The 144179-nt window shown below is 43.1% G+C and overlaps 2 protein-coding genes across 2 annotated transcripts; one reads left to right on the top strand and one right to left on the bottom strand.

Moving 5' to 3' along the window:
* The first annotated feature begins 44349 nt into the window (after positions 1–44349).
* On the top strand, positions 44350–45874 carry LOC120878489 (peptidyl-prolyl cis-trans isomerase FKBP1A-like). The gene has a single exon (XM_040261071.1). The coding sequence runs from the start codon at positions 44412–44414 to the stop codon at positions 44706–44708; it is 297 nt and encodes a 98-aa protein (XP_040117005.1). The 5' UTR covers positions 44350–44411; the 3' UTR covers positions 44709–45874.
* A 9172-nt stretch (positions 45875–55046) lies between these two features.
* Positions 55047–123760, bottom strand: CDH17 (cadherin 17). Its single transcript, XM_040261070.1, has 17 exons — positions 123692–123760; positions 118285–118383; positions 105144–105278; positions 104111–104249; positions 100912–101070; positions 100605–100804; positions 94989–95120; positions 94516–94666; positions 90463–90678; positions 86266–86342; positions 83727–83918; positions 68951–69195; positions 65390–65520; positions 62749–62988; positions 58324–58440; positions 58073–58186; positions 55047–55879 (listed from the first exon to the last, which is right to left on the bottom strand). Exons 1-17 carry the CDS (start codon positions 123740–123742, stop codon positions 55779–55781), a joined length of 2499 nt encoding a protein of 832 aa, XP_040117004.1. The 5' UTR covers positions 123743–123760; the 3' UTR covers positions 55047–55778.
* Positions 123761–144179: the final 20419 nt, after the last annotated feature.

Here is a 144179-nt window from a genome sequence, read left to right as displayed (position 1 = left end):
CAGATATTGAAGCAACTTGGAAAGATTACGCATTTCCACTCTTTTCCCAAAGGGAAAAACACTTTACTTGGGGCATGCATTTGAGAACTGGAGCCTACTTTGTGGTAAAAATTTCCACTTCTTAACCCATCAATTGTGAACAGTCCAATTAGCAATTAAAGTATTTGAATTTCTAAAGGTAATTAATCAAGTCGACATCTTCCACTGAAAAGGAAATAGAGAAGTTAAAGTACAGAAGAAATAGCTGGCTATAATATACTCTCTTATGTGAGGTAGTATTTGTGAGAGTGTGAATGTTTTAGGATGTTTCGAAGTAAAGCCCTATGTTGGTCTGGAACTCAGAGGCCCAGTGAATTCTCTGAAATTATCTGTAAAATTCTCTTTGACATCTGTATGTACATTTTTCTTAGGAGAAACACTGTCTTACGTAGGTATGTACTCTTGAGGCAGAGCCTAAAACAGGAATTTGGGTGCATGAGGGAATTATCTCAAGGTGAAAAGACTAAGGGAAACAGGACAAGGCAGAGAATAAAACCAAGAGAGAAGGCAGCTTCACCCGAGTCCAGCTTCAACGTGATCCCGCGGGGCGCCCTGGAGCATGAGATGCACGGAGAATCGGCAGTAGTTTCCTCTGTCTGGGTGAGTCATGGCTGCTGGGGCATGCTACAGCGTAATCTGAGTAGGGTGGCACCCTGGAGAAAGAGCTAGCGTCGAGCCATTGGCAGCCCACCCCCACCGCAGCCGGGGGCTTGGTGCCCTGGCCTGGTGTTGGAGGGCATCACTTACACAAGTTTCTCAGAGTGTCTGGGCATCCTGACCCCAAAGGATTAAGAAACACTTTTTTTAAAACGTTCTGTCTCTACAGGTGAGAAATGTCATAAGTTGGAAGTTATTTATCACAGCACTTTTTGTAATAGCAAAAGACTGAGAACAACCCGAATGTCCATTAGGAGGGGATTCCCTCAATAAATGATGGTATTTGCGTAAGATCAAATACTCTGCAGCCTTGAAAAGAATGGGGAAGTTCTCAATGTTGACTTTACAATGATTATCAAGATACATCGTTGACTAGAATAATAAAATATGAAGCAAAGCATTTGGTTTGTTGCCATCTGTATAAAAAGGTTTTTTTGCTTCATTCTGTACAGAATATCTCCAAAAGATGCATAAGAAATTGGTAACTCTGGTTGCTTCTTGGGAGAGGAGCCGAGTGCCTAGGGGGCAAGGTCCAAGGGAAGATGATGGCCCTCTCTTGTTTGCTGTCCTTTAGGTTAGTGTTTCATTTTTTTAATGCCTCACTCTAAGATTCTAGAACAATACTTTATTGCTTCAGACTTAGTAATGATAGATGTTTTGAGGAGCGTAATGAAAACAAGTGTTTTGCTTACCTGGGAATTTGAGCTACTTCTCTCCTTGCCTGTTTGGCCACCAAGATCACTAAAAAGCAACCCATCAATAAGAAACAATTCTACCAGTTTTTGCAACATCCTTTGTTTTTCTTTTAAGAACTCCTTATCTAATCTCTTATCAGCCTATTTCAGTTGATTAATTCATTCCCTAAACCCATGTGAAGTATTTGGGGTTTAATTATGACTTCATGTCTATTTTTCTTGTTTCTCATGGGTAGTGATTAGGGGAGGAAGTTCTAAGAACTTGTCAAGGATAGTCATGATGTGTTTAGTGTACTGAGAGCAAGGACATGTCCGTTAACAGAGAAGGATTTCGTATAGTCAAGTGCTATCTAAAGAAAATGTAATATAGTCAATATAATAGCTCACATCTCTGGAGAACTTGCTGCCACACAATGTGCCAAGCATTTCTCATATTTATTTTATATAATTCTTTTAATAATTTTAAGGGGAAAGGAAGAAGCTATTATTATACCCATTTTGAACTAAAGAAATGGAAAGCAAAAATGGTTAATACACTTAGCGTTACATAAATACTAAGTAGAGGAGCTGAAATGCGTACCTGGCCTGCCTGACCCCAGATCCAAGTCCTTACCACTCCACCCTCACTGGTCACCTGGTCAGCTAATGAGAAGAAGCCATTTTCCTGTTCCCTTTTTGGAGCTGGCTTCAGAGCCTTGCTCTAGACTCACCTGATAGGTGATCAGAGGCCCAGAAACCACTCAAGAGCTTGGTCCCAATAACTGCATCTATCAGCTGCTTTCCTTCTCCAGCTGTCAGAAGACACCCAAGCGGTAACTTTCCTGCCTGTGGATCCTGAGAACATGGTGGCATCTATGTACGGATCCTGCCTGCAAAGACCAGCTGCTGAGAGGCCATGGAGCCAGTGACGATGCCAAGTAACAGCCATAATAATAGTGAAACAACCTAATGCCCGAGGAAGAGCCATTCAGCTCAGTCACTCAGCTGTGTCCAGCTCTTTGCAACCCCATGGACTGCGGCATGCCAGGCCTCCCTGTCCATCACCAACTCCCAGATTTCACTCAAACTTATGTCCGTCAAGTCGGTGATGCCATCCAGCCATCTCATCCTCTGTCATCCCCTTCTCCTCCCGCCTTCAATCCTTCCCAGCATCAGGGCCTTTTCCAGTGAGTCAGCTCTTGGCATCAGGTGGCCAAAGGATTGGAGTTTCAGCTTCAGCATCAGTCCTTCCAATGAATATTCAGCACTGATTTCATTTAGAATGGACTGCTTGGATCTCTTTGCAGTCCAAGGGACTCTCAAGAGTCTTCTCCAACACCACAGTTCAAAAGCATCAATTCTTCAGCACTCACCTTTCTTTATAGTCCAACTCTCACATCCATACATGACCACTGAAAAAACCATAGCCTTGACAAGACGGACTTTTGTTAGCAAAGTAATGTCTCTGCTTTTAGGAAGGGCAAAAACCAGAGATTCTCTTTACTCAAAGCAGCCACAGTCATGGCAGTCTGGTTTAAGCTACCTCTGAGCACCATTGCCTCTATGGTAATAAGAAAAATTTCCCAATAAGTGATATTTCCCAGCACCTGTTTTCTGTGTGGCTCTGACCTGCTGGTAGATGCCCTGCCTCTTCATGATAAGTGGAATGGAATCTCCTAAGAATCATATCTCTTGGGCAAATAAGATATCATTTTCATCAGCAAAAATTAGATTATCCTCATTTAACTAGCACCCCACCACCACCACCCCCTATCAGCTGTATGGTAGAAAGACAGCCAGGACACACCAGGTAAAAAGAGTCATGTGCTTATATAGGCCCAAACCTGGCTCCTTTATTAGAGAAAACAGAGCAAAGTAAATGAGTGCCTGGAAGAATCTGAGCAGCAGAGAGCAAGGAGACTGGAGGTGTTAATCAGGAAGTAAGATGGCACAGGGGCTAGTGTCTGTCAATTCCTTCCTTGTGCCAAGCCCTCTATGTACCTCAAATGTCTAAACAGACAGCAAACATGAAAAGAACGATGAGTCTCCACTTTTGAAAGACTGAAGATCAAAAAAAGAGGTTTTGAACAATGTAAGGATATATTCTTTTAGAAATATAAATGAAACAGACAAATGTCTACCTGTTACATTATGAATTTATCAAGACATTACAAATGTTATAGTAATTTAGAAATACTGCTAACTTAGAAATATTTCTTTTAAATATTCCCATCTCACATTCATGAAACCATCCTACATTACTTCTTCATATCTCCTTTACTATCACCGTCCTTGTCACATTTTGAGGCATCTAACAGTTTTCCAAAACACATCACCTTTACTTCCCACTAAGTTGTTCTGAGATAACATTGCTTTTTGAATCCATATAATAATACGCTGTTAATGAAAATGTGCCTGAGGCCTCAGATATCCATTTCTGTAAGGCTTAGTACAGATGTGTCTCTTCATTCATTCTCTAAATGTGTATTTATGGTATTTATAAAATTATTATTGCTTTTAAAAGTGATCCTTAAAGGCCTGTTTTCAATGATATCTAGTATTTGCTCTTGTGAAGTCATATCCCTAGATTTATGACTAAATCCATATTATCCTGAGATAATACAGATTTATGAGTATATCTGTATTAAATCTGCCTCCTTTGAAAAAATCCATTGTGTAAGGCAACCCTTATAACCACTCCAAACTGCAGCTGACAGCAGAACATTGTCTCAGAACAATTTGTCCGTCTCAAACAGTACTTTGTCAAAATAAAGGAAAAGAATCTTCAAGTGTCTTGGCCCGGGTTCCACAGAAGGCAAAGCCTTCCAGCTGCCAGTCTATCAAGGAACCACAGGCAGGAGCGGGGTACTGGGCAGCAGCAGATATGGGGTGTATTCCTGAGCTGTACCCCTGCTGGTATCAAGGGAACCAAGGGCACCATCTCTCAAGACATCCTTCAAAAGGCCTTATAACTGCTTCTTGGGACAGGTAAGGGGAGGGGGATGCAATCATCCCCCCTAGTCTCCCTGGGGTCAATATTGGCCTGTGGGAAGCTGGAGCTCCCTCTGCCCCATGGACGCTCAGTGTGGGCACTGAGCGGGCCTCACAGCAAGATGGCAGCGTCTGCAGGGAGCCCCCACAGGGGCGGGAAGAAGGTGCAGCAGGAAGTGGGAGACTGTCGTTACCCCTGTGTGAGGCACACCACCAGTGGCCGCTGGGAGTTACCTTGAAACCAAGTGAGTCTGAGAGGCTATCACAGGGCCTCCAACACACCCCGTTCAGTTCAGTTCAGTCGCTCAGTCGTGTCCAGCTTTTTACTACCCCATGAACTGCAGAACGCCAGGCCTCCCTGTCCATCACCAACTCCCAGAGTCCACCCAAACCCATGTCCACTGAGTCAGTGATGCCATCCAACCATCTCATCCTCTGTCATCCCCTTCTCCTCCCACCTTCAATCTTTCCCAGCATCAGGGTCTTTTCAAATGAGTCAACTCTTCACATCAGGTGGCCAAAGGATTGGAGTTTCAGCTTCAGCATCAGTCCTTCCAATGAATATTCAGCGCTGATTTCATTTAGGATGGACTGCTTGGATCTCCTTGCAGTCCAAGGGACTTTCAAGAGTCTTCTCCAACACCACAGTTCAAAAGCATCAATTCTTCAGTGCTCAGCTTTCTTCACAGTCCAACTCTCACATCCATACATGACCACTGGAAAAACCATAGCCTTGAATAGATGGTCCTTTGTTGGCAAAGTAATATCTCTGCTTTTTAATATGCTATCTAGGTTGGTCATAACTTTCCTTCCAAGGAGTAAGCGTCTTTTAATTTCATGGCTGCAATCACCATCTGCAGTGATTTTGGAGCCCCTCAAAATAAAGTCAGCCACTGTTTCCAGTGGAAACAGTAGAAACACACCCCTTTATAGGGACACAAATATAAGGTAGTTCCTTTTTAGTTCTGAGGGGTAAGTTTTCAGAGAGAGAAAAAGCTCCCCTTATGGGAAGATATATATGGTACATTGTCTATTTATCCCTCAGAACAATCCTGCCAGGTGGATAATAGTATTTCCACTGTACATATGAGGAAACCAAAGCTCAGGGAGGTGAAGTAACTCGCCTGGGGGGTGCAGCCGGCCCTCCATGGGCAGGGTGTCGAGGGAACATATACCCCGCCCTCACTGCACCCGGTTTTCAGGGTACTCGGCACTTGTTTTAATACAGTCCCTCAAGACACACAGACATGAAATGACTCATGAAGGAAGACATGTTTATACTCACGCTTCCTCAGCAATAGGAGGCGTGGCACTCCACTGTGTAAGGCGTCCCCAGGAGGCGCTATGATTAGTCAGGGGCAGAAGAAGCAGGAGAAAATATGACCAGGAAGAGCCTTCCCTGTGGTTCCCACTGGAAGGAAAAAGAGGCAGGATAAGGAAGCTTAGGATTGGCTAGGCTAAACAATTGGGAGTAGGGGCTGCCTCTAGTCATCTTGTACCTGGTCCAGGGTGGGGAGGGCAGGGGACCAGGCCCAGAGTGTGAGAGCTGATGAAGATGGCAGCTGGTAGCAGGAACACTGGATTGGTTTATCTGCCTGTGAAAGGCACACTCCAGGGTCTGATGGAGTCAAAGATGTCAAAGCTTCAGTGTACAGAGAATAAAAGACAGGCTCAACAGAAGGCCCTCTCCCTGATCTCCCACCAGTGCTGTCATTGGCTGGGCCCTCCAAGAAGCTAGAGCATAAGGGAGCCCCTACGGTGGTGAGGCAGCCCCTCCAAGCCCACCTCCCAGGATGCCGAGAGGGTGGAGAAGGCACGGAGTGGACCTAGGGGAACATAGAACAGCTCAGTGTTTGACTTTCCTCCTGCAAGATGAGGACTGGGGCGTGGGGTGCACAGCAGGACGGCAATCATCAGTCTTCACCCGTCCATTCAATGCTGAGAGCCCAAGCATACCCCCCCCCGCTGCTCTAGGCAAGCAGACGGTGGGGCCCACAGGACGCACGTGGTCCTAGTTCTCCAGAGCTTATATATCTGTTGAGGGACACAGAGTAAACAAGTGAGCTACAAAGAGGATTTTATAGACAGCGCGTGCCCCGTCACTCAGCCATGCCCGACTCTTTGCAGCCCCGTGGACTGTAAGCCTGCCAGGGTCCTCTGTCCATGAGATTCTCCAGGCAAGAATATCGGAGGGGGTGGCCATGTCCTCCTCCAGGGGATCTTCCTGACCCAGAGATCGAACCCACGTCTCCTGCATCTCCTACAACACAGGTGGATTTTTTTATCACTGAGCCACCCAGTCCCATCACTTCATGGGAAATAGATGGAGAAACAGTGTCAGACTTGATTTTTGGGGGCTCCAAAATCACTGCAGATGGTGATTGCAGCCATGAAATTAAAAGACCCTTACTCCTTGGAAGAAAAGTTATGACCAACCTAGATAGCATATTCAAAAGCAGAGACATTACTTTGCCAACAAAGGTCTGTCTAGTCAAGGCTATGGTTTTTCCTGTGGTCATGTATGGATGTGAGAGTTGGACTGTGAAGAAGGCTGAGCACCGAAGAATTGATGCTTTTGAACTGTGGTGTTGGAGAAGACTCTTGAGAGTCTCTTGGACTGCAAGGAGATCCAACCAGTCCATTCTAAAGGACATTGGTCCTGTGATTTCTTTGGAGGGAATGATGCTAAAGCTGAAACTCCAGTACTTTGGCCACCTCATGCGAAGAGCTGACTCATTGGAAAAGACTCTGATGCTGGGAAGGATTGGGGGCAGGAGGAGAAGGGGACGACAGAGGATGAGATGGCTGGATGGCATCACTGACTTGATGGATGTGAGTCTGAGTGAACTCTGGGAGTTGGTGATGGACAGGGAGGCCTGGCGTGCTGCGATTCATGGGGTCGCAAAGAGTCGGACACGACTGAGCGACTGAACTGAACTGAACTGAAGCAACAGACATTTAAGTTGTGTAGAGCTTGTTGTTTAGTAGCACACAAGCTTGTGCATGTCACGCCCTGCCTGGTGGTGGCAGCATGGGGCAGAGAGGGTCTTGATCTCTGAAGGGCCTGGCACAGGCCTGACTGGGAGGGTGACTGCTGGGTGACAAATGAATGAGTGACATCTGACCTTTGTCCCCTTCAAGGGGGTATCACCCTCTCGTCTGAGTTCTTCTTCATCCAAGGAAAGACTGCCAGGCCATTCAGTGTCTGGTCCTTGGGTTTGCAAATACCAGGAAACAAATAATATGACCTTTCTTCTCTGACTCCAGATATGTTGGGACACAGACTCAGATCTTTTGCCAGATTTGAAATACCTTTTCATGCTATGCATTGAAAATTACCAAGGGCCAAAAGCTGATCGCCTCTGTTGTCCTCAGACTTGAAGCTAAACTACCTCCGACATTTTTTTTCTTTGTGGTGGCTGGATGGAGCCTTGCTTTGCTTCCCTTTCATTGCCATTGTGAAGGGACTTTATAAAAGGCCCTGACGTGTCTATAAGGTGCTGAGCCAGGACTCAAGGTAGAAGATCTGAAATAACGTGAGAAGCTCAGAGACCTGAGTATTCTCTAAGGGGGTTGTTCCCTGGCCCAGTTGTTCCTCCCATGTGGCCTGCGGGAGAGGGGACGGCTCTGCTCTAGCCAGGCACAAGCTCCACCTCCAGGCCCAGACCCAGGCGGTGAATTCCCTGCCAGGGGACAGAACTCTTAGCCATTGGCTTGTGACATGCATGATACAGAAGTGTTGAGTACAACTTGATTCTTGGCATTTTAAGTGGACCCAACATAAACTTACTAAGAGATTTGTCAGACATTGTGTTTTGTTCTGGGGTTAGGGACAAAATCAGCATAGTGTTCAGCCTCAAGAAGATAAGAGGAACTTCTCGGCTGTCCAGTGGTAAAGACTCCTCGCTTTCACTGCAGGGGGCACAGGTTTGATCCCTGGTCAGGGAACTAAGATCCCACATGTCTTGAAGCTGGGCATGGCCAAGTAAATAAATAAGAAGATAAGGAAAATGAGGAGTGCTATAACAGGAGAGCAGCCTGGAGGTTTAGAATGAAATTATAGGATCCAGATAATTTTCTGGAGAGAATGACATCTGGCCAAGTCCTGAAGAATATGTAATGTTTGTGGAATGGGTTTGGGTCAGGTGGTCACGAGCATCCTTGTTGCTGTTGTTCAGCCACTCAGTCATTTCTAACTCTGTGACTCCATGGACAGCAGCACACCAGGCTCCCCTGTCTTTCACTGTCTTCAGGATTAGGCTCAGATTCACATCTACTGGGGCTTCCCTTGTAGCTCAGCTGGTAAAGAATCTGCCTGCAATGCTGGAGACCTGGGTTCAATCCCTGGGTCGGGAAGATCCACGACTGAGTGCCTTTCACTTCACTTCACATCTGTTGAGTCATTGATGCTGTCTAAATATCTCATCCTCTGCTGTCCTCTTCTCCTTTTGCCTTTAATCCCAGCATCAGGGTCTTTTCCAAGGAGTCGACTCTTCACATCAGGTGGCTAAAGTATTGGAGCTTCAGCTTCAACATCAGTCCTTCAAGGGAATATTCAGGATTGATTTCCTTTAGGATTGACTAGTTTGATCTCTTTGCAGTCCAAGGGACTGCTAAGAGTCTTCTCTAGCACCACAACTCAAAATGAAAGCATCAATTCTTCAGTGCTCAGCCTTCTTTATGATCCAACTCTCATATCATACATGACTACCAGAAAAACCATAGCTTTGACTATATGAACCTTTGTTGACAAAGTGATGTCTTTAATTTTTAATATGCTGTCTAGGTTTGCCATAGCTTTCCTTCCAAGGAGCAAACATCTTTTAACTTCATGGCTGCAGTCACTGTCCACAGTGATTTTGGAGCCCAAGAAAATAAAATCTGCCTTTGCTTCCACTTTCCCCCTCCTATTTGCCATGAAGTGATGAGACCAGATGCCATAATCCTAGTTTCTTGAATGCTGAGTTTTAAGCCAGCTCTTTCACTTTCCTCTTTCACCTTCATCGAGAAGCTCTTTAGTTCCTCTTCACTTTCTGCCATTAGAGTGGTATCATCTGCATATCTAAGGTTGTTGATATTTCTCCCACAACCTTGATTCCAGCTTGTATTTCATCCAGCCAGGCAAGTAGCATGATGTACTCTGCATATAAATTAAATAAGCACAGTGACAATACACAGCCTTGACGTACTCCTTTCCCAATTTGAACCAGTCCATTGCTCCATGTCTGGTTCTAACTGTTGCATCTTGACTGGCATACGGGTTTCTCAGGAGACAGGTAAGGTGGTCTGGTATTCCCATCTCTTTAAGAATTTTCCACAGTTTGTTGTGATCCACACACAACATCTACTTCTGTGAAGCAGAAGTAGATGTTTTTCTGGAATTCCCTTGTTTTCTCTATGATCCAAGGAATGTTGGCAATTTGATCTCTGGTTCCTCTGCCCTTACTAAACCCAGTTTTTACATCTGGAAGTTCTCAGTTCACATACTGCTGAAGCCTAGCTTGAAAGATTTGGAGCATAACCTTGCTAGCATATGAAATGAGCACAATTGTAGGGTAGTCTGAACATTCTTTGGCATTGCCCTTCTTTGGAATTGGAATGAAAACTGACTTTTTCCAGTCCTGTGGCCACTGCTGAGTTTTCCAAATTTGCTGACATGTTGAGTGCAGCACTTTCACAGCATCATCTATAGGATTTGAAATAGCTCAGCTGGAATTCCATCACCTCCATTAGCTTTATTCATAGTAATGCTTCCTAAGGCCCATTTGACTTCATACTCCAGGATGTCCGACTCTAGGTAAATGACCATACCATCGTGGTTAACTGGGTCATTAAGACCTTTTTCATATAGTTCTATGTATTCTTGCCACAACTTCTGGGGCCCCTGACATTGTCACAAAGGAAACTTGCTCTACCAGCTTGGACTTTCACATCAGAGAGAAACAACCTTCCATCCCGAGTAAGTCCATACTGAGTCTGGGTTACTGTGATACTGCCTATACTCAGCAGATCTGACCCAAGCAAAATTATGAAAGCTACAAGCTGTGAGCTGACTTTCCTTTCTCTCCACGCTCTTCAGTGTGATCTGCTCCATGGGTTCCAGGCTCTTCATATTGTCCCCCCACCCCCACCCCAGCTCCTCACTGGTTGGCCAGGGCCTGTGTGCTTCCAACATCCTCTACCCCAACTCCCTAATCCTCAAGCCTTCAAGACTTACCAATCATGTGTCTTTCATTCAGTTACAGGGAACTTTCTTCTTCCCAACTTCTTGGGACAGGAACGACTCTTTAATCTGAAGATACAAACCACCAATAGCTAGTTACAGCTTCATGTATGACCAGAAATTGGGACAGGGAATCACACAGACATGGATCTGAACCTGAGTTCTGCTACTTTCCAGGTGTAGTGAGCATGAGACTTTTGTGGTCTCTACCTCCTTATTTGTTCAGTTCAGTTCAGTCACTCAGTCGTGTCCGACTCTTTGCGACCCCATGAATCGCAGCACGCCAGGCCTCCCTGTCCATCACCATCTCCCAGAGTTCACTCAGACTCATGTCCATCGAGTCCGTGATGCCATCCAGCTATCTCATCCTCTGTCATACTCTTCTCCTCCTGCCCCCAATCCTTCCCAGCATCACAGTCTTTTCCAATGAGTCAGCTCTTCGCATGAGGTGGCCAAAGTACTGGAGTTTCAGCTTTAGCATCATTCCTTCCAAAGAAATCCCAGGGCTGATCTCCTTCAGAATGGACTGGTTGGATCTCCTTGCAGTCCAAGGGACTCTCAAGAGTCTTCTCCAACACCACAGTTCAAAAGCATCAATTCTTCGGCACTCAGCCTTCTTCACAGTCCAACTCTCACATCCATACATGACCACAGGAAAAACCATAGCCTTGACTAGATGGACCTTAGTCGGCAAAGTAATGTCTCTGATTTTGAATATGCTATCTAGGTTGGTCATAACTTTTCTTCCAAGGAGTAAGCATCTTTTAATTTCATGGCTGCAATCACCATCTGCAGTGATTTTGGAGCCCTCAAAAATAAAGGCTGACACTGTTTCCACTGTTTCCCCATCTATTGCCCATGAAGTGATGGGACCGAATGTCATGATCTTCGTTTTCTCAATGTTGAGCTTTAAGCCAACTTTTTTGCTTTCCTCTTTCACTTTCATCAAGAGGCTTTTTAGTTCCTCTTCACTTTCTGCCATAACGGTGGTGTCATCTGCATATCTGAGGTGATTGATATTTCTCCTGGCAATCTTGATTCCAGCTTGTGTTTCTTCCAGTCCAGCGTTCCTCATGATGTACTCTGCATATAAGTTAAATAAGCAGGGTGACAATATACAGCCTTGACGTACTCCTTTTCCTATTTGGAACCAGCCTGTTGTTCCATGTCCAGTTCTAACTGTTGCTTCCTGGCCTGCATATAGATTTCTCAAGAGGCAGGTTAGGTGGTCTGGTATTCCCATCTTTTTCAGAATTTTCCACAGTTTATTGTGATCCACACAGTCAAAGGCTTTGGCATAGTCAATAAAGCAGAAGTAGATGTTTTTCTGGAACTCTCTTGCTTTTTCCATGATCCAGAGGATGTTGGCAATTTGCTCTCTGGTTCCTCTGCCTTTTTTACAGAATTATTAAGAGAATAAAATAAAGCATTTAGCATAGTTCCTGGAAGAGGATGAGAGTCAAGCTAATCACAACTCTTCTAGAAATGCATGTTTTCATTCGGGTTCAAGCAGTCCAAGTGATGGTCATTGATCCTGCTTTTGGAGACCCCTGAGGATAAGATTTCTCCAGGCCCCTTCAGCGAGCCTACTTAATCATCCTTGGAAATCTGTCCACATGTCCACCAGGCCCTCTCTCATAGCTGCTGCTGCTGCTAAGTCACGTCAGTCGTGTCCGACTCTGTGCAACCCCATAGACGGCAGCCCACCAGGCTCCCCCGTCCCTGGGATTCTCCAGGCAAGAACACTGGAGTGGGTCTCTCATAGCTGCTCAGGCCTTTTTAACTGTCTGTGCAGGAAACGTGGACAGCTTTCTCCTTGAGATTCTTTGCCTCTTCCTCTTTAGGTTAAAAACCTCTGAGTCTTTTATCATTACATCATAAAATCCATTATCTATTACTGGGATAATTTAATCATTTTGTTACTCATTTCAGGGGTCAGAGAGAGGTTTTGATGGTATTCAGCAAGGGACCAGGAACACCTAATTTGTAAAAGAAAGCAAAATGTTACGTTATCATAATTCTCACAGCGTGGTCCTGGACCAACAGCTTCAGCATCACCTGGGCACTCATTAGAAATGCACTTCCTAAGGTCTCACTTCAGACGTCCTGAGTCAGACCCTGGCTGGAGGCCAGCAGTCTGGGTTTTAACAAGGTCTTCCAGTGATTACGATGCTTGTGGAGGTTGGAGAACCACTGCTCTGTGCAAAATGGCAAAGAGATGAATTGGAGACAGTGGCCAAGAGGCCTGCGGCCTGAAGGGCAGCCCTCAGTTTCCTCCTGTGTCCATATCCTCATTCTCCAGTTGGCAGCAAAGGAGAGACGCTCCCTACAGGGAAGGGAGAGTGCTTTCCCGGCTCCCTCCCACTGAGAAGAGAAAGGAAGATGGGCTGGTCTGTCTGTCCTGACTCGGTACTTCAACCACACACGGAGGATGAGAGAGCCACTCACTCCTAGCACCCTTGTCTGCTTGAACATGACCCCGTCAGTGTCCGAGAATCTCAACAAGCAGATTAGCAGCTCTGGAAGCAAAGAAGGGCAAATCAACCCTGCATATTCATTGGAAGGACTGATGCTGAAGCTGGAGCTCCAGTACTTGGCCACCTGATTCTAAGAACTGACTCTTTGGAAAAGACCCTGATGGCTGGGAACGAGTGAGGGCAAGAGGAAAAGGGGGCGACAGTGGATGAGATGATTGGACGGCATCACTGACTCAATGGACATCAGTTTGAGCAAACTCCAGCAGACAGTAAAGGACAGGGAAGCCTGGTGTGCTGCAGTTCATGGGGTCAAAAAGAGTCGGACACAACTTAGTGACTGAACAGCAAGGGGAAAGAAGAGTAAAAACTTCTCTTCTGCCCCAGGGACCGACAGCCCTGCTGGTTTCTCCCTCTCTCAACTTACTGTGGGAAATAATTCCCTTTGTTGTTTTTAATAAATTGATTTATTTTTGGTAGGGTGAACTGAAGTACCCTAAATTGTGAGGGTTTTACGATGTGTGTTGGGAATTATTAAGCAATTGATGCAAAAATTTTCCCATATCAAAAGCTTGGGCACAGTTCCAAGAGGAAAACTTTCCATAGCAAAACATCATCTGCTTTCGAATTACTCTAGAGGTTAAATGAAATCAGTACAGAAGACAGTGGAAGCACCGCCAAAGGGCCTAAATCTACGCCCCACGCCAGGCTGGCTGCTCACCCAGGCTTGCATCGGGTGGTGTGGGCTAGCCTGTCTGGGAGCAGCCAGGCCAGCAGGCTTTAATAAAGGCACCGGGAGGCACCCTTTATTATGGCTTCTGTGTTTTTATGACAGTATGAAGCTACAAGTTCCATGCCTGCTCCCGCTCTGTTTTGTCACAAGGCAGTCATACTCAAAGTTGGAGATACTTAACTCTGAATAGCCAGGATGTAAAGTCTCTGTGCCCTGGATTTCATCAAAGAAAAATATCTCAAGCACATAAGGAGAAAAGTCATAAATGTCATACTCAAATGTTTATGAGTTTCATTATTGTCCCACTTTTCTTTTTTTGGCAAAATCGCGCCTTTTAAAATTCAGTTCCCGTTAGTCAGAGGCCCTTTGCCGCTGGTCGCTGGTCTCCATAGCGCTGGGGAGCCGGGGGTAATTACTTTGTCCCAGGAAGAGCTCGTTCCAGCACAACACCCTCTCAAGCCCCGCGGCAGTCTCCACGTTTCAAAAGATAAATTGTGAGGACCTTTGCGGAAATGTGCCCTCTTCTAACCTGTGCCCTAACTTCCTTCCTGATCTTCCATCTGCCCGTTTGTGACGCTTCTCTGAAGGCTGCTGTGACACACGACGTGTGGGCGTCTGAACCCGAAGTCCATTTGCTGTTTCTGAAAATGATTCAGATGTACCAACCCCAAAGCAACCTGCCACCAGAGCGAAGCAGTCCTTTCACTGGTGACCGAGCAGCCTGGCCAGGTAAGCAGGCCCTGGGCACGGGCCAGCTAGCAGGAGGTGGTGCTAACAGAGTCCCTGACCCTTGTTCATCAGCAGCCGTGTATGCAGAACTCTGTTTCCAGCTCAGCCGAGCCATCCCCATAACCTCGAATTAGCCCTCAAGTCTGCAAATCATATATTAGAAGCATCTTCCTCACTGCAAGGCCTCCCCTGGTGGCTCAGTGGTAAAGAATCTTCCTGCAGAGCAGGAGATGTGAGTTCGAACCCTGGGTAGGAAAGGTCCCCTGGAGAAGGAAATGACAATCCACTCCAGTATTCTTGCCTGGGAAATCCCATGGACAGAGGAGCCTGGTGGCCTACAGTCCATGGGGTCACAAAAGAGTCAGACATGACTGAGTGACTTAACAGCAACAAACAGCTGCAAGTCAAAGTGAGCTTGTGCCCCCGAGGCCCCTAGCCAGGGACGCTCTGCAAAAACATAGGCTGGGGTAGGGGCATACATTTGAGGTCCCCCCAAAGTGGAGGGGACACCTGCCCAGGGTGGAGACCTGCTCTGAATTTCCTTGCTCTTGACTTTTTCTGGCATTTTCTAAGGATTTGGGTTGATGGTATCCCCTCCACCCCTAGCTAGGACTCTGGCAAGGGCCCTGCTCTAACTCACGTTGACCAAGAGGCCTGAGACGCCTTCAAGTCCAGACTTAACCATTTCACAAACGTGGAAACGAGCTTGCTGCTGCTGCTGCTGCTAAGTCGCTTCAGTCGTGTCCAACTCTGTGCGACCCCATAGACGGCAGCCCACCAGGCTCCCCCGTCCCCAGGATTCTCCAGGCAAAAACACAGGAGTGGGTTGCCATTTCCTTCTCCAAAGCATGAAAGTGAAAAGTGAAAGTGAAGTCACTCAGTCATGTCCAACCCTCAGCGACCCTATGGACTGCAGCCTTCCAGGCTCCTCCATCCATGGGATTTTCCAGGCAAGAGTACTGCAGTGGGGTGCCATTGCCTTCTCCGGGAAACAAGCTTAGAGAGGAGGTAAATCTCCTCAGAGGGTGGATTCCGCTCAGGTAACTCAAAAAGAGCTTTTATTTTGGATTCCTCCCTGGCCAGCCTTCCTCTCACAGCAGACTTTTGGAAGGTGATCCATGTTGTCCCCAAATTGCCCTCTGGAAGAGAAAAAGTTGCCCTAACTGAGGCTTGCGATCAGTGGCAGGACAAAATTTCTGAGCCCCTGCTTGGTAGTGAGATGGGAAACCACATTATCTTTAGGCATTTCTCTCAGTAAAGTTAAGAAAGCCCCCAAAACAAGTCATTTTGAATAGTTTCTGGAGCAAAGGAACGATCTTCTAAGCAATAGAGTAGGGGGCTGGGCCCCCCTGTCTTCTCGGTCCTGTGACACTGGGATTAGGCTGACCCTGTCCTCAAGAGCCAAGAGCCAGGTGTAGGGAGCAGGTAAGGAGATCAAGGGGCAATCTCGTGCTGCAAGAGACCCCAGCACTACAGGGGCATAGAAGGTGGGAGGAGCACCTTTCTCATTCTCCTGGGGTATCAGATACTAGGGGTTCAGGCTAGGCCTTCCAGAATGGGTATGTGAGAGCCAGACAGGCAAGCGTGGAGCAGAGTGGTTCAGACCAGTTAAGACAGGCAACCAGCTGGAATTCAGGGCAATTTCCAGGGTCATCAGAAATTGAAGAAATAGTAATAAACACAGTTTCAGATTGACCCAGAGGGAAACTCACTCCTAGTTTCAGATAAATAATGTGCAACCTACAAACTTCTCTCAAAGCAAACTGTTAACAAAAACCTGGAGAAGCTCATCACTGACTTTACTAAAGCTTCTAAAAGTAGGCATTTTGAACTCAGAAATGGTATTAGTAGTGGGAGGGCAATATGGCATGACACATAGGAAACGACTCACCATGTAATATTTGTTGAATAAACAAATCACTTATCAAGAATTTTTTTTTCACTGAAATATTAATTGGGAATTGTTGATGTGTTTATTTATTTATTTTTAATAGAAGGATTATTGCTTTACAGCACTGCATTGATTTCTACCACACATCAACATGAATCAGCCATAGGTTTACCCATGTTCCCTTCCATTTAAATATCCTTTCCACCTCCCTTCCCATCCCACCCCTCTAGGTTGCTATCAAGCCCTTGTTTGAGTTTCCTGAGTCATACAGCAAATTCCCATGGGCTGTCTGTCTTATACATGGTAATGTATGTTTTCATGTTGCTCTCTCCGTACCTCCCACCCTCTCCTCCACCCCCACCCCAGCTGTGTCCTAAGTCTGTTCTCAATGCCTGTGTCTCCACTGCTGCTCTGCAAATAAGTTCATCAGTACCACCTTTATAGATTCCATATATATGCATTAGTATACAATACTCATTTTTCTCTTTCTGACTTACTTCACTCTATAATAGACTCTAGGTTCATCCACCTCATTAGGACTGACTCAAATGCATTCCTTTTTATGGCTGAGTAATAGTCCATTATATATATGTACCACAGCTTCTTTATCCATTCATTTGCTGATGGACATTTAGGGTGCTTCCATGTCTTAGCTATTGTAAATAAAGCTGAAATGAACATTGGGTTACATGTGTCTTTTTCAATTTTGGGTTTCCTTGGGGTATAGGAAGTAGGACTTTGAGAGATACCTGGAGTAACAGGCAAGTTTGGCCTTGGAGTGCAGAAGCAGGGCAAAGGCTAACAGAGTTTTGCCAGAGAGTGCACTGGTCATTGCAAACACCCTCTTCCAACAACACAAGAGACCACTCTACACATGGACATCACCAGATGGTCAACACCGAAATCAGATTGATTATATTCTTTGCAGCCAAAGATGGAGAAGCTCTACACAGTCAGCAAAAAACAAGACTGTGGCTCAGATCATGCACTCCTTATTGCAAAATTCAGACTTAAATTGAAGAAAGTAGGAAAAACCATTAGGCAATTCAGGTATGACCTAAATCAAATGCCTTAAAATTATACAGTGGGAGAGACAAATAGAAAGGGATTAGATCTGATAGACAGAGTGCCTGAAGAACTATGGATGGAGGTTTGTAACACTGTACAGGAGGCAGTGATCAAAAACATCCTCAAGAAAAACAAATGGAAAAAGGCAAAACAGTTGTCTGAGGAGGCCTTACAAATAGCTGAGAGAAGAAGAGAAGCAAAAGGCAAAGGAGAAAAAAAAAAAGATATATCCATCTGAGTGCAGAGTTCCAAAGAATAGCAAGGAGAGATAAGAAAGCCTTCCTCAGGTATAAATGCAAAGAAATAGAGGAAAACAATAGAATGGGAAAGACTAGAGGTCTCTTCAAGAAAATTAGAGATACCAAGGGAACATTTTATGCAAAGATGCGCTCAATAAAGGACAGAAACGGTATGAACCTAACAGAAGCAGAAGATATTAAGAAGAAGTGCAAGAATACACAGAAGAACTATAAGAGTCTTGGAAAAGTCTCTTGAGAGTCCCATGACAACAAGATCAAACCAGTCAATCCTAAAGGAAATCAACCCTGAATATTCATTGGAAAGATCATCAGAAGGATTGATGCTGAAGCTGAAGCTCCAATACTTTGGCCACCTAATGTGAAGAGCTGACTCATTTGAAAAGACCCTGATGCTGGGAAAGATTGAAGCCAGGAAGAAAAGGGGATGATAGAAGATGAGATGGCTGGATGGCTTCACCAGAGTGATAGATATGAGTTCGAGCGAGCTCTGGGAGCTGGTGATGGACAGGGAAGTCTGGCGTGCTGCGGTCTGTGGAGTCACAAAGAGTCGGACATGGCTGAGCAACTGAACAACAATATGCCTAGTAGTGGGACTGCTGAGTCATACAGTGTTGATGTTTGTTTTTACTGAAAGCCAAAAAATATGATATAAAAAGTAAAAATTACCTGTAATCCCAATGGCCAGACATGACCACTGTTAACTGCTGAGGGCACCCAATTTGACTTGTGACAAACTGTCAACAATAGAACCTAGGTGAGCAGTATACGGGAGTTCACTGTACTTTCAACTTTTCTGTGTTTGAAATTTTTTATAATAAAACATTGCAAATAATGGTGCAATGATGAATTCTTTTGTATATATTTTTTTGTCCATGTCTCTGATTTAATCCTTAATTTTCTGTATGATTAATTCCAAAACTAGAGCCATTGCGTCAAAAAGTATGGCCCAAAGGACCTTAATACACATTCCCAAAGTGCCCTTTTGGAAGGTTGCTCCACGACATGTGAAAACCTTCATCTCATTCTCTCTATGCCTTCATTGAATGACATGATTTTTTTGTTATTTTAATAGGAAAAATAGTATGTCATTGGATTTCTTTGGCTATTAATAACTTTGAATTTTTTTTCTTAGTTTCATTAGCTCTTGGTATTTCTTGAATTGTAGTCTTGACCTATTCTTCTGTTGAAAACTTAATGTTTACTCATGCCCTTGAATGGATTTTTAAAGTTTATTGTTTATTTTTTCCTGAGCAATGTATGAACAAAATATATCATTTAACATTTAACTGTAGGATGAACTAGGAGTCCCTGCTCTACTTCCCCCATCCTCAGGGATGACCTCTTTAAAGAGATTTTTTAAAAGAGCTATTTCTTCTAGTGTTTTCTCTACGTAACATGCTGCTTCTTTTTTGCTGATTTCAAATTAATTAAGGCATAGCTTGTGTACAATAAAATGCACAGATTCTAACTGCACAGTTGGTGAGGGTTTTTGTTGTCCAGTTGCTAAGTTGTGTCCGACTCTTTGTCACCCCATAAACTGCAGCACACCAGGCTTCCCTGTCCTGCCCTATCTCCAGCAGTTTTTTCAGATTCATGTCCATTGAGTTGGTGATGCCATCCAACCATCTTATCCTCTATCGCCCCCTCCTTTTCCTGCCCTCAGTCCTTCCCAGAATCAGGTCTTTTCCAACAAGTTGGCTCTTCACATCCCGAGGCCAGAGTATTGGAGCTTCAGCTTCAGCATCTTCCAATGAATATTCAAGGTTGATTTCCTTTAGGATTGACTGGTTTGATCTCCTTGTTGTCAAGGGACTCTCAAGAATCTTCTCCAACACCACAATTCAAAAGCATCAATTCTTTGGCTCTCAGCCTTTTTTATGGTCCAACTCTCACATCCATAAATGACTACTGGAAAAATCGTAGCTTTGATTATACAGACTTTTTTGCCAGCAAAGTGATGTCTCTGCTTTTTAATACTCTGTCTAGGTTGGTCATAGCTTTTCTTCCAAGGAGCAAGTGTCTTTTAATTACAAATCTTTTTAAATTGGGTTAAAAAACTTAACACAAAATGTACCTTAACCATTTTTAAGTGTGCAGTTCAGTGGTGTGAACTATGTTTACCGTGTTGTGCGACAGATCTCTAGAACTTTTTCATCTTGCAAAACTGCAACTCTATACATATTGAATAACACTCTCCATACCCTCCTCCCCATCAGCCCCTGACAGGACCATTTTACTTTCTGTTTCTATGAATTTGACTAGTTATCTCATATAAGTGGACTCATGCAGTATTTGTCTCTTCATTTATTTCACTTAGTATAATATCCTCCAGAACCACCCATGTGAACATAAATGGCAGAACTGCCTTCTTTTTAAAGGCTACATAATATTCCACTGTGTTTGTACACCACATTTTATTTCTCCATATATTCACCTATGGATATTCACTTTTGGCTATTGTGAATAAGGCTGCAATGAACATTAGCATACAAATACCTCTTCAAGACCCTGCTTTCACTTCTTTGGGATATATATTTGTGCTGTGTGCTAAGTCATTTCAGTCATGTCCAACTTGGTGCAACCCGATGGATTATAGCCTGCTGGGTTCCTCTGTCCATAGGATTCTCCAGGCAAGAATACTGGAGTGGGTTGCCATTTCCTTCTCCAGGGGATCTTCCCAACCCAGGGCTCAAACCTGTGTCTCTTATGTCTCATGCATTAGCAGGTGGGTTCTTTATTACTAGCACCACATGGGAAGCTGGATATATATTTAGACAAGGAATTACTGAATTATGTGGGGATTTTTTTAAATTTTCTAAGGAATCGCCATAGTGTCTAAGTAATATGCTTTAACAGAAATTTTTTGCTATTTTTTCTGATTTTATAGACATTATTGATTGACTTTGTACCCTGAAAGATAAGATATATTATACTTCAACCTCCATGGGCTTCCCTGATAGCTCAGTTGCTAAAAAACTCACCTGTAATTCAGGAGACCCTGATTCAATTCCTGGGTGGGGAAGATCCCCTGGAGAAGGGAAAGGCTATCCACTCCAGTATTCTAGCTGGGGAATTCCATGGGCTGTATAGTCTATGGGATCTCAAAGAGTCAGACTCAACTGAGCGACTTTCATTTTCACTTCACTTCCATCTCCATATATTTTCCAATTATATTTATATCTGAAGTATATTTATATCCCAAATTTTGATTAAATTACTATTTTGTGTTTATATTTTTAGCCAAGCATTGTTTATTTTGCTTTCCTGTAGAAGGGCTTGTTTTTCTTGGAGTTAAGGGTTGTGTTATTATTCTTTTTTATTCCTTTACTTTATGTTGTGTATTTATCACCAATTACAGCCAGACTCACTTACAAAGCTGTGAAGTTTTGCTCAACATGATCAAACACATCAGGCACCTATTTTTTTTTATAGTTTTCTTTATCTATTTACTTTTGGCTGTGCCGGGTCTTCGTTGCTGTGCGGGCTTTCCTCCAGTGGCGGTGGGTGGCGGCTCTCTCCAGGTGCGGTGTGCAGGCTTCGCCCTGAGATGGCTTCTCTGGCTGCAGAGCGTGGGCTCAAGGGTGTATGGGCTTCAGTAGTTGGGGCACACTTAGCTGCTTAGCTGGTGTGGGGCATGTGGGATCCTCCCAGACCAGGGGTCAAATCCATGTCTCCTGCATTTGCAGGCAGATTCTTTACCCTTGAGCCACTAGGGATCACACTTTTTCCTTGGAGACATCCTCTGTTCCTTTGCTCCTTTACCTCTGGTCTCTTCGCAGGCCTGCAGCAGAGCTGTGGTCCTGGGACTGACTTCTGCCATCATCCTGGTTATTCTCTCCATCTCCTTCTCGTGTTAGGTCCCCTATTTCCTGGATCTTATGACATAGCTTTCCTCAAGGCTGCTCATCCTTGGTTGCTTGTTTATATTTAAGAGTTGAAGCTATGCCTTTACATAGAGACTGACAGGGCAAAGACTGATTGCATATTATGTCCCAGACACTATTGAGTCCATGCGGCTTGAAAGATAAATAAGACTCAAGAGGAAAGAAATACAAACACACAATTATAAATATGGAATACAGATGTGATTATAGTATTCAAGGGATAACAGGGCACAAGGGAAGGAATAACCAGCTCCTCTTAGGCAGCCTTCTCTTTTAGAATATTCTAATAATGTTATCAGTTGTGGTATCACTATTGGTTATAAATGCCTACTCTGTACAAGTACCATTATCCATTTAAGACCAAAGTTTTTCTTTGGTTTTGATATGATGACCGTTCTGAATTTTGTGAACAGAATGCTGTCGCCTTGAGAAGAATGAGTCATATATCCATAATATTTGAAGAATCAGCATAGGTTGACAAGTGGTATTTTGAATCTTTGTTTCTCTTTCAGTCTCTATCTTTTAAAATGGAACAAAGGCACAGCTTTATTAAAAGAAGTGCCCTTGTGCAGGGCAATATGTACAATATATCATTTGCACAGATATTTTTGCATAAATCCATATCTGGCAAACATTTTTCTAGAAGGACAGGGCTTCCTTGGTGGCTCAGACAGCAAAGAAACTAACCGCCTGTAATGCTGGAGATCTGGGCTCAGTCCCTGGGCTGGGAAGATCCTCTGAAGAAGGGAATGGCAACTCACTCCAGTATTCTTGCCTGGAGAATTCCATCGACAGGCGTCCTGGTGGGCTACAGTCCATGGACTTGCAAAGAGTTGGACACAGCTGAGTGACTTCTTTTTTTTTTTCTAGAAGACTGTGGACACCCCTAGAAAGACTTTAAGTATAGGTAAGTTGGGAGAGAGCTTTCCCATAACTTTTCTATGCTTCTGATCAGTTTTAAATCACGTAAATTGGCTTGCGTGCTCAGTCCCTCAGTCTTGTCTGACTCTGCAATACGATGGACTGTAGCCACCAGGCTCCTCTGTCCATGGGATCCTCCAGGCAAGAAAACTGGAGCGGGCTGCCGTTTCCTCCTCCAGGGGATCTTCTCGACCCAGGAGCTGAACCCAGGTCTCCTGCATCTCTTGCCCTGGCAGGTGGATTCTTTACCACTGAGCCCCTGGGAAGCCCTCGCGTAAATTTATTTTGAGGGATTTCCCTGATGGTCCAGTGGTTAAGAATCTGCCTGGCAATGCAGAGGACATGGGTTCAATCCCTGGTCGGGCACCTAAAATCCCACATGCCACGAAGCAACGAAGCCTGTGAGCCACAACTACCGAACCCGTGTGCCACAGCTGGAGAGTCCACGTGTTGCCCCAAAAGATCCCATGTGACACGTGAAGATCCGGTGTGCAGCAACTGAGACCTGACACGACCAAATAAATAAATACTTTTAAAAAACTAATTTGAGATAAAATAAAAACTAAACATGTAAAATGTCATCACAACATAGTAGATGAGTGATTATAGTGGAAAACATCACCGACATAATTCTCAGTGCTGTTTCAGGTCACAAGGGAGGGGAGTGTGACAGCCTGCTGCCCAGGTCAGGGAGGGGAGTAGGGGAAAATGTGATGAAAGGCAGGTTTTCAGGTTTTAGGAGTCTCACCACTGCTCTGCGTGTCATCTCTGCCCCTCAGGGACTCCCAGCCTGGTGGTGGTGGTGGCTCAGGCCAGAGTTTGGTCCATCCAGTTCCTCCCTGCTGTCACCTCTGTGCCCCTTCCTCCAGAGAAGGGATCACAGCCTGGACGAGAGCCAGGGCTGGTGATTGTCTGTGTTCACTTCGGGGCTGGAAACAGGGTCAGGACTGAAGCGAAAAATCGTGGACTGAGCAGGCAGAAATGAGCCAATCTGACAGCAAAACCATTTGGTGGAAACAAGAAGTCAGGAGTGGTTAAGGCTTAGGTTCAGATGAGACCTGTGAATGCACACAGCTGCAAAGAGTTGGACACAACTGAGCGACTGACTGATCCCTGTGAATGCAGAAGTCCAAACAGGTATGAACAACAAGGAGAGGAGGCAGAGCTAGCCCCTCAGGGGTTCACTTGATTGATCATCCCAACGACTCTATGATGTCAGTTCAGTTCAGTTGCTCAATTATGTCTGACTTGTTGCGACGCCATGGACTGCAGCACGCCAGGCTTCACTGTCCATCACCCAGAGCTTACCCAAACTCATGCCCATCGAGTCGGTGATGCCATCCAACCATCTCATCCTCTGTCATCCCCTTTTCCTCCTGCTTTCAATCTTTCCCAGCATCAGGGTCTTTTCCAATGAGTCAGTTCTTCTCATCAAGTGGCCAAAGTATTGGAGTTTCAGCATCAGTCCTTCCAATGAATATTCAGGACTGATTTCCTTTAGGATGGACTGGTTGGATCTCCTTGCAGTCCAAAGGACTCTCAAGAGTCTTCTCCAACACCACAGTTCAAAAGTATCAGTTCTATTCCAATGCCCATTACATAGATGCATAAACTGAGGCATAGGCAGATGTGGTGATTTGCCCTTGTTATATAGCTGGTAGGTGTTGGAGATAAGATTTATGTCCCAAGAGGTCAGCTCTAGAGCCAGGAACTGTGTTAACAATGGGGATAAAACACTCACTGCATTAACTACTGACTTATTGCTAATAAATGTGATTACAAGCTGAGGTAAGAGGTTTGAAGAGAGATAGAGACCTACACTGCAGGGTTAGGTGAAGCTGGATAAAGGAAAACTTGAACTGAGATCTAAACACTAAGTTACTAAGATAAAAGGCTGTGAAGAGATATCCCACGCCCAAGGTAAGAGAAACCCAAGTAAGATGGTGGGTGCTGCAAGAGGGCATCAGAGGGCAGACACACCGAAACCATACTCACAGAAAACTAGTCAATCTAATCACACTAGGACCACAGCCTTGTCTAACTCAATGAAACCAAGCCATGCCTGCGGGGCAACCCAAGAAGGGCGGGTCATGGTGGAGAAATCTGACAGAACTGTGGTCCACTGGAGAAGGGAATGGCAAGCCACTTCAGTATTCTTGCCTTGAGAACCCCATGAACAGTATGAAAAGGCAAAATGATAGGATACCAAAAGAGGAACTCCCCAGGTCATTAGGTGCCCAATATGCTACTGGAGATCAGTGGAGAAATAACTCCAGAAAGAATGAAGGGATGGAGCCAAAGCAAAAACAATACCCAGTTGTGGATGTGACTGGTGATAGAAGCAAGATCTGATGCTGTAAAGAGCAATATTGCATAGGAACCTAGAATGTCAGGTCCATGAATCAAGGCAAATTGGAAGTGATTAAACAAGAGATGGCAAGGGTGAACGTCAACATTCTAGGAATCAGCAAACTAAAATGGACTGGAATGGGTGAATTTAACTCAGATGACCATTATATCTACTACTGTGGGCAGGAATCCCTCAGAAGAAATGGAGTAGCCATCATGGTCAACAACAGAGTCCAAAATGCAGTACTTGGATGCAATCTCAAAAACGACAGAATGATCTCTGTTCGTCTCCAAGGCAAACCATTCAATATCACAGTTATCCAAGTCTATGCCCCAACCAGTAACAGTGAAGAAGCTGAAGTTGAACGGTTTTATGAAAACCTACAAGACCTTTTAGAACTAACACCCAAAAAAGATGTCCTTTTCATTATAGGGGACTGGAATTCAAAAGTAGGAAGTCAAGAAACACCTGGAGTAACAGGCAAATTTGGCCTTGGAATGCAGAATGAAGCAGGGCAAAGACTAATAGAGTTTTGCCAAGAAAATGCACTGGTCATAGCAAACACCCTCTTCCAACAACACAAGAGAAGACTCTACACATAGACATCACCCGATGGTCAACACCGAAATCAGATTGATTCTATTGTTTGCAGCTAAAGATGGAGAAGCTCTATACAGTCAACAAAAACAAGACCAGGAGCTGACTGTGGCTCAGATCATGAACTCCTCATTACCAAATTCAGACTCAAGTTGAAGAAAATAAGGAAAACCGCTAAACTCTTCAGGTATGATCTAAATCAAATCCCTTACAATTATACAGTGGAAGTGAGAAATAGATTTAAGGGTCTAGATCTGATAGATAGAATGCCTGATGAACTATGGAATGAGGTTCATGACATTGTACAGGAGACGAGGATCAAGACCATCTCCATGGAAAAGAAATGCTCCCCTTACAAATAGCTGTGAAAAGAAGAGAGGCGAAAAGCAAAGGAGAAAAGGAAAGATATAAGCATCTGAATGCAGAGTTCCAAAGAATAGCAAGAAGAGATAAGAAAGCCTTCTTCAGCAATCAATGCAAAGAAATAGAGGAAAAGAACAGAATGGGAAAGACCAACGATCTCTTCAAGAAAATTAGAGATACCAAGGGAACATTTCATGCAAAGATGGGCTCGATAAAGGATAGAAATGGTCTGGACCTAACAGAAGCAGAAGATATTAAGAAGAGGTGGCAAGAATACATGGAAGAACTGTACAAAAAAGATCTTCACGACCCAGATAATCATGATGATGGGATCACTACTCTAGAGCCAGACATCCTGGAATGTGAAGTCAAGTGGGCCTTAGAAAGCATCACTACGAACAAAGCTAGTGGAGGTGATGGAATTCCAGTTGAGCTGTTTCAAATCCTGAAAGATGATGCTGTGAAAGTGCTGCACTCAATATGTCAGCAAATTTGGAAACCTCGGCAGTGGCCACAGGACTGGAAAAGGTCAGTTTTCATTCCAATCCCAAAGAAAGGCAATGCCAAAGAATGCTCAAACTACCGCACAGTTGCACTCATCTCACATGCTAGTAAAGTAATGCTCAAAATTCTCCAAGCCAGGCTTCAGCAATACGTGAACCATGAACTCCCTGATGTTCAAGCTGGCTTTAGAAAAGGCAGAGGAACCAGAGATCAAATTGCCAACATCTGCTGGATCATGGAAAAAGCAAGAGAGTTCCAGAAAAACATCTATTTCTGCTTTATTGACTATGCCAAAGCCTTTGACTGTGTGGATCACAATAAACTGGAAAATTCTGAAAGAGATGGGAATACCAGACCACCTAACCTGCCTCTTGAGAAATCTGTATGCAGGTCAGGAAGCCACAGTTAGAACAGACTGGTTCCAAATAGGAAAAGGAGTCTGTCAAGGCTGTATATTGTCACCGTGCTTATTTAACTTATATGCAGAGTACATCATGAAGAAACGCTGGACTGGAAGAAACACAAGCTGGAATCAAGATTGCCGGGAGAAATATCAATAACCTCAGATATGCAGATGACACCGCCCTTATGGCAGAAAGTGAAGAGGAGCTAAAAAACCTCTTGATGAAAGTGAAAGTGAAGAGTGAAAAAGTTGGCTTAAAGCTCAACATTCAGAAAACGAAGATCATGGTATCTGGTCCCATCACTTCATGGGCAATAGATGGGGAAACAGTGGAAACAGTGTCAGACTTTATTTGGGGGGGCTCCAAAATCACTGTGGATGGTGATTGCAGCCATGAAATTAAAAGACACTTACTCCTTGGAAGAAAAGTTATGACCAACCTAGATAGCATATTCAAAAGCAGAGACATTACTTTGCCGACTAAGGTCCATCTAGTCAAGGCTATGGTTTTCCCTGTGGTCATGTATGGATGCGAGAGTTGGACTGTGAAGAAGGCTGAGTGCCGAAGAATTGATGCTTTTGAACTGTGGTGTTGGAGAAGACGCTTGAGAGTCCCTTGGACTGCAAGGAGATCCAACCAGTCCATTCTGAAGGAGATTGGCCCTGGGATTTCTTTGGAGGGAATGATGCTGAAGCTGAAATTCCAGTACTTTGGCCACCTCATGTAAAGAGTTGACTCATTGGAAAAGACTGTGATGCTGGGAGGGATTGGGGGCAGGAGGAGAAGGGGACGACAGAGGATGAGATGGCTGGATGGCATCACGGACTCGATGGATGTGAGTCTGATTGAACTCCGGGAGTTGGTGATGGACAGGGAGGCCTGGCATGCTGCGATTCATGGTGTCGCAAAGAGTCGGACATGACTGAGCGACTGAACTGAACTGAACTGAAGATAAAAGGCTGGAGGAAGCGGAGTCAGGAGGAGAAGAGAGCTCCGGAGAGATGGCGTAGCACTTGGAAAGGCTCTGAGGTGAAAGAGAGAGGCTGAGTTTGAGAAAAACAGGTCCAGCAAGTGCTGACTGGTCTCAGGGAGAATGTGAAGCAGTGACAACCTCTTGGAGCCTTGTGGAGGTTAAGACTGGATAGCAGCCTTCATACCTGGGATCCAGGGTAAAGAAGGGCTCTGGTGTGAAGCTCTCAGAGCTTCTGTGGGCATTTCCTGTGAGCGTGTGTGTCAGCCGCTGGTGCTAAGCTTGCCCAGACACTGATACACATTGGCTTGTTCTTCTATGAGGCCTCCATTTTTCGCTTCTGCTATATTCCTGACTCCATGGCTCAGACCGTGAGTAGCAATGCCCAGTTTGTGCAAAGACCTGGGATATGGTTAGGCCGGTTCCAAATCTTTGCAAAGAAGTCCCTTTCCTCCTGCCGCCTCCCCTGCTGAGAATGACTCAGCACAGTGGAGAGGCAGACAGCAGAAGAGCCTTCGGCCAAAGCCACTAGCAGGTTGTGTTGCAGAGCTAGTTGGCTCTCCCTATCTTGGGCTTTCAAAGCAACCCAAATAAAGAGCTAGGTGCCAGGTTCATTGATCTGCGTCTGTTAGAACTGAGGCAGATGTCAGCTGTGTCCCCATTTGGGGCCCCCTTCCAGGCTGTGCCAGAAAGGCGCTGGAGGATGCCTACCAGGGGTGTGATGGAAAGCTGGGTGTCTGGCTTCCTCTCACTTTGTTTATCTGGGTCTCTGTCTAGTGGCAAGATGACCATCCACTGCAGAACCGCCATGCTAGGATTGTTCTGCTTTGGCACTCTCTTTTGTTTTTCATTCCTATGAGTAAAAGATTATTCATTGAATAATCAGGGTCAATTGGTTATTCAAGAACATTCTGTAAGTGTTACAGGATCTGTCCTTGACTTTTAGAAATAAAGAAAACAGACTTTCAGAGACTGGGTAAGATCCAGCTTAGAAACTGCCGTGAAAGGGGGGAGGATGTTAGCAGCATGAGGGGAAGGTCCTTCCAAAACCCCCTCAAAACAGGACTGGCTTTGGAGAGCTCAGAGCTGTTATAGCAGAGCTGTTTCTTCACTCATACAGAATCCTAAACACTGAAAAGTATACAAAAACAGTACTCAGTAACCACCTAACACTGAGCCCAGCCCTGTTCGAGGTCCTGGAATCCCAGAAGGAGAGGCTCGCGGTGGAGTGAGGACAGGTGTTAATTCTTGTTTTCCTCAGAGGAACCATCAATGACCCTAACAGAAGTTCACACAAGATGTAATGAGAGCAGAGCAAAGCCAGGCATATGTGTTGGGGGAAGAGACCCTCAGAAAAAGCCTCAGCAACCTCTGATCCTCACACCCTTCTTCACAAGGGCCTTGTGTAAGCCTTTCATTTCTAAGGGAATTCCTTTACAACACTTTATGGTTTACGATCCCCTTTCTCTACTTCTATCCTTGTGATGCCCTCACCAGAGAGAGGCTTCTGATTGAGCTCTTGGCTTAGTGAGAATAATTAACATTTATTGAGTTCTTACCAGGAGCCAGCCATTGCCCTATGTAAGCCATAGCTCATTCAATTTTAGAACATTTATGTGAATCACCTTTTATCCCCATTCCCGCTTACAGATAAGAAATCTAAGACTAGAGGGATTAAGTGAGTTGACCAAGGTCCCACAGTTGGAGGCAGTGGGTTGTAATATGGGTAGTCTCACGGCAGAGACCTCACTCTAAACCAAGTGTCAGCAAATTATGGCTGGTGGGGCAAATCTGGCCCACTGCTTGTTTTTATAAATAAAGTTTTATTGGAACATAGCCATTTCCATTTGTTTACGATTGTCTGTGGCTGTTCTTGTGCTGCAGAGGCAGAATTGAGCAGTTGTTACAGAGATGTTCTGGCTTATAGGGCCTAAAATATTTACTATATCACTCTTTTTGGAAAAAGTTTGCTGACCCCTGCTCTCCATCAGCCTCCCTTCAAATTAAACCAAAATCTCGCAGAGGGCAGAGACTGTCTCATTCATTCTGGCTGTCCCCTCAGCCTCCAACCTGGGAGATTCCATTATTGATGGTTGCATTTCAATGGACCTTACACATTGCTCAATTAAATGGACTTAATCTGTATTTAAGCAATCCTAAGCCTCCTTCTAAAACAGTAGACATTCAGGCAAAAATCATATTTGCTGCAATCTTCATTAGGTGAGACAAACCTCAGAGGTCAAGACTGGTGCTCTAATAGGACAGCAAGGACAATCCTAAATTAAAGTGTATGCTACATCTGTAGCAACCTCTTTCTAAAATGAGTTATTCTGTGAGTGGCTTGCAATAAACTGCATGGAAGGAATAAAAAATATATATATTTTTCAGCACTTTGGAAACTGGAAAGTATACATAAGCAAAACCTCAAGGAGACAAGAATAAATAAAGCCTACACTAAGTCCCTGGTGCTTTGCAGGCAGCCCAGGAAGAAAGCAGAAGCAAAGGACAAGGTGCAAAGTGGGCATCCGTTTGCAGCAGTGGGGAGGGAAGGCGGACCTGGAAAGGGTTGCACATTCTGTTGAGCGCCTTTGAACCAAGGGAGACCACACCCCCAACCCCACTCAGTCTTTATCATGTTACATGTGTGCATGCTAACTAGCTTCAGTCATGTCCAATTCTTTGTGAGCTTATGGATGCTTGCTAGGCTCTGTCTGTCCATGGGATTCTCCAGGCGAGAATACTAGAGTGGGTTGCCACGCCCTTCTCCAGGGGATCTTCCTGACCCAGGGATCAAATCTGTGTCTCTTAAGTCTCCTGCTTTGGCAGGCAGGTTCTTTACCACTAGCATTTATCATGGTATTTGCCCAGTTTGGGCAACTACCCAGTCAAGGACTGCAGCGGTGTGGGAGGAACATTGGGCTGGTATGGAAGATCTGGGGTCAAGTCCCAGCTGCTGCATGCCCTGGTGACTTCCTGGCCATGTCACCTCGCCCAGAATCTGATTCTGAGTAAGTCAATGAATGGGTGTCTAACCCAATGAGATGAACACAAGTGCTGGAGACAGATAGTTCTGTATTTAAATCTCAGCTCTGCCTTTACTCTTTTAAAAATTTATTTTATTGAAGTGTAGTTGACTTACAATGTTATATTGATTTCTGCCTTTACTCTTTTTTCCTTTACTTTTAGTATCTTGCCCAAGACAGTTATGACATCTTATTTATCTTTGCACTCCCAACTCCTAGGAAATAATTGGTGCTGAACATTGAATGAATGAATGTCTCTTTTTAACTTATATTTGTATAGTTGGTATATTGGTATAGCACTGTTTATTTACAATGTTGTGTTAGTTACAGGTATACAACAAAGTGAGCCAGTTATACATGCTTTTTTAGATTCTTTTCCCATACAAGCCACTACTGAGTACTGAATAGAGTTCCCTGTGCTATACAGTAGGACCTTACTAGCTATCTCTTTTATATGTTGTTGTCTGTATATGTCAATCCCAATCTCCCAATTTATCCCTCCCCCAGCTCTTTGCCCCTCTGGTAACCATAAGTTTATTTTCTCTGTGACTCTATTTTTATGTTGTAAATAAGTCCACTTGTATATTTTTTTGATTCTATGTATAAGTGATATCATATGCTATTTGCTTTTCTCTGACTTACTTTACTCAGTATGACAATCTCTAGGTCCGTCTATGTTCCTGCAAATGGCCTTATTTCATTCTTTTTTTATGGATGGTTGATATTCCATTGTATATCTGTATCACATCTTTTAAAAAAATATCCACTGGCTATCTGTTTTACACATGGTAATATACATGTTTCCATGCTTTTCTCTCAATTCGCCCCACCCTCTCCTTCCCCCACTGTGTCCACAAGTCTGCTCTCTATGCCCACCTCTTCAATGATGCCCTGCAAATAGGTTCATCAGCACCATCTTTCTAGATTCCATATATATGCATTAATATATAATATTTGTTTTTCTCCTTCTGATCAAATTCACTAATAGGCTAAATTCACTAATTCAATAATAGGCTCTAGGTTGGTCCACCTCATTAGGACTGATTGAAACGGGTTTTTTTATGGCTGAGTAATATTCCATTGTATACAGGTACCGCAATTTCTGTATCTATTTACCTGTCAGTGGACATCTAGGCTGCTGCCATGTCCTGGCTATTGTAAACAGTGCTTCAGTGAACACCAGGGAACATGCATCTCTTTTAATTATGGTTTCCTCAGGGTGCATGCCCAGTAACAGGATTGTTGGGTCATATGATAGTTTTATTCCTAGTTTTAAGGAATCACCATACTGACTATATCAATTTACATTCCCACCAACAGTGCAAAGGATTCCCTTTTCTCCACAGCCTCTCCAGCATTTACTGTTTGTAGATTGCTTTGATAGTGACCATTCTGACTGGTGTGAAGTGCCACTTCATTGTAGTTTTTATTTTCTTTTCTCTAACAATTAGTGATGTTGAGCATCTTTTTTGTGTACTTTTTGGCTATTTGTATGTGTTCTTTGGAGAAATATTTATTTAGCCTCAGGGGAGACCTCTGAAAAAGGAAAGAATCATCTCTCTGAGAATATCACAAATCACAAGACAGTCCACAAAGTTCTCATTTCTAACAAATGTCAGAACAGAAAGTTGTGTTGGAGAGTTGTAAAAAAGAAAGAAAAAAAAACCCTTAAAAGTATTTCCATGAAGTTCATTAAAGAATAAATCTTTTTGATTGCAGGAAAAATCTTGGAGAAAATAGGAGCTCAGTGAATAGTTTTAAACAGAATTGGATAAATACAAGTAAAGATGCATAAAATTCAGCTTGGCTAAAGATGAAATCAAAAGTGGATTAGAATTAAGTGTATCTCAGGGAATGGAAAAAATGTTCTAAGAGTTCATATTAATAGAATGGGTTTATCTGAGGAGCAGATAGATAGCCAATGACTCTTTTATTATGAAATAGAAAAACAGAAGGATTAGGTGACTCTAGATTATTTTAGAAAGGAGTGGGACTGTGTCTGTTACAGGTTTATCCCTTTATATTCTCTTATAACTCCCCTGCCATTGTGAGAACTCAGCATTTGTTTCTCTCCTAAGCTTGACTTTAGTTCACCATTGACAATGTCTCTGTGACTGGTTTGTGCTGGCTGCTTCTCCATAAAGACTCCCTAGAAAACAATTAGAACTGCCTTACCCAGTATGTTCCTTTCCTACAAAATGGGATTTCAGTAAAAATGTTCAGTATTTTTATTTATGTTACATTTCCTACTCATAACTTGCAATAGACTTCTATACTTGTTTCTAAGGTGACATCATGGGCAAAACATGACCTAGAAATAACAACTAGTATTTATAGTGGCACATATGTACCATATGCCAGGCAGGGCTTTACATGCATACTTTAGTGCATTCAATCCTGATGAGTGAGTGAGTGAAGTTGTTCAGTCGTGTCTGACTCTTTGCAACCCCATGGACTGTACCCTACCAAGCTCCTCTGTCCATGGGATTTTCCAGGCAATAGTACTGGAGTGGATTGCCATTTCCTTCTCCAGGGGATCTTTCTGATCCAGGGATCGAACCCAGGTCTCCCGCATTGTAGACAGACGCTTTACCATCTGAGCCACCAGGGAAGCCCTCTATCTAACCTCTGTCTCTTACTAGCTATGTGACCCCAGGAAGGTTCTTACCCTTTCTTCAGCTTTTTTCAACTTAAAATCCAATAATGATAATAGAGTCCACACCATGGAGTTGTGAAGGTTGCAGGAGTTTAACATACTTAATGTGCTTACAATAGTGTTCTGTATGAAGTAAATCTCAATAAAATTATTATTAAAGTTGCTAACTGTTGTTTTGTTGCTAAGTAGTGTCTGACTCTTTTGCAACCCCATGGACAGTAGTCAGCCAGGCTCTGTCTATGGGATTTCCCAGGCAAGAATAATGGAGCAGGTTGTCATTTCCTTCTCTGGGGTATTTTCCAGACATAGGGATTGAACCTGTGCCCCGTGTATTGTCAGGCAGATTCTTTACCACTGAGCCACCAGGAAAGCCCATTATTATTATGGAGGAGCTAGTATCATCCTTATTTTACATATGACAAAACTGAGACACCACTTGTTTTTTTCCCCCAGTGTCAACACAGCCAGGTGTAAGTGGTGGAGTTGGATGGTAGCAGAGCCCTTTTTCATATAAGAAACCAGTTAGTGCATGCTCCATTGTGTTAGACTCTTTGCAACCCTGTGGAGACTGCAGCCTACCACGCTCCTCTGTCCATGGGATTCTCCAGGCAAGACTACTGGAGTGGGTTGCCATTTCCTACTCCAGGGGATCTTCCAGACCCAGGGATTGAACCCATGTCTCTTGTGTCGGCAGGTGGATTCTTTACCACTGTGCCACATGGGAAGCCAAAAAGCAACTAGACTAGTGAGCAAATAAAGCTCCATGCTTTATGTATAAGAAAGAAAGGTAAGGCACCGTGGTTGTGTGGATTCCAATCTCATTGCCCTTCCTTGTCACCTGGAAGTGGCCCATGACATTCTTGCTCCATTTGCTTACATGCCCAGGTAGTTTGCATGGATTTTCTTGGGCACTAGCAGCCTTTTGAAATTCTGTGAGCTCTACTTTCCTCCAAGTGGATAGAGCACAAGCCATTTATGGGGAAAAGAATCTTCTCTGAAACTTGACCACAAATATCTGCTAAATAGGGAGTTATTCTGGGGGGAACCTTGGTGGTTTTTCATGTAAAAAGAAACATGGGTCATGGGATTTGCAGTAAACTGTGGAAAATTCTGAAAGAGATGGGAATACCAGACCACCTGACCTGCCTCTTGAGAATATAACTAGGTATGCAGAGAGAAAGCCTGGTCTCAATAAGAGTCAGGGCTGTTGACACTGCACAATTTTGTATTATCCATTGATCTCTATGTACAACCAAAAAGTATAAAAAGCTTTTTGAACAATAAAGGATGTACAAGTTTCTCAGACCAGCTTCTCGAACTGGTTTCTTGGAAATCTGGCTCCCCCCGTGTCTAATCTCTCTCTTTCTCCCTCTCCCTCCCTGTCCTTTTGAGGCTGAATTCCATCTGAGGCGAGGAGGCTAACCACGTCTACTGACTTGCCCTGGCTTTTAAGATCCACGAGAGAGGGAGTCCAAGGCGGGGCACCCTCCACTATTCAAATGGGTGCCGGAGGCCTAACGTAGATGGTGCAAATCTCTTGTCCTGAGGTTTTATTAGCTTTCCCCATAAACCAAGTTATTCAGCATCTTTTCTCCACTAAATTTCCCACTACACTATTCTTTCCTAATCTCTCTTTATATTCCTAATTAAAAAGTCCTTTTCCGGACTCCAACTCCGTCCCCGCTTCCAATTCCCTGGATCCACCAGGGCTGGACCCCGGCAAGGAAGCAACAGTTAGAACTGGACATGGAACAACAGACTGGTTCCAAATAGGAAAAGGAGTACGTCAAGGCTGTATATTGTCACCCTGTTTATTTAACTTCTATGCAGAGTACATCATGAGAAACGCTGGGTCTGAAGAAGCACAAGCTGGAATCAAAATTGCCAGGAAAAATATCAATAACCACAGATATGCAGATGACACCACCCTTATGGCAGAAAGTGAAGAGGAACTAAAAAGCCTCTTGATGAAAGTGAAAGAGGAGAGTGAAAAAGTTGGCTTAAAGCTCAACATTCAGAAAACGAAGATCATGGCATCTGGTCCCGTCACTTCATGGGAAATAGATGGGGAAACAGTAGAAACAGTGTCAGACTTTACTTTTTGGGCTCCAAGATCACTGCGGATGGTGATTGAAGCCATGAAATTAAAAGACACTTACTCCTTGGAAGAAAAGTTATGACCAACCTAGCTAGCATATTGAAAAGCAGACATTACTCTGCCAACAAAGGCTAGTCAAGGCTACGGTTTTTCCTGTGGTCACGTATGGATGTGTGAGTTGGACTGTGAAGAAAGCTGAGCACTGAAGAATTGATGCCTTTGAACTGTGGTGTTGGAGAAGACTCTTGAGAGTCCCTTGGATTGCAAGGAGAACCAACCAGTCCATTCTGAAGGAGATCAACCCTGGGATTTCTTTGGAAGGAATGATGCTAAAGCTGAAACTCCAGTACTTTGGGCACCTCATGCGAAGAGTTGACTCATTGGAAAAGACTCTGATGCTGGGAGGGATTGGGGGCAGGAGGAGAAGGGGACGACAGAAGATGAGATGGCTGGATGGCATCACTGACTCGATGGACATGAGTCTGAGTGAACTCTGGGAGTTGGTGATGGACAGGGAGGCCTGGCATGCTGTGGTTCATGGGTCGCAAAGAGTCGGACACGACTGAGCGACTACACTGACTGATAGAGGCAAAGGTTCCTTCATATGAAATATTGTCACGGGCTTCTGTTGGGGAAACACTGAATGCACGATCCTCTTAGGAGCTGACGCCTTCTTAGCATCAGTTCAGTTCAGTTCAGTAGCTCAGTCGTGTCCGACTCTTTGCGACCCCATGAATTGCAGCATGCCAGGCCTCCCTGTTCATCACCATCTCCCAGAGTTCACTCAGACTCATGTCCATCGAGTCCGTGATGCCATCCAGCCATCTCATCTTCTGTCGTCCCCTTCTCCTCCTGCCCCCAATCCCTCCCAGCATCAGAGTCTTTTCCAATGAGTCAACTTTTCTCATGAGGTGGCCAAAGTACTGGAGTTTCAGCTTCAGCATCATTCCTTCCAAAGAAATCCCAGGGCTGATTTCCTTCAGAATGGACTGGTTGGATCTCCTTGCAGTCCAAGGGACTCTCAAGAGTCTTCTCCAACACTACAGTTCAAAAGCATCAATTCTTCGGCACTCAGCCTTCTTCACAGTCCAACTCTCACATCCATACATGACCACAGGAAAAACCATAGCCTTAACTAGATAGACCTTTGTGGGCAAAGTAATGTCTCTGCTTTTGAATATGCTGTCTAGGTTGGTCATAACTTTTCTTCCAAGGAGTAAGCATCTTTTAATTTCATGGCTGCAGTCACCATCTGCAGTGATTTTGGAGCCCCCAAAAATAAAGTCTGACACTGTTTCCACTGTTTCCCCATCTATTTCCCATGAAGTGATGGGACCGGATGCCATGATCTTCGTTTTCTGAATGTTGAGCTTTAAGCCAACTTTTTTACTCTCCACTTTCACTTTCATCAAGAGGCTTTTTAGCTCCTCTTCACTTTCTGCCATAAGGGCGGTGTCATCTCCATATGTACCACTAAAAAAACCTCAAGGCTCTTCATCTTCATGCTAAAAGTGATGTTTAATGAAGTTTCATTATGCCACATGGAGAATCTCAGTCTTGATATAGCCATTCTGATGTGTAGAAACTTCCTGTACTGGCATAGTGTCTTTCCAGTGGCCAAAAGGGATTCCAAAGCCTCTTGTTTATTTCTTCTCTCAGCACTGTGTTTACTACATAGCTATTATTGTTGCTGTTAATCTGCTGGTGTCAAAACTCAGGCTCACTGATGCTAAGGAATGGTTCTAAGATTTTACAGCCAATCAAGGGAAGCGTTGAATGACAGCTCCCTTTTTGTCTTCGTTGTTTCCTTGGTTATCAGTTCAGTTCAGTTTAGTCGCTCAGTCGTGTCCGACTCTTTGCGACCCCATGAATTGCAGCACGCCAGGCCTCCCTGTCTATCAACAACTCCCAGAGTTCACTCAGACTCACGTCCATCGAGTCAGTGATGCCATCCAGCCATCTCATCCTCTGTCGTCCCCTTCTTCTCCTGCCCCCAATCCCTCCCAGCATCAGAGTCTTTTCCAATGAGTCAACTCCTCACATGAGGTGGCCAAAGTACTGGAGTTTCAGCTTTAGCATCATTCCTTCCAAAGAAATTCCAGGGCCGACCTCCTTCAAAATGGACTGGTTGGATCTCCTTGCAGTCCAAGGGACTCTCAAGACTCTTCTCCAACACCACAGTTCAAGGTATCAATTCCTCGGCACTCAGCCTTCTTCACAGTCCAACTCTCACATCCATACATGACCACAGGAAAAACCATAGCCTTGACTAGACAGACCTTTGTTGGCAAAGTAATGTCTATGCTTTTCAATATGCTATCTAGGTTAGTCATAACTTTTCTTCCAAGGAGTAAGCATCTTTTAATTTCATGGCTGCAGTCACCATCTGCAGTGATATTACTGCCTGGAAAATCCCATGGACAGAAGAACCTGGTAAGCTACAGTCTAATTGCAAAAAGTAGGATACAACTTAGTGACTTAAACAACAAAAACAAACAATCCTGCTAAAATCTTCTATCATTTTGGTCCACTGATATATTTAGATAAAATTTGATCAAAACCAATGATTTTCAATAATATTCAGCAAATCAGTGCTAGGTTGACTCCATAAGAATCAGATATTCATTCCTGAGTCAGTTTTGATAATTTGAGTCTTTCAGGAATTTGTCATTTTGTCTAACTTTTTAATTTGTTGGTATACAGTTGTCCATAACTGCATTTTAATGTCTGTAAGATCTGTAGTGATATTCCTCCTTTTATTTCTGGTATTGATAATGTGTGTCTTCTCTCTGTGTCTCTGGGTGTGTGTCTCTCTCTCTTTTTGAACAGTCTAGCTAAATGTTCATCAGTTTCAATGATCTTTTCAAAGAATCAGCTTTTACATGAACTGATTTTAGCTACTTTTTTTCCCCCATTTTTAAATTTATTGTTTTTGGCTTTTTATTATTTCTTTTTTCTGTTTATGTTAGGTTTAACTTACTCTTCTTCATCTTGTTTTTTAAGGTGAGATTTTAGATCATTAATTTTGACCATCTTTTCTAATATAACTGTGTGTGTGTGTGTGTGTTTGTGTGTGTGTACTCTGCTGTGTCCAACTCTTTGCGACCCCTTAGATGGACTGTAGCCCTCCAGGCTCCTCTGCCTATGGGATTTTCCAGGCAAGAATACTGGAGTGGGTTGCCATTTCCTTCTCCAGAGGGTCTTGCTGACCCATTGATCAAACTCATGTCTGTCACATCTTCTGCATTACAGGCAGATTCTTTACTGCTGAGCCACCAGGGAAGCTAGGGTAGTCTAGAGTATTATTCACTCCAAAATAATAGAGTCCTATTACTATGATGTGATTCTTCTGGGCCCTCTAGTGAACGTTGTAGATGATGTAAAGGATTCATCAGACTGAATAACCAGATTTCAAATTTTTCCCTCCTTGTGTGAGCTTTGGGAATTATTCAGTTTATAACTCTGGTCATTCTGTACCCAGGCTTGTGGAATTTCACACTTTATATAGCGTAGTACTCAGCAAAGATGCAAAGGAATTCCTACACAAGTGAGTTTTTTTCTGTGTTACTCCCTCCTTTCTGGAACTCGGTCCCACAAGTTCAGCCACCTCAGTCTCCCCCAAACTTTGTCTCTATCTCTTCAACTCAGCAAGTCTCTGGATTCCCTCCTGCCATATCACTGATCCATAAATTGCCTGTGGGCAGAAGGTTGGGGGATTCACAGGATTCACAGGGCTCATCTCTTTTCCTTCTCTCAAGAATCAATGTGCTGCCTGTTGTCCAATATATGAAAACGACTGTTTCATCTATTTTACCCTATTTTCTAGTTGCTTATGGTCTGAAATTAAATCCAAAACTCATTACTCTTCACAGAAAGAGTGAAATTTTTCTCCTTAATCTTCATAGGAAGGTGCAATCTTTCTAGATGGTTCTTGATATGCATCCATGTTTGAGAATTCCTAATATTAACAACTTTACATAATTCTTTTTTTTTTTTTGGCCACATCACATGGCATGTGAGCCTGTAGGATCTTGGCTCCCCAACCAGGGAACAAAACCATGTTGTCCACAGTGGAAGCATGGAGTCTTAACCACTGGACCACCAGGGACATCTTAATAATTCTCATCTATATTTTATCAGCTTATGATATTATCAATGGAATTGCCTTCCCAGATTCAACTTAAACATATGCATTTCTGATAACAATACATAGGATTATATTATCTTGTATTCTTAACCACTATATTAATGAGTGGCTTACACTAATATTATATATTATATTCAGTTCAGTTCAGTTCAGTCGCTAAGTTGTGTCTGACTCTTTGCGACCCCATGAATCGCAACACACCAGGCCTCCCTGTCCATCACCAACTCCCAGAGTTCACTCAAACTCATGTCCATCGAGTCCATGATGCCATCCAGCCATCTCATCCTCTGTCGTCCCCTTCTCCTCCTGCCCCCAATGCTCCCCAGCATCAGGGTCTTTCCCAATGAGTCAACTCTTCACATCAGGTGGCCAAAGTATTGGAGTTTCAGCTTCAGCATTAGTCCTTCCAATGAATATTCAGGGTTGATTTCCTTTAGAATGGACTGGTTGGATCTCCTCGCAGTCCAAGGGACTCTCAAGAGTCTTCTCCAGCACCACAGTTCAAAAGCATCAATTCTTCAGTGCTCAGCTTTCTTCACAGTCCAACTCTCACATCCATATGTGACCACTGGAAAAACCATAGCCTTGACTAGATGGACCTTTGTTGGCAAAGTAATCTCTCTGCTTTTTAATATGCTATCTAGGTTGGTCATGACTTTTCTTCCAAGGAGTAAGTGTCTTTTAATTTCATGGCTGCAATCACCATCTGCAGTGATTTTGGAGCCCCCCAAAATAAAGTCTGACACTGTTTCCATTTTTTCCCCATCTATTTCCCATGAAGTGATGGGACCAGATACCATGATCTTCGTTTTCTGAATGTTGAGCTTTAAGCCAACTTTTTCACTCTCCTCTTTCATTTTCATCATGAGGCTTTTTAGTTCATCTTCACTTTCTGCCATAAGGGTGGTGTCATCTGTATATCTGAGGTGATTGATATTTCTCCTGGCAATCTTGATTCCAGCTTGTGCTTCTTCCAGCCCAGCATTTCTCATGATGTACTCTGCATATAAGTTAAATAAGCAGGGTGACAATATACAGCCTTGACGTACTCCTTTTCCTATTTATTATAGAGTATTAATATAGCGTATAGTATTACATACTACCTCCAGTACTCTTGCCTGGAAAATCCCATGGACGGAGGAGCCTGGTAGGCTGCAGTCCATGGGGTCGCTGAGAGTTGGACACGACTGAGCGACTTCACTTTCACTTTTCACTTTCATGCATTGGAGAAGGAAATGGCAACCCACTCCAGTGTTCTTGCCTGGAGAATCCCAGGGATGGGGGAGCCTGGTGGGCTGCCATCTGTGGGGGTGCACAGAGTTGGACAAGACTGAAGCGACTTAGCAGCAGCAGCATTACATACTACATTATAGAGTATATTATCTTGTATTCATAACCATTACATTATAGTGCATTCCAGAGAGCATTTCATGTAACTGATATCTATCTACATTTAAATCTGGAAAACACTTACATAAGTTATATTAGCGGATATTACACATTTTGAGTAAGGTCACATAAGCAAAGAGATATTAGCAAAAATAATATACCTCCAAGTACTTGACAATTTGAAATGGCCATATTGATAACCAGATTATTTGAATATCCCTCCAAAATTGTGCCACTAAAATTTTACATTTTAAATATCATTCTGCAGTACTCTGAAATTGTCATCCTTACCCAACCCCTAAGTTTCATCTCATCATCAACTACTACCTGGAAATTAAGATCAGAGTGATCCAGGGTGAGGGAGGGTCAGGATAGAAAGATCCACTAATTTACTGGGCATATCACTTGGAAATTTTTGAAAATAAACAGCATTTTTCATTTTCATGGGAATACTGGGATCAAAACAGTTACACCAAAACACTTCCTAAATCAAAATAACCACATCCAAATGGCTGTGTTAGGCAGCCCTGTTAAACTGTTTTCCTTCCTGTTATCTTTTTTCAAAAGAGAAAGTGACTTAAAAACAAATCCCATTTAAAAAGATCACAGTTTCTTAAATATTTTGTTTTGGCTCTTAGTCATCTATTTTTGTCTATCTAGCCAAAACAGATTGGAATTTTCTAAACAGACCTTGAAATGATAAGTGAAACCATGAATTAGGAGACTAAAGAGTAAACTGAATGTGAGAGGACATCTATCTTCTTTGCTCAGTCATTGAGGAAGGATATCTTCCACCTTTATCCTTAAGCCCACAGGGCCATCACTCTTTGCTGTTATGGCTACAATGTGATTTTCAGTAATATTAATAGCACAGTCGTACTTCTTGAGATAAATGAAAGCAATCCATGTCTATTAATACATATTCCTAACACAGTAAATGACTGCAGAAATGTGCTTGGATGCCCATGGCTGCTGGCAGGACTCGGGTTCACCCTGGCTATCGCCCAGAAACAGGAGGGTTTTTGTCACGTGACTGTCTTCTTAGGACAGCTCCAGGGTGGCAGCTGGCTTCCCCAAAGCAAGCAAATCAGAGAGTGAGAATGAGAGGGCAGCCCAAGAGAGAAACCACAGTCTTTCTCTTACCTAATATCAGAAGTGACACCCATCACTTCTTCCAGATTCTATTCACTAGTATTGTGTAACTAAATCCCACCCACACTCTTGGTAAGGAGATGATACAAGGGAATGCACAGGGAGTTGGAGGCAACGTCTACTTAATTGATCTTGCGTGCAAATTGCAACTATCATCTTCCAGATCACCAGGTTGTTATTAAATTTGCTTGACACTGATCAGTCCAAGGCCCCTTACTACAGTTGAGCTTGTCAACCACTTACTCCTTTTTATGACTTTCTTCTCTGATTTTTTTCAGCACTTTAGTCTGCAAGTTTTTGTCTTATTTTTTGGCCTCTATTTTTATTCTTTCATAGGGCTACTTACTCTGCCAAGAGTTTTCACCTTATTCTCACCACAGATATTATTTATCTGTGTGTTTGTGTATCACTGAAATGAACATTACTGAAATCTACTATGTATTAAATGTCCTGACATCAACCACTCTAATTGGCAGAATCATTTAAAAATTAAACTCCTTTGAGTCAGTGGTCCAAGCTTATTATTTTCACATATTCAGCTCTGTGGGCAGACATACTGGAGATGTCTTTGTATTAAATCTGAAATCACCTGCATAAGCAGGTGGGATTAAGAACAGACCACTCTGCTTTACTGCTTTCCATTTTACTTTTGGAACATATGATGTAGTTTAAAAGCTTGGGTTTGTTCTGCATTTGCTCATCTGAAAGTGATTTCAGTTGAGTAATTTAATGACTGGAACATTTCATAGCTTTTTCCAGGGCACCAAAACTTTTAATGTGGTTTATGAATTTCTGCATCACTCTCTAGCTGACTGTTCTCAGCTGCTGGGGAGTCCACCAAGTCTCTCTGTAATTCCACAGTTCTGACCTCAGTAGAGATTTTCATACTTTTTATTTCCTTAAAATATTTGCCAACTGATCTTAGGCTCTGATCGTGGTGAAATATCAGAGATAGGAACAGTCCAAGGTGGGCAAAGATGACTGTAAACATTTACTTAATAACCTTTTGGTGGAAGAGTCCTTGAACCTGCAATCAGGGAACATCCAAAATTCCTTCTGAAGACTTGACATGAGTGGAGTGAAACAACTGACAGAAAGGAAACTGCATGAACAAAGGTGTAGGGTGGTCATCACTGCTTCTGCCTGCTTCTTAGGAATAATAAAAAAAAAAGAGTAATAGTCCTTTGTGGATTAAGTGTGGATTAATAATGCATGAATCTAAAGAAAATAATCCTTAGTGTCCTAATTCAGGGGGCAAATGTCATGTCAATCATTGGGCTGACTCTTTGGATAAGGTTCTCATTGACAGAATAGTTTTCATGATGCACTCTTGCTGAGTGTTCACTCATCCTCAACAAATGCTTTCCTCCTTATTTTTCTTTCCTTTCCCTTACTCTGAGCATCTTTCCATGCTTCCTTTATATTTTAAACATGATTTTATAAAGAAACTATGAGCATTACTAATGCTCAGCTGTATTAAAAAGCTGGGCATATGTCAAGAAGAAAACTATTTGGGGCACAGTTCCAGAAAACACATGCCCAAATGACTTCATACCTAGCTCCATTGCATGGTATTGTCCTTGGCAGAAATGTGGCAATTAAATCCCTACAAATTCGGAAATAGCTGGATTCTTGGGTTGAGGTTTGTGGCAAAGAGTTTTGCTTAGAGTTTTAAATTGTTATTTCACTATAGCAGAAAGTTATTTTTAACTTTCATTTCATTTTTCTGTATTCTTGCTCAATAATGTCTAATCGTGGGTAAGGTGAGGCTTCCCAAATTAAGTCACAGACCAGTTAAAGCTAAAATAAGATTTCTGGGTGCGCAGCCGTAGCGCGTGGAGAAGGCAATGGCACCCCACTCCGGTCCTCTTGCCTGGAAACTCCCATGGGCGGAGGAGCCTGATAGGCTGCAGTCCATGGGATCGCTAAGAGTCCGACAGGACTGAGCGACTTCCCTTTCACTTTTCACTTTCATGCACTGGAGATGGAAATGGCAGCCCACTCCAGTGTTCTTGCCTGGAGAATCCCGAGGACAGGGGAGCCTGGTGGGCTGCCGTCTATGGGGTCACACAGAGTCGGACACGACTGAAGCGACTTAGCAGCAGCAGCAGCCGTAGCGCAGAGGGTCGAGGCAGAGCCGTGAGACCCGGTCTCGGTCCACGCTGCCCATCGCGCAGCCCGTCGGCCAACCCAGTGTCCACCACTACCGCAGCCATGGGAGTGCAGGTGGAGGCCACCACTCCCGGAGACGGGCGCACCTTCCCGAAGCGTGGCCAGACCTGCGTGGTGCACTACACGGGGATGCTTGAAGATGGAAAGAAATTCGATTCCTCCCGGGAAAGAAACAAACCCTTCACGTTTGTGCGGGGCAAGCAGGAGGTGATCCGAGGCTGGGAAGAAGGGGTTGCCCAGATAAGCATGGGTCAGAGAGCCAAGCTGACTATCTCCCTAGACTATGCCTATGGTGCCACTGGGCACCCAGGCATCATCCCACCAAATGCCACTCTCTGACATGGAACTTCTAAAACTGGAATGACAGGAGTGGCCTCCTCCCTGAGCTCCCCACTCTTGGATGTGCCACAGAAGGATCTGGCGCCTCCAGACGCACACAGCGAGTCTGTATGGAGCTCTTCTTGACGTTCCACTACACTCTTTGTATAAACATCTTCCCAGACTGAATGTGTTCTATCACCAGCTTTGCTCTTCCCCTTTCTCCTGGTATGTGTGTTGACCTGAACTATATGCCATAAACCTCAAATTACTCAGTTTGTTTTTGTTTTGGGGTGAAGACTGAGTTTCAGTCCTTTGGATCTAGGTTTCCAATTAAGTATTAGTCAAGTATTAACAGCACAAGTAATGGGTTAACTTTAGACTAGGAATTGGTGTTGGGAAGAGTGCAAGAATCTTTATTTTTTTCGATAAAAGTTTTATCTATTATATATATATATTAAATGTTCTTGCTGCTGCGCTGCAAGCCATTGCAGACTCGAGGCGCTTTTGAGGGCCGAATTATTCTCCAAGTTGAGAGACGTCCTCGGGTTGAATTGAAAGCCTTACCCAAAACTGCAGTGGGAAGGGGGAGAGCCTTTGCCTCCACTGCTCCACCCTCACCCTCCTTGTAGACCCTCTGCCTTTTGAAAGCAGATCGTTTTCACTGAGATGTTGGACATTGCAGATGTCTGTTCCCCAGGCCAGCAGGGACCTCGGAAACCTTCATGGCCTGGCCTTTCTTTTTTTTTTTTCCATCCTGTGGTTTTTCTAATGGATATCCAGGATTTTTGTAAATGCATAGCTATCCAAGCTCTACTTCCTAAATTTTAAGAACTTTAATTGAAAGTTAAATTGAAGGTGCTGCTTATAGACGCTTAACACCCATGAAAGCCCAGCCATCATGACAAATCCTTGGGTGTTGTCTTAAGAAAATGATGCTGGTCATCACGGCTTCAGCATCTCCTGTTTTTTGATGCTCAGCTCCCCCTGCTGATCTCAGTTTCCTGGCTTCTCCTTGCCCCCTCTCACCCCTTTGCTGTCCTGTATAGTGATTTTGTGAGAGAAACTGCTGCCTACTCCCTCAGCCTACCCCCATCCCCTGCACTACACATGAGTTTCAAGTTTTATTATTGCAATAAAAGTGCTTTATAGTGGCTTTTCTCAAAAACAAAATAAATAAAATAAAATGAGATTTCTGCCCTTTAATAGTCTTTGACAAGGAGGACACAGATTTTGCTTTATACAGTTAACAGGCAAACAACCTTGGGCACAGGTGAATTGAGGCAACGTTACTAAAAAAGAGAACTGAACTTCTGGAAGGTCTTAGAATACTGCAGTTTAATTCAACACTTACCAAGAAACTGTTTTATTAAAGATTCTTTGCTGGCAGCAGAGTTACAATGATAATAAGACCTGTCTTCTGCCCTAAAGCTGCGCCGAGTGTGTGCTGGAGAGGGGTGGGGTGACGGGAAGTGAACACATGAATAAATAATTAAAGTAAGACTTGATGCTCTAGAGACCACCTTCTAGACATGTAAGATAAGGCAGAACATGTGTAAAATGGTAACAAGTCTTAACCTTCAACATGTACAGTGTGGAAATTCATGAAATTCAAAGTTGTGTAAGTACAACTCTTAAGCAAGTGAATCAAATAATGTGCTCTATTAGACCTCAGTGGTGGGGTGGGGAAGAATAGCTGACTGAAGACACTATAGCTGATGAATTACATCTCTGCATCTACATTCCTTGAAGGGATTCTAAAATATGACCATTTGAGGTCCTCTCTGCATTGTGTGTTAGTCACTCAGTCGTGTCCGACTCTTGCGATTCCATGGATTGCAGCCCACCAGGTTCCTCTGTCCATGAAATTTCCCAGGCAAGAATACTGGAGTGGGTAGCCATTTCCTTCTCCAGGGGATATTCTCCACCCAGGGATTGAACCCAGGTCTCCTGCCTTGCAGGCTGATTCTTCACGCTCTGAGCCATGGACTTTGGGGATCACTTTTCATGAGGTGAGGCAGCATCCATGCTGGTTTTCCCCCAAACATCCTCATTCCTGGGCTGAGAAGCCATAGGTGAGTTCAATCTCAGTGTTGTGTTTGGTCCTCCAAGGGAGTCCACCAGAGCACTCTGGGGAAAGAAGCCTGGACAGCTGGCCGCCGTGGCCTTTGCTCGTGTTCCGGTAAGTAGGAGGAGAGCTCATGAGGTAAGTAAAGCTAGACAGATTGCAGGTATTGAAACTGAAAGTGCTTCAAACCTGTAGGGAAGATAAAACTATTCTTGTGTTCTCCCACAGACTGGATTTTCTCTCCTAGCTGGTTCTTCTCCAGGGCTATCCCTAAGTCTTTGGATTCTGCCCACCCTGTTCAATGCTTGTATCTCCTTGACATTTTCTGCCCCATAAATCTCTCCATTTATTGAAAGTTCAGCAGCTAACTCTTTGCTGCCATTGATGTACATCTTGGCTCCATAATTAGATTCTAAGTTAAGCTATTCACTTATTCGAATACAGAGCCTCTCCTACATGCCAGCACCATGCTCAGTGATGGGACACAACAGCGAACAAGGTTTCTGCCCCTAAAGAAGCAAACTAATAAAGGACATAATATACACTATGAAAGTGCTAGGAAGAAAATTAACAGGTGGATAATAACAGGCAGGACAGCTTGGAGGAGACCCACTTTACACTGAGACCTAAAGCAAGAGAAAAGGGCGGACACAGAAAAGGGGGTTAGAGGTAGGAGAATCTTTGAGGCAGAGGCACATGTAAAGAAACAGAAGGGGAAGGAATTTGCCCCCTCAAGGAAGTGCTAGATGGTCAGTGTGACTAATGCATGGTGAGTAAGAGGGAGGAGGCAGGAGATGAGGTCAGAGTGGGTAGGGGTTGGATAAGAGAGGCTAAGAATCGGACACGACTGAGTGACTTCACTTTCACTTTTCACTTTCATGCATTGGAGAAGGAAATGGCAACCCACTCCAGTGTTCTTGCCTGGAGAATCCCAGGGACGGGGGAGCCTGGTGGGCTGCCGTCTATGGGGTCGCACAGAGTCAGACACGACTGAAGCGACTTAGCAGCAGCAGCAGCAAAGGAATTCAACGTTATATTTCATTCGTGCAACATTTGACACTCAGTCCACAACTTCATTCAAAAGTCCTCTGGATGCTCAGCACAGATCTTTGCCTGAGATGAGCTTTCAGCAAAGACTTGCTCATTGAAATGACTGAGTGGGCCCAATCTTGCACCAACACTTTCAGAACCTCCTGCCCACCACTCATCCTCTGCCCAACTTCAGAGTCAGGTCTTTGGTCTGTCAAGGGTCTCTCTTCAGCCCTTGGGTTGGACAATGCTTAGCCCTCACACGTGCTTTTCCCAGGAAATGGAGAGCTCAGTGGATGAGAGTGATCTTGATGAGCAGGTCTCATCACCAATTCTCTCTTTTTTTTTTCCATTTTATTGAGAGAGATAGCAACGGACAAATAACACAGCAAGAGACTTAAAAGTGTACAATGTGATGAGCTGATATACGTACATGTTGTGAAAGAATTCCTCCCATTGAACTAATTAAATCAACACAGCCATCACCTCACACATTTACCTTTTGTGTGTGAGACAGAACACTGAAATTCTACTCTCTTAGCAAATTTCAGTTGTACAGTACATTGTTATAAGACTAACCTGCTTCCTAGAGGTGGCTCTGCAGTGTAGTTAATATCTGAGAGTTGGGAGCTGGGCTGCCAGAGACCCTTAAACTGGTACATTACCTATTAGTTGTGCTGTACTTCACCTCCTCAGCCTCGGGATTCTTCCTCGTAAGGGTGCTTTCTCAAAGGGTTTCTGTGAAGATTAAATGGGATTATGCATGGAAAGCCCTAAACACAGTGCCTGACACGTGGTGAAGACTGAACAATTAGCTATTGTTAGCTACTGCTAATTAATATTAGCATTCGTATTAGCAATCATGGCCCTTAAAGTACCCCAGATTTCCCAGTTCTATCCTTCCCTTCTCTATTTGGAGAAACCCTAAGGCAGAGCTGGGTGCCACTTCTGCGATGGGTTCCCAGACCCTCAGATAGAAGTGAATGTCGCCTATTTCTGCCACCGAAGCAGTCTGTGTGCACTCCACCTTAGTCTGACTTGAAGCTCAGCTCATTGCACGACGATCATTGAAGTTGTCTCCCTTGTGCAACTGTGCCTTAGAACAGAGACGTGCCTCTTTGTAACAATGATCAATTCAAGATTCGCTTTCTTTTTCACATTTTAATCTCTCTGCAGTTGAGGATGCCTCTTACTAATAATGGCATGGCAACGTTGATTGCAGAGCTCTTTTCTTTCTTCTCTGGTGGCTCAAATGGTAAAGCATCTGCCTGCAATTCAGGAGACCCGGGTTCGATCCCTGGGTTGGGAAGAGCCCCTGGAGAAGGAAATGGCTACCCACTCAAGTATTCTTGCCTGGAAAATCCCATGGACAGAGGACCCTGGTAGGTTACAGTCCATGGGGTCTCAAAGAGTCGGCCACGACTGAGCAACTTCATTTTCTTCCTTTCTTTCTTAGTGTCACTTGAAATAACAATGCATCTCACAAGAGCTGGTTCCTTAGATTAGATGAAATATGGTAGTTTGGGGCATGGACTTCAGAGTTAAGACTTCTGGGGTTGTTTGCCTGGTATGCAACCGTGAGCAAGTTACATACTTCACCTTTCTCTATTGCAGTTTCTGATCTGTACAATAGACATGATAATTGTATCTCCCTCATACTGTTGTTGTAAGGACTCAATGACAATATTTTGTAATGCATTTAGAATAGTACGGGGCACATGATTAATGCTGTAAAATTACTAGCTAATGTGATTTGTGTTCCTGGTGACTAGCTCAATATCAGGCCATGATATGGTTGTAGCTTTTTTAGTCTCCAAGTCGTGCCCGACTCTTTGTGACCCCATGGACTGTAGCCCCCAGGCTCCTCCCTCCACGGGATTTTCCAGGCAAGAATACTGGAGTGGATTTCATTCCATTTCATTGCTCCAGGGGATCTTTCTGACTCAGAGATTGAACCTGAGTCTCCTACATGGGCAGGAGGATTCTTTACCGTTAGTCATGGTGGAGGCTCAACAAATATCTGACCTACAGATAAGCAAAAGGACAAAACAGCAACCTAACTATGACGGCCATGGGATGGGGCGGGGCGGGGCGGGGGTGGGGGGCGGAGTAGGCTCAGATGTTCCCTCAAGAGGCCCCTCACCGCAGGAGCTGGAGGATCGCCACCTCCACATTCAGGATCACATCCCCAGTCAGCAGCCTGGCGGAACAGGGGTTCTGAGATCGGAGGCTTCTGCCCAACGTGGGCTTCTCCAACAGTCTTTGCTTCGAGCTCGGCACGGGTTTGGCCCCGGGCTCTCAGAGCTGCACGGCGGGCCTGAGGCTCCTCCTAAAGGTCCTCCCGCCCTCCTTGGCTCCTTCAACACCCAGCACCCTTCCCTCACGGCCCGGGCTCCCCTTACCCTCCTTTCTTCCATCTCTCACAGGCCTTGCCTCTCATAGAACTTCCCCTTGCCTGTTTCTTTCTCGGCCTCCACTTCCTGAAAGCCCTTTCTGGAGAACACACGGGCTCTTCCAAGGAAGGATCACTGACACTGAGCTGGGAGGACGTGGAGCAACCGGGGAAGAACTCACACCCCGAGGAAGCCTAACCCCAGGACCAACTTCCGGCTCAGCCGGAACCGGGACGCCAGGCAGTGATCCAGCGCCAAGCCGCGCGGCCTGCTTACTCCAGCGTAGGCTTCTCCTTCAGAGGCCCTAGGAAGGCACCCAGAGATCCCCCAACAGAGGTCCACACTCGGCAGGGAGCCCCCCACTCGGCAGGGAGCCCCCCACTCGGCAGGGAGCCTCCTGGGGCCTCTCCCCTCCTGCCTCTCAGGGGACCTTTCCCTGGTTCTCTGTGTCTGCCGCCAACCAAGGCCGCAGCAGACCCCCGGCAATTTCTCCTCTGGGATCTTCTCTTGGTCAAGAGCCAGAAAGTCTCACTTTAACTTCGGTTACTAAAAATACGTTCTGTTTCCTCCCAGTCCTGTGCTTAATTCAAGTAACTAAAATGCTGCGAGCACACGGGTGCTATTTTTATTCCCACCTCCCTGGTGCCTGCCCTCCTCCCCTTCCAGTGTAGCTTTCTAACTCCGGGACTTACCCCTCAACCCAGCTGTTGCAATGGAAAGAATGAAAACTCTTTCTCCCCATCAGAGGAGCCCTTGTTTCCATAGCTGGGCTTCACCCCTCTTCCTGTCCCACTGCGCGCTCCCAGGATGAGGATCATGTGTAAAAAGATGGGGGAGGAGGTGGACTTTGATTTCTCTCCCAAAACACCAAGAGCAGTTGGAGACAAATAACTTGTGGAGGCCCCAAGTGTGACTTGTGCCCTAGCCGTGGACATTATTACCCCTGGGTTCCAGGACAGTCCCTTCCCCTTTAGACCGTGTCAGGATGCCACCCTCCTTGTCCGAAGGGCTCAGATGGCTGACACATGACTAACAGGTAGCATACAGTCCTTTTGACATGTCGAACGGGGCCTGTACCATGCTCGAGGTACAAGTTGAAAACCAATAAAATGGGAAGTAATTGTGTTATGAAAAATATTCTTTGTCTTTAACACTGTCAAGAAGTAGTAGTATTAGTCATTCAGTCATGTCTGACTCTTTGCAATCCCGTGGACTGTAGCCCGCCAAGCTCCTCTGTCCATGGTATTCTCCAGGCAAGAATACTGGAGTGGACTGCCATTTCCTTCTCCAGGGGATCTTCCTGACTCAGGGATCAAACCCAGTCTTCTGCATTGCAGGCAGATTCTTTACCATGTTAGCTACAGGGAAGACTGTCAGGAATGTCCCTTTAAATAACCAGGTCTCCAAGCACAAGAAGATCACTTTACAGAAATGTGTGTTTTCGGAGTAATTTTTGCTCTAGTCTACAAAAGTTCTGCTCTTCCACAGGTGAAAGCCGTGTCTTTCTTCTCAGCTTCATGGTTGGAGTTCACAGGCTCCAATGCGCTGGCAGGGCGACCTGAGTCTGTACCCACCAGGCCTCTCTCAGCGGAAGGATCTTTGAGCGCCTTCCCTGAGCTCTAGGTCATGATCCCTGTGTCCACATGGGAAAAAATGGGAGCAGGCTCTGGTCAAAGGTGCCAGAAAGTTGAGAGGCTTGGGAATCTGATGTTCTGAAGAAAGATGCTAATTCAGACCCCACAGAGGATCATATTCTACACCAGCCTGGTGCTAACCCCTCTCAGGATTGTCTGGAATAAGGGATCTCAGCCGTGGTTTCACATTAGACTCACGCAGGGATTTTTTTTTTTTTCTTCAGAATATTAAAGTTAAAACACCCTGCCCAGAGTTGCTGACTCATCTGGGGATGGGGCTCTGGAGTGAGTGTTTTTGAAAAACTCCCCCAGTTGATTCTAACATGTGCCCACTGAGCACCCCTGTGGTAGAGAGCTGGCCATCCAACAGCTGCCCACAGTCTCGGGATTCAGCCAGGATACAGGCTTCGGTGAGAAGAAATTTAGGAGCAATGAGAGTGTCTGTGTTTGGAGAACCCACGTGCATTGTGTATGCATTGTATGGATATCTTCATAGATGTGTAAAACATATATCTAAGTGTAGAAGGACATTTGCAGCAAAATCAAAAGTAGCATTAGCTTTGAGACAGTCTCCTCATAAGATAACTCCTAGGTTTGAATGCGATTTTTTCTCTCTTACTATTTTAAAACCCGTTTTAAAATACTAATATGATGAACAAATCGTGTATGATACCTGATTCATGGAGAAAGAAAGTTAGAACAGTTGTTTCCAGGAACTAGGGGTAGGAAGGGATGAGGAGTTCACTTTTAATTGTTTCATTCAGAAACTCTACACATTCATGAAAAAGTTCTAGAGATGGATGGCGGTGATGGTTGTCCAATAATGTGAATGTACTTAATGTGCCACTGAACTGTACTTTTTAAAATAGTTTAAATGAATTTTTAAAATAAAATTTTAAGACATTGTTTCTTTTCATATAACTCTTAAGTCTCCAAGTTCAACAAGTTCTCATGATGCATATAGCATTATACAGAACCTTGGAAACAAATTCTCTCCTTCTTGCCCTGGATACTTCAGAGGTAACCTCAGATTCCTGCCTGTGAGTATCTAGACCATGGACCCCCACCCTGAGATCTCTCCTCTTCATTTACTGCTGTCCAGAAACCCCCAAGACTTTCCTTACAGCTTCTCCCAGGAGTACCTCCCACCCCCACCCCCACCCCCCATCCTGAGACCCTCTCACTCTCACAGCTACTTCTCAATCATCTAGAAATTCCTGCGGGCTTTGTCACTCACAGGCCTCATTCACCACTGCTTTCAGCTCTGAGGATGTTGGAACGGCACAATAGAGCATGGTGAAGTGGGAGTTTACGGTATCATTGAGGATACCGTAACTAAACATAGAATGGGTTCATTTCGATTTTGTCTAACGGTTGCCTCTTAAATGACAATGGCATAAATGGCCTAAATGAATCAGCTGTTTCATGTATTCATCCTTTAAAAACTTATGGAGGAGCCACTATGAGCCAAGACTTGTCAGAGAGACACTGAAAGGATTCAGAGAAACCCCAGACTAACTGGGGAGGTCAAACATGCTCCAGCTGTGGAACAGAAGGTCGACACGTAAGGTACAAACATCCACTCTTCTAGTTGCCAGGGCAGAACTCCACTGAGCTTTAAGTAAGAAAGGAACATACCGCCTCACAGGATAAGAAAGTCCAGAGCAAGGTTGCCCTCAGACAGAGCTGGAGCAGGCACTCAGCATTTTCAAAGTCTCCTCTGAACTCTCTGTGGTCCTTGCTCTGAGACAGGCTTACTTCTTATGGTGACTAGAATGCTCTAAGCTTATTTTCTCCTAGTTTAGCAAATTGTACTTAAAGAGAGCTGTTTTCTGAGAGTTTCGACAAAATTCTAGAAATGAGTCTAGGGACATGGGGAAAAACAGGAAGTTGACTCTGAACTGTACAGAAGGGGTGTGGAAAAGCTGGGGAACGGGGAGGGGAAGATGTCTTCTGGTGGAAATGGAACCACTCTCACCAGCAGAGGGAACAGATCTCGGCTTTTTCCTCACCACGGTGTAGAGGTTTAGATGAGATGGTGGCCGGGTCCCTGTAGTTTCCTCAGAGAAGGCTTCCCAAAGGGACCAGTATTTAAATTGGTCTTGAAGACTCTAAGAATGGGTAGGATCTGGTCATGAAAGGAGTAGAAGGTTTAGACAGAGGGCCCACCAAGGGAAAGAAGCATGAGTACTAATCAGTGGTTTCAGAAGAGAAAAAGCAGTGATTTTAGATTTGAGATGGTTATGTGTGATCAGTCTACTATTAGGTGATACAAGTTGGTCCAGAGAGGACAACCCTGAACTGAGGCAGGAGGGGTTCCTGAGCCCCCTGAGCAGACCTGCCACGGAACTGCCTGTCTTTCAGGAATGATAAAGTGATCTGCCATTCTGCAGTCCATGAGGTCGCAAAGAGCCAGACACAACTGAGCGACTGAACAACAACAGGGATGCAATTTTAAGTGACCTAAATCACAATCACCCTTGGTCAAAAACACACAAGAAAATTTCCTATAGACGTTGCTAAGGAAGTTAGACCATTCTTTAGGCTGGGGTAAAATTTGTGCAGTAGATTTGCTTCTGGCACTCCTAGATTTTTGTTTTCTTTTGTTTGGTCTTTCAGCATTTGGTGAGACAAGAGAGAACCTCACCCATCATAAGACTTCCAATGAGTCTTGTGTGGGGAAAAAAAAAAAACAGATGAGAAAGCTCAGTATTATGTGGGGCCCAGGATAACATTATGCAAGAAAATAATACTGAGGTCTTAGAAACAGAGTTTCCATAATTTCTTTTGTCTTACTTTTTTGCTTTAAAAAAATATAATAAAAGCCCACAAAGAGGGTTATTTATGAAAAACAGAACTCCATGGCCTGCTTTAGCCATCAGTGTAGGAGCGCCTTTTCAGATACAAGTTGTTTTCCCCAAAATTCTTGAAAATTCTGAGAGGTTGTGTAATGTTGAATGCTTTCAAGACTCAAATTGGGAGCCAGACAACAGCTCCAGGTCCTAGAAGTGCTTCCAAATCTAAGATTTTCTTATTTAAAAATTTAAAATTCCTCATGTATCTGCCTTGAACATCCCAATCCATGATCATAAGCACAGTGAATTTTTATTTCATTGCGGACCCCTCTTTATGGGTTAATTCTACATGAGAGGTAATTTTGATTAACAGTAGGTAACACTGCTATCTAGTCCTTCCCTCAAGAAATGCAAAGAACCAGGAAGCAGAACCAAAGAAATCCAAGAAACAAAACCACAGCCAATGTTTATTCTTGCTTGTTGTCGCTACATCTTTCATGCTTCCTTATTTCCCTTCACCATTAAATATATAATAACCAAGACTTTATTAGTATACATGTAAAGGAAGCGTGCACAGCACACGAGCATGGTAGGTGGGGAGTAAACATGGTGAGTGGTCGGTGTTTGCAACCAGGGTCTGTGAAGCAGGCCTCTTCAAATGATCGAGAGTTTCTGTTCAAACTGAGGGACAGGTCTGCCTTTTTATTTTTTTTCCTGAGACTCTGCTTTGTTCTTTTCTCCAACAAATGTTTTAAAATTAGTGAAATACCAAAGGAGATAAGGTGGAAGGAGACACGGGATGGAATTAGAAAAAAGCATAAATGGAATCCAGAAAGCTCTGTGATGGGTGACTGATAAAATCTCTTGAGGAAGCAAAAATAAACAGAGTATTTCATCAGCCCCTCATTCCCTAAGAGGGAAAAACACACATTTTTGTGTTTGGAGAAATAGCTACGACCTTTGCAGAATAGAAAAGTGTCATGAGAAATTGGAAAATATCTCTAATGTCGATAGCACATGAATATCTAAAGGTAATAAAATATTAAAAGACAAGAGAGTTTATCTGTAAAACTTCCAGTGCACATGTTGGATGAAAAGGAAAAATATGGGACTAAATGGTTATGTTACTGAAATAGCACTTGGTACATAAACTCAAACATTCTTTTTCACATTCAGTTTCTCAGAGGCTTGACTTCAGATGCCTGAGCACTTTCAGCATTATGTTGGCCTTTATCCCTCTTCATCCGGAAAAACACCACTGCTAAAATTATGCCTAAAAGAGAAAAATCAGAGTCAAATAGATGAAATCTTACAATGTATTGTCACATTCATTTATAAAGTAGCACTCTGGTAGGAAAAAATGACTCATATAATTTCATTTTGTGAGTGGGTCAACAAAGCTTTGTTGCCATGGTGATTAAGGGCTTCTAGGCATGGGTTTTCTTGGATAACTACGCTTATCACTTTTCTTGCTGTCAGTGTGTAACAAGTCCCAAGTTATATCTAAGCTGATGGCTAGCCCCAGGCCTCTGTCAAGGGATATAGGACTTTATGCCTGCACTACCCTGAAGTCTAAGTGTATGAGTATCTGACAGAGTTCCTGAACTCTGGACACAGTCAATAGATGTTGATTCCAGTCCTCCTTCTCCTTCCCTGGAGGAAATAATCCAATGAGAACAACCAGAGGGCTTTTCTTGGATTCGTCCATCTACCTAAAGCCTACTTTCACCAAGTATCACATTTTCTTTGGCACCTTCCTCGTGGCTCCAGCTTGAGTAGACTACCTAACCTCTCTGCTTTCCCTCATCTCTGACCTCCTGCAAAATTACATTGTGCGTTTTAGCACTAAATGTATACTACAAACCAGAGACCTATATGGAAAAGGAAATTGTTTTTAGGAAATTAACCTGGCATTAGGGTCACAGGAGGAATAACGGCAGAAAAGACTGGATGCTCAGAGGCCCATTAAGAATCTTGCAATAATCCCAATCCTCCTATTTTGAAAAAAATGTAAGGATATGAAGTTACAAGATCCTATTACTTCTATCTGTAGATCACCAATCACATCCAATCTTTAACTTGTGGTAAAATTTTGAGAATAAATGGTCATGCTAGAAAACCATGGCATGTAAGCCCAAAAATCCTTTCAAGATGAGAAGACAAATAGAATAAGAAAAGGCATAGAGGTAGGGGGGAGTTTGATAAGTGAGTAAACCTCAAAAGCCAGCTCAATTAGCATAAAAGGTTTGCACCAAATTGTTGTCAGAGAGAAATGATGGTCACCATGCACATATTAGGGACTTCAGACAGTGAAGAATCTGCCTAAATGCAGGAAACCCAGGTTCGATCCTTTGGTCGGGAAGGTCCTCTGGAGAAGGGAATGGCAACCCACTCCAGTATTCTTGCCTGGAGAAGCTCATGAACAGAGGAGCCTGGCGGGCTATGGTCCGTGGGGTCGCAAAGGGTCGGACACAACTGAGCGACTCCGTTACTGCTACTATGCACATATTAGGATGGGTCATGGTCATGTCACAAAGGCCTTTCTGTGTCATAATAATGAGGAATACAAACAGAAGGGCATAAAGAAATGAGATCCCTTTTAGAGCTACGAGTCAGAATCCAGGGTGGTAGACCGGATGATGGCAGAAAAGAAAAGATGCCAAGAGAACAATGAAAAAGACTTCGAATAACCCCAGCTCTTCCTTTAAAAGAGAAAGGATATGAAGCTGTGTCAACTCCTTCGCTCAGGTGCATGTGAGCTGATGAATATCTACTTCTCATACATAATTTGTGGTGAGAACACCTGTTGAAAGAGCGTAAAGACTACAGTAGACACTGAGCTGTTTACAAAAAGGAAGACAGGGAACTCTGCTGTCTAGGGGCCAAGGCAGAGTGAGGCCTGCGACGCAGTGAAATTACTCTGTTAATAATCAAGGTCCACAGTCACAAAAACATAGAAGGGGGAGTTCCGCAACATGTCAGGTCCTTCAGATATGCCCGCATCTCCACTGGAAGGCTAGCTTCTACCTATTCCAACAATGGCGGACTAGGCCCTAAGCTCTGTGAGTGAAAGAGCCGTTTCTGTCCGTCACCGGGCCTCCCACCAGGCACAGTGCCTGACACATAGCTGAGGCACAGCTACTGCCTGTCTTTCCCCTTCATCGTGAAAGCTTGGTGACTCAGCGCAAAATACAGTAATTTATTCTTTAAAGCCGCCTATGTGGTTTTAAACTAACTGGCTTAAACTTGCTGGTTTTAAACTAACCAGCAAGGCAGTGATGGATGGAGGGCAGTACCAAAGCAGTAACTCCCAATCAGGTGTACTGGTGATCTGTATTCTTGGTTATTGCCCAGGTTGCCATCTGAGCAGCCCCAGCTCAGCCTATGAAGTCAGACCCTCATATGAGCTCATGTTTCTGAGACAGAAACATGACAGAAATCCTTGAATCTGAGCAATTATACTCACCGATGACCAAAAGGGTGGCAAGGAGTATACCAATTGCCATGGCCACTGGGGGTATCCCAGGCATGTGAGCTGCTGGCTGGAAACACCTATTTTCCACACACTTGCAGAAAGTAACTGAGAAACAGAATAATATTTGGTAGATAAATTTTCAAGCAAACAATTGAAGAATCTGGTATTAAAGATAAGAATTCTCACAAATTACCATATTGAGAGACAACATTATCCCAAGTTGCCTGCAGCAAAATATCTACCTGGTAAAGAGACAATCCCTTCCAACGGTGGCCGGCCACCATCACTGATGCGGATTGGGATGTTGTAAACTTTCTCCTCAAAGCCTGTGTGCTTGGTGGAGAGGCGGGCATGAGTTCCTGTCAGAATAGGGAAAAAAACATGACTGACATGGAAACACAACTGTGGGCCCCTGGATGAGCAGGAATAAAGCTCATCTCTGCCCCATACATGAATGGTTAGATGAAAGTATGAGTTAAACTACCCCAAGTATCACCACTCCACAGGTGCCCTCCATAATGTTAAAAAGGGTGCTGAAGCAGCCATCAAATTCTCAATTCCTGACTTCGCTGTAGAAATGAACACCAAATGCAGTAGGCTGTCATTACTCCTGGTAGTTATGTTCCATAAAGTGGTCACAAACACTGAATTAGAAAGCATATTCGAAGAAGTAATTGCTAACATTTTTCCAAATTTGATGAAAACTCTATAAATCCTCAGATCCAAGAAGATCAGCAAAGGCGCATAATACTCAATTTACTGAAAACTAGTGAAAAAGAAAATCTTAAAGGTATCCAGAGAAAAAAGGATATTATACTCAAAAGAACAAAGAAGAACCAATACAATCCAGAACATGGTGAAGAAAAGACTGTAAAGTCCTGAAAGAAAAACTGAGTAAGTTTAAAAGTACCCCAGTCACGTGTTCTCAGGTCACCATGGAATTAAATTAGAAATCAGTAACCAGGAAGATGTGGGCAATCCCCACATATATGAGAACCAAATACTCTACTTCTAAATAACCCAAGTGTCATAGGAGAAATCTAAAGGGAAGTTAGATAGTGTTTTGAACTGAATGAAAATGAAAACACATCAAAGTTTATGGAATACAGCTAATAAGACACTGAGATAAATTTATAACACCAAATGCCTACATTAACAAAGAAACAAATTCTCAGTTGCTTCAGCTTCCATCTTAATAAAAACAGTACCAAAAAGCAAGTTAAAAACAACATAAGAAGACTAATAATAAAGGAAATGTAAGAAGGAAATAATAAAGATGTTGAAATCAGGTAGTGTAAATGTCCTCGCTTTGTTCTTTTCCAAGTTTATTTTGCATTTCATAATAATAATAATAAGAAGAAGAAGAAGAATAAAGGAAATATAAGAAGGAAATAATAAAGATTAGAGCAATGAAATATAAAACAAAAAAATAAGGCAAAATCAGTGAAACCAAAAGCTCATTCATTGTAATTAATAACCTCTAGCCAGACTGATCAGGACCAAAAAAGAGGCAAAAATTTCCAGTATTAGAATGAAGTGATATCACTACATACTCTGTAATTATTGAAAGTAATAAAATATTATGAACAACTTCATGCCAATAAATTAGACAAATCTATTGAAATAGAGAAATCATTTGAAAGATACAAACTAGCAAGCTCAACCAAAAATAAATCTATAACTTGAGTAGTCCCTTATCTATTAAAGAAATCAAATTTGTAGTTAAGACTTCCTAAAAGAAACTTTGAGTCAGAAGGCTTCACTGGTGAATTCTTTCAAACTTGAAGGAAAAAATAAAAAGCAATTTTATACAAATTCTTCCAGATAATTGAAGAGGTAGAACACTTTCTAAATCATTCTATGAAGCCAGCACTACTCTGATACCAAAATCAGACACAGGCACTAGAAGGGAAAAATATAGGCCAATATCCCTATGACTATAAATAGAAATATTCTTAAAATTTTAGCAAATTGAATCCAATCACTTATAAAAATGCTAATATTTCACCATCAAGTAGGCCTTATCTCAGGAAAAGACTGAATTAAGATATAAAAGTTGACGGAAGTATTTCACTAACTAACGGACAAAACAACAAAAACGTAAATTAACCAACAATGATCTAAATAGTTGCAGAAAAAACACCTGAAGTTTTTAGCATCATACTTCATTACAAAACAAAACAACCTCTCAGCAAGTTAGGAATAAAAGATAAAGTCCTCACTCTGATAAAGGACATCTACAAAAACTTATAGCTAACTTTATACCTAACAGTAAGAGACTCTGAATGCCTTCTCCCTGAGATCAGAAGCCAAACTGTTTCTTCTCTCACTACCTTCACTGAACATTGTCCTGGCGATTTTAACCAGTAAGAAAGCAAGCTAAACATATAAAAAGCCATCCAGATTGGAAAGGAAATAAAGCTATTATGATTCACAGACAATATGTAGAAAAACTATGAAAATGTAAGGAAAAAAGGGAGAGAGAACTTACAAGTGAGGTCAGCAATGTTATACACCAGAAGATCAGTATAAGAAAATCATCTATTATATTTCTATATCCTGGAATTAAAATTTTTAAGTATTCATAACAGCATAAAAATATGAAGTGCTCATGGGAAATTCTGTAAAACTATACTTAAAAAATTAAAACACATTGCTCAGAGAAATTAGAAAGACCTAAATAAGTGGAGACATAATCATATTCATGGATTGGGAAATTCAGTTTTGTTAAGATTTAAATTCTTCCCCAAATTCAGGCACTGATTCATACTATCTCAATTACAACCAGCATAGGTTTAGGGGGTAGAAACAGACAAGCTTAATTCGAAAATTTATATAGAAATGCAAAATAAACTTGAAAAAGAACAAAGCGAGGACATTTACACTACCTGATTGCAAGTCTTATTATTGAGCTGAAATTATCAAAACATTATGGTGTTGCTATAAAGATAGACAAAGAGCTCAATGAAACAGAAAAGAGAGAGTCCAGAAACAGATCCATGTATATCTGGTCACTTGATTTTTGACAAAGCTGCCAAGACAATTCAATGTGAAAAGGATATTTTCAATAAACAGTGTTTAAATAATTAGCCATATTAAAAAAAAATGAACCTTGACATTTACCATACCTACAAGAAAGATTAACCTGACATGGATCATAGAGCTAACTGTAAAAGCTAAAACCATAGCTTTCTTTTCCTCTGGAAGAAAAAAAAACTTAGAAAACTTTAGTGACCTTGGCAAAAATTTCTTAAAGAATATGCAAAACAGTCACAAATTATAAGGGAAAAATCTCAATAAATTAGATTTCATCAGAACTTAATTTGCTCTTCAAAAGGTACTATTACAAAATAAAAATATAACAGTGCCTTGGAAAAAAATATTTGTAAACATATCTGACAAAAACCACAATAGAAGTCAAACCTTTGCTAAATTTTTTAAGCAAGCACAATATTTGACCAGACACTACACTAATGAGGATATATGGATTGCAAATAAGCTTATGAAAAGCTGGTCAACACCATCAATCATTAGGGCCATGTAAATTAAAACCATAATGAAATACTACACTCCCACTACAATGGCTAAAATTAAAAAGACTGAGCATAACAAGCATTGGGAAGAATATTAAGCAACTAGAATTCTCATTCACTGGTGGAAATGTAACATGTTACAGACTATTTGGGAAGCACTTTTATATCCTCTTAAAATTTGACCATATAGCTACCATATGACCACTTCCAGGTATTTAACCAAGAAAAACGGAAGCACAGGCTCCTACAAAGTACTTTTTCACAAATGTTCATAGCAGCTTTATTTGAAATGGCAAAAACTGGAAGCAATTTAAGTAATAATAAGTCAATGAATAATAAATCATGATATACAATGGAATACTCCTCTGCAATACAAATGAGTGCTGTGTTGATATATGCAATAACACAGTGAAATTTCCAAATAAGTATACTAAGTGAAATTAACCAAACAAAAAAAAATTACATGCTGTTATTTTGGTCACATAAAACTCTTGAAAATGCAAACAATCTACAGTGACAGGAAGCAGATTGGGGTTGATGGACAGGAAAGCCTGGCCTGCTGCAGTCCATGGGGTCGCAGAGTTGGACACGACTGAGCAACTGAACTGACTGAGGGATGAACAGTGTGGGGTGGAAAACAGGGATTGCAACAGAGCATGAACAAACCTGGTGGAGCTGGTGGAGTCGTCTTACCTGGTTGTGCTGATGGCTTCAGTGGCACATACATATATCAACTTTTATAAAACTGTATGTTTTAAATATATGCTGTTAATTGTATGTCAATTATATTTCAATAAAGCTGTTTTTAAAAGATCATGATGAAGTCTGTTTCTCAGCTGCCACTGGTTGCTTTGCAAGGCTGCTCTGATTGCAAAACAATTCACGTACACCAACTACTGTCCAACTGTTCGCGTACACCAAAGGGGACACTGAGTGTTAACAATCTGTCTTTTCCCAACCTTGGGGGCTTTCAACCCTCTGGAGAGCTTGCCTTTGCAAGTTTCCACAGCATGAACTTCCTTTCTGGAGCGTGAAAGAAAGCTCTGTGTTGAGTGCTGCACACACACCAAGGCAAATTAAAAACTCTTTTCATCGCCCATCAGTGTTTTTCTCAATGTTCTTTTGACAACTCACCATTGATTTTGGAAACTTCCCAGTCTTTTTGTAAGCTTTCGCTGCCAAGGGAAAACGTAAAGTGTCGACCCCGAAATGTCAGTTCATCATCATCGGTGGCCTCAAAAATGAGACTTCCGGGTGCTTTGGGGGGATAGCAAAAGAACAAGCCTGTGTACTCCTTGACCAGCCGTGGGGCGTTGTCATTCACATCCGTAAGGGTCAGGTGGAATTGCGCCGTGGAGCTCAAGTAGGATCCACCTAAGGAATTGAATCATTGAAACACGGTGTCTGCTCTCATTCTCCTCTCAGTCAGAAAGGATATTTCCTTTCCTTAAAAAAAAAATTTACAATTCAGACCTAGTTTCATTTTCTGCTTTAAAAGTCTTGATAATAAAAATAACTAAGAATTATGAATCTGCCTGCCCGTGTAGGAGACGCAGGAGATACAAGTTCGATCCCTGGGTCAGGAAGATCCCCTGAAGGAGGAAATCGCAACCCACTCCAGTATTATTGCCTGGAAAATTCCATGGACAGAAGAGCCTAGCAGGCTACAGTCCATGGAGTTGCAAAGAGTCAGACAACAACTGAGCACACACGCACACACCCAAGAATTATGTGCTAATGTTTTATACATGTTAGTTCAAAACAATTCTGCATACATTTATTGATGAGAAGACTGGAGCTCAGAGAAGTTGTGTGACTTGCCCAAGGTCACACAGCAGTGGAGAGTCTTCCAGGAGATCTGACTCTAAAGCCCACAACTTCAATTGGTCCTCATCACTGACTTAGGCGTGGTTGTTAAGTTTTCTAAGCCTCAGGACTTCCCTATGGACCAGTGGTTGAGACTTTGCCTTCCAATCCAGAGGGTGAGGATTTGATTCCTGCTCGGGGAAGTTAAGAACCCACCGGCTGCAAGGCAACTAAACCTGCTCCACAACTACCGAGCTGAGCCTGCACACCACAGCTAGAGAGAAGCCCAAGTGCCGCAACTAAGACCCGATGCAGCCAAAAATGAATGAATAAATATTTTTAAAAAATTTTCTAAGCCTCATTTCTTCAGCTGTAAAATGTGACTATATGAGGATCCAACATATAGTATTCTTAGAAAATTGTACAGAGCTGTACAAATGTTATTTGCTGGGGTACCATGGTAAAAATTTTGACCTTGCTGCCTGAACAATTAGTAACTATGTGATCATTGGCGAGTTATTTATTAGTATCTTGGTTTCTTCATACATCAAATATAATCAATAATAATCCCTCCCCATAGTGTTGCGTGAGGAGACGGTCAGTACAGTAGTAACACTGACGGTTCTCATTCTCCCTGATGTTCCTGCAATTTCTGACTCCAACCTGCTTCAATTCCTGTAAATTCGATTTGCCTGCTTTTCTCGCCAGCTGTCTGCTTAACCAAAGGAGGGAAAGCTACCGGGTTCTTCAAGTCATTTCATCGACACGGATCAGTCCAGGGCCAACAACTGCACAGCGGGCAGGGTTTTGAACCCTGTTTTTGATTCCTGACACTTCTAAACTGTGAGAGGCTTTAGGACAGGTCTAAAGTGAATGTCCCCCAGTACATTTTAGCAGAAGGCAGAGCACAGATTTCACCAGAAACTTCCTGCTGATTAAATCAGGAGCTTTTTAAATCAAGAGTTAAATGTGTAGAGTGTGATAGTGGTATGTGTTAGAAGCACAGTAACTAGAAGCAAGAGAGAGAGCCCACATCCACCTCGCGAGGTCCGTGCGCTCACCCACAACCATTTCAAATTCAGCACACACATCTGCAGGTCTAGCTTCCTTGATTTAACATGACCACAGTACTTTGCTGTTCTTCAGCTTTTCACAGACAGGGACCATTTTAATGATTCCCACCTACTGGAATTTTTCCCATTCCCCCACTCCCAAACCTGGGCTTTACATTTTGAAAGTTTCTTTCTTTGCTCTAAATCTGTGTTTATTTAGTCATACTTTGTTCAGTTCTCATTTTGGTGGTGGTGGGGGGGTAAGTCAGACAGGTATATTACTATATATTATATAATTCTGGGGCTTCCCTCATAGCTCCGTTGGTGAAGAGTCTGCCTGCAATGTAGGAGACCCGGGTTCGATTCCTGGGTCGGGAAGATACCCTGGAGAAGCAATGGCAACCCACTCCAGTATTCTTGCCTGGACAATCCCATGGACAGAGGAGCCTGGCGGGCTACAATCCATGGGGTCACAAGAGTCAGACACGACTTAGCAACTAAATCACCACCACCATATAATTCTATATTACTACATGGCGGTTTGATCCTGCTCCCTGGAGAAACCCACAGCCACTTTGGAGGAAGGCAGGGTAGTTCAGTGGGGGCACAGGAACCTTCCTAGGAGCCGTGGTCCCTGCAGGACCCCACAGAGGGAGCAGCGGCCCTGAAGCCGTGCCAGCCTCCAGGGGCAGCCCAGCTGGAAAGAGCCCGCGGCAGGCACGAGGGTTCTCACCCGGAACACAGCCAGGGCAGGGTGAGCCCTTCCCCCCGTGTTTGTCCTCTTCTTGTTTCTCTACGGTCAGATATTCTGACCATTCGACCCAGTGGAGTATCCACTCACCTCACCTTTCCTCCCACTTCTGTTGACTTAGCCCCTGATCACTTGTGTTACCTTTTCCGTATTTGTGTTGGCTCACCTGCTTCCGTTGCCACCACTTGTACCCGATACAGACTTTCAGCTTCCCTGTCCAGCTGCGCCACACTGAAGATCTCACCAGTGGCGGGGTCAATTCTTAGCCAGCCTCTCTTGTCACCTCTCAGGGAATAACTTCAGTAAGAGAAAAGAGCAAAAGAAAGCCCACGTTACCCTGCATGAAAACGTGGAGATAGTTTATGCACCTCTGTGCTGTTATATCAGCACTGCCCCTTGCAGACTATTGATAACATATATAAAGAAGCATAATCTAATGTTACTAATGCTCTGTTTGCCTACCATCTGCCTTCAAAAGAAGGATTTGTTCATCCCTACAAAGTGGTTTTTGTACTTGCTTTAATTTAAAAAAAAAAAAACGTAGAGTCACAACCTCTAGTGAAAAAAAAGTTAAACATCTATTTAAAATAAAACAACCTGAAATTGTCTATTAAATCCACTCCCTCTAAGAAAACATGAACACTCATTGGTGGATACATGTGAATAGGTGAATACTCAGAGGCACGGTGAACTCTTCATTCAACAGACATCTGCTGAGAGATAGCAAACATCAGGCTGTGGACCAAGAGAGAAAATTACCAAAGGGGGTTGTTAGGCCAGTGGAGGAGACAGAGACAGATAATTCTAGTGTGACAACTGTCAGGGTCCATGTGGAATTCCAGATAAGGTAATGGGAACCAGAGAAGACTTTCTAAAAGAGTGTGCTGTGGGGTGTTTACTCGCTCAGTCATGTCTGACTCTTTGTGACTGCACGGACTGCAACCCACCAGGCTGCTTATAAGTTAAATAAGCAGGGTGACAATATGCAGCCTTGACATATTCCTTTTCCTATTTGGAACCAGTCTGTTGTTCCATGTCCAGTTCTAACTGTTGCTTCCTGACCTGCATACAGGTTTCTCAAGAGGTAGGTCAGGTGGTCTGGTATTCCTATCTCTTTCAGAATTTTCCAGTTTATTGTGATCCACACAGTCAAAGGCTTTGGCATAGTCAATAAAGCAGAAATCGATGTTTTTCTGAAACATCTGAAAGAGTAGACGTTAACTAAAGCGAGAAAAACAAGGATGATTTAAGCAGAAGGAATTGCAGGAACTAAGGCAGAGAGGCCAAGGGATAGCTTAGGGTGTGGGGGCATCAGACATTCCAGGAGTGAAGAGATAAAAATAGGACACAGTGGACAGCAAAGGGTGAAGCTCAAGGGATGGAAGGAGCTGGGTCGTGGGAAGCGATGGGCAGGCAGGGAATGGTGACCTAGTCATGTTTGTGTTTTCAGTGGAACTCATTGGTAGGTGCATGAAAGGTGAATTTGAGCGAGAAAAGTCTAGAAACAAAGGAAAACAGATGGCTACAGCCTTTTGGGAACAAAGCGCCATAGCCATAAGGATGTCTGTATCTTTAAATTAAAAAAAAAAAAAACCCACCTCTGGAAATTTTCTCCAAATAAAAAACAATTTAATAGAAGTCTTAAAAATGAATTATACACATACATTCAAAACTTTTCTATAACTTAAAAAATACTGGACACAATCTATATGTCTGGGAGTAGGAGAATGATTAAAAAGTAATAATGTTGCTGGTTCAAACTAATTTTTTCCCAGTGTTAGGATATTCTATATGCCAAGCACTGTGTTAGGCTCTGTGTATGGGCAATGAATTAAAAATTGCCTGTGTTTGGTTGGATGGCATCACTGACTCGATGAGCATGAGTTTGAGCAAGCTCCCGGAGTTGGTGATGGACAGGGAAGCCTGGCATGCTGCAGTCCACGGGGTCACAAAGGGTCAGACACGACAGAGGAACTGAACTGAACTGATGTGGTCGGGATTTCTGAGTGAGATGGAAACCCTCTGGAGGATTTTCAGAGGAGTTACGTGATTTTACTTTTTTAAAGACCCACTCTCGTTGCAGTGAATGGATGGGTGAAGAGTTGATAATGTGGCCTGGTTCACTGAGGAAGTGATGAGAAATTCTGGATATATTTCAATGAAAGAATCACTAATATTTACTGATAGATTGGATTAGGATCCATTGGGTGCTAATGAATTCCAAGTTTGTGGATCTAAAAGAAAGAGAATTAAATCGCTCAGCCTTCAGCAGCAGCTTTGGCGTTATCCTTTCTTAATTGACTTACTCCTTGCATCCTAACTATTGATTACTCTTCATTCATGAAGTACTCTTTTCATTTGTTTCTTCCAGGACATTATCCTTTTACTCATCTTCCTGATTTTAACTTAATAGTACATACATCATATCTTTCCCTCAGATGAAAGAATGAACATCTGAGGAATGTTCTTAAATGACTTTGTTTTCTCCACTCATAAACTCAATTTTGTATTCACTTGCCTTTGACTTATGACTTTCTCATGGCATTCTCATGAAGGAGATGGAAGCATTTGTTAAAGAGTAAACTGTTGTAAAATTAGGAACATTTTGTGCCCCATCACGCTTAGTGACTCTGACGTACGGAGTAGTATCTACACTAACCATCCAGTACAACACACCTCTTCTTTCCTTTCTCTTATTTGTCTTTGTGACAGTTGATAAGTGCTTGCAGTGTAAAATAGTAGGTGGGAACTTTATTCTGACAATCAGAAAAACGTCTTGAAACTGATTCCAAGTGCCAAAAGGATCACTCAGTGGGAGGCAAGACTTCCCTCAAATATTTAGAGACACTTAAGGAATTGTCATTCATAACATTCATAATCACTTGCATAGATTTTAAGCCATGCTAAAATATTTGTCATGCCATGGGCAGCAGGACTGACGTTATACAATAGAAACAAAAGATCCATGTTCAAGTCCTGTCCTTAGGCTTATTAATGAGATGATCTTAAGACGGTTATAGATATTGATACAGACATGGATGTATACATATACATCTGTTATCTTGGAAATTTTGATATTGTTGTACATATTTAAGGAAAATCTGTGTGGGTTCTATCACCCTGAAAAAAAAATGAGAACTACTAAAATGGAAATACTTACACACCTTGTCTAACCATCTTAGCCCACGTATTCACCTTTCCAGGGCTGAGCTCCGGAATGAATCTTGTTGCCCTGGACCTGCTCTGAAGAGCTCCTCATGGAGAAGGTTCCCTTCACCCTCTCAGGTGGTTGAGTTCACCCCGTCAGGTTTCTGCTTTATTTTGCTGTCTAGAACGCCCGTCTGCCTCAGGAGCTGGAGCTTGTCTCCAGACCCTGGCCCTGTGACTGGTCCAGACACAGGGCCTGCCTCTGGGCAGCCAGGTCTCCAGCCCCACCTCCTGGACTTCCTAGCTGAGACCTGCAGTAGGCAGGCTGGGCTGGAATCTGACCTGCTTCCCACTCCCGAGTCAGGATGCTCCCCGATGCCCACCAGGTGACTGGAGCCTGCCGAAACCAGGGCAGATTCACCAAGCACACTAGGACACAGCTTCAGATCCCTGGCTGCTCCTTTAGGGGAGAGCCCTCGAGTCAGGCCAGCTTCTCTGCCCACCTGCCCCCCAGCCCTTCCTCCTCCAAAGGCCATGACTACAGCACCCAGCCAAGCTTCCCAGAACGGCTCCTCTCTACCTGACGTCCAGACCTTCCGGATCCTTGGCAGTCATGTTGCCCACTTTTGTGCCTTTAGCCACAGCCTCACTGACTTTTGCTTCAAATACTTGTTGGAAAAATTGCGGGGCCTCATTCACGTCTGTCACCGTCAGTCTGAAGGTAGCAGAAGAGCTCGCATTATACTGTACACCAGGCACCAGAGGCTCAGGATTTTCTGCTTGGACTACAATATTATGAATGGCTACTGTTTCAAAATCAAGAGGCTGTACAGGGGAAAAAAGAAGGAAAATCAATTGGGGGATAATTAACTCCCTTAAAATCCGCCCCTCCCCAAGGCGCCCTAAAAAATGCTCTGACAGAGCATCAGTTCTTAATCTAGTGTCAGCAAAAACTTCCTTCTCTGGATAGTAGAGCAATGGAGAAGCTTTTGCTACAGGACTTACCAGGAGTTTGAATGTGCTAATATGTGTTCTGACTCTCCTAGAAGAGGGAATCAATACGGCACTCTTCCAATTTATTTAATCGTAGGATAATTCATTCATTCATCAGAAACTTACTGATTCTCTCAAGACAGTTCTCAGAAGTCACTGGGAAATGCTTATACAGAGATTTCCACAAGGTGTGGGGCTTCCCTGGTGGCTCAGTGGTAAAAGAATTCCACCTGCCAATGCGGGAGATGCAAGTTCAATCCCTGGGTCCAGGGGATCCCCTAGAGAAGGAAATGGGAACCCACTCCAGTATTCTTGCCTGGAGAATCCCGTGGATAGAGGAGGCTGAAGCAGCTACAGTCCATGGGCTTGCAGAGCTGGACACAACAGCAGCTAAACAGCAACCACATTGTATGGAGAATGATTTCCCAGAAACCTCAGGATTCGAATTTCAAAATAAAAGAACTTAAACTCTTGGCGGGTGGGAGAGGTTAGCATAAACTAGAGCATACCTGCTCATTTTACATCTAAAAACTGTCTCAGAAACTATAAGTACCTACCCCTCAAAATGGCCAAAACCTTACTGAAGACAACCTAGAATTTTGTGCATGAGAACTTGGCATGGTTAACATCAAACTGGGGCCCCAAACATGGCTGAACAGAAAGAAATGGAGGTTGAACTCCGTACCCTGCTAAGGTTCCTAGCAAACTGCTGTCAGTCTTAAGGGGAATTACAATGGCCATTAAGAGGAACGTTCCAATTAGACAAGAGCATTTAAGAAGTGCACTTAAAAGCAAGGAACACCTATTTTAACCGGCATGCAGAAGCCTCCAAAAGACTTCAAAATTCCAAAATAGTTTCATTGAAAATTTCATTGCAAAAGGCTGATAAAAATTTAGAGATATAAAAGGTATCCAAAAAAGACTACAGGACTGATGTAATTCCTACTGCTCCCCTCCACAGAAGTTCATTGAACCTCTAGATCACTTCTAAGTAAGATAAAATACTATAACATTAACTACTGAACATAGATTTTACCCACTTTGGTTTCCTTTTGCAGAGGAAATAAAGATATTTGGGTCTATTAGTATATATGGCTAGTGCCACATTAAAAATGTTTACTATGAGAAGGCATGTTTTTCTAAAAATTATGAAATGTATTCATAAATTTGCTAGTCTAAAGAATGCTAGGGCGACAGTTCATAATGCTTAGCAAGTGTTCACTATAAATTAAGGCTTCTAAGGGTTAAGAATTCTAACGTGTGCAAGCTCAGTCACTCATGTAACTTAATAAGAAATAATTGTGTATGTAAGCGGAGAAGGCAATGGCAGCCCACTCCAGTACTCTTGCCTGGCAAATCCCATGGACGGAGGAGCCTGGTAGGCTGCAATCCAGGGGATCGCTAGGAGTCAGACACAACTGAGCGACTTCACTTTCACTTTCACTTTTCACTTTCATGCATTGGAGAAGGAAATGGCAACCCACTCCAGTGTTCTTACCTGGAGAATTCCAGGGACGGGGGAGCCTGGTGGGCTGACGTCTCTGGGGTCGCACAGAGTCGGACACGACTGAAGCTACTTAGCAGTAGCAGTGTATGTAAAGAAAACAGGATGTATTTTTTGTTTCGGAGGTTTTTTTTTTTTTGGTTAAAAAGGGTATGAGGTGTGGCAATATATTTTGTTGAGGGAAATAAAAGTGGTTTTTTTCTAAAGTAAAGCTATTTATTTTAAAATAGGAAGGAGAAAAATTAAGGAAAAACTATGTTGAAAAGCAGAGACATTACTTTCCAACAAAGGTCCGTCTAGTCAAGGCTATGGTTTTTCCAGTGGTCATGTATTCATGTACGGATGTGAGAGTTGGACTATGAAGAAAGCTGAGCACCGAAGAATTGATGCTTTTGAACTATGGTGTTGGAGAAGACTCCTGAGAGTCCCTTGGACTGCAAGGAGATCCAACCAGTCCTTTCTGAAGGAGATCAGCCCTGGGATTTCTTTGGAAGGAATGATGCTAAAGCTGAAACTCTAGTACTTTGGCCACCTCATGCGAAGAGTTGACTCCTTGGAAAAGACTGATGCTGGGAGGGATTGAGGGCAGGAGGAGAAGGGGACGACAGAGGATGAGATGGCTGGATGGCATCACTGACTCAATGGACGTGAGTCTGAGTGAACTCCGGGAGTTGGTGATAGACAGGGAGGCCTGGCGTGCTGCGATTCATGGGATCGCAGAGTCGGACATGACTGAGAGACTGAAATGAACTGATGGACATAGAAAATAAAGAAGAATGAAAGAAAGAAAAAGAGGAAAAGAGAGGAAATCCTGTGCAGTCAAGTTAGCTAAAAAAAAAATTGTTATTACAAGAGTTTTAAAATAAGTTTAAATACTAAAATATTCTTATGTAAAGCTAAAACTTAATTTTCTTTCATCTGCTAAAAGGACAAATTTTATTAGGTCTATTAACTTAAAAGATCTACTCTTTATGAGAAATTTGAAAAGTTTTTCTTTATCTTTAAAACTATCTGTTTAGAAAGCAAAGACTGTGTTTTATCAAAATAATTTTTTGTGCTTTATATCTTTATTATCAAGTCTTTGATTATTTAAGTAAACTGAGTCATCTCAATATTAGAAAAGCAAAGTTTGGCTCAGAAGTATGTAACTTACTGCATTTGCTCTTGAAAATGTCTATTTTATTCTGTTTGAATAATTCAGTGGATAATTAAGTATTGTTTCATAATCTGTGATCCTTTTTAGTTGTGTCCAAACCTTTTGAATTTTTTGGCAGAACTTCCCAAAATCAAATTCTAAGTGAAGTCTTTTTGACCTGGAAATAACTTTGGGATTTTCCAGAGGTACTTTGGAAAAATCAGAAAAGACATTTCCTTTCTCCTTATAGAAAGAGAGATGTTACACTAATTAAGATTATTTGATATGTTAAATTACGTGGAAAACTTTGTTAAACAAGTTATACTAAGCCTTTTTTTTTTTTAATGATTTGAGTGTTCAGGCTTTTTTCTTTTTTAAAAAAATGTATTCATTTTTGGCTGGGCTGGGTCTTCATTGCACACAGGCTTTCTCTAGTTGCAACGAGCAGGGGCTACTCTCTAGTTGTGGTCCTCAGGCTTCTCACGCAAAGCATGGGCTCTAAAGTGCACGGGCTTTAGCAGTTGTTGTGCATGGTTTTAATGTGTTGTGTGGAATCTTCCCAGAGCAGGGATCGAACCCATGTCCACTGGACCACTAGGGAAGTCCAAACCTTCTTTATATTTACATAGGTATGTAAATGTTATAGAAATTATATAAAATCCCTGGAAATCTATTATTTCCTGGTATAATGTTATCAGTCATAATTCTAGTTATCTTAAACATTACTCATTGCAAGAATTACCAAATTTCCTTGTCAATTCCGTTGCAATGAATTCTTATCAGATATTTAATAATGGGCATTTTAAGGATTTTGTCATTTACAGATAGTTAATTGTTTTAGTCTGATGCTTTTGCAAAAGTGTTCCTACAAAACTATTTCATCTTCAGAGAAATCCATAAAAAGGACTCTGACAGGTATTCTAGAATATCTGATCATTTTAAAATCATAAAACTAAACTGGGTAAGAATTCCAGAATAACAGAAGAACTAGATTAAAATAGAGCCAGTATTAATTACATTGAACTAAATAAACTGAGGAAGTTGATTATAATTTGTATGACATTCTGTTCTAATACAGTGCATATTTCTTAATGTTTTGTTTTTCCAGATTTAAAAAAACGTTTTCTTTTAAGTAATCTATGACTTATAGCAATCGATAAAGCATACCTTTTCAAACAAAAATCACATTTTTTTTTCTAGGTGATCTTTCCAGAATACAGAAACTCTCAAATATATTATTTTCATGGCAATATAGGTAGTCATTCACATATGTTCAATAAGAATCTGTTCTCCTCATAATGGAACACACTTGGAAACATTGATTACATTGCTAAGGCTTGGACTGGATTGTCACATTTGAGAGAGATGTACATAGACTCAGAGGGTACTTTGGTTTGAAGGTTCCAGCATGAGCTTACATGGTCAATCTCTATTCTTGCTGTGCTTATGTAAATAATCAAGCCAAATTTAATGCAAAAAAAAAAATTTCACTGGGGTTATCCTTATAAAAATTTTTTAAAAAGCAGGAATAATTGTAGAGAGAAAAATTCTATTTGAACCTTTAGATTCCCCATGGACAGAGGAGCCTGGCAGGCTACAGTCCATGGGATCATAAAGAGTCGAACATGACTGAGTGACTAAGCACAGCACGGCACGTTAGACTCTGAGCTTCCCAGGTGGCGCTAGTGGTAAAGAACCCGACTGTCAATGCAGGAGACATAAAAGACGAGGGTTGATCCCTGTGTCAGGAAGATCCCCTGGAGGAAGGCATGACAACCCACTCCAGGACTCTTGCCTGGAGAATCCCATGCACAGAGGAGCCTGGTGAGGTACAATCCATAGGGTTGCAAAGAGTCGGACACGACTGAAGCGACTTAGCATACACACTGCTGCTGCTGCTGCTAAGTTGCTTCAGTCGTGTCCGACTCTGTGCGACCCCATAGATGGCAGCCCACCAGGCTCTCCCGTCCCTTGGATTCTCCAGGCAAGAACACTGGAGTGGGTTGCCATTTCCTTCTCCAATGCATGAAAGTGAAAAGTGAAAGTGAAGTCGCTCAGTTGTGTCTGACCCTCAGTAACCCCATGGACTGCAGCCTTCTAGGCTCCTCCATCCATGGGATTTTCTAGGCAAGAGTACTGGAGTGGGGTGCCATTGCCTTCTCCAAGCATACACACATATACCCATAAACTGGACTGGATCCTGAATTTTTCTAGTTTCCTCAAATATCTGGCTACAACTCTCCAAGCTAATGTTTCAATTGTCTCCCACCTTTCTGAATTGGAATCGGTGAGAACAAAGACTGCCCTTGAACCTCCTTGGAAGGGATCTGCCAGGCCCTCCTCGCTCCCCACATGGCAGCCAAACTTTAGAGTCTTAAACCTTAGATACACATCTCACAGCTGAAGAGGAGTCCACTGGACATCTGGTCTTATAAAAATACTGAAATCTCCAAATCAGATTGAGTAGGAAGAGAGGCAGCTGACAGTGCGGCAGATTCTCCCTTCCAGATCAACACTTCATAATTCAGCTGAACATGAAACTCTCTCTTTTTTCCCTTCCCTTTCTTTCACTCTGGCATTGGCCTGGAAAGGTAAGCCATCATCTGTGTCTCCCAGGCCGTGGCCAAGGGAGGTAGCCTCTGAAATTTAAAACAACCACGATTTGGGGCTGGGAGAAAACCTAACTGACATCTAACTTGAACAGACGTATGCAGCTAACTATCCCTACGAATGAATCCACAACAGTGCTGCCTTGATGGGAGTGACTTGTGTCCTGACATCTTTGTCTGTGATGGTTGTCATTCTCCGTATGTACCTAGACGGCTGGTACATCATCATCAGGCAATGTCTCCTAGGTTATCTAACTGCGCCCCTGAGTGTTCACAAACAAACAGAGACACCTCATTGGTTGAACTCCCTGGATTTACATCAGTGAGTTAGAAAGGAATTGTCAAGAGGTATTCATGGCTCAGGATTCCCTTTCTTTAGCCGGTCCATTCTTCTTAAGTGAAGTGAAGTGAAAGTTGCTTAGTCATGTCTGACCCTTTGAGACCCCGTGGACTATACAGTCCATGGAATTCTCTAGGCCAGAATACCGGAGTGGGTTGCCTTTCCCTTTTCCAGGGGATCTTCCCAACCCAGGGATTGAACCCAGGTCTCCCACATTGCTGGTGGATTTCTTTACCGTCTGAGGCACCAGGGAAGCCCTCCTTGGTTAAGAGTGCATGTAAACCAGAATATGATTAGCAACCTTTCCTTAATTCTTGAAAAATTCACTGTTAGAGCAATAGCTGCCCAACAAAAATCTTAAGACTTTCTGGCCAAAGTTGTTCTTGATATAAGAGAGCCCTTGATTCTCTTTCAGGTGAGCAAGGAGATGTCTATGCTGTAGCCAACACCACCTGCTGTACCTGGAGAACACTTTCGGGGCAGCGGAAATTCAGGAACATCAGATCAGTGAACAAGCCACTTGCCTTCAAAGGGAGACTCCTGCCATGGAGTCTTTCTTTGAATTATTTGCATTTGATTGGTTTGAGTCTTGGGCGCCATGGCTCGAAGGTACACTCCAAACACAAGGGTGACTCCTGCGATGGAGTAACTCCTGTGTTGGAGTCTTTCTTTGAATTATTTGCATTTGATTGGTTTGAGTCTTGGGGGCCATGGCTTGAAGGTACACTCCAAACACAAGGAATTAGGGTGACTCCTGCGATGGAGTCTTTCTTTGAATTATTTGCATTTGATTGGTTTGAGTCTTGGGGGCCATGGCTCGAAGGTACACTCCAAACACAAGAAATTATCCTGCTTGTTCGAATCAGAGTACTCTCTCTTATATGCTGCATTCTCTCAAAAGTGTTAAATACATGCTCACAATCACTCACTACCAAGTCTCACTAAGACTAAGAACATCAGAAACAGGACAGAAAGAATGACCAACTTAAAAACTCTACACCTGAAGTTGACACCTGTGAGTATCAGAGGGATTAAGTAAATAAAAAAAACAAAACCATTAGGACCTGTGAATATCACACAGAAGATCAACAGAAGAAAGCACTAAAGAGCAGTATCTGATAGTGGCATTTAATGCTTCAAGTTTTTATCACATTTCTCAGATAAGCGAGAATCTGATCAAAATGAGGAAACTGTTAAAGGGCCTCCCCGGTAGCTCATCAGTAAATCATCCACCTGCCGTGCAGGACACACAGGAGACGTGGGCTCGATCCCTGGGTCAGGAAGAACCCCTGGAGAAGGAAATGGCAACCCAGTCCCGTATTCTTGCCAGGAGAATCTCAGAGTTGGACTCTTTGGGGTTGTAAAAAGTCAGACACAACTGAGCATGCACACACTTTAAAGAAACAACAGGCCCAAAATAGAATCACTTGTGCTAAACCCCATGTCAGCAACAAAACTTAATACCTACCTTATTGCATTCTCAATCGCTGCCCCAGGAATGCAACCTTAACCAGTCAGTCTTGAATCTGGTCGGCCCTAGTAGGGTAATCCACCCCGTAGGCCCTTTTCTTCCTTTTAGGAGGGCAACTTTGTCTGAAACAAGACATTCTTTGCCAATAATTTCCTTTTTCTACTCCCATTCTACCTTTGGAAATCTTTCCTTTTCTACAGCTTGGTGGAGCTCCTTTCTATTTGCTAGGTGGAATGGCACTTGATTTATGAATTATTTAATAAAGCCAATTTGATCCTTAAATTTACTCCATTGAATTTTTGTTGTTTGTGCATACATGAATTTTTTCATCAGGAGAGGTTATGTAGCTTTTGTCAGAATCTCAAAGGTACCCATGACCTCAAAAAGATGAAGGAACCAGAGAAACGCTCAAAAAGCACATTATAGATTCTGGGAACTGCTCGGTTTTATTCACTCTTCCAGGCCTGGAGGACCCAAGATCTCTTGGGGAGCTGTCAGTTCTTTAACTTTAGTTTATATCAGTTTCTCATCAGATGGTATTTTCCTTTCATAGAGGAAAAGCTGACACATGACTGCATTAGCTCAGCCTGCTCTTCCCTCAACATTTGAAAAAATTCTCCCCATTAGTCGAAAATTGGCTCAGTGCTGTTCTCTGCGTACCATCTTCCCCAAATCCCACTCTGTATCCCCAAATAGATGAGCACCATGCCTTCTGTAATCTTATAGTATGTAACTCAGGATCCTAATTGTTTGCTTCTCTATTCCAGGTGCTTATTGACCATGAGCTCTCTGAGAAGAGGAACTGTATTATACTCTTTGCTTCTCATCACTTCCCTGACAAACAGTGTGCATTGTGTATCCATTAGGAAATACAAAAATGAGAAGGTCTTGGTCCTTCTCAAGCCCTTGCAGGCTCCAGTGGGAAAGAGATTCTGGAGAAAATCTTCACCCTCTAGAAACCCTCTCCTCCATGAACACACAAACACACACAACATCACAGCCCAACTGCTAGTTCAAAAGGAAGTAAGAGAAAATTTCCTCATATGAAAGAGAAAGAATTATGTGTAAAGACTCAAGGTCATCTGAGAATCAGTTAGCTCTTGTTAAAATGCAGGATATAAAATTTTGTAATCCAGCTGAGATGTAAAAAGAGGTTTTTCATAGAAATAAGCATCCAGTGCCTACAAAGTCGGAGAAGGCAATGGCAACCCACTCCAGTACTCTTGCCTGGAAAATCTCATGGATGGAGGAGCCTGGTTGGCTTCAGTCCATGGGGTCACTAGGAGTCGGACATGACTGAGCCACTTCCCTTTCACTTTTCACTTTCATGCATTGGAGAAGAGAATGGCAACCCACTCCAGTGTTCTTGCCTGAAGAATCCCAGGGACGCGGGAGCCTGGTGGGCTGCCGTCTATGGGGTCACACAGAGTCAGACATGACTGAAGTGACTTAGCAGCAGCAGCAGCCTACAAGGTATGACCCCATGATGACCTCTTGGTCACGACCTCAGGCTGGAGTAGGGCTCCCCACCCAGGGGAGTTGGGAAGAGATGTGTGCACTCTGGAGCGTCTGACTCCCAGGATCTACCCATCATCTCAGGGGAGGAGGGCAGGGCCGTCAAACTAAGTCTGGTAGATGGAGCAGGAAGCCAGCAGCCCCCAGAGCAAGCCCGCCATGTGGACCAAGGACGCGGCAATCTGTTCCTTGTGGGTCCGGCCAAGACCAGGCTCAGACAAGCAGCACAGCACTCTGTGGGCTCGGGCAGAGGACGCACACTCTATCCTTACATCAAACAGGTCCTAAGTCCCCTCCCTGGCTTTCTGATCCTTTCACGAGGCCACCAGAGGTGAGGGATACAGAAACGAAATGGTGTCCCTGCAAAGGAGGAGCAGCAAGAGTTAGCAGGACAAAACGTGTGACCTGAGAGAAGAGAGAGGTGATGGAGAAGACGGTACATGTCAAGCTCAGAAACTGGGACTTGATCCCTGATGAGCAGAGAGAGGCGGTGAGCGCAAGACTGACAAGGTGGGATTGGTGTTGGAGGAAGTTAACTCTGGGAGCCACTAGGGGAGGGGTGGATTGGAGCCCATCTGACCTAGGCAGGGAGGCCTGTTAGGAGAGGGTGTCAGTGTTCCTTCAACCCTTACTGAATGGAAGTAACAGCTTGCCCTCAGTCAGTCTGCTTAGCTTTCACACCAGGAAAACATACAGAACCACATTTTCCAGGAATAAAATTAGAAATGGAAGATACTAAAATTAGCAAGTGATAACCAGCAGAGTTTAATCAAGAACAAGCTTTGTCAAACCACGTGCCCTGTCTTTCATGACATGGGGCTATGCTTGCAGAGTCAAGTCAAGAGACCCTCACGACCTTACTCATCAGGTAGGCAGAAAACACCCACTTATGCCACAATCCCTCTTCCGTACACGACTGCTTGAAAGGTCAACCTCGTGATTTAGATTCAACCTGGAAGCAGAGATAAAGTGCTGAAGGAAAGGAGCTGAGACCGGGGACATTTAACATTTTCATCAATAATCAGTGAAGAGAAAAAAATGCACATTAGTTTTCCACATGATACTCTAGCTGCTTAAAAATACATCATGTACAGAGAATTCAAAAGGACCAGCCATAATGAAGAAGTGACAAAACTTGTATCAAAAAATAAAAATTAAATCCAAAACAAACCTCTGACTTTCAATTTCAGGAGAGTTGATGAGTCTGGCAGGGCTCAGAGAAATAGCCTTCCTGGCTCCTGATACCTGCTTGGTCTCAAGAATGTGTTGATCTATCACACAATAGGTCAGAGCTCAGGGTGGCGGTAAAGACAGGGAGGACAGCATAAATAAATAAAACGTGTTTATTCCCAAGCATCACTTGGGGCATATGAATTAATAGAAAAAGTATATCTTGGTGTTTTCCTCTGGTTCCTGACACTGAGCTCCTAAATCCCTTGCAATTTCCTGGGTGATAGGAGTGACTTTCGTTCTAATGAGGTGACTCTTTGTGGCTCCTGGTAACCAGGATGGGGACTGGTTACCAGACCAAGACCAAGCCACGGTTAGAAGCTGGGGATTTTCAGCACAACCCCTCCCACTTCCCAGGAAGGGGAGAGGTGCTGGAGACTGAGTTCATGATCAATCATGTCTACATGATGAAGCCTCAATAAACATCCCCAGAGTAAGGCATTCAGAGAGCTTCTGGGTTAGTGAGCACATCCACGAGCTGGGGAAGTGACACACAGCTCAATTGCATGAGACAGAAGCTTCTGCTCTTGGGGCCCTCCCAGGCCTCACCCCATGGATCTCTTCATCTGGCCGCTCAACTGGGTCCTTCATCATATCCTTTATTACGTGATACACTGGAAAATACGTTTCTGTGCTCTCTGTGAGCTGCTCTAGCAAATGTTGGAACCCAAGGAGGGAGTCAGGAACCTCTGATGTACAGCCAGTCAGTCAGAAGAACAGGCAACAACCTGGCACTTGCTGGTGGCTTCTGAAGTGGAGTGGGACTGACCCTTAACTTGAGGGGGTCAGATGCTGTCTCCTGACAGATAAGTGTCAGAATTGAGTTACATCGTAGGACACCAGGCTGGCGTTGGAGAATTGATAGGTGTGTGGAAAGCCCACACACCTGGTATCCACCCTGAAGTGCAGTGATTATTCAAGAGTAGAGGAGAAAGCCTTTGCAGGGCACTTGCTAAAACGACTGATTTCCAGGCCCTCCCCCAGAAAGCCTGAGTCAGCTGTCCCCAGCGGGCACCGTTTGACTCTGGGATTGGGCAAGTTTGGCCCCCTTGTCAAGAATAGAAAACGTCTCATCTGTCTACAGCCAGAGTCCTAGCTTCTGCCCTCACCTGAGTTAATTAGAATTAAGATAATGCTGAACATTTATGAAGTTGGCTACCACCTGCTAGGGGCTGTCTTAAGAGCTATGTGTGTATTTTTGCACTGAATCCTCCAGGATCCTCATCAAGAAGGTTCTACCAATTTAGGTTTTCAGATCAGAAAACTGAGGTCTGAGATGTTACAACATTTGTGTCAAGGTCGCAGAGCTAGTACATGGTAATGCCAGGCCCCCATAGCAGTCCTTTCCTGAAAGGAGTCAGAAGCCAGGGGTCAAGTTCCCAGCTCCTTCATCCAGTAGAGGGGCTGACTGTAACCTGTGAGCCTGAAGCTCAGCTGGATGATGGGACTGTTTCTGCCTCCCTCAGGGTCAGTGTGAGAAGCGAAGGAGTATGTGCAGAAGTGCTTCATGAAGCGAAAGGGGCTTCAGGTGTGGAGTGCGCTCCTCGGTGAATTTTACTGGTTGCCATTTGCACATTTAGGGCTTCCCTCATAGCTCAGTTGGTAAAGAATCCGCCTGCAATGCAGGAGACCCCTGTTCGGTTCCTGGGTCCGGAAGATCCCCTGGCGAAGGGAGAGGCTACCCACTCCAGTATTCTTGGGCTTCCCTTGTGGCTCAGCTGGTGAAGAATCTGCCTGCAATGGGGGAGACCTGGGTTCGATCCCTGGGTTGGGAAGACCCCCTGGAGAAGGGAAAGGCTACCCACTCCAGTATTCTGGCCTGGAGAATTCCATGGACTGTATAGTCCATGGGGTCGCAAAGAGTCGGACTTGACTGAACAACTTTCACTTTCGTTTGCACATTTAACTCAGGTGAACAGGTGCTGATAGGATCGTGAGTTTACATTGGGATTTAATTTTTTTTTTTTAATGACCAATACAATGGTTCTGAAGCAATGGAAGGCTTAATGAGGAGGGATTTAGAAGTAAGGTTAACTAATCTCTGCATGAGAAACTACATGCGTGCGTGCTCAGTCGCTTCTGTCGTGTCTGACTCTTTGTGACCCTGTGGACGTGTAGCCCACCAGGCTCCCCTGTCCATGGGATTCTCCAGGCAAGAGTGCTGGAGTGGGAGGCCATATCCTCCTCTAGGGGATCTTCCCGACCCAGGAATCGAACCCATGCCTCCTGTATCTCCTGCATTGCAGGCAGATTCTTTACCACTGAGCCACCAGAGAAACCACATAATAGAGGCTAAGTTTAAAAACCTGAAAACTGCATGAACGCACCTGTCATGGTGAGGACACGCATCCTAGGGGCAGTTGGCTGACATCAATGTATCCTGGTCAAGGATACACACCTCTGGGCCGGCTGGCACTTAGCATTTGAAAGATCCCAATCAGAGCCACACCCCAGAAGCAGCTGCTACAGGCTCTGAGCTAGCACTGTCTCAAGCTACACTAAAAGGTTTGTTAATTACCAAAGTGATCTTGCAAAGAGGTTTTTGTGATATCAGTGGTATTCAAGACAGGCAATTTGGTAGAAAGATACATTCTTGAAGACAAATGTAGCATCTGGCTAGTCCAGCAGCTTATACCCTTCAGAGTTCCAGGACTCCACTTCTGTTCTATCTTCACCTTTTCTGCAGACAGTCAGATGAATCCTGTCACTAGACTACTGTGATTACAGTGATTACAGTGCCTGAGGGACAGAGAGCCAGGCCAGCACAAACCTAAAGCCTAAAGCACAAGTTGAATGCTGGTTTTCAAACCTGCTTGTTATTAATTGCACATGGGACAGAATTCAACTATGTATTCAGGCAACCAAGATTTATTGAACCTCCACTATGTGCAAATATTCTGGACACTTGGCATATAACCACAAACAAAATAAGGATGCGACCAAGATTTTGGCCAGAGGCCCGCTGTACTGGAACACACCCCCTCATGTCAAGGAAGGTGTGGGAAGAAAATTAGAGCCTTCACCTACTGCTGATCATCAAGGTTACCAACTTTTCCCTATAGATGCCCGCTAGCCACAGATGGTCAAATTAACTTACATTAGTTCACAACAAGCCACCATGAAAAGTTACCGACATTCATACTGAGATGGACAGGCCTTTATCCTCTCTTAGACACCTAGAGGGTGCTGGTCCTGGGGAAGGATGGAAGCTCTCTGCCCCCGCCTCCTGCCACAGGACCAGGCCTGCCTGGACCACCCATTGCAAACTCAGGGCCCTGGCCTTTCCTTCTGGGTTCTTTGTGTCCATGTAGGCAGCCATGAATAGAGGGGGAAGATGTAACGGCAAAGGTCAGACTCAAACAAAATACTACTGCTTAAATAGGTCCACACACAAACCTTGCAGCTGAAACCCAGTGAGGCCCTTTGTCAGAGGTGGGGTGTGTGGTCAGAACGGTACCAGAATTCTGAGATTCTGCTCCAGGGTTTCCTTCAGCACCAGCACTTTTTTCCCCCCATGCTTCTATCCATTTTCTGTAAAATTATTTTCTTTTGTCTTCATTATCAATTTCTACCTTTATTCTGGGTCAAAACTTTCCTTCAGAGCTTTCTGATGCAGCCTCCCACACACTGTACTACAGACTCTCCGCATTCAGCCATGTCTGCAGAGTCTCTATCGCTGTAACTCTGATCTCTTTTCATTCTAAAGATATTGGACGACACTGACTGCCACTTCCTGTTGAATCATCTGATACACAGTTTACATGCATAAATGAGGCAGCCAGGGAGGAAAGGGCCAAACTGCAGGTGTATACGGTAGGGGATAGGAGTGGATTGAGCCAAGAATGGGAAGACCCTCTATAAAAAAGCAAGTATCACGGTAATCGAGATTTTGGCTTGCAGACTACCCAGTCCTTACAAAGGGAGAGACAAAGCAAGAGCCAGTGGACTTAGCAGCACCGTGAAAGATGAATGTAAGGAGTGGGCAGGGAAGAAGGTATGAGAGAATAAATTTATTATAACTTGCCTATTAAAGGAGACCTACCAATCTCCAGTCATTATTAAAAAGAGGAACCTATGGCTGGTCCACTAGAATAAACAGCCTGCCTCCTAAAAGGTTCACGGGATTCATCTAGTCTAATATCCCACACTTGCAAAGGGAAAAATAAAGCCCTGAGCATCACCTTGCCCAAGATTTATTAAATAAAAATAAAGAATGCCTGGTTAAATTGGAATTTCAGATAAACAGTAAATGATTTTTTAGTAAAAGCATGTCCCAATTATTGCATGGGACATACTAATACTAAAAATGATTCATTCTATAATTTTTATGAAAATCCTACCTCCCTCTGCAAAGGTTACTTGCTCAGCTAGTGACAGACTCAAAGCAAGACTCCTGGCCTCTGTCTTTCACGAGGACAGGAATGACTGAGGGGGTTCCAGGAGTCCATCACGTGCCTGAGAGGTCACCGCCAATTCATCAACTCTGCTTATAGGTCCTTGAATGGTCCTAAGGAAACTAATCTATGAAAAAGACAAATTCCATTCAATGGGTACTTTACCTTTTTAAGCTTGACGTATCCCGTATTGGTTTGGGGATCTGTTTCAATCTCCAAACGTCCCTCACTGTCTCCCTGTGTAATTCGATACAGGATTTTAGAACTCCCAGTATGCGGCTCATCAATGTCTGTGGCCTGGATGGTTAGGATGACAGATCCCACAGCTGTATCTTCAGGGAAAGTTAGGTTTCCATACTAAGAAAGAAATAGGAGAAGGAAACAATGAGGATGTCCACTGTCATCAAGCACAATTATCAACGAGCAAACTTGCCTCTGGTTTCAGAATGGACACAAGTCACAGTTTACATCAATACTTACCAAGCATGCTTTTCCCATTGATGAGTAGGTTGCAGTTGCTTTTGACATCAGTCACACTTGTAGACTGATATCCCTTATACCAAGAAACAGTGTCTCAGAGAGCGACTGATCGGATTCTAAAACAGATTCTCCCACTCACAGCCAATATATTTAATACTGGGACTATCATTATAGTTATTAGTAATGAGACAGATAAATAGCCCCTATGTGTCGAGTACCTACAATGTGACAGGCACTTTACATATATCATTTTAATTAATTCTTAATCAATCAGAGAATCCTGAACTTTGGAGTCAAATGGCCTCAGTATGAATCCTAGGCTCACCAGTTATTACCTGGGTGAATTGAAATAAGTTACCTGATTGTTTAAAGTCTCAGGTTCATCCTCTGTCCATTGGACATAATAAAAATGGAAGCTATTTTATGTTTTCTGTTTGAATTTACAGAGATAATACATATAAAACCTCTGAATGCCTAGCACATAATAAGTGCTCAAAAAAGGTAAGCATCAAGACAAAATGCCCTACTGAATAGCTGTGTTATCACTTCCATTTGACAGAGAAGCAAAAGATTGGAGAGGTAAAACCCACTGGAGACCACACAGCTAGTTGGTCACAGAACTGGGGTTCAAATCCATGCTTGTCCACCTCCAAAGCAGGTGCTGTTAATCTCTCACTCCTCCACTGAGAATCCCCCAGGTCATGTCCCTTGGCATCGCGAACATGAAGATGATAACAGGCAGGGACCAGGAGTGGACCACGGCAGCGAAAGAAGTGGACTCCTACTTTCGAGAGCCCCGTTTGCCTTTCCAAACTCTGAGATTCCTAAAGCAGAACTCTTGTCCTCAGTCTAAAAGCACTGTATAGATGTAATGCGAGACTATAACACACTGAAAAGATCAAATACCCAAGAGAATGGAGACAGAGAAGAGACAGGCTCTTCATCTCATGCTCACTTAACCTCAGTGCCTGCTACACAAAGTATATTGTCATACCTTTTACCTCTGCAAACCCTCCTGTAAGTCAATTCCCTTTCTTTGTCACAGCTTTATCTTTATTTTGATTTATGAACATCATCACAAGGCTTGGGGCTGCCTCATCACTGACTTCAAACATAACAACCTAGTCAAAACAGCTTCTCTCTCCTCCAAAATAAATAAACAGAGGCATCCATTTTAAGGGAAGCAATGATAAAATTACTGCCAAGTTCAAAGCCCACATTAATAATAAATTAGCTTGAATTCTTCTTGATATAGTCAACTGATCTTCTTTCTCCTGCTCTTTCTGCCCAGTTCTTCGCATTTTTGCAAGTGTCCTGAGCACATTCTTCTGGCATAAACCAGAGGCTGGCTTTTTCTTCGCCCTTGTTGTTGTTATTCAGTTGCTCAGTCGTGTACGACTCTTTGCAACCCCATCGACTGCATGCAGCACCCCAGGCCTTCCCGTCCTTCACCATCTCCCAGAGTTTGCATTGAGTCGGTGATGCCATCCAACCATCTCATCCTCTGTCATCCCCTTCTCCTCCTGTCTTCAATCTTTCCCAACATCAGGGTCTTTTCCAATGAATTGACTCTTTGCATCAGGTGGCCAAAGTATTGGAGCTTCAGCTTCAGCACCAGTCCTTCCAATGAATATTCAGGGTTGATTTCTTTTAGGATTGACTGATTGGATCTCCTTGCAGTCCAAGGGACACTTAAGAGTCTTCTTCAGCACCAGAGTTTGAAGGCATCAATTCTTTGGTGCTTCAGCCTTCGGATACTCTCACATCTGTATATGACTACTGGATTCTTATTCAGTTAATGCAAGGTGAGTTTAAATTGCCAATATTTTGCCAGATTTTAAATTTTGACAAAGAATTCTTGTTTGAGAACCTAGCAATAATCTATTTATTGTCCTATACTCACAAAATATATAAAGGCAAACTGGAAGCAGCTACTCAATTTGTCTCAATTTGACAAAGACTGTGCTTGCAGCTTTCAAGCAGTCCTTGAAATAAATGACCTTTTGGCAAAAGTTTATAAACAGATGCTCGCAGATACTGTAACAGTGAACATTACTGTTCCCAGAAGGTTTCCACTGAAGACTATGCCTGAGTTTACTACCAGAGCATTAGCTAAGATATTAAATCTGGCATTATCCCTAACTACCGTTTGTGTCTTTATCCCAGAAGTAGGGGTCAGGTAATATAAACAATGTAAAGCAAAAACAAGGCAACAACTACTCACGTCTGACTTTTCAAAGATGGGGATCTGATCATTGATGTCAATAACGTTGATTTGCACAAAGCAGAGGGTCTTGAAGTCTGAAAATCAAAAGCACATCACAAAAATTTTCACTGAAAATCATGCGTTAGGATCAGAAATCTGCAAGAAAAACAATTGGCAAGTGCAGTGACAGCCATGCCACAATTTGACTATTGGCCTGCGATGTGCGTAGCAAGGAGTCTCTCTGTGTCCCACCAACACCCACGTGTGGGTCACCAAGGTGGGGCGGAGGAAAGCCCTGGGAGAGGCTCTTCTGGGCTTCCCGCTCCATCCACCTGCCTCCTCCTCGGTAAAAGCTTGTTCCTGAGCCAGGCTTCCTGGGAGGCAGCCTCTGTTTTCTGGCTCGTGAAACTTATGTAGCCTTCAAAGCCCAGTGCAAAACTGTCCTTCTAGAAAGTTTCTTTGAGCATCCCAGAAGGTTGTCTTTCCTTCTCTGAACACGTCCGGCTCTCACTGTCCTGTATCTCTTCTGCCCCCATAAAAGGAAGGCCCAACTGAGGGAGGCAAGGTACAATGGTGTGTCTGTGTAAAAAGTCGCTTCAGTCATGTCCGACTCTGCGACCTTTTGGACTATAGCCTGCCAGGCTCCTCTGTCCATGAGATTTCCCAGGCAAGAGGACTGGAGTGGATTGCCATGCCCTCCTCCAGGGGAATCTTCCTGATCCAGTATTTTACCCACGTCTCTTACATATCCTCTATTAGCAAGCAGGTTCTTTACCCCTAGCACAACCTGGGAAGCCCACGATACAATTAGCCCTCTTCCAAGGGCATGCCTACCCAGAGGCAGCTCACAGAATCCTGGTAAGTGGCTCTGAGGGGTGGGTTTGACAATTCAGAGACCTAGTTAGAGACAGCAGTTTAACTTGGATCCAAGGTGAGCATGGAGTACCGGTAGAGATGGGATCCGCAGAAAAACAGCCACATGAAGACCAACAGGGTGGGATCTTTTGTTGAGGTTTCCATTATTCCAACCATGAAGCCTACATTATACAATGACTAAGACTTTGGGCTCTGCAACCCCCACTGAAATTCTTTCTCTGCTACATATCAGACGGGTAAGAGGTTGGTTATGTTACTTGAACTCAGTGTGAGGTAGTCAGTTTGTAAAATGTAGATAGCAACAAAATCAAGGTTCTCATCCTAACAGACACGGCCGGCACGCTCTGTGTATCAGGTGCGGTATCAAGGGCTTTGCTCACGTGACTCATTTCATCTTCACTCTTCACTCTGATGTAGCTACTATTGTCACTTTCACTTAGATCACAGCCGAGGAAGCCAAGGGTAACTTGGCCACAGTTCTGCAGCTGGCTGGTGGTCGAGCCAGATTCCGAATCCACGAGCCCCCCAGTCCTCTCCGTCTGCTCCCCGCCCTTCACCCCGCTCTGTGCCCTGGGGCTGACCTTAGGAGCAGCATCACTGGGCATCCTGGCCCTCTGGGTAGCAGTCGAGCTCTACCAGGGGGAGCACTGGCAGGAGGTCTGAGGAAGGGCAGGAGCGCGGAGTCAGAGTCTGGCTCCCACTGCCAGCAGCTTCCTCTAGAATCACGGCCCCAGGCCCAGGGCCTGCTCCTTCAGGGAAGGGCCCTTCCCTTGCCCCTTCTCCCCTTGGGATAAGAATGACTCCATTGTGCTTCACACCTCCTGCTGGCTTCCCATAATCCCTACCCATAGCTTTACAGAGAATCCCTTCTTTACTCTCTTTTTGGTTACTTCTTTTTTTTTTTTTAATTTATTTATTTATTTTTAATTTTTACTTTACAATTCTGTATTGGTTTTGGCATAGATTGACATGAATCCACCACAGGTGTACATGCGTTCCCAAACATGAGCCCCCCTCCCGCCCCCCTCCCCACAACATCTCTCTGAGTCATCCCCGCGCGTCAGCCCCAAGCGTGTCATATCCTGCATCAGACATAGACTGGCATTTCGATTCTTACATGATATTATACATGTTTCAATGCCATTCTCCCAAATCATCACACCCTCTCCCTCTCCCTCTGAGTCCAAAAGTCCGCTATACACATCTGTGTCTTTTGAAGAGGGCTTTCTTTTCCTGGGATGCTGACAAACATACTCAGGCTGCCGAGCTCCAGAGCTTGCTCTCAACACACCAGACACAAGGCCAGGCATGTAACCTAATAATAACCATCTTATAAATAAGTGGATGCTAATTAAAGCTGGGTCCAGCCCCCAGGACATTTGTAGACAGCAAGAATGGCTGGAGATGTGGAGCGGTCCCAGGGCCTGAACTCACCACTTGCCTGTTCCACGTAAGCCTCATTTGGACCAGCAGTGAGCCTCGTGGTTTTATGTAAATAAAATCACTTCCCTGAATTTATGTAAAACTATGCTAATTATAGCCTACTGACTAATTTTCTGTAGTATACTATTGGATGTTTAATTCCATCAACGCACATACACACATATATTTACATATAAATAAATTGCATAATCTGGTCCATATAGTCTATAGATGTATTCATGCATATAGACAATTTGTTATCTGATTTCCACTTTATGCTCTTATGGCATTAAACTGCTTTGGGTCTCCATGCATTTGCACATGGACTTTCTTCTCCTGTATAAGCCTTTACACTGTTTTGTAACTTGTCATATTCATCCATCGAAAGTGGGATTAATGACACCTCTTCCAGAAAGCCCTATCAGGTCTCTCTCCCTCTCCACTGAGTCACTCATTGCTTTCATGGGCTACCTTGTACATATTCCTTATAATTTATTTATTCACTTGTCCATCTCCTCTACCAAAAAGTGCTCCTTGATGACAGACACCAGCTCTTATTTATTTGTGTGTTCCCAGTACCTTGAATGGTGCCTCAATCAAGATAAAAGCTCAGTAACCACTGGAAGAATGGCTGGCTAATGGTGTGAAATTGTCAGCTCATCACAGACAGGGATAATTTATTATACCCAATTTCATTGTACCTCTTAGCACAATGCTAAGCATTATGTTAGGCCCTCGATATTTGCCAAATTACTATCCCTCAGACTTTCTGCTTTGGGGGCCTGGTAAATCCCAGTATTCTCAGTTCTCTTTAGTATCTCAACATCTGGATAAAGAAAAAAAATATGAAGCACAGTGTGAAATGATGCTCTTCACTACAGCATACCTATATAATCTTTATTTCCTAGCATAATAATTACTGAACTACTTGGTTATTTAAGACTCAAGACCAGTTAACTCAAAGAAAGATTCTTAACTTAAAAGTATTAATGACCCTAAAATAGGCCTGTCTCTGAGGTCGAGTATGTTTGTGTGTCTGTGCAATTTATCTGAGAACGTATGCATTTGTTTAGGAATTCATAGTTTCCATCAGACTCTCAAAGGGTCTCATGACTTAGCAAAGATTAATAACCACTTGCTTTGAAATTGCATAAAGTATAACGATGAATGTTTCCTGATATTGTCAAATGGCCAATTAGAAGCTAATAGGAGAAAAAGCTTTCCAAAAGTTCCTTCACTGTCATACAGTAGAAGCCTTTGAGTCTGAAAGGGAGACTTGAGAAATACAACTAACTTTCTTGTTTGTGGTCACGGTGGCCATGACAACGAGGCTTGCCAACAACTTCTAACAACAGGGATCTTAACTGACAATGTGCTGCCGGGCTCTGAAACCCATCACTCTGCGTGCACCAAGACCTTGCTTCCCATTGGCTGCCCCAGCAGTGCCTGAACAAGGCAGGCAGGCTAAGGTAGGCCTGCTTTTGGAGACCACAGACTCCTTCTACAGCCAGCCTTGGACCTCCAATGACCTTGCCGAACTTCCCTTTGACCGGGAGTTTCCCCAGCACTTTCCTTCCTTCCCTCCTTCACTCAGGGTCAGGCTTGTATTGAGGTCTGATGGCTCTTCCACCCTTCTCTGTATCCCTTTCCATTTTTTCTCATAGGCAGTTCCTCTAATAAAATCCTTATATATTTAATCCCCTCTTGGGCATCTGCTTCTCAGGAGACAAACATAATCACATTTTCTGAGCTGCAACTCTGGCCATTACCATGCTGGCTTCTGGGCTTGTTTTACGTGGGAAGCAAGACCTTTTTCAATGGCAGCCTCTGTAACACAGCCAGGCATTAGAGCAGCCTAGCAATCACAGCTGGAAAGAAAACAAGTGTTTCACTCGACACTGTGAAAGTGATACTAACCTTTGTCAGACACCTCTATGCTCAGGTTGTACTGCGGAGTGTCCCGCTTATGCAACGACTGCACCACTAACTGGAGTGTTCCAGAATATTCTTGGACCAGGAAGAGTCCATCTTGAGGAACTTTGGGAGTTTGATCCACAATTCTGTATTCTAAAACACTGTTGAGAGTGTTTTCTTCATCCATGTCATGAGCAATAAGAGTTCCAATACTGCTCCCTATAGGGAAAGAAAGAAGGAAACCCGTCCATTATTCTTTTTAGCCTATTAAAAAATGGCTTCCGTGGAGAATCGGGTTCCTAGAAGGCACTGGAAGTAACTGTGAGAAGCAGAATAAAGTTCTTAGATTGATGCTGGTGCTTCTAACCTTTTCAGCTGTACAGTGCATGGAGCAGTGTCTTAGCTGGCTGCATATGTGTGTGTTAGTCGCTAAGCAGCATTCGATTCTCTGCGACCCCATGGACTGCAGCCCGCAGTCCATGTCCATGGAGTTCTCCAGGCCAGAATACTGGAGTGGGTTTCTGTTCCCTTCTCCAGGGGATCTTCCCAACCCAGGGATGGAACCAGGGTCTCCTGCATGGCAGGCAGATTCTTTACTGTCTGAGCCACCAGGGAAGTCCATTTTTAGCTGGCTAGGGCTTGCCATAAAAAAAGAAAAAAGTGACTACACAATGGATGGCTTTAACAACAGCAATCTATTTTCTCAGTTTCTGGAGACTAGAGGTCTGAGAGCAAGGTGTGAGGAGGACTGATTTCTTCAGAGATCTCTGGCTAATAGACGGCCGTCTGCTGCATGTGTTTTCACGTGGTCTTCCCCCATTCTGTGTCTATTCAGATTTTCTCTTCTCAGAAGGACACCAGTCATATTGGGTTAAGACCCACGCTAATGACGTTGAAGACCCTGTCTCTAAATGATAATCCCCCCTGGAGGTGCCAGGGGCTAGGACTTCACCATATGAATTCGGGAGGACCCAAGTCAGGGTCTTGAACCATCCTGGATGTGGAGTGGGCCCTAAATCCAGAAGAGACGACAGAGACACTCATGGAGGAGGAGGCAATGTGAAGAAGAGGGCAGAGACTGCAGCAAGGCCACCACGAGCAGCCAACAAATGCCAGGAGGCACCAGGGGCCAGGATTCTCCCCTCATGGGCACCTTCATTACAGGCTTCTAGCCTCCAGAACTGTGTGCGAATACATTTCTGTTGTTTCAAGTCTCTGAGTCGGTGGTCATTTGTTATGGCCGCCCTCAGACACTAATGCACAAGGCAAATGGTAAAACTCAACAAGGACAAGCCAACTGTGCTGAATTCTAAGCAAGTTTCTGGAACAACAGCAGAGACTGACTCCACCCCCAAGATAAAGACAGCACAGGCCAAGAGCAGGCAGGCGTCCTCTCTGCCTCGCTGCAGTTTATGGACCTAAGTTTTATTTCTGTGAGTGTCTCAGTCCAGGGAGTTCTAGAAGTCTGGCCACAATGCAGTGCTCTACCCAGGTCTGTCTGGATGAGCTCTGATAGATGCTGGGTCATCTTGCTGCGTGAGATGGGAATTGTGTATTTCTCTGCGCACAGCCAGAATTCCACGTGAGGGCTAGAACTTGAATATGTATCCCCCTTGTGGAGTTTGGCTTTATCCCCTTGCCCTGTATTTTATCCCCTTGCTTTTGCATCTACTGATTCACAGGGAGATTTGGAGGGTTTCGTGAGGGGAGGAATGGAAGTACATATGTTATGCCTCTAAGGCGCTTGCCTTGGCAGACGTGTCTCCTGGCCAGGGAAGGAGAGGCATCAGAACGTGTGTCTAGCGTGGTAGCAGCTGCCATTTCTGCATCCTCACAAGCAACCAAGTCACCTTTGCAACCTGCATCTGCCCTTGTAAGAAAAGCATCTGCGTGCTGGAATGAAAGTGTATCTCACTAAATTCTGTGGTGGTTTGGTGTCTGAGGTCTTCCCTTGTGGCCCAGCTGGTAAAGAAGCCGCCTGCAATGAGGGAGACCTGAGTTTGATCCCTGGGTTGGAAAGATCCCCTGGAGAAGGGAAATGCCACCCACTCCAGTATTGTGGCCTGGAGAATTCTATCAGCTGTATAGTCCATGGGGTCGCAGAGTTGGACACTACTGAGAGATTTTCACTTTCACTTTGGTGTCTGAGCAGCCCTGCTCGGGACCCTTCCCCGGGCAAGTGGCAAGTGAGCGTAACACAGAGGACCCCGGTCTCCCCTCACTGCGGGGGAACCCTCCAGATGTCAGGGACACCAGGACTGTTTGGCATCAATGACAGGGAAACTCCAGTAGGGGGCGCCACTCAGTGGGAGCAGAGAACTTTATGAATGAGCCAGGAGTGAAAGAAGTGTCATGTCTCTGAGTGACAAAGGCTAGGAATAAGTGGCAGCCCAAACTGATTCAGATGTACGTACAGTATCTCTTGGGGGCACTGAGAAATACTTTGGGGAGGTGGCGCTTTAATGAGAGGATAAAGTTCTAGTGTGAATACAAAGGTGTTGGTGGCAAGTGGGATTTCAGAATTAAAGTTGGCACTGCTGAGACTTGGGGACATGAGTCTCACAAGTTTCTGGCCGATACAAAACACCAAACAGGAGAATATAAATATACTAAAGAATAATTTACTATTTTAGTGAGCCAGACAGTAAGGCCCCAAAAGGCAGGGGCATTTTTGGGGGGTACCCTTCTAGGCTATATATATTAGAATAGACTCATTCTGTGTTGATTTATAAGAATTCCTGGTCCATTAAGTCCACAACTCAAGACTGTGAAATATTGTTACAAAATAAATGATCAATTTTCAAGAGGCTGCACCCTTGAACAATTTGTTTTACCAGCAAGTACATCCTCACTAGTCTCAGAAAACAAGTGCTGTCCTCCTCCCTAGTAAGGCAGGCCACCACTATGATGGCCCCCAGCAATCACCCCACCCCTGATAGTGATGCCTTGGTGTAACTTCCTCCTTTTGAGTGTGAGCTGGGCCTAGTGACTCATTTCTAATGAATATGACAAAAGTTATGGGATGTCACTTCTGAGATTAGGTTATGAAAAGACTGACTTTCATCTTACTTACCATTTGTTTTAAACTCTCTCTCTCTTTCTGAATGTCCAGATCCCTAACTCAGAGAAACTGTGAGATAATAAATGTTTGTTGTTTTCAACTGCTAAATTTGGGGGCAGTTTGTTATGCATCATAGATGGACTGATACACTAAATACCCTTTTCACTTTAGAACCCTTCTCAGACACTCCCTGAACTGAAATACTGTACTTGTGTGAGTCCCCAAATGTTGGGCCCTGCACAAAAATACTTGAGGTATCATCTACACAGGTTTTCAAAGATCTTCTGCACAACCAATGAGCTCAGCAGTAAGGAGTAATAGATAAGAGGTGTCCCAAATCCAGTGAAGTCATAGAACTCCCAGAAATCAGTGTTCTGATAGTAGCTGTCTCTGCACAAAACTAAAGCTATCCTGGCATAGTACAAAGAAATGAAGCAGGTCAAGAACAGAAGGACAAAAACAGATAGAAACTGAACTTCATCTTTAAGGCCCATGAGCTTTTATCAGCTTCCTAGAGAGGGTCAATTGCAGGGTATCTGACATGGAGTGTGAATGTTTATTTAAATTATTTAGCAAATTTGATGGGATTACATCTGTCACTGACTTTTTTGGAAGGCAAATAGGAATCTATGGTGAAACTGTGCAGATGAGCTAACTTTACACATTTATACGGGATGCTGCTGCAAGTGGTTATGCTGCTCACGGCAGGTGTGGGGGTGTAGCCGTCAGCAGCAGCGACAGGAGTAGCAGTAATGGTAGCAGCAGTAACAGTGCTATGAGTAGGGGTGGTAGTTAGAAAACTCCGATTTTAGAACCCTTCCCAGACACTCACTGAACTGAAATACTGTACCTGTGTGAGTCCCCAAATGCATTCTACCTCTGTGCTGTGTTGGGCAGGGACAGCCGACCCCGTCATGTTTACCAGCCCACCATTTACCCAACAGGGAGCAGAAAGGGATTACAGAGTTAAAGAAGACAGACACACACTTTCTTACCTATTTTTTCATTCTCCTGGACCTCAAGTACAGTCACTGGAGATGGACACGTAGGTGGATTATCATTAATATCTTTCACTTGCACTTGAATTTTCAGTGGGATTGAGAGTGGTTTTCCCTGCTCATCCTTTGCAACCGCATAAAAAACATACTACAACAAGATCAGAGGTAAAACATGACTCCATCATCATACTCTTTAAAAGACAGAGAAAACAACTATTTCAAGACTATTTCATTTATCCCCTTATTTTCAATTCATTTAGAACTGGGAAATGAGAAAATATAAAATGGATCAAATTTGTGGGGTTATTTTCCATGTCTTTGAGAGCAATAAGGCACTGAGGTTCAGAACACAGTTCTGGGGGTTTGGCAGTGGTGGTGAGGGTGTTCAGTAAAATCCTTTCTGCTCTCAGATCTCCACGGGCGCAGGATCTCGTCTTGTCACCCGTGAACCTCCTCTTAGTTTTACTCACTGCATCCTTTTCTTCTCGGTCCAAGGGCTGAGTCACATAAATATCTCCTTCCTGGTCGATAGAAAATGGAAATCGTGGTGTGTTCTCCTTGTCCAGTAAGGAGTATAGAGCACCTGGATCATTCCACCGCACCTACAGGGCCCAGAGCAAAATGTGAGGGAAGACAGACCTGGACGGAGAGAATTGGAAAGGAAATAAACAATTTTCTAGCTCTCCGTTTGAAATTTCTGATGACCTTATTTGGATGTCTGTGGTTTCTTATAACTGCTAAATTACATTTTTCATTTTCAACCTAAAATAATCCCTCTCCCTTTTTTCCTTTTCACTGTTGCATTGCTCCAAACAAGCACATAGCGGTATTTCTCTTCCCTAAAGCAATTCTTTGTGAACCCTCTAAAGAGTCTATAGGTTGTTCATTTGGAAGCCTGGTTATGAAGACTTCCTGTCATGAAACACCAATTTAAGAAACAAGAAGCACTTAGTATCTGGCATTATGTGAGGACCAAGCCGTGATGAATGACAGGCTCCCAAAACTCCCCAGTAAAGATAGGAGACACTTTCAATTCTTCACCATGCTGTTATTTAAAACAAGTGATACATAAATAAAGATCATCTCTCCCATAAATATTTAATCTCATAGACTTTAGGGATAAGAATATTTGCCAACTCCCAGTGTTGTTTTGTAAATAACTTGGCAAAAAAAAAAAAATCAATAAACTCAATAGTAAGTCCTGTCTACTTGCTACAGACAGAGCCTAGCCTATAGGATAATCTACTTATTACTAATAACAACACTTATTGAAGGTTGTGCCCCATTCCAGACATAACACTAAACACTTTAAAGTATCTCATTAAATCTGCAAACAGTCCCATGAGGTAGAGACTATTGTTAGCCCCACCTTATAAATGGGGAAACTAGCACACAGAATGTTTAAATGACTTGCCTAAAGTCCTACACTTGGGTTTACACTTAGGTCCTACACTAAGTGTAGTGTAGAAATTTCTACACTCAACTATTTTCTCAAAGACAACTTGGGAAGGGTATCAAGGAGCCACCACTGTCCTTTTCTAGTTATTTAAGCTCCAGGCCAAAGATGATGTTCTTGGTTGTAAGCAAGCTCCCATTATGCCCTACAAATTCAGCCCAAGTTCTTCCATCTTGTCCCCCTCCACTTCTTCTTCCCCAGTTTGAAGACACACTGAGTACTTTTCCCAGGCCTGGCTATTGGCTGTGGCTCTTTATATTTTCTTTTCTTTGACAGTGCTATGAAAAAATAAGTATATGCAATTTTTTAACATTTATAAATCCTTATAAACTGAAGTTGAACAGTTTTATGAGGACCTACAAGATCTTTTAGAACTAACACCCGAAAAAGATGTCCTTTTCATTATAGGGGAATGGAATGCAAAAGTAGGAAGTTAAGAAACACCTGGAGTAACAGGCAAATTTGGCCTTGGAATGCGGAATGAGCAGGGCAGAGACTAATAGAGTTTTGCCAAGAAAATGCACTGCTCATAGCAAACACCCTCTTCCAACAACACAAGAGAAGACTCTACACATGGACATCACCAGATGGTCAACACCAAAAACAGATTGATTCTATTGTTTGCAGCCAAAGATGGAGAAGCTCTATACAGTCAACAAAAACAAGACCAGGAGCTGACTGTGGCTCAGATCATGAACTCCTTATTGCCAAATTCAGACTTAAATTGAAGAAAGTAAGGAAAACCACTAGACCATTCAGGTATGACCTCAATCAAATCCCTTATGATTATACAGTGGAAGTGAGAAATAGATTAAAGGGCCTAGATCTGATAGATAGAGTGCCTGATGAACTATGGAATGAGGTTCGTGACATTGTACAAGAGACAGGGATCAAGACCATCCCCATGGAAAAGAAATGCAAAAAAGCAAAATGGCTGTCTGGGGAGGCCTTACAAATAGCTGTGGAAAGAAGAGAGGTGAAAAGCAAAGGAGAAAAGGAAAGATATAATCATCTGAATGCAGAGTTCCAAAGAATAGCAAGAAGAGATGAGAAAGCCTTCTTCAGCGATCAATGCAAAGAAATAGAAGAAAACAACAGAATGGGAAAGACTAGAGATCTCTTCAAGAAAATTAGAGATACCAAGGGAACATTTCATGCAAAGATGGGCTTGATAAAGGACAGAAATGGTATGGACCTAACAGAAAGAGAAGATATTAAGAAGAGGTGGCAAGAATACACAGAAGAACTGTACAAAAAAGATTTTCACGACCAAGATAATCATGATGTTGTGATCACTAATCTAGAGCCAGACATCTTGGAATGTGAAGTCAAGTGGGCCTTAGAAAGCATCACTACGAACAAAGCTAGTGGAGGTGATGGAATTCCAGTTGAGCTGTTTCAAATCCTGAAAGATGATGCTGTGAAAGTGCTGCACTCAATATGCCAGCAAATTTGGAAAACTCAGCAGTGGCCACAGGACTGGAAAAGGTCAGTTTTCATTCCAATCCCAAAGAAAGGCAATGCCAAAGAATGCTCAAACTACCGCACAATTGCACTCATCTCACATGCTAGTAAAGTAATGCTCAAAATTCTCCAAGCCAGGCTTCAGCAATATGTGAACCGTGAACTCCCTGATGTTCAAGCTGGTTTTAGAAAAGGCAGAGGAACCAGAGATCAAATTGCCAACATCCGCTGGATCATGGAAAAAGCAAGAGAGTTCCAGAAAAACATCTATTTCTGCTTTATTGACTATGCCAAAGCCTTTGACTGTGTGGATCACAATAAACTGTGGAAAATTCTGAAAGAATGGGAATACCAGACCACCTGACCTGCCTCTTGAGAAATCTGTATGCAGGTCAGGAAGCAACAGTTAGAACTGGACATGGAACAACAGACTGGTTGCAAATAGGAAAAGGAGTACACCAAGGCTGTATATTGTCACCCTGCTTATTTAACTTCTATGCAGAGTACATCATGAGCAACGCTGGATTGGAAGAAGCACAAGCTGGAATCAAGATTGCCGGGAGAAATATCAATAACCTCAGATATGCAGATGACACCACCCTTATGGCAGAAAGTGAAGAGGAGCTAAAAAGCCTCTTGATGAAAGTGAAAGAGGAGAGTGAAAAAGTTGGCTTAAAGCTCAACATTCAGAAAACGAAGATCATGGCATCTGGTCCCATCACTTCATGGCAAATAGATGGGGAAACAGTGGAAACAGTGTCAGACTTTACTTTTTTGGGCTCCAAGATCACTGCAGATGGTGACTGCAGCCATGAAATTAAAAGACGCTTACTCCTTGGAAGAAAAGTTATGACCAACCTAGATAGTATATTCAAAAGCAGAGACATTACTTTGCCAACTAAGGTCCGTCTAGTCAAGGCTATGGTTTTTCCTGTGGTCATGTATGGATGTGAGAGTTGGACTGTGAAGAAGGCTGAGCGCTGAAGAATTGATGCCTTTGAACTGTGGTGTTGGAGAAGACTCTTGAGAGTCCCTTGGGCTGCAAGGAGATCCAACCAGTCCATTCTGAAGGAGATCAACCCTGGGATTTCTTTGGAAGGAATGATGCTAAAGCTGAAGCTCCAGTACTTTGGCCACTTCATGCGAAGAGTTGACTCATTGGAAAAGACTGATGCTGGGAGGGATTGGGGGCAGGAGGAGAAGGGGATGACGGAGGATGAGATGGCTGGATGGCATCACAGACTTGATGGACATGAGTCTGGGTGATGGTGATGGACAGGGAGGCCTGGTGTGCTGCGATTCATGGGGTAGCAAAGAGTCAGACTTGACTGAGCGACTGAACTGAACTGAACTGATAAATCCTTATGAAGGCAACCTGAATAATAAATAGGAAGACTTTCATAAAGGAACCAAATTGAAATTTTGGGGGAAATAAGTCCTGATATACTTTCTTATCTGGTAAGGCAGAATACTTCTTGCTTTCATTTTTTTCCTCTGAAGGTGAAATTCATTAATTCAACGTTCAATAAATGGGAAGCTGCTACATAACACAGGGAGCCCAGCCTGGCACTTTGTGAGGGCTGGGATTGGGGGGAGGGGGACGGCGGTGAGAGAGGGCTTCAGAGGGAAGGGATATACATACAGTTATGACTGATTCTCATTGCTGTATGGCAGAAAACAAACACAACATTGCAAAGCAATTATCCTCCAATTAAATAAATAAGTAAATTTGTAAAAGGAGGAGAAACATTTTTCATGTTAAAAAACTTCAATAAATAAAAATCTTAAGTTAGGTGATAGATACAGTGGGATGGCCATTCCAGGACCCCTTAACAACAGCAGTACCATATGAAAAAATAAAAAAATAGGAGTACTAGAGACTAGAACTGCCTCATAACGGTAATCCATTTTATCTACTTTCACAGATACCAATTAACTTCCGTCACACTCCAAAGAGCTGTCATTATCCCCATTTTATTGGTGAGAAGTTGCCTCAACTTCTCATAAACAATAAATGACTTGTTTATGCTTCCCTGGTGGCTCAGATGGTAAAGAGTCTGCCTGCAATGTGGGAGACCTGGGTTCAATCCCTGGGTTGGGAAGTTTCTCTGGAGAAGGAAATGGAGACCCACTCCAGTATCCTTGCCTAGAAAACCCCCTTGCCTAGAAAACCCCCTTCGGAGAGCCTGGTAGGCTATAGTCCATTGGGGAGCAAAGAGTAGGAAACGACTGAGTGACTTCACTTTCACTTTCTTTGTTTATGATCAGTTCTTGAGGTAACAGAGCAAGAACGTGGTTTTGCTTATCTGCTTCCAAATCCAGTGATCTTCCACTGACTCACAGCTTTTTGCGTCAAGAAATCTCCTGATTTCCCAGAAAAGATCAGATCTGGGTGGGCCCTGGAGTGGATTTCCAGGAATTAAAGCAGGAAGAGAAGGCTCAGAGTGAGACACAGGTAGGACCAGGGGAGGGTCTGAGGGAGAGGGGAGGTACCTACAGGGGATGGCTTTGGGAAGGGGGTGGGCTCCACAGGTAAAAGTTGTCTCCTCAGCTCTTACTCTTGGCCAGTCCTGTCTCTGCGCCTCAGCCTGTGCTGGGGCGCATCTTTCACCTCAAGATTTTCCCCAGCAGAATAAGAAGCAAGTTGCAGCCTCAAATTCAAATCATGCACATTCACCATATACAACTCAGCCATACCCTACGCTATAGACGAGAAAAAGAAAACAGTGCTATCTACTGAGAAAATGAAGGTGAGTATATGTGAGCTGGGCTTCCCTAGTAGCTCAGATGATAAAGAATCTGCATGCCATTCAGGAAACTTGGATTCGATCCCTGGGTCGGGAAGATAACCCCGCGGAAGGAAATGGCGACCTGTTCCACTACTCTTGCCTGGAGAATCCCATGGACAGAGGAGCCTGATGGGCTACAGTCCACAGGGTCACAAAGTCAGACACGACTGAAGTGACTTAGCGCCCAGGAATCTAAGTTGGTACAGTCCAGAGTTCACCCATGATGGCAAACTCCAGACACTTGGGGCCAGAGATTTTGTTTATTTAGTTTGCTTTATAATGATACTATGCAAAAACATCAGTGAAGACCACGAGGGTGGGCCCCTACAATATGAGTGTATTGATTGGGCAGGCTGTTAGCATTCCTTGGGCACTACCTGAGTGATTTTAAAGGGGTAAGGTTTAGTCGAGTTTTCTTCAATCTGCACAGGTTCTGGTGGTTTCCAAATATTCTCCTTCACCGTAATATCCACAGGTACGCTGTCACTAAATGAATGCTCAGTCAGGCCTCCCATGTCTGCCACTGAGACCACCAGCTTGTAGTGAGCATTCTTCAAAGGATCCAATTCCTCAGATCCTATGGGAGGTAGGAGAGAAGAGGAAAGGAAATGTCTCTGAAGATGATATGGATCTAGGTCTTTTGTATTGATTCAGAGAGTCCCATGAGGGCATCACCTAACTCACCTTGTGGAGTAAGTGAAATTCCTCCCGTTTGGTTGTTGATCTGAAAGTACATGACATTGTTGACCTTGGGAAGCTGCATGAGAATCTGATAAATAAGTTGGCCATTGAGTGTGGCTGGATCATCCAAGTCTGTAGCATTGACATACATAAAGGGCTTTCCTGTTTAACAAAATGTACCCAGAAAAAAAAAGATATTTAGATATTAAAAAAAGATATTAAACCAACAATAGACACATTTGCCTTCCAAGGGGCAGAAATAGAGTGAAGGAATGTGCCATAATTCATATTAGCGTGGAATAAATCTTTATTCTGCTACTTTTTCCTAAGATAAAGTTCCTTAAAGTATGGTCCAGGAATCTCTAGGGGTCTTTGAGACTGTTTTTAAGGTCATATATGTATAAAAGACCCATCCAAATCACAAGATAAATTGATCCATTTTAGCATAAAGGAGTACCCAAAAAAACACTGATACAGTTTCAGATTCCACATTGCAATCAACAATAAACCATCCCTTGCTGAATTTTGTCTAGTATCAAAGACTATTCACAGTTATCTGAAAACACTGTTACAATACTCCTTTTTTCAACTACATATCTGCCTAAGGACAGTTTTTCTTTAAATGTTTCAACCAAAACAGTATATGGCCACAAAATGAATGCAAAAACAGACATAAGAATCCAATTGTTCTCAACAAACCCAAACATTAAAGGATGTGCAAAGACTAAAACAATGCCATTTTCTTAATCATTCCTTCTATCTTTGAAAATACAGTTCTTTTAATTAAAATATGATACTTTAGATCAATTACTAAATAATTTTTCAATTTCTGTTTTAATTTCAAATATGATAAATATTGGTAGATATAACCAGTGATATAGTGGCGCCAACTTGTACAACCCAGTTGAATTTCCAGAAATTCTGTGAGTCAATTATTAACACCATTGGTAGTTTAAAACGGGTTATGGTAGGAGTACTTATATCACAGAAATTGACAAATACTACAAACCAGAGGTTTTTTCCTGCCCTCTAGATAGACAGCTATTAAAATTTGCCAGCATACCACTGGATATAAGCCATACATCCTTGAAAAAGTTCCTTGGAGCCTGTAATAGTTTTTAGGAGAATACAAGGGCCCTAAGACCAAAAAGTTTGAGACCCACTGGACTAGAAAATCTTACTGGTGAAGAATAAGACCTGCAAGATTATTACTTAGCACAGTTCAGCAGTGAACCTTTGGTATGCAACCTCAGGGACAGAGACACATGAAATTACTCCACATAACATAGTGAAAGGAATACTCTCCCTGAGTTATTGGAAGTGGGCATTGAAAAATGAGAGAGAACATTAAGTAACACAAAAGGAAGCTTGAGAGTGAGTCGATGGAAATGGCCAAGAGTCTTTCTGAGAACTCAAAGTCTAATATTCATGTTTATTTTATGCCCTGTTATGACAAGATGCTCCTTCATTTCTCTAAATCTTTAGTAAAGCCTACCACACGCACCGTGATTGCAGCCATGAAATTAAAAGAAGCTTGCTCCTTGGAGGAGAGTTATGACCAACCTAGAGAGCATATTCAAAAGCAGAGACATTACTTTGCCAACAAAGGTCCGTCTAGTCAAGGCTATGGTTTTTCCAGTGGTCATGTATGGATGTGAGAGTTTGACTGTGAAGAAGACTGAGCACCGAAGAACTGATGCTTTTGAACTGTGGTGTTGGAGAAGAATCTTGAGAGTCCCTTGGACTGCAAAGAGATCCAACCAGTCCATGCTAAAGAAGATCAGCCCTGGGTGTTCTTTGGAAGGAATGATGCTAAAGCTGAAACTCCAGTACTTTGGCCACCTGATGTGAAGAGTTGACTCATTGGAAAAGACTCTGATGCTGGGAGGGATTGGGGGCAGGAAGAGAAGGGGATGACAGAGGATAAGATGGCTGGATGGCATCACTGACTCAATGGACGTGAGTCTGAGTGAACTCCGGGAGTTGGTGATGGACAGGGAGGCCTGGCGTGCTGCGATTCATGGGGTCGAAAAGAGTCGGACACAACTGAGCGACTGAACTGAACTGAACCACACACACCTAGGCTTTGATGAGGGGATTTCCTGGAGGTGAAAGGTAAGAGAATTGTGAAAGGATGAGCCCTAGCTAGGAGTTGGAAGTAAGAGAAGAAAAAGAACTGGGAGCCAGCAGTGACCATGAGAATGTGGATTCCTGGGAGGGTGTGGGAAAGTAAGCTTACCCTTCCAGAGTGTTCTAGAGCTGTGTGTGTTAATTGCTCAGTCATGTCCTACTCTTGACAACAACATGGACTATAGCCACCAGGCTCCTCTGTCCATGGAATTCTCCAGGCAAGAATACTGGAGTGGGTTGCCATTCTCTTCTTCAGGGTATCTTCCCCACCCAGGGATTGAACCCAGGCCTCCCACATTGCAGGCAGAGTCTTTACCGTCTGAGCCACCAGGGAAGCCCCTCTAGAGCTGTAAGGTCTTCTAAAATCTCATCCTAAGATAGTGGTCCTTAACTGGGCGTGATTTTGCCCCCAAGAGATATTTGACAATGTCTGAAGACATCTAGGCTATCAAAGCTTGGAAGGGAAGTGTTGCTCCTGGCATCTGATGAGTAGATAGACTTCAGGGAAGCTGCTAACATCCTATCATGCACAGAACAGCAGCCCCTGACCAAAGAAAAGAAAAACAACAACACAAAAAGGAATTATAGAGCCTAAGATGTCAGTAGTGCCAAGGGTGAGAAATTGTACCCTAGAGCAATGGGGATAATAAAACAAATCCCAGAGGATTGCTGTGAAATTTAAATAAGATAAATAAAATTAAATAAGATAGTAAGCGCTTAATGGAGAAGGCAATGGCACCCCACTCCAGTACTCTTGCCTGGAAAGTCCCATGGACTGAGGAGCCTGGTAAGCTGCAGTCCATGGGATCACTAAGAGTCGGACATGACTGAGCGAGTTCACTTTCACTTTTCACTTTCCTGCATTGGAGAAGGAAATGGCAACCCACTCCAGTGTTCTTGCCTGGAGAATCCCAGGGACGGGGGAGCCTGGTGGGCTGCCGTCTATGGGGTCGCACAGAGTCGGACACGACTTAAGCGACTTAGCAGCAGCAGTTGCAATGAGTGATAGCTATAGCTGTTAACCACACAAATCTGCCATTCTGCCAAATATCTCCAGGCTCCTGCCTATTACCTGGGCGAGAACTCTGTCTTACTGAGCCTTCATAATGTTGCTGGAGAAACACAGGTCGGTTGTCGTTGATGTCTTTCACTTCAATGGTGACAGGGACCGGGCCCTCCACTGTATTGCCCTGAGCATCCAGGGCTGAGACCTGATGTTGACAGGAAAAGGAAAGCCTCTTGGTGAGTCTGAACCTCATATCATAAACCCAAAAGTCACTTGAGGGAAATTAGAGCCCAAAGAATCAATGGTCTGATAACTATAGGGGAGAAAGACACCCATAAAAGCCCAAATTGGGGGCTGCTAAAAATAGAGGCCCTATCAGTTAAGCCAAGCTAATCATGACTGTGTTTTCCAGCAGTGGGATATGCTGGACACTGGACATGCTCTTTTCTAAATAGCTAGAATCAGTGAAATAAGAACACTTTGACCCTCGAGGGTATGGAAATGTCACGAGCTGTTACAGAGGCACTTTAGTGGTCAATCAGCATATTTACCAACAGAAAGCTTTTGGCCTGCTCTTTACCCACAATTAGCTCTCTACCATTTCTGTGTATTCAGATACAAACCATGAAACCTAACGGGGAAAGAGAGGGAGGAGGTCTCTTTAGTCAGACTATGCTTTGGTCATCTGTTATTTCTGTTCTTGCAAGGCCCAAAGGTGCGCCATCTAGCATCGATGCTGCCTTCTTTGCGGAGCCAGAGCCCACCCAACAGCCAGAGCGAGATACCAGTGAAATATCAAAGAAGTGTTGAGCGGTTTTGATCCAGGTGCCTAAGTAGGGCCTTACTTGGATGAGTGATCCATCTGAGAGCCTTGGCAATAAAACTTGGGTTACCTGGTCAAAAAGCCTAAAAACGAGGATACCTTTATCAAATCACTCTCTAGTTGGTTTTAAAAAAAAATGTGGACAAACAAGATTGGCAAACACATCGTTAGGGTCAGGAGAGTGGAAACGGGGTTCTGTGCTGGGGAGGAGTATGCCAGTGGCATCTCGGATGCTCAGAGATTGGAGATGGTGTCCGTGGCCTGGGGTTGATTCACCTGGAGTCTGTGAACAGCTCTTGTTTCCCTGTCCAGGCTTTTGTTGTGATATAGAAGTCCATCAGGTTGTATCTGAAATATGCCATCTGTCTCCCCAGTTAGTTTGAAAGTCACAGCAGGAGGATTGGCCTTAAACTGGGAAAAAGTAAAAATTAGATTAAGTCATTAGGAAAAGCAATGTTGTAGAATTTGTTGTAAGTCACCAATTTCAGGTAACATTTTTATTTGCACAATCACCAAAATAAGAATTTCTAAGCTTTTAAAGGGATACATTCTAAAAGTCTGCTTTAATATTAACTAACATTCAAACTACATGTCTCTCAAGAAACAATAGCTGACATAATTTAATATATTTACAAAAATCAATTGATACTTTACATTATAGCTAGAGTTAGATGAGATTTTTCTGGGAATATCTGAGAGCTATGTTACTACTAGCTTCTAAGAAACATTAAGAACTGTAGTTTCATTGCTAGGATGAAAAAGATGGCATTTAGTACTTTCTAAAAACTGTGACAAAGATTAAGAGATATTTTAATGTTAGGGGAAACAACTTTAAAGTGGCTTTATTTGATAATATTCTGCATGAAAATCTCACTTTTTCAGAAATGAAGAAAATGTCAATGATCACTCATGGGATAGCTATAGTACTTTTAAGACCACAGAAGAGAAAATTCACGTAAAATAAAGCAGACAGAAAAGCCATTCAACCTCATTAACAATTTTAATATATTTTTCTATATTCACAAGTTAAAAATCAATAATAGCCAATGTTGTAAAAGCTCTTGTAAAGAATAGAAAGAGGCACATATATTATTAAGGAAAATATAACTTAGCATAATCCTTTTGGAAATAACTTGAGGCATAAAATGTTTATAGCCTTTAATAGCAAACATTGCTAAACAGAATTTATCTTAAGGAAATATTTTTTAAACAATAAGTGGCATGTGCTCCACAAAAAAAGAAGCCACCGCAATGGCAAGCCCACTCACGGCAATAAAGAGTTAGCCCCTGGCACCACAGCTGGAGAAAGCCCACATGCAGCAATGAAGACCCAGAGCAGCCATAAATAAGTAAAAATTTATTTTTAAAAAGAAACTGAATAAATGATGACTAAACTAACCCAAAGCAAGCAGAAGGAAATATAAAGTTGAAATTAATGAAATGGAAAATACAAAAGCAAAGGAGAAAATCAACAAAACCAAAAGTTGATTTTCTTTAAAAAAAAAAAAAAAAGATCAATACAATGAACAAATCTTCAACTGGACTTATCTCAACCAGTTCAATCTCTGGTTGAGGAACTAAGAACCTGCAAGTCACACATGGCACAACCAAAAAAAAAAAAAAGAGGGAACATCACTACCAAACTTACAGAGATTAAAAAATTTAAATAGAATACTATGAGCAATTGTTTTCTCACAAATCAGACAACCTAGGTGAAATGGATAACTTCTTAGACAAAAACTACCAAAATTGACTATGTCAAAGCCTTTGACTGTGTGGGTCACCACAAACTGTGGAAAATTCTTCAAGAGACGGGACTACCAGACCACCTGACCTGTCTCCTGAGAAATCTGTATGCAGGTCAAGAAGCAACAGTTAGAATTGGACACGGAACAACAGACTGGTTCCAAATTGGGAAAGGAGTCCGTCAAGGCTGTATATCGTCACCCTGCTTATTTAACTTCTGTGCAGAGTACATCATGAGAAATGCTGGACCGGATGAAGCACAAGCTGGAATCAAGATTGCTGGGAGAAAGATCAATGACCTCAGATATGCAGACGACACCACCCTTATGGCAGAAAGTGAAGGACTAAAGAGCCTCTTGATGAAAGTGAAAGAGGACAGTGAAAAAGCTGGCTTCAAGCTCAACATTCAGAAAACTAAAATCATGGCATCTGGTCCCATCACTTCATGGCAAATAGATGAGGAAACAGTGGAAACAGTGACAGACTTTATTTTGGGGGCTCCAAAATCACTGCAGATGGTGACTCCAACCATGACATTAAAAGACGCTTGCTGCTTGGAAGAAAAGCTATGACCAACCTAAACAGCATATTCAAAAGCAGAGACATTACTTTGCCAACAAAGTTCCATCTAGTCAAAGCTATGTTTTTTCCAGTAGTCATGTATAGACGTGAGAGTTGGACTATAAAGAAAGCTGAGTGCCGAAGAATTGATGCTTTTGAACTGTGGTGTTGGAGAAGACTCTTGAGAGTTCCTTGGACTGCAAGGAGATCCAACCAGTCCATCCTAAAGGAGATCAGTCCTGGGTGTTCATTGGAAGGACTGATGCTGAAGCTGAAACGCCAATACTTTGGCCACTAAGTGAGAAAAACCGACTCATTTGAAAAGACCTTGATGCTGGGAAACATTGAAGGCGGGAGGAGAAGCGGGTGACAGAGGATAAGATGGTTGGATGGCATCATAGACTCAATCGACATGAGTTTGAGTAAATTCCGGGAGTTGGTGATGGACAGGGAGGCCTGGCGTGATGCAGTCCATGGGGTCACAAGAGTCGGACACTACTGAGCAACTGAACTGAACTGAACTGAACCAAAATTGACAAAAGAATAAAAGAACTATAGCAAGTGAAGAGATTGAGCTAATAATTTTAAAAATTCCCACAAAGGAAAGTCCAGGTCTAGATAACTTCACTGGTGAATTCTGCCTAACAATGAGAGAATTAACACCAAAGTTTCACAAATACTTCCCCCAAAAAAGAGAGTATGGAACACTTCCTAACTTATTCTATGAAGCCAATATCATCCTTATATGTAAATCAGAAAAAAAATACAATAAAACTGCAGAACAATATCTCTTATAAATACAGATGCAAAAATTTTCAACAAAATACTAGCAAACTGAATCTAGCAAATATAAAAAATTATATATCATGACCAAGTGGCATTTATCCCAGAATACAAGGCTGGTTCAATATACAAAAATCAATTAATTTAATACTCCATATTAATAGAATTAAGGACAAAACCAGACGAGGCTGAAAGGCAGAAAATCATTCCACAAAATCCAATATCCTTTCATGATGAAAAATATGCAACAATTCAGGAATAGAAGGTAAATTCCTCAACCTGATAAAGGATATATAAGAAAAACCCACAGTTAATATTAATATTATACTTAGTGGTGAAAGACTGAAAGCTTTCCCCATATGATCAGGAACAAGAAAATGGAGCCCAGTCTTGTCACTTCTATATAGTAAGTCCCCTTCAAGTTGTGAGCTCTCAAAGCTTCGAATCTGCATCCCCATGTTCACTTATCTGGCGCATGCTGTCACGGGTGTACATCCTCTACAAGTGGTTGTGCTTTTGTGGACTTTACAGTTCTGTAGAGAGTGGGCTTCTCAGGCGGCTCGGTGGTGAAAAGAATCTGCCTTCCAATGTAGGAGACATAGGAGATGCTAGTTCAAGCCCTGGGCTGGGAAGATCTCCTGGAGGGGGAAATAGCAACCCACTGGCTTCCCTGGTGGCTCAGAGGTTAAAGCGTCTGCCTCCGATGAGGGAGACCTGGGTTCGATCCGTGGGTCGGGAAGATCCCCTGGAGAAGGAAATGGCAATCCACTCCAGTGTTCTTGCCTGGAGAATCCCATGGACAGAGAAGCCTAGTAGGTTACAGTCCACGGGGTTGCAAAGAGTCGGACACGACTGAGCGACTTCACCTTCACCAGTACTCTTGCCTGGAGAATCCCATGGACAGAAGAGCCTGGTGGGCTACAGTCCATGTGGTTGCAAAGAGTCAGATATGACTGAGCACGCACACACTGTATAGAGTGTAGTAGTATAATGTCTTAATTTCAAGCCCAAGATATCATCTACAATGAGAAAAAAAGAGGTCTTACCCAGACATCACTGGATCATTTTATCAAAAGAGTAGAGTTGAATCCAGCCAGGAGCCAGAACCTGTGCTATCAGCATCAGGCGGCAGTGAAATTGCAGCTCGCCCTCTGTCTCCTATTGCTGACACTCCAGCTCTGTCATCTGCCACCTCCTCTCCCTCTTCAGGTCAGTAACTCTTCTTGCCTATTCACTCTGTACCAGCCCCTGTATGCCAGGTGCTGTCCTGTACTTTTCTGGTACTATTCTGTAAGGTTAAAAATGTTTTCATTTTTTATTTTTGTTTTTTGCATATTATTTGTGTGAAAAGTATTATAAACCAATTATAATATGGTACTCTATAGCCAATTGTTGGGTAACTAGTCTAACTCTGTTGGACTTAGGAACAAATTGGACTTTAAGAACGCACTCTCGGAACAGAACTCATTCACATGTAGGGCACTTCCTGTCTAATATTGTACTTGAGATCTTAGGCAAGAAAAGAAACAAAAGTCATCCAGATTGGAAAATAAAAGTACCTCTATTCACAGAAGACATGATCTTTTATATGGAAAATCTTAAGGAATCTACAAAGAATTTTACAGCAAATAAACAAGTACAATGAGGCTGCAGGACAAAAGATCAATATACAAAAATCAATACTATTTCTATACACTAGCAAAAATAAATCTGAAAGTGATGTTATGAAAACAACTCCATACACAATAAGATTAAAAGGAATAACATACTTCAAAATAAATTTAACCTGAGAAATACAAGAAAATCTGAATTTGTAATCTGAAAACTATAAAACATTATTGAAAGAAATTAAAGATCTAAATAAATGGAAAACATTGCATCCTTAAATTTGAAAAACAAGATTTTTAAGATAGTAATATTCCCCACGTTGAGATACTGATTCAACACAATCCCTATCAAAATTACCTTTGTCTTGTTTGTAGAATTAACAGGATGATCCTAAAATTTAGGTTTACATGTAAAAGACCCAAAATAACCAAAACAATCTTGAAAAAGAAGAACCAAGTTGGGGGACCTAACACTGCCTAATTTCAAACTTTACTACAAAGCTACAATATGATAGAACTGTATAAGATTTGCTTTTTTTCTTTTTTGGAGGATATGTTAATAACCTAAGGACCAACCTCATGGGCCAATAAGCTTATGGTACTGGCATAGGGATAGACATACAGATCAGTGGACTCAGAATCAGGAGTACAGAAGCAAACTTCTGTATTTATTGTCAAATTAATTTCCAACAAAGGTGTTGGGAAAATAGTGTTTTCAGCAAATGATGCTTGAACAACTGGATACTCACATACAGAAGAAAATGAAGTTAGATCCCTACCTTGTACCATGCACAGAACAACTAAAACTAGATCAAAGGCCTAAATGTTAGAGTTAAAACTAAAACTTTAGGAAGAAAACACAGGCATAAAACCTATGACTCTTGATGAGGCAATAGTTTTTTCGATATCGAAAATAAAATAAATAAATTGAACTTCAAAATTAAAAGCTTTTGTGCTTCAAATGACATTACCAAGAAACTAAAAAGATGATCTACAGAATGTGAGAAAGTATTTGGAAATTATGTATATGATAAGGAACTTTATGCAGAATATATAAACAGCTCTTACAATAAAAAGACATAATCCAATTTAAACATAGGCAAAGTATTTGAAGAGACATTTCTCCACAGAACAGGTACAAATAGTACATAAGTACATTAAAAGATATTTTTTTTTAAAGATATTAACATTAATCATTAGGGAAACCCAAACCACAAAGAAACCACTCTACTCCACTAGGATAGCTTTAATTTAAAATTTTTTTTAAAATGTTAACAAGCGTTGCCAAGGATGTGGAGATATCAGAACAATTATACAATGCTGGTGGGAATGTAACATAGTTCAGTTGTTTTGCAGACCAATTTTACAGTTATTCAAAAGGCTAAATATTAAATTCATCATGACTCAAATTTTACTGTTAGGTATATATCCAAGAGAATGGAAAACATATATCCTCACAAAAAATTGTGCATGAATGTCCATAATACCATTACTTTGTAATAGCCATAATGTCCATCAAATGATAAATGAATATTCAAAAGGTAGCATATTCACACAATGGAATATTATTCGGCTATGAAAAAGAGTGGAGTACTAATAGCTGCTACAATATGGATGAACCTTGAAAATATTCTGCTAAGTAAAAGAAACTATACACAAAAGGCCACATGTTATATGACTTCATTTTTATGAGGTGTCTGTAAAGGCAAATCTATAGAGACTGAAAATAAATCAGTGTTTGCCAGGGGTTGGGAGGAGAGGAAAGAGTGACTGCCAGTGGGTACAGGGTTTCTTTGAGGCTGGTGATAGTGTTCTGGGATCAGACAGTGGTGATGGTTGCATATTTTTATGATATATTAAAGACCAAAGAATTGGCCATTTTAAAAGGGCAAATCTTAAGATATGTGAGTTACATCTCATATATTACAAAGAGAAAAGGCAAAAAATGACCTATCTCAGAAATGTATCATACAATTCTTTCATCTGGAAGCCCCTGAGAGAACAGAGGTGGGGATGGTTGCAAATCTTCAGTGAAAGAAAATCTGTAGATGTGTAGTTCCTTCCTTCCTTCCTTTTGTTTCTTTCTTTCTTTTTTGGAGGATATGTTAATAATGCAAGGGTCAACCTCATGGGGCAATAAGCCTGTTTTGTGCCTCCCTGACTTCAGGTAAGAAGTTCTTCGAGTGGTACAGATGAGAGGCTGGGACAACTCCATGCTACCCCTGGAATAAAGAGCTCAGAGAACATCTTACCAGAGCTGAGTTTCCCACATCATCTCCACATCCAAAGATGGAGAGAGAATGAAATGCTTTTTTTTTTTTTTCTGAGATGTCAGATTTTATTTTTTGCCTTGTAACCTACTTTTTAATTTAAATTGAAGCACAATATTGCATGGGCTTCCCTGGTGGCTCAGATGGTAAAGAATTTGCCTGCAATGCGGGAGACCTGGGTTCGATCCCCAGGTTAGGGAGATCCTCTGGAGGAGGGTATGGCAACCCACTCCAGTATTCTTGCCTGGAGAATCCCCATGGACAGAGAAGCTGGGAGGACTAGTCCAGGGGGTCACAGAGAGCTGGACAAGACTGAGCAACTAAGCACAGCAGAGCACAGCACACAATATTATACAAATTATAGGGGTGCAGCAAAGTGATTCACAAGGTCTAAATTATATTCCACTAATAGTTACTACAAAATACTGGTCATATTCCTTGTGTTGTACAGTACATCCTTGTAGATTATTTGCTGTTGTTCAGTTGCTAAGTCATGTCCAACTCTTTGCGATTCCATGAACTGCAGCACACCAGGCTTTCCTGTCCTTCACTATCTCCTGGAGTTTGCTCAAATTCATCTCCATTGAGTCAATGGTGCCATCCAACCATCTCATCCTCTGTCGTCCCCTTCTCCTCCCGCCTTCAATCTTTCCCAGCATCAGGGTCTTTTCCAATAAGTCAGGTCTTGGCATCAGGTGGCCAAAGTATTGGAGTGTCAGCTTCAACATCAGTCCTTCTAAGGAATATTCAGGGTTGATTTCCTTTAGGATTGATTGGTTTGACCCACTTGCTGTTCAAGGGAGTTTTATACATAATAGTTTGTACCTCTTAATCCCCTACCTCTATCTTGGCCCCTCCTCTTCCCCCAACCTGTCACTGATAACCACTAGCTTGTTCTCTGTGAGAACTTTTTGTTCTCTGAGTCTTTTATGTTGTAGTCACTAGTTGGTTTTGTTTTTCAGATTCCACATATAAACGCTTTCATGGAATATTTCTCTTTCTCTGTCTGATTTATTTCACTTAGAGTAATACCCTCGAAGTCCATCCATATTGCTGCAAATGGCAAATTTACATTCTTCTTATCAAAGTGAAAGTGTTAGTCGCTCAGTCGTATCTGACTGTTTGCAACCCCATGGTCTGTAGCCCATCAGGCTTCTCTGTCCATGGGATTTTCCAGGCAAGAATACAGGAGTAGGTTTCCATTCCCTTTCCAGGGGATCTTCCCAACTCAGGGATTGAACCCAGCTCTCTTGCACTGCAGGCAAATTCTTTACGGTCTGAGCCACCAGGGAAGTTCTTTTTATGGCTGAGTAGTAGAGAAAGCAATGGCAAGCCACTCCAGTCCTCTTGCCTGGAAAATCCCATGGACAGAGGAGCCTGGTAGGCTATAGTCCATGGGGTCGCTAAGAGTCGGACAAGGCTGAGTGACTTCACTTTCACTCTTTACTTTCATGCATTAGAGAAGGAAATGGCAACCCACTCCAGTGTTCTTGCTTGGAGAATCCCAGGGATGGGGGAGCCTGGTGGGCTGCCGTCTCTGGGGTTGCACAGAGTCGGAGACGACTGAAGCGACTTAGCAGCAGCAGCAGCAGCAGTGTTCCATTATACATGTGTGTGTCATGCATTTTGTATCCACTCATCCACTGATGGACACTTAGCTTGCTTCCATATCTTGGTGACTGTAAATACTATTACTATGAATATTGGGGTGCATGTATCTTTCTGAATCAGTGTTTTCATTTTTTCACATATACCCAGGAGTGGAATCACTGGGTCATATGGTAGTTCTATTTTTCGAGAAACCTTCGTACAATTTTCCACAGTGGCTGCACCAGTTTATATTCCCCCAAAAAAGTGCACGAGCAATTCCTTGTTCTCTACATCCTCACCAACCTTTGTTATTTGTGCTCTTTCTGAGGATAGCCATTCTGACAGCTGGAGGTGATATCTCTTTGTGGTTTAAATTTGCATTTCTCAAGACTATACTTTCAGGGATCATTTCTAGAGTTTATTAATTTACATTTCTCTGATGATTAACAATGTTGAACATCTTTTCATGTGCCTGTTGGCCTTCTGCATGTTCTCTTTGGAAACATGTCTATTTCAGTATTCTACCCATTTTTAAATTAGGTTGTTTTCTGACACTGAGTTCTATGAGCTCTTTGTATGTTTTGGATATTAACCCCTTATCAGTTATATCGTTTGCAAACATTTTCTCCCATCCTGTAGGTTGTCTTTTCATTTTAACAATCATTTCTTTTGTTGTGCAAAAGCTTTGGAGTTTAATTAGGTTTAACTTGCTTATTTTTGCTTTCATTTCCTTTGCGTTAGGAGACAGATATGATTTATATCAAAGTTTCTGCTTATGTTTTCTTCTAGGAGTTTTATGGTTTTGGTCTTACATCTAGGTTTTTAATCCATTTTGAGTTAATTTTTGCATATGGGGTTGCACACATGCTCAGTCACTTCAGTGGTGCCTGACTCTGTGTGACCCCAGGGACTATAGCCCGCCAGGCTCCTCTGTCTATGGGATTCTCCAGGCAAGAATACTGGAGTGGGTTGCCATGCCCTTCTCCAGGGGATCTTCTCAACCCCAGGGACTGAACCCACGTCCCTTATTTCTACCTGCACTGACAGGTGGGTTCTTTACCACTAGCGTCACCTGGGAAGCCATATATGGTGTTAGGTAGCATGATATACTCGACTAGAACGTGAGAACACCTGTGTTATAATATCAGTTATGCCATTAACTTATTTAAGCCTCAGTTTCCCTATCTTTAAAACAAGCAATTGGTACAAAAAGTCTCTAAGGTGTTTTCTAGCACAAAGACTCTGAGATTCTAGAAGGAAATCCCCTTCATCTCCTACTTCTCCTCTGTAATACACACACCCATACACAAGAACTTTCAACCATGACAACGGGACTCTCATTTCCTGCCTAGAAGAGATAAGCTTTCTAGCATGACTGATGGAAAAAGAACAGAAAACGACGTGGAGCCACCCAAGGAATGATTTTACTGGCTGGGATCCTCAGAGACAGTGAAAGAATCCTAAGACGCAATTTCTAGGTCTGCGATATTTGTAAGTTGGAGATTGTGCAGTTCAGTACATCAGAACTATGTACAGTTCTGATTCTGTTAAACGAGACGTGGACCTGTACTCACAGAACATCCATTCCTTTCTGTCTGAGGAAGTGACGGCAGACTCTCTGGCCCACAGATACCTTTTGCTTTGATTATAGGATGATTTTATTTAAACTGTGCCAATATTCTTAGATTTTGATTCTTAGGAAATATTTCGATTCTTAGGAAATTCTACCAGGCCTGGTGTGCTGTGATTCATGGGGTCGCAAAGAGTCGGACACAACTGAGCGACTGAACTGAACTGAACGGAACTAGGAAATTCTACACAAATATAAAAATGCCTGACTTCTGTGGAAAAAAATCATGAAACCCTGTAATACACAAATTCTGATTTGAGAAATTACCTGGAATTGCACTGAGCCTTTGCCCTGTGAGGCACCCTCAGTCCCGCTCCCCACTGCTCCCGGTGTCCCACAGGCTGAAAGCAAGTGTCAGAAGACTTTTGATTTCACATTCGCACAGTTGGGGGCTTTTCTACATCTGTTTTTTTTTGCTATTGCCTTTCTGATCCCAAAATAGTACCGTTCATCATCTACCTGGCCCCTGTGGGTAGTTGAGGTACTCACTACAGACGGGCTTTCAAACCCAAGCCCTGGATTAGCAACCGTGAGAGGAAGACTCCCCAGTCTACAGCTCCAGACTCATGTGGCCACTGTCTCTTCAACATCTCCACCTCACTAACCCCACAGATTAAATTCAATAAGCTTAAAACTTATTTTCCCATAAACTTTCCCTCCCTTCCTTCTCTCGTTCTATCTTTGAATGACACCACGAACCAGCCAGTCAAGCAATCCAGAGACCCCAGAGTTACCCTCAACACCTTCTCTCACGGCCTGCACTCACTCAGTAACCAATTCCAGCACATGGGACCCCCTGGCATTGCTCCGACCCCTCCCCTCCACTCCTGTTTATACTTGTTTAAACCAGGCCTCTGTCCCACTGGTTCTATGGCCAACAATGTCCCAAGACCCTTCCCACCTCCAGGCTCATCCCCTCATCATACACTCAAAGTGATCACAGAGCAAGTCTGGCCAAACACAGCCTAACTCCTTCACCCCTTCCTTAATGTCCCAGTGGGCCCTGCCGCCTAGCACAGGTTAAACAGCCAGTCTGGACCCCCACGCCGACCCCCGCCCTCAGCACCCCCTCCTCACACCCTCTCCCACCCTAAACCACCTGCCATCTTTCATTTTCTTGCTAAATGCCTGCCCCCATTTTTTTTTTTTCATCTATTCCTCAGGGCCTGCTTTCTGTTTGGGAGTGCCTGGTCAACTTTAAATACCCAGTTCAGGGGTCCAGTGAAACTTTTTCTTTTCAACGACTACCCTCCACTCTTAAAATCGACCACTCTTTCTCTGCCTGCACTTGGCCCCCTCTGCAGCCCACCAGGCTCCAATCAGAACCCTCACTGCATTGTTTGCTTTCTTGTTAGTCTCCTTCTGCTACCCAAGAGCTCTCCAGGGGCAGAATTGCTGTTGGTCTCATCCCGCACCCCCAGGACCCAGCAGAGCATCTAGTAACAGTGGGCACTTTCTGCACAGTTCATACAAGGAGATGAATGTGTGCCCAGCCCGCAGCATTCTTACCAACTTATGAAGCATAAAACACACAAATGAAAAGGACTTTCCAAATGTAAATGAGAAATCTCTAACTAAATGCTCCCTGGCGAGGGAGACAGTTAGTTAACGAGATCTTCCCCTAAGTGAGCCCTCGCCAGAGACTCCCAATCAGTTTCCTGGCATCCTTTCCCGTTTTCCAGCCCCCTCCACTTTGCAGCCCTGAATGGAAACATGATTCAGGCCCGCTCCTCTGGGGCAGCGAGGGGAATCTAAGAACCTTAGAAGTCAGGATCCTTCCTGTCTCTGCAGCCTTCGCTCCTACCTCCTTCTCCAGGCTCGCAGCTTCCCAGTCTCACTGGCCTTCTGCCAGAAGCCCAGGCAGGCCCTGCCCTCTTCCAGCACAGGGTAGGTGTCCCAGCTGTGCCTTTGCTAGAATGCTCTTCTGTCTAAGCTCTCAAAGCATTTGTTCCTCCCTCAGGGCCTGATTCCCCCGACTGGAGAGGTCAAAGCCTCTGTAACACCCCACGGCGGGGGCCCAGAGATACCTGTGCACCCCCACCAACTCATATCATAGGGCCACTTCGCACCGATCTGGTACCAAATGAGAGAAGCTGGGATGAGGCAGTTTTCGGTCCCTCCTCTGTGGATGGGAACTGTCCAACAAAAGAGACGTCTGGCATTTAAGAGAAGGCATACCCACCTCAGACAGTAGCTTGGCAACCCCTGTTGCTCTCCCAGTGCATGGGGCAGGAGATCACGGTCACCCTCTAAGGCCCATCAAAGCCTCTTCAGCCACTCCAGGGCCAAGCAGGCTTCCCCAGGGGTTTCTGACCAATGCAGTAGGATGTTTTTCTCCCTCTTTCCATTATGTTCCCAGGATTATCTCAGTGCCCCTAAAGCTGAAGTCTCTTGCCCCTCAAGCCCCTGCCGTGCACCCTCAACCTGAGGCTTCTCTCAGTGAACTAAGTGAACAAGATGACTGCCTCCCAGTGTGTCTCGGTGAACATCGGCCTAGAGACGGCTCAGAGGAGGCAATGGGGAAGGCAGGCTCTGTGTGTGTGTGTGTGTGTGTGTGTGTGTGTCTGTGTCTGTGTGTCTGTGTGTGTCTGTGTGTGTGTCTGTGTGTGTGTGTCTGTGTGTGTGTCTGTGTGTGTGTCTGTGTGTGTGTGTGTGTGTCTGTGTGTGTGTGTCTGTGTGTGTGTGTGTGTGTGTCTGTGTGTGTGTGTCTGTGTCTGTGTGTGTGTCTGTGTGTGTGTGTCTGTGTGTGTGTGTGTGTGTGTGTGTGTGTGTTAGCTGCTTAGTCGTGTCCGACCCTTTGCAACCCCATAGACTGTAATACTGGAGTGGGTTGCCATTTCCTTCTCCAGGAAGGCAGGCTATTCCAGCGCTAAACCAGAGAATCAGCATCTTCAAACGCTGCAATCAGCCAGCTCACGGAAGAGACCAAGACTCAGGTAACCACCCGCTTCCGAGACTGGTTCTCCGCCCACCCTCGGGGAGGGGTGGAGCCTACAGGCTCTAAGGTCCCCGCCTCAGGGACGGAAGATACCCCAGATACCACTGAGGAAGTCTGAATGAGGACGCCTGGTATTACTGAGGCTGCTCATCTCTTGGCTCCTGAAATCATTCTCCATAATGAGATCTCCTAGGCCTCTATTTTATTTCTGGGTGTCCAGTAGATAAAGGAGTAAAAGTCTATGGAGAGAGCCTGCAAAATCAAGATGACAGGGACTAAGAGTAGCCCTTACCTGGAATATGAGTTGACTCGGTTCTTGGCCTTCAAAAATGGAAAATTCCATGGGTTTTAAGGGTCCACTAAACTTTCCCTCTTGGCCATATCCAGTTGTCTGTTAAAAGATGAAAGAAAAATAGAAAATTAGCAACACCATGTGCTATGAATGTATATGGGCCACTTGATGATTTTCTTATGGTTCCGGGAGTGATATATGAAATCTAAGATTCTAACATGGCCCCCAAAAAAGTGAAATCAAATCAAAAGAGGCAGGAAGGGTTCTACTATTTGTTGACGCGCTGCTACATCAAGATGGTTTGTCAGCAGCCTAGCATTGCTTTTCTCACTCAAGGTGATTCAAGCAATCACCCTGGGTGGGGGGGAATTAACACTGCCATGTTTTCAATCAGGCTCACAGAGGGTTAGTCACTTGACCGGAGTAGAACCCATGAGCGGCTGACATGGCACACACACTAGGTTCTAGCTGAAGGAAAACTGGTGATCGTCGTCCCACAGTGCCACTACGCCATTCAATTCTACCTGGTTGACACCAGTTTCTTAAAACCCCTCCATTCCACTCTTGTTAGTTTATAAGGAAATCCATGGCAGTTTCCCCAGCATGCTAGAGTTCAGGCACCTCAAAGACAATTGAATCCATAAGGGGAAAAAAATACATGGACCTGTTTAGTACAATGATTGCCTGGCACACAGCAAAAAGAGCTCACATTCGCTATGCTAACATATGCTGAGCTTTGTCCTAAGCACATTTAACCACGTTAATAATCCTACATTTATCATCACCAGCTCTGTTTCACCGGCGATGAGACTGAGATGCAGAAAGGTTAAGTCATTTGCTCACAGTACAGGAAGCAGGATTCTAACCTACAATTCCAGACCAGTTTTAGCCACTCTAAGCCACGGCCCCACTACTCACAAGTGGCTGAGACAGCCTGGCAGGAAATCTGGAGCAGGGTGGGGTGTACAAGAGGGCACATTCACCAGCAGTTCCTGCCATCCCTTTGTCTCTCACCAGCGAGGATCACTGAGGGAAATCTCGAGGCAGAGCAGCACGCAGGAAGGGACCACCAGCTATAAACCCACCACAGTGGGCACCCCGGAACGACGTATCTAGCACGACACCCAATGCCAGTGCCCCTCCTGAGTGGTCCTTCCTCTCCCCTCCTGTGGTGGCAGTCAGGGGTGGGATAGATTAGTGTGATATGGGAAATTAATGGTTTGGAGAACTGGACAGGTAAAACCAAAAAAATAAAGAAAAACTGGGGAGAAGAGATTCATTTTCCATTTCTTTATATGGAGCAAGTATACTCTTACCGCAGAAACACTGGAGATAAATAACCCAAAAACAATTAGGATGAAATGATGGGGAAAAAAGATCTTGTACTATGGCTCATTAAACCTTGACTGAGTTGATCTCGGTGTCCAACAAAAAAGCGGTAATAAGAACACAGAGGTTTTGGAATTCGGAACTTCCCTCCCCTTCAGAGTTGCAGTGGACTCGGGTTAGCTGCCCCCGCAGCCATCATCAACCTCTGTCCCTTGGAAAAACAAATGATCTCTTTTCCAAACTCCTTTGCAGGAAAGATCATGGCCAAGTGACTCAATTCTGGTTATTGAAACAAAAGGTGGAGTCTGCTGGGTCGGGGTGTGGCTAGGGGGATGTTTCTAGTCAAGCTTTTGTTTTCCTGATGAGAAGGGGACAACAGAGGATGAGATGGTTGAATGGCATCACCGACTCAATGGACATGGGTTTGGGTAAACTCCGGGAGCTGGTGATGGACAGGGAGGCCTGGCATGCTGCAGTCCAAGGGGTTGCAAAGGGTCAGACACGACTGAGTGATTGAACTGAGCTGATGAAAAAGGACAGATGTGGGTGGCATGGCCCTTCCTCTTTCCTTGTTCTTGTTCAGGCAGTGGTCCCCTGTCTGTAGCTGTGGCAGCTGTCATGAAACCATGGGGGATAAACCAGCTCAAATAATGGTGGAGCAAAGATAAAGAAGCCCAGGTCTCTGATAACATCACAAAACTGCTAAACCTGCCCAGGACTGCCCACTATAGGATCCTTATTGTCTAACAAAAAAATAAATCCCTGTTGACTGGAGAAACTCTAAATTTGCTCATAGCTAAAGGACTTCTATGGAGAAGGCAATGGCACCCCGCTCCACTGTTCTTGCCTGGAGAATCCCAGGGACGAGGGAGCCTGGTGGGCTGCTGTCTATAGGGTCGCACAGAGTCAGACACGACTGAAGCGACTTAGCAGCAGCAGCAGCAAAGGACTTCTTGACTGACACAATAACTATACAGACTCCTAGCTCATCAGTTCCTTTCAAGGTGTGTCTTCCTCTGAGGGCTCATCTTCCCTCCCACTTCTTTCCACATCTTCTCCAGCTCCAGCTCCAGCTTCTCCTCCCTCTGGAAGGCAGGGCACAAGAAGTGGGCGCCGTGGTGGATACAAGATGCTGCCGCTGCTAGGGCAGTGCTTTTTGAGGGGCTACTGCTTAATAGCACACTGCTTTCATCAGCTTTCTGCTCACATCAGTAAAGAGTCTGTCTTGTGGCTCAGCTGGTAAAGAATCTACCTGCAATGCGGGAGACCTGGGTTCGATCCCTGGGTTGGGAAGATCCCCTGGAGAAGGGAAAGGCTACCCACTCCAGTATTCTGGCCTGGAGAATTCCATGGGGAATGGAATTGAAATGGAGAATTCCATGGACTGTATAGTCCTTGGGGTCGCAAAGGGTCGGACACAACTGAGTGACTTTCATTTCATTTCATCAGCTTTCTGCTCACATCAGTAAGCAGTCTGTGTTTCAGCTGATCACACCGGTGATGGCCCCTATAGGAAAACTACGTTAGTCAGGCACACCTCACCCATAAGCCTGCATTTTTCCTCGGTGGACAAGCTGGCTCACCTATCAGGAAACAAGGAGATGTCTCAGTGGCAAGGTTCAAAGTAGGGTTGGGTTCTCATATCAGGGCTATTTGAGCTATAAAGATTTCAAAATGCATGAGTCAACAGGCCATACTGCCAGAAGTGGGAAGAATGTTACAGTGAAAACTTGTGAAAGAGTTGGAGGAACAAAACCCACCATCTTGCATAAAGAGGTGAAAGGTAGGAAGCGGATGGAACTGATATTTTTGTGTCTCCTGCTATGGACTGTGACCCTCCACACATGTCATTTCTTAAGATCCTCATCAATATCAAGGAAGTCTCTCAAGAGAATCCCCCTAGCAGAGGCACAGATGGTGTTACAGTGAAATAGTGCCAATGGGGCTGGACTACCAAGCCCCAGCTCTCCGCCAAGTTGCCCCACTGCCTTCCAGGCCAGCAAGGGGCACTTGCAATTGTCAGACCTGCCTGCCTACTAGCCGCCTTCATTGCATTTTACAGCAAGAGTTCTCTGTGTTGGTTATACAGTAAGTATTTCAAGCTCTTCTTCCTTCTGGAGGAAGCAGAGTCCCAGGCACAATTCTGAAACAGTTGGCTTCTCCCTGATTTCCTTGCATCCCTACTCAGCTCTTTCCCAAATCCTCTCTTCAGTGCCCTTCCAGTGTGTTCACACAGTGTTTCTAATCCCCTGAGAGAACCAGTTCTCAGAAGAGAACGGGAGAGCCACTATCGTATGGAATAAATGGTAAATAACCTCTACGAAATAGAAGCCTGATGCTGAAAGAAAGAAGCGCCAAGTGAACTTGCAGTCTTCACAGCAGAGGGTCTGGGCACAGGAGTGAGGGGGCGGGCAGAAGAGACCTGGCTCCTCCCAACGCCCCTGAGACCCCAGCCACAGGTCGCAGCCTCCCTCCTTCACCCAGAGACAGCTGTGCACATGGCTGTCTCCCGGGCAACGCTCTAGCTGCTAGCAGTGGTTTGGGCCGTATTTCTTACTCCAGGTGGAAACTACACTATGGTGAGAGGAAGGAAAAGGAAAACTGCTTTTCACCCTCTCTCTAGGAAGAAAACTACATATCCCCATCTCAGATCAGAAGCTATTGAGCCTGCTAATGTTTAATTATCGTGGTAGAATCTTGTCTCTCTTTCTTAGAGCTCACTGTTGTTTCTTAATATAAATCCATAGTTATGTATTTAATTTCTACCTTGTTCCTGGCACTGTGCTATGTGCTGAGGCTGCAAAGATGACTAAAACACAGACTTCCTCATGGAGGTCAGGGTCCATATGAGTGTAATCACTGAATATTTAAAATGTGGTAGTAATAATTATAGCTAATATTTATCAGGTCCTTAGACTATGCCAATCACTGATCCAAGGGCTTTGTATGATCTCATTTAGTTGCCACATAAGGCAAGTCCTCTTATTAGACCCATTTCACAGGGCAGAAAACTGAGGTTCAGAGCATAGTAACTCACCCAAGTTCCTATCACCAGTCAACAGCAGTGCCAAGTTTGAACCAGGCACTGATTTCACCATTCTGCCATAATATAGATACCAAAACACATAAGAGAAGGTAGCAACAGGAGCAAAGCCAAGTGGTGCTTCTGGGCTGTCCTGGGGACAAGCTTTGAGCCCCAGGCTGTGAGAATGCCCAGTGCTCATAAGGTTCAGACTGCAGCTTTTCCCCTCAAGAGGAACGCTCTGGTAAGTTTACAAGTACAGCTGTATGTCACTCTAAATATTTTGAACTGTGTAGACTCTCAGGGGCTCTCTGGAACTTGAAATTCGATGTTATATTTGGGTTTTCAAAGAAAGGAACCAAGATTAAAGGTAAGAGGATCTAGTGGCTTCCTTCTAAGGAGAAAGCAAATGCTTCCCCATAATTTTGCTTCATAACAGCAAATCTGGCACGTGTATGACCCTTATGAACCTCACGACAAAAGGCAAGACAGCATCCCTCTATCTACCTGAGGTCTGGGTTGGTCTCCCCACGTTCCATTCAGCTCCAACTTCTAGAAGCCTGAGTCGATAGGGTTAGCTCAACAAGTGACTAAGGGCAAATTTGGCCAAAAAAAGTCCAAGCCATATATGGGAACAAAAGTACAGAGCAGAGCAGAGTCAAAAATGGAGAAAATGCTTTTCTTAATTTTGGTGGTAATTTAACCATGGTTAAAGAAAAAATAAATAAAGTCAAGACTAAGGGACAGAGACTAACACATGTATCAGTATACTTTTCTTTCCAGATTCCCTGAGCTGGATGTAAATGAATTGTTTAAAACTTGCCCATGAAGGGGCATTGGCTTATAAGAGCTGAGGAGAAAGCATCTCCCTGGTTGAAAGTTAGACTTATAACTTACAGCCATTTCGTCAAAAATGGCCCATTAGGGTAAGCTGTGTGCTTTGTTCACAATAAGTTAATTTGATAGACTCTTTTTTAAGTGATGATAGCTGTTGCTTCCCCGGTATGAGCTAGAAATATTCCACTAAATAAAGACAGAATATTTCTCTTCTCTTACCAAGTAGAGTGTAAGGAGACACAAGCAGTGTAGCTGGGCTTGCGTTGTCATAATTTTCCTTATTCAAACTCCTGTGAATAAACCGGAGATAAGTTGATTAGTCCCCCTCCTGTTAAAACCATGTTTATCCAAGCACAAAGGATCACTGGACGATATTCAGTTATAAACCTCGTAGGATGGCATCCTTGAAGGCCAGCCTCTCCTCTGTGGAACAGCCTGGACTTCCCCAAGCCCCCTGATACCTCATCCACAGCAACCACAAGTCAATATCCCTAAATAAGCTTGTGCTCACTCCATTTTTGCCGCTTCACTTTATCACTCTTCTTCACTTAAAAGAGTCATAAGTGGGGACTTCGCTGGTGGTCCAGTGGTTAAGAATCCGCCTTCCAATGCAGGGGACGAGGGTTCAATCCCTAGACGGGGAACTAAGAGCCCACATGCCCAGGGGCAAACAGAGAAGCCGCAACTAGTGAGCCTCTGCTCTACAACTAGAGAAGCCCCCATGTGCCGCAATGAAGACCCTCATTATATGGATGGAGGAGATGCGCAAATGCCAAAATAATGAGACGCTAAAATTTTAGTGGTTCTGATTCACAGCTGCAAATGTATGAGAGTCTTCAAGGAAGAAGAATCCAAGCATGTTCCCAATCCTTCATTCAACGACCTCACCAGCCGCCTCTTTGTTCTTCTAAACCTTGCTGTTAACTGTACAATACACCAAAGGAAAAAATGTATTTATAACTCCCAAAGCAACCCAATGAGAATCCACACTCTGCCCCTCTTCACTCCTACTCAGTATTATTTTTCCTCTTTCCCTGTGCCTTCACATTTCACAAAAAGTATACCTTTCACCCTAAGATACATCATGACTGATTTTTTTTCCTATTCTTACTTTTTCATGACTAACTGATTTTAAGATCTGAGACAAATTTTCCACATGGTCTGTGAAGCAGGACTGTTGCCTATCATAATAGTGGACTGCTAAAACAAAACAAAAAAACAAGGAAATGAAGAATGCATTCACTTCACTAAAATTCCAATTATTTTATTGCCTCAAGGAATTGTAGATGGTCTTGTTTTGCTTCTTTTTTTTAAATTTTTTAAAGTTTTCTACATTGAACTTACATCACTGATATAATCGGCATGGGAAAATGATTATAAAATTCAAACTATCTAAAAATTTAAACCCTGAAAATGTTTAATTCCTTACCTTGGGACACGTTCTATTTGAACTTTAAGAATAATCAAAGTACTACAACAATTTAGCTTCACAAATGTCCTGGGAAATAAAGATAGAAATTAGTGTTTATTAAGGATCATCCCTGGTGGCTCAGATGCTAAAAAGAGAATCTGCCTGCCGCGTGGGAGGCTTGGGTTCGATCCCTGAGTTGGCAAGATCCCCTGGAGAAGGGCATGGCTACCCACCCCAGTACTCTTGCCTGGAGAATCCCATGGACAGATGACCCTGGCGGGCTACAGTGCATGGGGTCGCAAAGAGTTGGACACGACTGAGCGACTAAGCACAGCACAGCACATAGGGAAGATCAGTGGAGGGACCTTTACAGACAGAATGGCAGAGGCCCAGAAGGTGTACTCTGAGTCAGCGAGTCTGGACCGGAAACCCAGCACAGCCTCTTCTTAGCTGTGTGGTCATGTGGGTACTACTTAATCTCTCTCTGTGCCTCAGTTTACTCGAATGGAAAATACATAGCAATTCCTCAATAGTGAGCAAACACTCTTATGAGTTTCTCACAGCCATAACGAATTAGGAAATGTTACTCTTATTTTATACGTGAGGAAACTGAAGTTCAAAGTTAAGCCATTCACCTAAAGACACAGCTAGGAAGTGATACTGCCCTGTTGCCAACCAGATCTGTCAGAGGCCAAAGTTCAAAGAACTTTTCCTCTCTCTGCTCTACCCTGTACTGTGTGATAGCCGAAGAGAGGCAGATGTAAGTATAGAGATGTGCCTATTGGTTGTGCATGCTGTGTAAACGAGGCCAATTGTCCCAAAGCTACAGCTATTTTAAGAAAGAGCTAGGACGAAAACCCTTCAGGACAGTTAGATCTGTAAATTCTGTGAATGTTTAGAAATGAGCTTTTTCAACAGAATTAGTCTGGTCTATGTGTCCAAACATCATTTTAGAATTGGCTCCTTGTCAAACACAAACAAGACATTTTTTCTACTGCTTTAGACTGCTTATGTGGTTTGGAAACATACAGAAACAAATAACAAGCCCAGGTTCTAGCATACTACAATATGTCTAAAATGAATAAATTGGTATTGGTAAATCTAACTAGTCATTTTTTTTAAGTTAGTAAAATGAACACGATCAGCTATCAACCAATATTTGCTTAAGAGAAGTAAAAATATAGACAACATAATATAGACTTTTGGGGATCTTCCTCCTCAAAACCCTCAGCATCAAGATCTTTTAAATGTTGGTCCCCAGTTGCTCTTCTGGCCTTATCTTCCACACCCACCGCACCCAGGAATGCTTCGGAGCACTCCGTGGACTTTGAACCCAGCTTCCCTGTCTCCAGGCTTTGGCACTGGCTGTTCTTCCCACCCAGCAAAGGGCCCCACCCAGAGTAAACGACAATTGATATTTGCTGAATCAAGCTGGATTGACATTATGCGTTCTCATTTTTCCTTGCATACCTGACCATCTAGGGCCAATTTATTTATTTTAAAATCACTGAATTTAACAATTCTATTATGTGCCAGATACTTGGCTAAAATCTGGGAAAACAAAATAAGGGGTGTAGCATCTGCTTCATGGAGCTAGAAATTACATCCTTCATGCAATCTCTCTGATTTCCAGACAGAAGCTCTCTCAAAGCCCCTCCTACCTGCATTTTATTTTTTATCACTTATTTACATGTCTGTGTTGCTGCCTCTACTAGAAAACAAAATCCTTCAAAGCAGAGGCCTTATTTTAAAATTATATATTTTTAACCTCTCCCAGCTCTTCATACTATGGCTTGCGTATATTACACTCGCAACAGATGTTTATTAAATTCTGAAACATTTGTGATTGTCTAACATTGGTATTCTATGAATTTCTCCAATTAGTAAGAGCTTTCAGGATAAACAGAAAACATTTAAGGAAACTAACGAGATCTAAAGATTTATTTTAATGCACAGTAATACAGTTTTATTGTTGATGAAAAGGATTATTTCTCTTTTAAATACACAAACAAATTTCTTCTCAGTAAATAGGTTAAGAACTGATTGATATATACCATCTCCACTTGAAATGATTTTTTTAGCACTTCCAGTCTTCCAAAGATGTGTAAGTTGAATGGCAGAAAAGCAAATCAAAATAAATACCTTATTTTAGCTAGATGCTCAAACAGGCCACCGTTTGAGGTGCTTAATGAAACCTAAAAAGTAAACAAAGCATTAAACTCATCCTTTATTTTGTCATTTACATTTGGTTTCACCCCTCCCAGAAAGGTTTCCAGTGGGAAACAGAAGTAATTGCTTTCCGTTCCCATGCCTAGGGTCTCGTGATTTCTTTATGGATGAATCAGTCACACAGTGCAATTGTTAGATTGGCTGGTTTGGATCCTGGCTCCTCCACTGACTCTCATCTGTAAAGCGAGGATAATAGTACTTACTTTGGGGACCTCAATAAGTGAATATTTTGAACGGTTAATATTTTTTGTCAAATAAAATTTTCTTCTGCCACCCAAGTTTATTAGTCAGAACTTTAAATGTTGTCCTACAAGACAGCTCCTGTCACAATTCCCAGCTTTTGATGGCCCTGGTCACAAGGACGCAGTCTTCACAGCAACACCGTCAGGCCAGATGAAGCGGCCAAGCAAAGCCTTTGTCTGAATGATCCAAGGCAAACTACCCCACTGCTAGGATTATGCCAGAGGAGGACTCCGTCCTCACAAACAAGTCTCGCCTATCTTTCCTCTTTACACAGACGTAATTTCACTAATGGATATTACATCCTGGCTGGAGGGAAGCCATGGTTTGTAACTGAAATTGCCTAAAACCACCAAGCCATATGCACTTGATACACTACTTCACCAACCCTACTTGGCAAACGATTGGAGTAGATTTCCAGATAATTCAGTGACATTTCATCCGAACTATCTGAAACAGTCGATCCCACCATCTGCTAGGGATTTTTGTTATCTGTCAGAGTTTCCCTCAGGCACAAAGACTAAATTCACACAGTTTCTATGCAACTATCTGAGAGGCCAAGTACATCCTTAGCAACAGAGGTCAGAGGTCTGGGAGAGTTTTGAAAAGCCACCACCAGTTGCTTTAACCGTGGACCATTTACAAATGCAGAATCAGGGCTGCTGGCCTTGACGATTAGGGCTGACGGCTTCGTTTAATTCACCACAGCCCAGAAAACACTGAAACCCCTCCATGTCCTGAATCTGTGCGCAGCCAGGATAACGACACAAAGGCAGCTAATATTTACTGGAAGCCCTTTGTCTCAGCACATGCTGAAACTTTTATATAATTATTGATTTTTGTAAGAACCCTATGAAGCAGGCAGTGTTAAAATTGATCTCTTAAAGGGAGCTTCCCTGGTCGATCAGCGGTAAAGAACCCACCTGCCAATGCAGGAGACGTGGGTTTGATCCCTGATCCAGGAACATCCCACCTGCCTGTCTTGGAGCAACTAAGCCCACGTGTCGCAACCACTGGGTCTGTGCTCTGGACCCGGGAGCCACAGCTACAGAGTCCAGGCCCTAGAGCCTGTGCTCCACAAGGGAAGCCCATGCACCACAACTAGAGAAGAGCCCGCACGGCAACAAGACCCAGCACAGCCGAAAATAAGCATAAAATCATTTTAAAGATCAAAAATCAAAGAAGTTACAAGACATTGTCCAAGATCACACTGTCTGGCTAACTTCACACCTATGCTCTCATTCATATCTTAGTCTCTCTGAAAGCACGAACATCCTTACGAATAAGACGCCTAGTGTCACTGAGTCGGTTATGTATCTTGCTAAAATTTCAAAAAGTTTTGCTTTTCACTCCATGGCGGCGCTTCCTTTTCAGACACTAACACGCATCCGCCTTCTCAGAGGACCATCAGCCTCGAAGATCTGGCTCCTACCACACAACTATTTCTCTATCATACCCTCTCCTCGTTCACTCTCTGACCTTCATCCCCCTAGTTTCTTAGTTTTTAATCGAGCTAAGTGTGATGGGTTGAAGAGTGCCCCTTGCCTCAAAATTCATGTTGGAGTCCTGACTCCCAAGTACCTCAGAATGTGATCTGACTCGGAGACTCAAGTCTTCACAGAGGTAATGCGGTTAGAATGAAGTTGTCAGGGTGGGCCTGCTCCAATATGACTGGTGTCCTCATCAAAAGAGGGAACTTGGCCACAGAGACACACATAGAGGAAAGACGATATGAAGGGCCACAGGGAAGGACAAGCCAAGGGGAGAGGCCGCAGACCTGTTACAGTCAGCCCCACAGATGCCTTGATTTTGGACTTCAAGCCTCTAGAGCTGTGAGACAATAGATTTCTGTTGCTTGATCCACTGTATCTGTGGTACTTTGTTATAGCATCCCTGCCAAACTAATACCTCAAGGGGCCCTAGTTTTGACTGACAAAGGCAGTGCCATCTTAGGACAGAGCTGGCATCAGATGGGGCCTCATCCAGTAACTATATAGGCAGTGGCCACTGCATCCCAGGGGCTCCACTCCACGCTGATTGAATCTCCTGCTGGGCTCCAGTGCCTCCAAGAGGTATTTTTAGACTCCCCTGTCGTTTCCCCATTTATCTGAGTAAGGACGAGGAATTTCTAGGTCCCAGGTCTCAAAACCTGCAATTAAATCAATACACAAGCACTGATTTTTTTTTTTCCCCTCTTACAAAAAGCTAAGTGATGGGCAAACCTTAAATCAAGTCAGCCATACTCATCCTTTTTGTTTAAAAAAAGAAAAAGCCTTTGAATTAAAGTAATTCACCATGCTCTATGGCTGAACCATGCATTTCCAAAGAACAATGAAAGTACAGCAGGAGAGGGCTGCAGAATTTGCTCTCCAATGTCATAGGTGATGTGGCCAAGGAAAGAATTGTGACTAGAATTCATAACACCATCAGGACCAAATAATAGAGCCAAATATTCTGTGTGCCATTTAATTCACCTCTGCGTTGTATATTGCTAAGAGCAGCATAAATTGGACAGCAAGGCCAGATATGAATACAAATCCTATTAAATCTTGCTCACATTGTTCATCAAGTAATGTTCAGATCAATCATGCCCATCTTTGTGGTCTTCTTCCTCACAAATCTCAGGCACCCATTACATCATTTAAGGTTTAGAAAAAATCACAGGAGGATCTGACCAATTTGCATTCTTGGCAAATTAAGGACCCAATTAAAGCAGCTGGTAATAAGCTAGAAACAAACAGGAAGGTGTAAAATCTGGGCTGCTGCCTTCCACTTCAGGCTGATTAGAAAGGACGAAGGAAGGTTCAAAGAAGGGAAAGGAAGCGTAGCTTGCCCTCTCTCCACCCAATGCACACATAAAGGCAGGCACTTTGTTCTCTCACTGACTTTTGCAGTAGAAATATGCCCATCTTTCAGCATACGAAACTCTGGATTTACACGTGTGCAAAATTGAGGGTGATTTCTTACTTAATCAGTAGGTGAATAATTGGTTATACAGTCTTATGAGAGGGTAGAGGGCTCCTCTTAAAATATGTTAAATTTCTCTGATTGACTTAAATACAAATTTTAAACCTAATTATTAAAGAAAGTAATAATGAGTTCTAAGGACTATTTCAGGAAGTATGCTCATATTTACTTCCACCCAGCACGCCCCTCAGAGTGAGCTAGGGAAGGGTCAGCTGGGGTGAGGAGATCAGAGGGAAGGGAGGCCCTCGCATGGGGTCACAGATGGCGACCCACCCCCATGGTACCTGGACTTAAGCAGATAGGCAGTAAGGACAACAATGTTGAGTTCTCTAAGGGGTTTAGGTTTCCACCTCAGCAACCTGAGGCAGAGATAGGACTTCTTTCCCCCATATCTAGCACAACAACATCACAAGGGTCTTTTCTAGCCTAAAAGGAGGGCTGTTGTCATTGTGTAGTTTCTCAGTGGTGTCCGACTCTTGTGACCCCATGGACTGTAGCCCACCGGGCTCCTCTGTCCATGGAATTCTCCAGGCAAGAATACTGGAGTAGGTTGCCATTTCCTTCTCCGGCGGATCTCCCCGACCCAGGGATCAAACCTGGGTCTGCTATGCTGCAGGCGGTCTCCTGCATTGCAGGCAGATTCTTTACTGACTGAGCCACCAAAAGGAGAGTAGAAATCAATATTTCTCAAAAAAGCAGCTTAATGATTTTTGACAAAGTGTTTCATCATGCTTTATACATTTCTTTGCATATTAAGAAGTGCACAGGTGAATACTTGGTCAAGATAATACATTCTGGCCTTAGAAATTCAATATGAGGTAAATCTAAATTAGATCCCATCCCAATTTAAGGGCTTCCCTGGTGGATAGACAGTAAAGAATCTGCCTGCATTGCAGGAGACCCAGGTTCGATCCCTGGGTCAGGAAGATCCCCTGAAGAAGGGAATGGCAACCCACTCCAGTATTCTTGCCTGGAGAATTCCAAGAACAGAGGAGCCTGGCAGGCTACAGTCCATGGGGTCGCAGAGTTGGACAAGACTGAGTGACTAACACTTTAACTTTCACGTATGGTTTAAACACTGAGATTTAAAACAAAACAAAAGACTTGCTACAATACTAGCTCACGTATGAGGTGAACTTCAGGGAAGGGCTCTAAAAACAAAAATGTGCAGGCCTCCTCAAGTGTAGCAGGCTAACTTTCTGATTCTGTAATTAAGTCATAATTGACAACTGGGATGGGCAAGAGAGTAAGGGGAAAATAAATTTAATTCTATTTTCTTAAAGGGTGCTATACCACTATGAAAACTCACTCATGAGTTGGCTTTTTATAATTGAAAACTTTAAAAAGAAAAAAAAAAAGCTAGCATTTAGTGAACATTTACTAAGTTATGTACTTTGGATGACTTATTTCATTTAGTTTCACAACATTCCCATAAGACAGGACCTGTTGTCATCCTACAGGGCAGAACAGCTCAGCGAGGTTGAAGAAGGAGCATCAGTCTGATCGCAGAGACCGAGCATGGAACCCTCTGCGTGAGGAAGACGTGCTCACCCTGAGTTTAACATTCCTTAAGGGCACAAGTCTACCCTTCTGATTTCTCTGCCTCTCACTCAGAAACACAAGTCCTGTGTTTTAAAATAATTAAAATGCAGTAAGAAATCATTGATTCAGAATATCATGGATGAGAGAATTCAATGTCGGTCTTACAGAATATTAAGACAAATTAGATTTTATTTGTGCCACATACACAATAACCATGGACAGCTTGGTCTGTTACACACGCATAAGTGAAAAGCTCATCTTGAGTGTATAAGAGTTTAAACCTCAACCACTGGGTGAGTGTCTGCTTTTGCTAACTTAACATTTCTTATGCCTAAATAAACATTTTTGTTTGTTCTCACAAGTAACAAATAGGTAGATTGATATTCCCCTAACAAACTTCAGTACCTCTTTTCTTGTTGAATCGCTGAGGAGAACACAGAACAACTAGCCCCTGCTAAATTCGACACCAGGGATTTCTGAAGGAATACAACTTTATGCCAACAAATAAACCTGTATGTCTCTATCCGTGTAAACTAACAGCCATAAAGACACTTGTCAGCCTTCAGAGAAAGGAGCACAACAGTGCTCAGCTTTCCTCCTGACCAGAGTCACCTCTCTTGACCGGGAAGAAAAGGGGGAGCCCACTCTCCTTTCCAGAGAGTTCCTTTGACAATGGAACAGGAATTTGAGTTGTTGTCGGGGTATATTTTGCCTTTTATAAAAGAAGGGAGGAGGTACTGGAAATGCAATCTTCATCTTGAATGACAGCAATGACTTTTCCCAGGGGACATTTTAGCAAGTCTCAAAGGATACCACACCCCCTTCTCACCAAAGATATGTGTGAAACATCAGACGTGCTTTAAAATGCTTCATTTTAAAAAAAGCAAAACTCAAGTGTTTTCTCGTTATCTCATATTTTGGGACCACACTTCTTTGGTATAGCATTAGTTTCTCCCTTGCAGTAGGGAGTAGATGCAATTACTGCAACATTACTGCTGGTTTCTTTTCCTAGAGATTGAAAGAGCAACTTCTCAGTCTGACCTGCATCACCTACTTGAAAGGTAGAGTCAACATCTTTTCTCATGGAAAGTAGAGTTAATTAACATTCATTAAACATCTATTGGGTGCCAAACAGTGTACTGAGTTCTTGACATGCTGATCTAATTTTTAACTTATTCTCACAACTACTTGGTGAGGCAGGCATCTCCATTCTTTAGGTGAGAAATTTAAGGTACAGGGAGCTTAAGCAATCTGCTTGGTGTCCCCTAGCTGGTAAATGATGAAACTGGCCTAACCCATCTGCCCAACCCTGAAGACTCATAAACTATATACTCTATAGTCCATGATAAACCCTCACTCAGCAAGACTCATTTCATTTCCTGGTGAGGGCTGAATGCCATCCATTTTCCCTGTCATTGAAACATATGCTTTCTTTTTCTTTCAAATTATTCCTCTCTTGCTATCTGAGTTTTTGAAGAAACAGAAAGACAAGAAAATGTTAGAGAATGCATTGCCCGTCTGCTGCTTGGCGTCTGCCAGCACAGAGGGCTTCTGTTTCAAAGTCACTCACAATGAAGGAAAAACTGGGACAGAGACAGAGACTGGACCTTTGAAGACACTGACAAGCTGTACATGTCTTGACATCTCAAAATAATCACTCGTTAGCTGATATTACATCCACCGATGTGGCCGAAAGAAGGACCAGAATCTGATGATACACGCACCAACCTTGCTTTCCCAATTGGGAAGGCAGATCTGTCTATCTGTTTTCAATTCCTATTCCACTACTTTTAACAAAGGACTTTTATCCCTCCTATCCATTTCCCTTTCTCTGCTCTGTCCCAGGCAGTCCTATGAATCCTAAATTGAATCTCGCTCTCTAAGAAGTAAATAAAATACACAGTTTTTAAAGACCACCTCTGAGAAATGACACATTGTGAAAATGAGATTCTGGCCCTGATTTCTAGAGTATGAGAGTCCCAGGGACTCTCAGGGCTGGGCACTTTTTTATATTTTAATTGCAAAGAATGGGTGTAAGCCACATGTAAACATCCAAAGCATTATTCTTTCCTTTAATTCTACTCCCAAGCTTGATTTAACCCAAACCACTTCATGAAATGGATTTATAGAAGGTATAGACTCATCAAAAGAACCTGCAAAAGACATTATGCTCCAGAAGCATAACTTATTACACTAGGAATAAACTTTTCTTCCCAACAAATGCTACCCAGCACCCCTCAAGGAATACTTTTATCCATCAACTTAAGTAAACCCCTTCGCCATCTAGTTTGTTCTCCTTAAAGAAATACATTATCAGCATAGTTAAGACATACCAAAGCTTACCTTTCTGTCAGTAACAAAAATGGTGGTTAAAGGTTATTTTCTTCCATTCAGCTGCTGGGACCCTTGCTGGGACTGGAGTATCTTCCCCAGAGGCCACACCCAGTGCACGGCTCTGCTTCCCCAGCCTCTCCCTTCCCCTTCAGTCAAACATTAACCATCGACTGGTTTTATTGATTTTCATCAGATGTCATAAATGGAATCGTAATCCAGGAGAGAAATGCGTTTATACCAAAAGCAGTTCATTCACATCTAATACATCTCAGAACAAGTTTCTGAATTTCAGAATGTAGGTTAAATAAAATAGAAGACAAGAGGAAGTTAGCATGGAAAAACTTTCTGTGTATTCATCCAACTGTCTGTGGAGTGTGAGTTCCCTGACATCTTTGAGTTTCCTCCGTATTTTGCTCTCCCAACCCTTGTGCGCTTAGTCACTCAGTCGTGTTCAACTCTTGGCGACTCCGAGGACTGTAGCCCCCCAGGCTCCTCTGTCCATGGGATTTCCCAGGCAAGAATACTGGAGGGGGCTGCCATTTCCTTCTCCAGGGGATCTTCCTGACTCAAGGGTTGAACTCGCATCTCCTGTGTCTCCTGCATCGTAGGTAGATTCTCTACCAGGTGAGCCAGAGAGGAAGTCCTCTTTCCCACCACTTGGCACAGAAGAATAATGGACAGATATTTGTATAGATTCCATCTTAAACACAGACAAGTACAAGGTGTCATTTCTGAGCAGTGACTCGGTTCACTGATAACCAGGCACAAGAGACAGGGGAAATGATTCAGACAGTCAACCCAGCGTGCAATCTGACAGCACCCGCTTCTGAAGCCCAAGGGTCCTCTTCAAAGTCTGCATGAAACAGTCAGCAGTAGCCTTCCCCCAAGACACAAATCAAGTCCTTTTTCTCACCTCTCTGAGGATGGACTTACTAAGAACAAGTTACCACTTTTTCCACTCAAAATGAAGTTTCCAATTAAACAATAAAAGCCTATGGTCCAGATTTCTAAAGTCAAGGGCTCTTTTTGACGGATTCCTCATTCCCACCCCTCAGTCACTCTGGAAACCTACACTAAAGATGTGACTCAAGGTCACTTTTGTGTCAAATGTGATGGTCATTCTGTTACTCATTTCTGGGCTTCTCCTGAGCTGCATTGAGTTCTCCACCTGTCTCTAGCGCGCATCCAGTACAGTCAAAGCACAAGAGCATAGCCACTGTCTAGACGGGCTTCTGCCTTCTCGATCCCCTTGAGAAGACTAAGCCTCACTTGTCTTGGGGACCCTGAAGTGAAATCACCTGGTTGTGGGCCAGCGGTCAGCATGCTCGGTGGACCGGCAGACCCAGCAAGGATCCTTCTTCCTTTGTTTCACAACATAGCTGCATTTAGAAAAATGAGGTCAGTGAGGCTAAGCAACTCTCACATTCTTAACACCTCTGCCCTCCCGTGAACCAAATCGAATGACCTTGCTCCACAAGATCAAAGCACTTTCACTTGCATGTTTTACTTCCTGAATCAATGACAAGAATCTCAAGGTGTTGCTCCGAGTTTGCTTCTTCTTCAAAAACTTGTGGTACTTTTTAATAATGTATGCAAAAAGTACATTTAAATCTATAAGGTTTTCTTCAAAAGAATGTGTATATATGTACCACTTTTAATCACTGATTCTTAGCGATGATCAAAATGATAGAATCAGGACTCCAGCCTTGGTCTGTCTGATTCGAAGCCTAACCTATTCACCACCACAGCTGTTGAATTTGCCATTTTGTTTTTCTTCTGGTTCCATTTAGGAAGAAAGCCATTTGTGTGACCCCGTTCCTGATGGGAGATAGCCAGTTTCCTAAAGGGGGCTTCCCTTTATATATTTTATGTTCTGGGTTTCTAGTTTCTCAAGTCAGAGAATTAGATTGATTAAACTCTAAAAAGGCCAAAACCACCCATCAGAGAAATTAACAGGTAATTACATCTCTATATTATAAAGGCGTTTCCTGTGCTCTCCATGATAATAGGTTAGCACAGTTTTCAGAGCTGTGTGTTCACCATTCATACCTTAAATTTAAATTTATAAGGTATAAAATTATCTGGGTTTACAATTTTTGATTAAAATTATCTGGATTTATAATTTTAGATTAAATTCTGCCCTGTGTTTCAGGGTAAACACCTTTGCATTTTAGGAACCCATTCTTATGTAAAAATGAGGCATTTCCAATTCAATAGTTTAACACTGACAGTAATAATAAGGAAATTTTAATCCATAAAGATTACTAATTATTATCAGAGCAAAGTAGATATAAATTGTTTATATGATGGAAACAAGTGAAAAATTGGAAAAGTTAGGATAAATACTTCTGACTAACAGCTTCATAGTATTAGAACATATTAACATTGAATATTAATAGTGTTTTAACCATTCCTCCAACATTAGCCATAGAAAATATATAAGCAGTGTTTGATCTATGGACTGTGCTAGTTAGCTAGTTAACAAGGAATAAAGTTTGGATAGCCTCCTAAACAAAAGCTTGATGAAAATTTGAAATTATTCTTAAATTTCAAAGAATGTTACATTTCTAATATTCTTATTTGATAAGCTCAAAGTAAATTTATGAATACTAAGTTTTTCCATTTTTCATTCACTTGCACTTTACCTTGGACTTTATTTGCATTACATATTATGTATTTTAAGAACATTTTATCATGCATCTATCAACATAGAACTTCATCTAATAGGAGTTATATAATACATATATATAATAATACTTTTAATTACTTAAAACATGTCTTACTCATGTTACTGATGGCAGAAACTGTCTTCCATTAGCACTGAATAAATTCTTCTTATTTTATTTATTTATTTTTTTGACCAAGCCATGCAGTTTGCAGGATCTTAGTTCCCAGACCACTGAACCTGTGCCCTCAGCAGTGGGAGTGCAATGGCCCAACCACTAGCCCACCAGGAAATTCTCAGTAAATACTTTTTAGAATTAAACTCTTTTGAGTTACTTAATTCAATAACTCCAAATAGTTAGGATTGCATGCAGGCCCAACCAAGGCTAATGGGAACCCAGATAAGTGAATGATTTTGGATCCTCTCAAGGTTATATTTTACATCTTTTATTCCACATTTATTTAGTGGAATGACATGAAACTAATTTTCTGCTAGTGAATGTTTTAAACCAAAGCAGAATTTTTTCTAATTCCTTTCACTGGCCAAGGCAGTGTCCACTTTCTGATAAATGTAAGCAACATAGCCCCCACTCTTACACTGCCCTTATTCTTGTCCTTGAGTTTGGGCTTTTTATTGTTTTTCATGTTATTGTTTCAGGCAATTTCCCAAACCAGAACACTCTAAGGAATTACTAAGTGATTTAAGACTTAGATATTAAAATAAAACACTAATGCCAAGTAAAAAACACTGAACCATACATAATGAAGTTTCAAAATCTTAGCTATGACCTGTGCTCATCCTAAAAATATTCAAAAAAGACAGTTTGAAGCTAATGAAAAGTCTTTTCCCTGTTTTCAATTTTGACAGAAGTGGATCCGGCTTGCAGTTGTCTATTTCAGGAATATTTTAACTCCATCTATAGAGGGTTGCTCCAGACAATTGCCTAGTAGGCAATTGGTCCTAATAGGCCATAGGTCCTTAATCTGGCTCCAGTTACCCCTATCAGGAAACTTCTGGAGAACCTTATGACTGGAATGGTTAGTAAGTATCCACATCAGACATAGATTGGACAAATGCTTTCTAGAGCTTTCTAAATATGGGCAGTTTATTAAAACTGGGCCTCCTATGAGGAGATCCTGACTCAGGAGGTCACAGATTCATCCTAGGGATCAATATTTTTTTAAAGCCTTCTGGATTCCTGATGCAAGTAATCACATGGACCTTTCTCTGAGAAACACAGCTTAGTGATTCTGTGCTCTATCTGCGAGTAAATATTCTTTAACAAGGTCTGTCCTTGATATTAATTTCCCCCCACCATTTCTGCAGGACCTGTCTCAGACAACACTGTGGTTGAGTTGATGTCATCCATGCAGACTGAATCTGGCAAACACAAAGATGCTTATCTTGCCTCAGACATTTTTTTCACAGTCTACTGAACATTTCATTTGACCTCAAATTTTTTTCTTAATTCCAAGAAATTGCAATAATCTTGTTGCTTTTCTGAGTCTGATCTCTGTCTCTCTTACCAGATTTCACCAGCATTGGTCTTGGCTCACATCCAGTTCAATGCTCAGACTATTGCATCTTGTTTCCAACTCTAGCATCCCATGGAAGCTGCGCTCGCAAAGGCGATAACAACCCCGTTTGATAATCAGAAACGCTGCACTTTACCAGATCTCTCACAACATGTGACACTATCAGTAGCCTTCCCTGAACTGCCCTTTATCCTTGGTTTATTTGCTAATACTCTGTTCTGATTTCTTTTCTACTTCTCGAGCCCAGTCTCTGGCAGTCGCATTTGTAGCCTCACCAGACTCCTTGGGTCAATGTCGGGTTATCTCACCTTGTCACTCATTCTAGGAGGTTGGATCTGTTCCCATCTGTACAGCAAAGTCTCAAGTCTCTCAGCATAGATCCCTCCCCTGGCCTGGGTTTCAGTCTTTTTACACCAACCAATTATTGCCAAAGCTCCCTTTATATGTCCCAAATGCACTACAAACTCAACATATCCAAAATTAATCTCACCATTTCACTCTCTCCCAAACTGAGCCTCTTAGAACACTACCCCTTCATGTTAGCCTTGGTAGTCACCAAACCTTAGCCAGGGTGCTATGATTGATTGGTAATTCCTGTCATGGATACAAATAGGAGACTGGCAGTGAATACGCCTGGGAATCACCAACCTTGCCTAGAAAGGACTCCGTGACTTGGACACAAGGGCTCAGTAAACTCTGGATTGCTTTCTCTACTTACGGGTTTCTCATGGGAAAACAAAACATTGGGATTGCCTCTGAAAATGTTGTCCTTAAGAAGTATTTCCTGGAGAAAAATAGTATTTTCAACACATGATGATGAAATAACTGCATACCCACATGCAAAGGAATGACGTCAAACTCCTATATCATACCATCTGGAAAAATGAACTCAGAGTGGATTAAAGACCTGAAATTAGGGACTCTATAAAACTCTTAGAAGAAAACAGTGGTAAATCTGAATGTCTTTGGATTTAGCAATGGTTTCTTAGACATAACAGCAAAAGCACAAACAACAATAGAAAAACAAATTGGACTTCATCAAAATTAAGAATTTGTGCTTCAAAGAACACTACTAAAAGTGAGGGACATCTCTGGTGGTCCAGTGACTAAGGCTCCCACTCCCAGTGCAGGGGGCCCGAGTTCAATCCCTGGTCAGGGAATCAGATCCCACATGCCACAACTAAGAGTCTGCATGCTGCAACTATAATCAGATTCCACATGCTGCAACATAGACCCAGTGCAGCCAAATAAATAAAAATAATTTTTTTTAATAGTGGAAAGGCCACCCACAGGATGAAAGTAAACCACATATCTGAGAAGAGAACTGTAGCTAGAACACATTTAAAAAAACTCTTAGAATTCAAAAATAACTAGATTAAAATCCATCAGAAATGGACAAAGGATAAGAACAGATATTATTAAAGAAGGTATTCAAATAGCTAACAAATGCATGAAAAGATGGTCAACATCATTAGGCATAAGCATGATGTAAATCAAAACCACAATAAGATATTACTTTATACCTATTAAGATAACTATAACAAAAAGGACATATAACAGCAAGTATTGGAGAAGATATAGAGAAATCAGAATCTTTGTATATTCAGTGGGAATGTAAATGATAAAGTCACTTTGGAAGAAAAAATCTGGAAATTTCCTCAAAAACTTAAACCATCTGACCTAGCAGTGTCATTCTTAGGTATGTATCTAAGAAAAAAAATGATATACGTCCACATATGGTCATGGCAGCATTATGCATAATAACTAAAAGTAAAAACAACCAAATGTCCACTCAACCAACAAATGGATAAACAAAATGTGGTATATCCAGGTAATAGGGTATTCTTCAGCCACAAAAAGAAATGGAGAACTGACATATGCTACAACATAGATGAAGTAAAAGTAGCCAGACAAAAAAGGCCAAACACTGCATGAGTCCATTCATGTGAAATGCCCAGGACAGGCAAGTTCATAGAGCTAGAAGGTAGATTCATGGTTGCCTGAGGTCAGGGAGTGGGTCTACGTGGTTAGAAGTTTCTGTTTAAGGATATGGGGTTTCTTTTCCTAGTGATGAAAATGTTCTAAAATTCATGGCAGTGACGGTTGCACGCTTCTGTAAATATACTAAAAACAACTATTGAGTTCTGTACTTTAAATTGGTAACTTTTATGTACATTAATTTTTATCTCAGTAAAGCTGTTACCAAAAAAAGGAACAGGTAATTCCTGCAGCCAAACTCACCCTGGCTTAAACATTTCCAGTTACCTCAAACCAGGAACTTCAGAACAAATTCATTGTGTTCTAGTATCATAGATGATTTGAGGGGTTTTAATCATGTTAGTCTCACCTAAATATATTTGTTTTGCTTATTTTACTTATTATTTGATCTCATCTTATATGTTTTACTTTTAAAAGTGTATGTAAGAACATTTCCATTCTTGAAAGTTCTCTGCCCTGAGCAAAGAAGGAAGGCAAAGAGGACCAGGTGACCACAGGCCTTTCTGTCTCTCTCTAGAGCTTTAGGTCAGTCAGTTCAGCACTAGAGAAACTCTTTGAATTCACTGGCCCCCAAAAAGGGAAGTCTATTTTCTTTCGACGTGACCAAATCTAGTAACTCAGAAAACAAAACAGAAATTTTTTTATTTCTTTGGTCTTCCGGCTCAGGGTAATATTAAGCCTAGGGTCACGTACGCACACAGTAATTACGCAGGAGAATTTCTGGAAAAGCTCTGTCATCTTAAGCCTGAAATTCTCCAGTTGCTACAGAAGGAAACCCAGGAATGAAATCTCATACCTGAGATCCACTTTGCTGTTCTTCAGGAGAAGCCTGAAGGAGGAGGACAGAGGGAAGCCACTGGGGAAAGATTCTTGGGGGTCACCAATGAGCGCTCAGGTAATGCCAGGGAATCCCACTCACACTGTGCCCCTATTTCAAACCCGGTGGTCTTGTCCGGTGAGTCCCAGAGGCAAGGCTCCAAAGAGACTATTTTACTCCCATATCTTCCCAGCTCTGCTCCTAAGCATGAGAAGCAAAGGGGATTGACTAGAACCAGCACTATATCCAATCAGATTGATTTACAAGACAGAGGTGGCTGTACCTTCTCCAAGTTACCACTTTATACAAAAGAAAACTAATCACAGTTAACAACGCAGGACTTGACTAAAAGTTAACCAAAAACCACCACTCTTCTTTCTGAAAACAATTAATTTTTAGTCCTGAGCTTCTTAACCCTGGCTGCACAGAAGCAAAGTGATTCTAATTGGGTTGGTGTTTGATGATCTGACAACAGCCATCTCTATGGTCTCCTTGGTACCAAAGGCTCAGCTGAGCTTGAGACTCACTGATCCAAGGCCTGCCCTTTGTCAGGCAATTTCCTAACTGGTCTCAGCGTATTACCCTCACAACAATGCTGTGAGGTCATTATTTTTATTACTTTGCAAATAAAGAAACCAAGAAAAAAAGAAGATTAAAAATAGACTCACCAAGGCTTGAGTCCAGGTGTGAATTTTAAATATATATATATATATCAGCACTTCATAGCTACCCAGGGCTGAGAGACTTTAATAACCCGCAGGGTGCCTCTCCTATGCGGCTCTACTTATCCACCAGGCACCAGAATCAGAGGCAGCTTAGACGCATCAGCTCACAGAACCACAGCCCAAACATCCACACTCCCACCCCGACAACATTCCCACCAGCTGTCCGTTCGCCCCACCTTTTCTGAGAGCTCCTTCCCTGGGAATCCTGCCCGGCCGGGAAACCTGCCCTGGTGTCATTTCCATTCCCAGATAACACCAACTACTTTACCCCCTAGAGCACATTCGACCGAGATCTCCTCCCCAGCTGGTATCCTCTTAGACATCCCCCTGACCTTTCTCAGCGTGGAGTGAGAGCATCACCTGGCCGACTTGGATCCAGTCTCTCTCTCAGCTGGTCTAGAGGAAGGTCACCCTACCTCAGAGCTAATGAGGAAGTGGTTAGCTTTACTGGAGTTCAGCTCAGACCAGCCCAGCCCAGCAGCCAATATTGTTCAAAAAGTTAGACACGAGGCCAGGTGCACTTTGCCCCAGCAGTCAATCAATTATCCCTGACTTCCTGGGCTTTTTACATGTTGTTCATTGTTTAGTCGCTCAGTCATGTCCGATTCTTTTGCAACCCCCTGGACTGCCGCAGGCTAGGCTCCTCTGTCCATGGGCGTTTCCAGGCAAGAATACAGAATGGGTTGCCACTTCCTTCTCCAGGGGATCTTCCTGACCCAGGGATCCAATCACCATCTCCTGCTTGGCAGGTGGATTCTTTACCAGTGAGCCACCTGGGAAGCCCCTTCCCCCAGTAACTGAACATCCTCTCCATTGCTGGGATATCACATCGCTCCCAGTACAACAGTGCCAATGTGCTGACCTTCCGTCTGGAGTTTAACAGGGACCTTGGACTTTGACTTGGACTTGGGCTTCCCTGGTGGCTCAGCTGGTAAAGAATCTGCCTGCAATGCGGGAGACCTGGGTTCAATCCCTCGGTTGGGAAGATCCCCTGGAGAAGGGAAAGGCTACCCACTCCCGTATTCTGGCCTGGAGAATTCCAGGGACTGTATAGTCCCTGAGGTTGCAAAGAGTCTGAGTGACTTTCACTTTGGACTTTGAAATTAATTTTCTGTCTTTGGAATAGAGGACCCTTTGGTCTTTTTCTTTGTTGATCATGAGGAAAAGACTGGAGAATTACCACAGAGCCAGTCCCAGAGCTCTGTGTCAAGGACACATTTCCTGAGCCTGACATGGGCAATGAGAACTTATTTCTCCCCAGTTTTAGTCAGCTCCCTAATAAACTATTAGTCTACTATTCTTTGTGGAGAAGGAAATGGCAACCCACTCCAGTATTCTTGCCTTGAAAATTCCATGGACAGAGGAGCTTGGCTGGCTACAGTCCATGGGGTCCCAAAGAGTCGGACATGACTGAGAGATTAACATATGCACACTGTTCTTTGAGTCAGAATGTTTAAGACCACAGCCTTTGGGGACTGGCAAATTAGGATCTGAATCCCAATTCCAATGCTATTTTTTGACTTCTATATTTATCGCCAACAAGGATTTGGAAATCTTAGACTAGACCTTCCATAACTGAACCGCCTACTCTGTGCTCATAAGAGCAGTGGCACAATTAAGGGGTTAAAAAAACTAAGGTGCAATAAGGGTGTTTGTGGGGAGCTCTGAACTCTGCTTAAAAATGGTACCAAGATATGTAAGAATATACTGAAGGTAGAAAGAGGAGATTCCAACGTCTTCCATTAATTACTTTTCTAAGGAGCCTTTCAACCCTACTCTACCTGCCTTGAGAGTGTTTTGCCATTTGCCTCCCAACCTCACTCAGACCAGGAGCCAACAGCAATTAGCCTCATCTAACACAAGCCTGGTGTTGGAGAAGACTCTTGAGAGTCCCTTGGACCGCAAGGAGATCCAACCAGTCCATTCTAAAGGAGATCAGTCCTGAATGTTCTTTGGAAGGACTGATTCTAAAGCTGAAAGTCCACCTCATGAGAAGAATTGACTCATTGGAAAAGACTCTGATGCTGGGAGGGATTGGGGGCAGGAGGAGAAGGGGACAACAGAGGATGAGATGGCTGGATGGCATCACCGACTCAATGGACATGAGTTTGAGTAAACTCCAGGTGTTGGTGATGGACAGGGAGGCCTGGCGTGCTGTGATTCATGGGGTCACAAAGAGTCAGACAAGACTGAGCGACTGAAACGAACTGAACTGAACTGACCACAAGCCTAGAAGGCTTAATC

Source organism: Oryx dammah, unplaced genomic scaffold (assembly GCF_014754425.2).
Source record: "Oryx dammah isolate SB20612 unplaced genomic scaffold, SCBI_Odam_1.1 HiC_scaffold_19, whole genome shotgun sequence".
Taxonomy (NCBI): Eukaryota; Metazoa; Chordata; class Mammalia; order Artiodactyla; family Bovidae; genus Oryx; species Oryx dammah.
Note: the sequence above shows the minus strand (reverse complement) of the source record. Positions and strands in the feature narration are given on the sequence as shown.

Excerpts from the sequence above, each read along its gene's own strand:
- LOC120878489 (XM_040261071.1), top strand. The coding sequence starts at position 44,412 with ATGGGAGTGCAGGTGGAGGCCACCACTCCCGGAGACGGGCGCACCTTC.
- CDH17 (XM_040261070.1), bottom strand. The coding sequence starts at position 123,742 with ATGACAACGCAAGCCCAGCTACACTGCTTGTGTCTCCTTACACTCTAC. Across the intron at positions 94,667-94,988 it reads ACCGAGAAGAAAAGGATGCA|TATGTTTTTTATGCGGTTGC; the intron begins GTGAGTAAAACT and ends ATCTTGTTGTAG. Across the intron at positions 69,196-83,726 it reads GATACGTCAAGCTTAAAAAG|CCTCTTGATTTTGAAACAGT; the intron begins GTAAAGTACCCA and ends TCCCCTGTACAG.